At 40.3% G+C, this 144,179-nt stretch overlaps 1 protein-coding gene across 1 annotated transcript; it reads right to left on the minus strand.

Moving 5' to 3' along the window:
• Positions 1-31,111: 31,111 nt before the first annotated feature.
• On the minus strand, positions 31,112-117,219 carry LOC127416479 (polypeptide N-acetylgalactosaminyltransferase 14-like). The gene is made up of 16 exons (XM_051655867.1): positions 116,909-117,219; positions 109,775-109,944; positions 79,859-79,957; positions 63,993-64,060; positions 56,474-56,539; positions 54,722-54,843; positions 49,486-49,573; positions 49,131-49,215; positions 45,755-45,858; positions 44,448-44,574; positions 42,230-42,322; positions 42,042-42,125; positions 36,880-37,015; positions 34,870-34,989; positions 32,611-32,939; positions 31,112-31,325 (listed from the first exon to the last, which is right to left on the minus strand). Exons 1-15 carry the CDS (start codon positions 117,089-117,091, stop codon positions 32,781-32,783), a joined length of 1,704 nt encoding a protein of 567 aa, XP_051511827.1. The 5' UTR covers positions 117,092-117,219; the 3' UTR covers positions 31,112-31,325; positions 32,611-32,780.
• Positions 117,220-144,179: the final 26,960 nt, after the last annotated feature.

Here is a 144,179-nt window from a genome sequence, read left to right on the forward strand (position 1 = left end):
TATGAAATACTTTAATAAATGGGATATGGGTGTTCAATACAATGTATACAAACTATGTGTGCACTAACGCTCTGCAGGAGCTGTGCACATGAGCATGGCTGCTGCTGCACGGGCGGTCAAACTAAGATGTAAACAACTTTGAGCGCATGTGCGCTACCTGAGATGCAACCGTGCATTAGTGCTTATAAGGAATAAATATACAAATATACAAATAAATATGGAATGGCAGTAATGTCATAGCAGAGGAATATAATCTTGTAAACAACATTAAATGTAAACACGGATACAGGCGGAATAGCGTTTGTCTTTACATTTGCCGAGAATATTCAACAATTATGTGATTACCTACAGTGTAATGCACGCACACGCACAATCGATAAAACTCCTCCGATTTGGACTAATACAGTGTACTTTACAAATTATCTACAATATTCAGCCGATCTCCTTTTCCCATTATCATCCGCTGCTCTCTTCTCCGTCACTTTATGAACTCCGGTGTAAAGTTTTGGGAATAGTCCATTTCGTGCTGAATGACAGGGGTGACTGGGAGAGTCCATCTATCAAAGGGGGACACTTTCTAAAGCCTGTGTATTTGACGCTGCTAAACCAGTCGCTAGACTTCAAAATCAGATGAACTGTGGTACAAATGTGTACCAACCCGTATAATTGAGAACCAACTGATATAATCCAAGTCTAGATAAACGTTTTAATGCAAAGAGGAACATGACGATAGATTTGATTATTATGACTGAAATTTGTCATAATAATTATCATAATTATCATAATAATTGTAACCTAACTCCCCCCTCACTACTAATTTGCTCTCAGCGCCCCCTATCATCCTTTGAATGCCCCCGTTGAGAACCCCTGAGCTAACCTACAAAAAGCAAGATTGATTTTGTCAAATAGGCCTATAATAAGACTGATTACAAATACAAAAAAATTACAGATGTTGAGAGTAAATACGAGTGTGGGAGATATAGTGCCTATAGTAATAATTAGCAACCTCAAGCAAATATTCATTTTGGAAATAAAAAGACTTGTGGCCCGAAAAATGACAAACTTATCCGTTCACATATGGGAAAACAAAAAAGGTTGGTTATAGTACGTCTTTCTCCTCTTTTAGCTTAGTAACCTATCAGCCATGAAAAATTTCAAAAATTCACAGAGGCTAATATATCATGCTTGCAAATTCCCTATGGATAATGCACAGACATGACATAGATTTCTTTAATTGTATCCAATTGCATCTGCTGATTTGGATTAAAACGTGCCATAAATACTTACCAATATGAATTGTTAAAACTTTTTTTATATAAATATATATAATTGGAGTGGTGTGAATCTTAACTAAAGAAGTTTACAGATGTTTAAATTACATTTATTCAAAGTAAAATAGTAATTCAAATAAAGTTGTAAAGAAATGCATGATAAATGTAAAGAAAAAAACGTGTTAAGAAAATGAAATCATTTATTTTATTTAACATTTTTTGTAAGCTCTGTATTTATTTAATTCAGGGAATAATGCTTTTATATTGCTGAAGTGTTACACTTTTCTCCAAGTATTTTCTGCTTATTTATTTATTAATTTTTGTTTATAGAAAATGATAAGAAGAAAAAACATTGAAAGAGCTTGAGTAGAGTGATAACTGCACAAATGTTGCTATGGTGCAGACGCGGAGCAGGTTTCTTTCCAGGTGAATTGGGGTGCAAGAGAGGAGCGGACTTTCTCATCCGGCCGTCGTAATAGCAGTCACACTATACGGCTGCGATGCTAAATTTTTGGCACTGCCAGAACTTCATCAGAGGCTAAAGATCATTGCAAAGGCTATTAATCGGCCGTCGGTGAACATGTCACACTGAAAGTTGTAAGATTGCCGATTTTGCCCTACGATGACAGAAATCCTTTAGGATTCCTGAAATTTGTCTCAGACGGCAGAATCATGGCCAAAATCGTACAGTGTGCACTAGGCTTAAGTCTAATAGAATTAGTCATAGTAACAGAATCAATTTCCTCAGACTCTTCTTATCTCCTTGCTGAAACTATGTACTTCCTGAACTGTGAGAGCACATTGCAATGCCTTTTCCCCCTGTTCTCAGCTATGCAGAATGTTGTGTGAAGTTTATCTGATTAATTCTGTTGGTGAACTCTCTGTAGGAAACTTCAAAGGCTTTTTATGGACACCTCTACATACAGCAATCTACATACTCATTAAGACCTAATTCGGCTGGAGGCAAAGACTATCACCAGTGACAGCTGGCTCCACATTTAATGAGATGATCTGAATCTTATACTGACTGGTCTTCTGAGGGTCTCTGGATAAATATTAGTTACATTTTAATTCTGGCACATATCACATCTATAGTATGTTACCTTGTTTCAGGTACAATGCAGTGTTATTGACCTTAATGAAAACTAACTGAAAACATTTAACTAAAAAAAAAAAAAAATGAAAATTGTAAAACTGAACTAATTAGACCCCAGATGCAATGTCTGAGACACAAAACCAGTGTAAACAACTACCAATACAGTATATCCAGTATGCGGAAAATTAAACAACATCCATCCACACTGTGCCAGTGTGACATAACGCATGATTTGAGTAGCTACACTGGACTGACAGCATCTACTACCAATGCACTGCAGTCATCATCACAGCCTGTTTTTATCTCTACAAAACAAAATCCAACCTGCTGTTAGATCACTTCACAAGCTAGCAGCTGCTTTTGAGAACAATAACAACATTACAACCAGGCATCGTGCCAGCAACAGTCCCCTGGTTGGATATTGTAGAAGCCATGGATTGCATTGTTTCATTTCAGCTACAAGGATATGAAAATTCTTTCTCAAGAATGCAAGATTATTATTAGATTATTTTTGATGTCCTATAAACCATTAATCTTTTCAAGCTGTGACTACAGACCATGCAGATTGCCTTTTCTTCCCCCACTGTGATTTAAATAAATTAATGGAAAAATCTCAGTGGTCCCCCAGTTCAACAAAATAAATTTTTGAAATTGGCAATGAGTCACTGTTTTTAATATTAGAGATGGAGTGAGCCAACACAAAGCAATGCAGAGAATGTACATACATACAGTACATATGTAGCCGGTGGTTGTAAAGAAACAACACAGGATACAAAAATATTTTTTTGGGGTTTTATTCTGATGTGTGTTTGTAAAGAAGAAGAAGGAAAAAAAAACAGCAATCAATGGAGCCGTATATAAAGAAGAAAGGCTATGAAATATAAAAATTAAGTAGAAAAATGGAAAGTGGAAAATGTAATACAAAAATGAAATAAAGTACAATGAAATACAGTAGAGGAGATGTCAAAAGAAAATACAAACAAGGGATTAGCCTACCCATATGCTTTAACACATAATACATGCTTAAACATATTTAAAAACTCGGTATTTTATGCATTTAAGACATGCTTAAATCACTCAAAGCATTTTATGCATTTTTAACCAGGCTTTAAGGACATGCATAACAGTTAAAAAAAAATTTAATTCTCATATTTTCACATATAACACTGCGAAAGACTCCACAAACAGAAGGGAAGGAGGACACAGGGAAGCAGGTTTTTCCAGACTCAGGTGAGGCTTTCAGCCACTTCAATGCTTTACAGCTTCACAAACTCAACAGTGTCAGAGGCACGTAGGCACTCATACTCATTAGCTTCACAAACGTATACACATTAGCTTCACAAACAAACACATCAGCTTCCACGAGCACTGTAGGCTCGCTTGTGCCAGACTCTCTCTGCTGGTGGCGTGTCCATTTTTATGCCGCTCTCCCCATGCTCACTGGAATTAGAGACAGGTGTTAGACATAATCTAGCTCAGGTGTAAGCACCCTTACTGCTTTCTCTCTCTCCGGACGGATGCTCGACCATGCCCCCACTGCCACATATCCCCACTGCCCGACTCAGGCCTGGGAGCCATCCATGGTAAGGGGCAGCCTGCGGAATGTCAGGGATCTGGACCACCGTCCCCAGCTCCATCACAGGGCATTGATCCCGGAAGTGTCCCGGATCCCTACAACTCCAGCAGGCTGGCCCAGGCGCCACGCCTGCACCTGCGTCAGTGGACACTTCCACCTGAGGGGGAGAGTGGCAGGGCATTGCAGATGCTGGGTGTGGTGAAAACCCCCATGTGCAGGGAACTGGCCTCGGTGGCAGGGCTCCTTGCCTCTGCGGAGCAGGAACGGGCTCTGGAGAGAGAGCAGAGTGAGAGGGAAGAGGTGAGGGGGAAGAGAATGGGTAACACACAGGGAGAGGGGAAAGAGAGTAGGAGGGTTCTTCCGCCCTCGGGTACGCCACCATATGGTCCTCTGCCAGTTGGACAGCTTCCTTCAGCAACGCCGGGCGGTGGCACTGGACCCACTCCACCATTCCTTTTGGCAGTCGATGGATTAGCTGCTCCAGCACCATCTGGTCGATCACTCCCACGACGTCGCGATCCCCCACCATCAGCCATTTCCGACATGTGTCTCGGAGCTGTTGGGAGAAAGCAAAAGGGCGGCCGGTCCTCTCCAGTTTCATGGATCAAAAGAGCTGGTGGTACTGCTCTGGACTGCAGCCAACCCGCAGCAGGATGGACTTCAAGTCCTCATAAGCCAGGAGGTTAGCCGCCAGCGGTTGTTGAGCAGCAAGCTGGGCTTCCCCGGACAGCAACGGGAGGAGCCTGGCTGCCCACTGGTCATGCGGCCAGCCCAGATCTCCGCGGTTCACGCGAAAAGATTGAGGAAGGCTTCTGGGTCGTCTTCCACCCCATCTTCAAGAGCGTGGGTGGGGGCAGGGGGCTGTGGTTGTCCGGTGTCACAGCCGGGGCTCTCTCCTGGCTGAGGAGGCTCCGGATCGCATGCTGGTCCTCTGCTTGAGCTCGTAGGATCTCGAAGAACCAGTGATCTTGGTCTTGGCAAAGCTCAAGCAGGAATTGTTGGTGGGACTGGTGTAGGCCGGCGAGGTACTGGAGGATCTCTGCCAACTGCGAGAAATCCATGGGGCATACTTCCTCCAACTTCAAACCCGGGTTTTCGGCACCAGTGTGAAAGACTCCACAAATAGAAGAGGAGGAGGACACAGGGAAGCAGGTTTTTCCAGACTCAGGTGAGGCTTTTAATTGGGCACTTTAGTGCTTTACAGCTTCACAAACTCAACAGTCTCAGAGGCACGTAGGCACTCAAACTCATTAGCTTCACGAACATAAACACATCAGCTTCCACGAGCACTGTAGGTTCCCTTGTGCCAGACTCTCTCTGCTGGTGGCGTGACCGTTTTTATACCGCTCTCCCCATGCTCACTGGAATTAAAGACAGGTGTTAGACATAATCTAGCTCAGGTTTAAGCACCCTTACTGCTTTCTCTTTCTTCAGACGGACGCTCGACCACGCCCCCGCTGCCACAAACACGTATTACACTTATTCACTAAACTGGAAAACACTCTGGGCTATAAATCATTAAATACAGTAAGATACGATTAATACAAAATTTACACACCCAGTTCTTGCACGTGTGCGCAAACGTGGTCAAACTTCATGCATGCAATCCATATGCATCCTTCAAAAATAATCCATAACAAACACAAAATTTTAACATATGACTTTTGTGAACACATATTTAATGCAATTTCTAAGCATTTTGTGTAAATTTTATATTTACCCCAATAATTCTCAAACGATGAACAAAACCGGGAGCTCTCTTGCATAATACATGTTCTCACATTCTAACCACCTCAGTGTGAAAGAGTGCTGGACAGCTGATGTTGCAAAACTCTTAAAGGGGCCATGTCCAATTTATGACGAGTTAAATTACATGAAAATTCTCCACTTGGCTACACATATATACATGAGAGACAAGGTTCTATCTATCTATCTATCTATCTATTATATATATATCTCACTGTGTACAACTAGTACAACACAGATGTGAAGCCATTCAGCTCTTTTGTCCAGGAAGACATGGGAAATGTCCTCTCAAATGTTCTCTCATTTCACCTTTCCACCAATCTTCTTGTCCTCAACCTTGATCTGAAGCAGCACAGTGTGAAACAGACAGAAGAGGTGTATTCCGACACTTCCAGAATGCTCTCTTGCAGCTCTTAGGTGTGTAGTAATAATCACTGTCAAGACCAACACCCATCAAACAGTGCCGAGGCCTGTGCTTCAAATCCACTCTCAGTCCAATTTAAGGTGCACTGTTTTCGAACATGTCCACAGTACTGAGAGAACTCAGGTTGAGATGTGCAGTCATGGTGTGAAAACTGTGGTGTTCCATGGACCCTCCTGAAGTTCCAGTGTTTAGATTGTGGCAAAAACAACTAGACAACCTTATTAATACAGTACTTTAGTCCTCAGCAGGCAAAAAAGTTGTTGTTGTTGTGCTCTTATTCCCCAAAACAACAGCTTCACTAGCTCTAGAGTGAGGCAGATTTTAATTAAAATCCTGTTGCATGCAAGCAGCGATGAATCACCTGCCAAAATGTGCAAAACAGTGGGAAACTCACTTTATCATACAGACACATGTAGACAGGAGATTATTTGTACTTTTGACAAGGAAATGTATTCAAAATAAAGCAACAGAAAAACTAAATGTTATTGAAATATAAATGGCACAGTACAAAAATGCAGATGTTCATTGTCAAAAAAGATTTTTGAGACATCTAAGCTGTAAAATGTTGGTGGGCGTTAAACAAATCACTACACTCTATTTTGAAGCTGTTTTCTGAGTTTGAGAGAAAAAATGTTGGAGCAGCTTGAGAATTGTGAATGCCATTTAAAAAGGTTCTCAAGTCCTCAAGTAACTTGCAGTAACCTTGTAGCATTCAAGTGATGCTAAAAGGGACAGTTCACCCAAAAATTTTTATTCTCTTATTATTTACTCACCCTCATACCATCCCAGATGTGTATGACTTTTTTCTTCAGCAGAACACAAACAGAGATTTTTGGAAGAATATCTCAGCTCTGTAGGTCATTTCAGTGCAAGTGAATGGTAGCCAGAACTTTGAAGGTCCAAAAAGCAGAAAGGCAACATTAAAGTAATCCATTCGACTCCAGTAGTTTAATCAGTGTCTTCTGAAGTATTCCAGTTGGCTTTGGATGAGAACAGACCAAAATATAACTTTTTTCACTATACATCTTGCCATTGCAATCTCTAGGCACGATCATGATTTCAAGCTCGATTACACTTCCTATAGCACCATCTAGTGCAGCGGACACCAATTAGCGGACCGCGGTCCGAGTCCAGACCCTGGCTTTGTTCCAGTTTTAGTGATCAGCACGCTTCATTTCCTGTTCTGTGCATGCTGCCTCTCTCCCTCGCAATATACAAGAGGCGTCACATAAAGCCTGATTAGGCTACGTAGAGTTCCAGGCGTGGTTATTTTAACAACAGCAGTGGAGACGCAGTGAGCAGCAATGTAGCTGGAGACTGGCATCTTTTTCTAAAATCCCAGGAGATCAGCAGTTACAGAAATACTCACACCAGCCCGTCTGGCACCAACAATCATGCCACGCTCAAAATCACTGATAATTTTTTTCACCATTCTGATGGTTGATGTGAACATTAATTGAAGCTCCTGACCCGTATCTGCATGATTTTATGCACTGCACTGCTGCCACACAATTGGCTAATTAGATAATCACATGGATGATTGTTGGTGCCAGACGGGCTGGTTTGAGTATTTCTGTAACTGCTGATCTCCTGGGATTTTCACACACAACAGTCTTTAGAATTAACTCAGAATGGTGCCAAAAAAAAAAAAAAAAAAAAAAAGGTGAGCTAAGTCATATGAGAGAATCAATTTTGGGTGAACTATTCCTTTAAGGGAAATTCTGTTGCTCATCCAGGCCTCAGACTGTAGTATTGCAGCTTTTTAGAGGTGCATTGGATGAGTATTATACATGATGAACAACAATGTTTGACTTAAGCTGTTTAATATTCTTCTAGCTTGACTGGTAGAGCATGGCGATAACAATGGCAAGGTCATGCGTTTTATTCCCAGGAAACGCACATACCGATAAAATGAATGCCTTGAATGCACTGTATGTCGCTTTGCATAAAAACGTCTGCCAAAATGCATAAATGTAAATAAAGATTATTTACAATCCTATTAAATTACATTTTAGATCTCTCTTTGAACAATAGATTTAAAATACTGAGATTCATATTTAAGCAACACCTTACAACATAAAATGAAAGTAAAAGGGTACATTAGTTAACATGAACAGTATTTATCAGCATTTGTTTATTATGTTAATTTCAACTTATACTAATACATCTTTTAAATTAAGTTTCATATGTTAACATTAGTCAATACTTTATGAACCAACATGAACTTACCATGAACAATTGTATTTTTGTTTAGCATTAACATTAACCAAAATTAATAAATGCTGTAAAAATATATTCATTAATGATACCTAAGGCATTAACTAATGTAAACTTAATGTAAAGTGTTCCCATATAAAGTATAAAAAAGGTCAGAAACATTATTTGTTTGACCTTACGCATTTTGTTTGACATTACAGATTTTGTGTGAATGTTTAACAATTCCAAGTTTTCAAGTCAGATGCAATTACTGTCATAGCACACTGTTCTCATTGCCTCAATATACTGTGTGACTGAAATATTTATATTCTGAATGGCTAGTCACTTGCCATTCTTTCCACTCTTTTTTATTTTTATGTTAAATTGTCAAATAAAATTAAAAAAACAAATAATAATAATGAATTTTGAAAAAGCATCTTAAATGTGAGGTACAATGGATGTATGCATTGTGTGCTATTAATCTCAACCTGATCTCATGATAAGTCATAATATTAGTACGAGATGGCGAAACTGAACTGTTGCATCGTTACAAAACGTACTTCTTTTACTCCCATAGAGAAAAATAAATAAACCAACAAACAATGTTATTACGATTTTAAGTATAACCCCTAACCCAAACCTAATAAAGTCTACACAAACCCTAAACATAACCATGATTTTAGGATTTATTTTTTTAGAAACATTGGGTTTTGAATGAGCGTTCTTAAGATTTTTCTAAAAGTAGTAACTTTTTGAACGATATCTAATGATTTTGCCATCTCAGGTGAATTATTGATCACAAGACTGTTGAATATCTTGTCTACTGTATGCATCCATATCTGTGCAGGATAAATATTTAAAATAGAAAGAGCAACAAAAACAAGACAGGAACAGCTGTCTGATCCAACCAGAAGACTGTCTGATCGCAAACAGCAAAGTGCACCGAGATGATATCAGATCCTGGCATTTAAGAGAAGACCCTGGAGACAGTAATACAGACAACACTGTTGTGGAACCAATGGCAGTGCACAGAAAGTCACTACTGAGGAGCATGCGTCCCAGTTTCAGACCGGGTGGAGTGAAGGAACACATCCTTTCTACTACTGATCTGATAGTATGTGCTTTCCACATGCACAGCTGGGGGTATCTTGAGACTTCCAGAAAGCCCATGGAAGTGACATGAGATGAGGTGCTCTTTGCCGAGAACGGTTCACAAATCTTTTTGTGGCAGGGCTCCTTACCTCTGCGTGGCTCACATTCTTTCATGCATTACTTTAATCGTGAGCTATTAAAAGATCACAGGTGAGCACAGTCTCAGAAATTCAGGTCACAAAATCTCAGTGGAGATGCTTAAAGCTAAAAAGTCTGTATAATAGAAGCTCATTTAAATCAGTTGCAGTGAATATTACTTATTGAGGTTAAGACGCCTGCTAAACAAGAATCAACAACAAACAAACAAGCTCATATTTTTAAAGACACTTGTTAAATATACAGTTTCTTTCCTTTTTAGTGGTACTTGCCAAGGCTTTATGAACTGTAATCAATATTACTGTACAGCATTCTTACTGAAGCAAAGATTTCTGTGCTCTGACACAAGGCACGTCATTTAAAAGTCATCATATGCATCATCTGGGATAGAAGAAAAACCTACTGTGAAATAGTTTCACTGGTATGATTAATGTGTCTTTGAAAAGTTAGAAGCGCTTCTACAATTTCATTTGATTCTCAACAAAATGAATCTTGATTATGGTATGCATTTACAATATTTAAAGCTCTGTGTAGAGCTGAGGAGGGCGGGGCCGGGCTGGAATGAGACACACCCGGTCCCCAATCAGCCTGATGGGGCGCGCGAGGGATAAAGGCGGCCGGGGACGACAGTTCGAGAGAGAGAGAATTACAGACAGCTGTGCTGTGTTTTTAGTTGTGTGTTTTTGTTTGGGTTTTTGTTTAATAAATTATTATTTAAGTTGTCAAGCCGGTTCTCGCCTCCTCCTTTCCTCCCGGGTTTCGGCACCAGTGTAAGGGGGTTTCGAGGAAAGGAGGAGGCGAGAACCGGCTTGACAACTTAAATAATAATTTATTAAACAAAAACCCAAACAAAAACACACAACTAAAAACACAGCACAGCTGTCTGTAATTCTCTCTCTCTCGAACTGTCGTCCCCGGCCGCCTTTATCCCTCGCGCGCCCCATCAGGCTGATTGGGGACCGGGTGTGTCTCATTCCAGCCCGGCCCCGCCCTCCTCAGCTCTACACTCTGTTCTGATAAAAGCATGTTCTTGTTTATTAGCCATATGCTCTGTCTACTTAGCCCGAGTCCTTCTCTAAAAACAGCCAGTAATATATTAGAAGACACTTGGTTTAGCATCTGCCTGACAAGGATTATCTATGTGGCTGAGGTATGCAAAACAACGCTATATGTCTGCCATCCTGTCTAAACAAGTTAAAAGGAGACAACTGAAAGTTCATATAAACCGTAGTTGTTCCATGAGAGAAAGATATTGAGGTCTCAGTGCTGGTTCTCCTGAAACATGTACGCTGACCACAGACAGTGTAACCGAATGTGTAACTAAACCTGAAGCTTGGCATTAAAAGCTTGCAAAGTGGAACTGCCGTGATTGTCACATCAGAGCTCAATTTGACAGATATGTTTGTATTTCTCACTCTCTCGTTAGGTAATGTTTGGTGTATACAACCAGAGACAGTCACTCGTACAGATATGCATGGGAGAAATTGCAATGCTAAATATGGTGGCTGTATGAATGGAAGTCCTGCCTCACAGTTAAGAGTCAACCTCCTTTTTGACAGACACATATTAAGTTAACTTGAGAATGCGCATGCACATTAGCTGGACCAACTTTTGAGTAAAAAACCAACAATCTTAAAAATCTCACCATACTTACTGAAAATAGTTGCGCAGAGGCATTAAGAATATGGGTGTCAAGTGACATGATTTTTAAAGGGACTTTGGAACAACCTACTAAATGGCTATTTGATGTGAGCTGGGCTAATTAGTGAAGACAGGTGTTACAGGTTACTGAGAAGTTTTTAAAAACCTTCAGTTTGTGGCTCTCCAGAGAAGAAAAGCATGATTGTGAAAACTGAGTGAAATGTTGAATGACTAAGTGTGACAAGTGTGTGCATATACTGAGAATGTGATTTGTGTGCAAAGAACTAAAGGGAGATAAAGAGTTTCTTTTGGGTTTGGTTTACTTTTCATTTAAGAAGGAGAAAGTGTCTTTGTTCTTTTGGGTTTTTACATTTTTGCTTTGTTCTTTTGAGAGTCCAGTGGGCCAGACCTTGGTGAAGAGCTTTTTCTCTATTCGATTTGAGATCTGAGCGCTTTCCTTGAACATTGTCTTGAGTCTACCATTTAGGCAACTCCCGAGTTTCAAATAGTAAATTTCCTGTCAAGTGCCAGCGATATAAACAAAGACAGCACATTCATAAGAAGTTGGTAGTGTATATGGGCTGTATGCAATGAATTAGAAGAATAGAAATATGGACTTGCGTTCTTTTGTGCATTTAACTGCGTCCTTGTTGAATGTCAGGCATATTTCCATCACTATGAAACACTTCTTTTATATGCATGGAAAATGTGTTTCTAGTAATTATTAAATGTAGGCCCAATTAAATTTTAGAGAATGTAAGTGTTATTAATCATACTGATCAAGTGACACACAAATCATAGCTAGTATTAACAGTGATTGTATCAACCTTCCAGTTTAAGCTGTGGATCGAGTGATAGTATTGTTTTTTTTTTTTTTTTGCATGCCCTTCTACCAATCGATTTTACCTTAAAAATTAAATTAATTTATTGAAACATGAAAAACTCAAACCAAAAATATTTTCAAATTTAAGTACACTTCAAACAATACAAAAATATAATCAAAATAACGAAGTGGTAAAAGAAATGTTATATAACAGCCTCCCCAAATCCAAACATTTTACCCTCTCCAACTTTCATCCACCCCTTTTGCAGTGACTTAAAAATCACTCTACGACAACAAGTGGAATATTACTAATACAAATTAGATCATAAATACAATTGTAAATATAAACAAATAATAATAATAATAATTAAAATATAAACCATGACCTCCAGAAAGTTTAACACAAATATCATACATATTTGTTTCATAAAACAGCTACAACAGTGATTGTCAGTGACATAATTTGATGTTACACTAAATTTTCAGAGTTTGGACATTAACTTTATTTCCACCTTCTGGTGGAATCTCCAAACTGCAAATGCAGGAACTGAATTTAGACTTTGCACTTTACACGTGGTGCTGAAACGTCTAAATGCAATGACATATTTCTCAGGAAAATAGCAAATTATGCTTTGCGCCACTACATTAACATAATCCATAGATAGCGCAAACACTCCCACCCACGCCCTCTTGCGCTTTGCACTAGCACAGAAATTCTGCTCAGAATTTTCGCTTTCACAATAATTGGATAAGACGTTGTGCGTAGTGCTGCACTTAGTGCAGCCATGAAAATAGAGCCCTCTGTGTGAAGAACAAACCATTTGTCAGTGATTCATTTTGTTTCCCTTTTAGTGTGAATAGGACTTAAAAACTAAACAATAAGTAGCCTAAAGTCCCATGGTATTAACATGATTTTTTGGAAAATTTTAGAGTATCTTGGTGTGCCATAGTATATGAATATAGTAATCGTTCAGTACCATGGTGGTATATACCAAAGTACCATGCTATTACCATCTGATACCACCACTGTATCATGATACTGTTACAGTACTTTTTTTGTAAATGGAATCTTCTGCAAACAGCTACAATGCTTAGGGTTTGGCATTTGACAAGCAGCCAAGCTTCGACAGAATCTCTGTGTACATCATAGTGTACATCATATGATAAGTTACATTACTGGGTTCACATTTATTTCTCAGTCTTTTAAAAAAAATATTTTTTTAAGGAAAGCTATGGGTATGTATTGTTTTGCATGATGTGAGAAACAGCAGTGAACAGAGAGACACCAAATAGCCAATCAGCAGTCAGAGTCCTGGTCTAAATAATGCCGTTAGGCAGCGTCTGATGTGATTGACCTGACAGATTGAGGTAAATGAAAGTATAGACTTAAATTTCAAGCTGACAGTGGTTAAGCAGACCATATTTATTTGCCGATTGTGTCCAATGATAGGTAACAAATATTTTATTACTGTAACATTGCCTAATTTAATTTGAACCCAACTCAGGTCTTCTATGGCTAACATGATCTTAAAGGAACCTCTCTGCAGTGTATTGATTTCAAATATATGATTTTACAGTGGCGATGAAAGGGCTTTTGGATGTCATTAAATAGATCAGTTACAATTTACAGCCTAATTGAATTGCAGCAGATTTTAATCGGCAATGTAATGGAAGAAGACTGAATTAACATTAATGAAGAATAGTAAGACTTTCCTGCATTTAATGAGATTTACAGTTTTAATCACTTCATCAAATCTAGAGTACTAGAAACAGAAAAATAGCATTTTTTTTGTGTGTGTGTTTGGTGGCACAATGCAACATTGTCCATTATCTGTCCCAGTTTTCATAAACAATCCATACCAGATTTTTTACTTTTTATCTAACACTCTGTTAGCTCACAATCAAACAGTTATAAAGTTATTACATGGATGCTATGTGGAGAAATATCTTTGTCTAATTATTATGCTGTGTCCGTGACAAGCGGTTCTCCCTGAATATCTTTAAATATTTAAGCCATGCTAATACAATGATCAGAATCAGCTTTATTGCCAAGTATGCTTACACATACAAGGAATTTGTCTTGGTGACAGGAGCTTCCAGTGTATAACAATACAAAAACAGCAGCAAGACATAGATAATAATAAAAAATAAAAAATAAAACTAATTATACACATACGTACAGACACACACACACACACACACACACACACACATACATACATACATATACACACATGGGTAGTGCAAATCTAATACAACCTATGTACAGTGTAAATACAAATCTGTTATGTACAGTACAAATGTTTTTTTTTTTTGAGGAATGAAATGGCAGAAGAGGTTGGATGTGTTGGATAAATATAAGAATGTACAATACACAGTTTAGTCTTAGTTATTGCTCAATGGGGCAGTTTAACTGTTCATGAGATGGATAGCCTGAGGGAAAAAACTGTTCCTGTGCCTGACGGTTCTGGTGCTCAGAGCTCTGAAGCGTCAGCCAGAAGGCAACAGTTCAAAAAGGTAGTGGGCAAGGGTGAGTGGGGTCCAGAGTCATTTTTCCAGCCTTTTTCCTCACTCTGGAAGTGTGTAGTTCTTGAAGGGGGGGCAGGGGGCAACCAATAATCCTCTCAGCAGTCCGAACTGTCCTTTGTAGTCTTTTGATGTCTGATTTCGTAGCTGAACAAACCAGACAGTTATTGGAGTGCAGAGGACAGACTCAGTGACTGCGGAGTAAAACTGTATCAGCAGCGCCTGTGGCAGGTTGAATTTCCTCACCTGGCGAAGGAAGTACAACCTCTGCTGGGCCTTTTTCACAATAGAGTCAATGTGGGTCTCCCACTTCAGGTCCTGTGAGATGGTAGTGCCCAGGAACCTGAATGACTCCACTGCTGCCACAGTGCTGTTTAGAATGGTGAGGGGGGTCAGTGTTGGGGTGTTTCTCCTAAAGTCCACAATGATCTCCACCGTTTTGAGCGTGTTCATCTCAAGGTTGTTTTGACTGCACCAGACAGCCAGCTGTTTAACCTCCCTTCTGTATGCAGACTCATCGTCATCTCGGATGAGGCCGATGACAATGGTGTCATCTGCAAACTTCAGGAGCTTGACAGAGGGGTCCTTGGCGATGCAGTCATTGGTGTAGAGGGAGAAGAGTAGTGGGGAGAGCACATATCCCTGGGAGGCACCAGTGCTGATTGTACAGGTGCTAGAAGTGAGTTTCCCCTGTCTCACAAGCTGCTGCCTGTCCGTCAGAAAGCTTGTAATCCACTGACAGATAGACATGGGAACAGAGAGTTGGTGTAATTTATTCTGGAGTATAGCTGGGATGATGGTGTTGAAAGCTGAACTGAAGTCCACAAAAAGGATCCTTGCATATGTCCCTGGTCTGTCCAGATGTTGCAGGATATGATGCAATCCTATGTTGACTGCATCATCCACAGACCTGTTTGCTCTAAGCAAATTTATGGGGATCTAGAAAGGGTCCAGTGATGTTCTTCAGGTGGGCCAACACCAGTCTCTCAAATGATTTCATGACCACAGACGTCAGGAAGACAGGTCTATAGTAATTAAGTCCTGTGATTTTTGGTTTCTTTTGGACAGGAATAATGATTGAGCGTTTGAAGCAACATGGGACTTCACACTGCTTCAGTGATCTATTGAAGATCTGTGTGAAGATGGGGGCCAGCTAGTTAGCACAGGATCGAAGACACGCTGGTGAGACGCAATCTGGGCCTGAAGCCTTCCTCGTCTTTTGTTTCCGAAAGACACAGCTCACATCATCTTCACAGATCTTAAGTGCAGGTTGAGTAGCAGGAGAGGGGAGGAGGGGGGTTGCAGGAGGTGTTGGTGTTTGTGTGAAGTGAAGGTCAGAGTGGGTGTGGGGTGTGAGATTGGGCCTTGCAAATCTGCAGTAGAACACATTCAGGTTGTCAGCCAGTTGTTAGTTCCCTACAGGGTTGGGGGTAGGAGTCCTGTAATTTGTGAGTTGTTTCATGCCACTCCACACTGATGCAGGGTCGTTAGCTGAAAGCTTGTTTTTCAGCTTCTCAGAGTATCTTCTTTTAGCCACTCTGATTTACTTGTTCAGTGTGTTCCTGGCCTGATTGTACAAGACTTTATCCCCACCCCTGTAAGCATCCTCTTTGGCCTGACGAAGCTGCCTGAGCTCTGCTGTAAACCACGGTTTGTCATTGTTGAACTTTAAATAAGTCCTAGTAGGAATGCAAATATCTTCTCAGAAACTGATATATGATGTAACAGTATCTGTGAGCTCATCCAGGTCTGTGGCTACAGCCTCAAAAACACTCCAATCCATGCAGTCGAAGCAGGCTTGTAGTTCCCGCTCTGCTTCATTGGTCCATCTCTTTACAGTCCTTACTACTGGCTTGGTTGATTTTAATTTCTTCCTGTAGGTTGGAAGAAGATGAACCAGACATTGATCAGAGAGTCCCAAAGCTGCTCTAGGGACGGAGCGATATGCATCCTTTACTGTTGTCTAACAATGATCCAGAATGTTCCTGTTTCTGGTGGGGCATGTGATGTGCCGTTTGTATTTGGGCAGTTCACGTGTGAGATTTTCTTTGTTAAAATCCCCAAGAATAATAATAACTGAGTCAGGGTATTGTTGTTCCATGTCTGTGATTTGATCAGCCAGCTGTTGCAGCGCTGTTTTCAAACACGCATTTGGTGTGATATACACACGTGAGCTGAATAGGGCATGCACCAGGATTGTGTCAGTTCATTATGAACTTCCGGGAAGAGTGGGGCAGATCTGCAGAATGCAGTCGCGTCTGGAATGCACAAAATATTTATCAAGGCGAGATTTTTCAGGTCTCTTCGACCACCCTTGAAAGGATGCTAAGCATCTCCTTTTCAGTAGCGCGTGCATGCTCTTCGCCCTCGCTGGGGGAAGGGGCGGCAGCGTCATCCATGGACCACTCGCCTGATGCAGCGAGAGGCATAACATCATCCCCAGCGTCAGAACCGCCAAACGTCACGATGCGGTGCACTCCTACAGAGGGCCGAAGCTCATCACGCACGTACTGTATTGGCATAGGCGCAGTACATGGAGATTGAAGGACTCGCAGGGCATGTGCCAGCATGAGATCCAACTCAAATTCATCCAACCTCACATCCCCCCCGAGCCTCCTCCTGTGATCCCTTGGGTGTCACAGAAGAGGCGGGCCCTCAGAACGAGGGCGACTCGTGAGCAAATGTCTTGAGACTCATGCCCTCGCAGTGAGGGCAGTCTGTCTCTATGAGAGCTGTCTCTGCATGGGCGCAGCCCAGACAGTGAATGCAGCTCTCATATTGATCTGACGGCGGGATGTGTCCCTCGGATAAGAAATCACTTACGGAATGACATCTTTAAAAAGACGCAAACATGTAAGCAGCTCCTTTAGTTGAAGACCCCTCCCGCTGACTCGTGTATGTCGACGGTGAAGTAGTAGAGGGCTTCTAGATGAGAGATGAATTGCTGTCGTGAAAGAAGAAAATTCTGAGGAATGGTGTTTGCGCGCCTGCTTTTACAGCAGACTGATTCACGCCTAAATTGGCAGGGCTCAAACACCATAGGCAGTATTAGAATATTGCCGTTATTGTAGAGAGGTTTCAACTAGGTCGTGTAGAAGGACACTCCCCATATGCATTAGCAGAACGCAATGTCAAGTGTACTGAATCATAAGGGAACTATGTTTGTGATGTTTGTAGTCAAGTAAACATGTAGTGCCCTGTTGTTTTGTTAGAGAAACCCAAGAGAAATATATAAGTGCGATAGAGATACTATCAATCTGTGATAAAAGAGGTGACTATCTGTAGCAGGGCGGAGGGCGGGGCTGGGCCGTGATGCTGCACACCTGGCCCCTAATCAGGCTGATCAAGCCCGAGAGGGATAAAGGCGACCGGAGGCAGCAGTTCAAGAGAGCGAGAACTACAGGCAGCTGCCCTGTATGTGTTTGGTCTTTTTGTATAAGTTAATCATTAAATATTATTTATATTGTCAAGCCGGTTCTCGCCTCCTCCTTTCCCTTTTACCCTTGTTACACTAGTGCTGAAATCAGGCCAAACACAAGCACATACAGGGCAGCTGCCTGTAGTTCTCTCTCTCTCGAACTGCTGCCTCCGGTCGCCTTTATCACTCTTGATCAGCCTGATCAGCCCAGCCCCGCCCTCCGCCCTGCCACACTATCATTTGCTGGATGGGGCAGGCGATGTAATGGGACCCCCCCAAGAGCTCTGACTCAGTTCGAACACTGCAAAAAGGTACATTTTGGGGGTTTTTTCACATTAAATTAGATTAGAAGATCTTAAATCAGTGGTTCTCAACCAGGGGGTCGGGACCCACTAGGGGCCCTCAGCACATTTCCAGGGGGGCCTCAAGATCTCTTACAATTATTTAAAATATGATAGATTATTATATTTTTATATAATTATTATAATTTAACTGACTGAAAATGCTAAAAATGTAATAACTCTCTTCAACAGCTTGCTTTTTATGAAGAAAATACAGTTCTAGACATTTCTGGAATCATAAATTTTAAGGAAATATCTTATAATAGATATGTCTTATAATATAAATATCTAATAGCCTACATGGGGGGCGTTCAGATTTTTTCTCCGACAACGGGGGGTCTTGGAGTCAAAAAGGCTAAGAACCACTGCCTTAAATGACATGACGATGTCCTACCAATTTCCATCAATGTCCTTCCAATACATTTTTGTTTCATAGTGTAAAAAGGGCTCCATTGTTGAATTTCATGTTCATCATATTTGTAGACTAGACAGCTCCTGCTCATGAAGTCCATATAAGAGATGTGAGACAGAAGAGAAGGTAGATGTGTAGTTTGACATCTAGTGCTGAATAGCAAATGTAATGTTCTGTTGCCCGATGCAGAAAAAAGCTTTCATGTATGACAGGTCTCCATAGAGCCAATATTCTTCAGCCAAGCAGTGGGCCAGCTATGCTCATTAAATTGTCTGCTGGTGAGGTGCAGTGGGGAGTAACTTAAAGTGACACTACTAACTTGACAAAATGTTTGGTAATGTGACAGTAGTTCAGCTGTTTTTGAAAATAGTGACCAGTAGTTACCAACAAGTAGTGGTGTAACGTAAAAACAGTACATCAGTTTTGAACTTCAGCACTTCATTGCTTTGTTTAATGTCACATTGTTTGCGTATGCAGCTAGGGGGCAAGTTCTTGCAGGGGTAGCTAGACGTGGTGAGATGCAGTTCTTTTTAACCTGACACAGTTGCGTATCCTATGCAAAGCACTTAGAGCAAACCGTGGTGCACCGGTCAAAGATGTCTGTCTAGCACATTTACATAGAAAAACAACTGAAAAACGCAAATTGTTTCATGTAAATTAGCATCTCAGCGCAGATTTAAAAAAGAAAAACATTTGTAGCATAATAGTAGATACTGATGTTTTTACTATGCTTGACTTGGTTATAAAAGGTTGATGTATTCTACTGTAGTTTAGTTGTATTTAGTTTAAATTGATCAGTTCAAGTTTCATGCTGTCACTGATGCATTCTTTTTTTACTGAAAAATGCACTAAATTATAGGCCTGTGATCAGAAACTTGTGTTTTAAATAAACTTAAGTAGCAGCTTCAAGTTCCTCGGCGTCCACATCACTGAGGAACTCACATGGTCCATCCACACTGAGGCCGTTGTGAAGAAGGCTCACCAGCGCCTCTTCTTCCAGAGATGGCTGAGGAAGTTTGGAATGAACCACCATATCCTCACATGGTTCTACACCAGCACTGTAGAGAGCATCCTGACTGGCTGCATAACTGCCTGGTACGGCAACAGCACCGCCCTCAACCACAAAGCCCTGCAAAGGGTGGTGCGAACTGCCAGACACATCATCGGAGGTGAGCTTCCCTCCCTCCAGGACATCTATACTAGGAGGTGTGTGAAAAAAGCTTGGAGGATCATCAAAGGCTCCAGCCACCCAAGCCATGGGCTGCTCTCACTGCTACCATCAGTCAGGTGATATCGCAGCATCAGGACCCACACCAGCCAACTTCATGACAGCTTCTTCCCCCAAGTAATCAGACTTTTGAACTCTTGATCGATCATGATACATATATCAGCACCGCACTTTATTAGCCTCAGATTGGACTCACATTTTATACTTCTCTTAATAACGCACTGGCAACTGACTATCAACCGACAGCTGAATGTCAACACAACACTTCATATTTATTTCCACTGATTACATTGTGTATACTGTATATTGTATATTATTATTATATTTATTTTTTTGCATAGTCTTATTTTGTGTATACTGTATATTGTATATTATTAGGTGTATAATGTATATTATGTTGTGTAACAGATGTGTAAACTGTGTTATGTGTAAATCAGATGTTTATTGTAATTGTCATACTGCTATGTTGCTTGGAACCACACTCAAGACTTTCACCCACTGTTGCACTTGTGTATATGGTTGAGTGACATATAAAGGGATTTGATTTGAAGTAACCTTCAATGTACTGTATTTATAGTAGCTTTTTGTTAGTAGCTTATTGCTAACTACTTAGAGTACAAAAGAGTAACCGTAGTGCAACTGTGACGAGGAGGAGGGTGGGGCCGGCTGTGACTACGCACGAGGAGAGGGATAAATGCGGCGGAACGCAGCAGTTCGGGAGAGAGAGAGCCACATGCAACTGCCACGTGTGTGTTTTTGTTGTGTGTCTTAAGTTCTTATTAAATATTATTTTGACTGTTTAGCCAGTTCCTGCCTCTTCCTTTCCCAACCTTAGGGAAGGAGGAGGGATGCGCTGTCGTGGAGTCCTCGCCACTGCCATCTATCCAAAGGAGCAGCCGCGGCCATCCGCCGGGGGACGGAGGAGTTGCTGCTGACCGCCTGGACGTGGAGGAACGGCTGCCGTCTGCGAGGGGAGGAGGGGCTCGCTGCCGGCAACCTGGAGCGGTGGAGCCGCTGCCAGGGGCGGAGGAGTTCCTTACCGGCCGCCAAAACACTAAGGGGCGTTCCATCTACCAGGGGTCGGAGGACTCGCTCCGGTCCACCTGGGGAAGAGTGGCTGTCATCCGCCAGAGGGTGGAAGAGTGATCGAGGACCAGGCGACAGCGTGTCTGGGAAACCAGCGAGCAAGGTTTTTTTCTCTCTGTCCTCTCTCTCTCTCACTGTCGCTCCGCCTTGTCCTTTCCCTCTCCTCTTTTTTGTTTTGTTTTTCCCTCCCCAGCCCTAGAGAGGTGGGGAAAATCCTGCCGGCAGGCGCAGCCATTTTTGGGCTGTAACATTCACATTCAAGCAGCAGTTCCAATGTGAGAGATGTAGGTTTCAAGTTTCAGGTTGTTTTTATTGTACATTTTTGTGCCAGTCATGTTTGCCATTTTGTAGGTTTCCGAGTGGACTTTCTGACAAGTGTGCTATAATTTCTAGACTTAAATAATCACTCCCATTACTCCTCTGCCTTCATTTGACATTTCACATACATGCTCTGTTCTAAAACCTAGTGAGCTGTCTAGAGAGGCAGCATTTTAAGGCATCATGGGTGCACTCTCAACACAAGGTTGGTTGCACTCTATTTTAGACAACTTTTTCTAAACAGAGCTTACTGTAAGTGTAGGTGTTTCAACATCTAGAGCCATATGCATAAAACTTTGGATTTGATGAAAGGTAGAATCATGGATTGACCCGGATTGCCTCATAACTTCATTGGTTGTACGAAGAACCAATAAGAACTCTCAAATTTATTCCAACTGACCTCATTTTCCACCTTTCGCCACAACTGAAGTTTTTTTCTTATACACTTTAAAGAGTCACTTTTTATAAGACAATCTTTTTTTCAGAGATTGACTGCTTTTTATCCTTTGTATTTTGTGTTCTACTGGGAGGCCTCTATTGAGTAAAATTTCAATGTGTAGGTGGGTGATAAATTAGCTTATGTACAGTAATGCAATTATGAAATGATTTCTTTGTTTGACTCTGCTCCTAAGCAGTGAAATATCAGCCCGTATGAAAAACCGCATTAGTCGGAAGGGCCCAGGAGACATCAAAGCACAATCAACTCATTTAGTGCCCCTGTGCTTGCTGTGTAATTACTAAACCACAGCAGCCAAATAGAGATCGATGGCTGACCGAGAGGCAGAGCAATGAAAACCAGGAGAGAGTGAAAAAAGGTATATGCTGCACTGCACATCTGAAATACCATGTCTGCGCAATAAAATGTCACAACATGCCATGTCTGCCGCAAAACAAGATTACCTGATGTCAAAAGCGCAAGATATATTTACAGCCAGCCATGCATGGGAAAGCTTTGAGCAGAGAGGATTCACAACGACTTAGGCATCAAGCAAAGTCAAATTTGTTGGCGAGCGCTAAAAGGAGCTCTCCTACGTGGAGGGAAATGGAGAGAGAGGGAAAATGCTAGGTTCAATCAAGACAGTATTCATTTCACTCAATAAGGAGAAGTGATAGGACTGAAGAGGGTTTTGAAGAGGGTTTGGTGTATTGCACAGTTAACTGAAACCCTTTAAGGGGATAGTCTTGTATCACCCTGAAAGGGTTTATTTTGCTGGAATGACAAGACGACTGTACATTATCACTCTACTTAAATGGACATGAAATACTGATTTAAGATTAATTTTATTAGACCTCTGTGTCAGAGTCCTGATAAATATCAGTGGTGGTTGTAGGGTCAGTGGATATTTGGGGCCTGGCCAAGAATGCTGTGTAAATATAGTATGGGACAATTAATGAAATATAATGCACTTTATAATGCGCTTATCTAAGTATTACATCTGTGTGTCAATTAAATAAAGTAAATCTTTAAATATTACTAGAACAAAAGGTCTAACTAACGTTTGTCTCACTCAAATATCAAAAGCGTACTATTAAAATTATGTACTTATAAAATATGAAGAGCACCCTTTTGTCCCTTTCAGTTTCCCCTTGTTTAATGTACTTCATGTATACGATTGACAGTTTCATATGGCTGTTTCTCAATTTGCATTATGTTCTCATGGACTCGTTCAACATGATCGTCTGAAATTCCAAAACTAACGAACGCAAGTACTGTGAATGTATAAAATTACATGGCTGTTTTCGATCAGGCCAAACATTGAGGATGCATTGGATGCTGACTCGTGTGCAAGGACCCATTTGAAGTCCCAGAAATCATAGCGGCACACCGATGGCAGACAAAGGACATTTTGTCATGATTTCCCTCAAGAGTTTTCCGTTGTTAGCTCTCGAAAGTCTGACGGCTCTCGAGAGTTGTCATTCTCCATCAGCATTTGTTTTATTGTTGGGCATCATTTAAAAAAATTAAATAAATAATAAACAGATGGAGGAAACGAGTGTTAAAATAATTGTTTTCTTTCATATGTCACTGGTGTGCAGGGTTGGGAGAGTTATTTTTGAAATGTATTCCACTACAGATTACATGCTGTAAAATGTAATTTGTAACGTATTCCGTTAGATTACTCAAGGTCAGTAACGTATTATAAACACTTTGGATTACTTCTTCAGCACTGGTAGTGTAGCGAAGATGCCAGGGCAGTAGTATTAAGATCCATGTGCAGTTTAATAAGGCAAATAAATAGTAAAAACAAAGTAACAAAACAAAGAGCAAAAACAAAGGCAGGCAAGGGATCGGTACACAGATTGGCAGTCCAGAAAAGCAAACAAAGTAAGTCCGATAGGCAGAGGGGTAATCCAATAAACAGGCAGTAAATCCAAAACACTCACAAGAAGACTGGGGAATTCGGAGAACAGACAGGAGTCAAACACAGAGTAATCAACGATAGTAATAACGCTCAGAATTGTAAACTACGCAAACAAGACTACGCGTTGAATGGGTGGAAACTTAAATAGACAGGGTTAAATGTGACACAGGTGGAATAGTAATCAGTCTTACTGGAGGATTATGGGAAATGTAGTTCGTGAAATGTTAAACTCGGTGATGGCGACCTCTGGCGGCGTTCGGGGGAGATGGCAGGCGCTGCGGGTGTAACAGGTAGATTTTTTTCACTTGTTTTGACTATAAATATCTTATGCAGTGTTGTTTCTAAAACAAGATCAATCAAATTGATCTTGTTTTAAGGATTTTTAGATATTTTTACAGGAAAACAATACAAAAATTATTATCAAGAATAAGATTTTTGCCCTAATATCAAAGGTCTTATTAGGAAAAAAAAAAAAAAAATATGATGCAAAGTGAATTTTCTTGATAAACAAATATGATCGTGCCTGGTAACATGTGCATGTAAAATGGCTAGAAATAGCATTTTAGCTTAGCATAAAGCTGACAATTTACACAAGGTTTATTTCTATTTCTTCTGCTCCAAACTTACTTAAAATTTTCTTCTCTGTCTGCTCATATGAATGTAACACATCATAAGAAAGTGTTTCACCGCAGTTCAAATGCACTTTGGATCGCATCATTTATATGTATAAATGTTTCCATCTGAAAGGATTAAATATTAAATGAAACACATGACAATAAAATGCAAAGTAATCTCTTCAGTAATCAAAATACCTTTTGAATGTAACTATTCTAATTACCAATGATTTAAATTGTAACTGTAGTGGAATACAGTTACTTACATTTTGTATTTTAAATACGTAATCCCGTTACATGTATTCCGTTACTCCCCAACACTGCTGGTGTGATAATGCCAGTAGTTCTCTTAATGGTTACAAATGTACTGGGACGGTCAGCTGCACAACAGGAAGATCACATCTCAAAGCTGGCAATAGACGTGTTCTATGTCCTCCTGTCTTTCCGAGTTTGTTCTTCCAAGGTAGCTTGGCAAGACTGGTCTTCATTAGAACTCAAGTTCATTCTATGCATTCTGGTCGGGTGTTAGTAAAGCAAATATTTTGTTTCTAAAAAAGAGTTTTTACTAAAAATGCAAATGTTCTTCCTTGAGCACATCTGTACTCTTTGTTTTCTGGGTTGTATCTAAATATTTGGTTATTTTTGCATCTGGATGGACAATGTCAACATTTGTTTCTAGTATTTCACCAAGACAGGCATTTTGACTGTTGACACACAGCCGCAATCGCAAGTATAACGGGAGCCAGCTGATACGTGATAGCTGTGTGGTATGTGTAAACCTCACTCCCCTGGCCTCAAGAGGCGCACTAGTGGCTGACACTGCAGGCTGTAGCCTTTAGCGTCCTTGTTAGCATGCATACCTCCCATGCCGAATGACGCCGGTTCGAATTCCGCTCGGAGGTTACACAAGGTGCAAGCCCTCTTCTTGAATGCGAGAATACACGCACAAGTGCTGAGAAGACAGGGTTTGAGTTAATATTTTGTATTACAAACACTGTTGAAAGACAGCTAGCATTAGTTCTATATATTACTTTTAATTCATATTTATTTACAATTTAGTATAGACTTGATTTTTGAAGTACTGGTACTTTTAACATCCCTATAAAATAAACATTCGGAGCTTAAGCCCCAGTAGCCCACACCTAGCACTGCTCATTATATATAAATTTTTTTTTTGAGGATGACAGTCTGACATTACATTAGTACACTTACACGGCTACTTAAATCTACAAACACATGGACTGAAATAATTATTTAAGTTAATTATTTATTTATTTCTTTTTTGCTTACTTGCAGAGACTGCAGAGAGAGACAGAACACAAACACGACTATATAGGAAACATAGGTTTGTTATACAGTGTTATAATGCACAATGGTAATTATTCTGATTCTGATTATTTCTAATTTGTAATAAAATGAAACCGAACTAGTGCAGCTGTCTTTTTGCACACAATGAGCAGACGTCTCTGCAGAGGTCACTCATATAACAAGACTGCCTGGGATTACAGAGAGGTTAAAGAAGATAATGGTCCGCCTCTCCAGAGTGACTGACACTTTGAAGCAAAATCAATGGGTGGAATACGTACGTGCTGCACATGAGTGGAATGATCAGCAGGAATGGGTGAAGAACAAAGGCTAAGAAATGACTGCCAAATCCTCAGTTCTCCCTGACAGCAATTCATCCCCACTCATCTGAGTATATCTTGGCAGGATCTTACATTTTCATGCAGCTGTAATTTCCTTGACCTTTGTCTCTGGCAGTGCAATTTCATCGTCCTCCTTCCTATATCTGCGAGAAATATCAATAGGTTTGTGCAATTGACAAAGAGGGCAGCGTATAACAAGCACTTCCTTACTCCTAGACATGAACTCAGCAATAACAGAGAAAATCGATAATGGCCCCACTGTTCCTGATCCTTTAAATGATGTGGACTGATGGGAGATGTGGGTGCTGGTAGAGCAGAATGGAGCAGAAGCGAAAGTGGAGCCATGGATCTTCCGCCATTGACTTCTTGAGCTGCCAGCATTGTAGAGTCAGTGGGGTGACACTACACAGACCCAGTAGAGAAGCTTTTCTGGCCACCCCCTCAAGTGCATGGATCACTGCACTGACAGTGCTGACAGTGGAGGCTCAATAATAGAAAGTGTTCATTGGCTACTTTCTACTGGGATATCTGTGAGAGAAAAGATGGAGCGTTTAAGTGTAGCAGGGCATTTAATGAGTAGCATTTGAAACCACTGCAAATACCACAAATTAGGAAGAAAAGTATATAGACCATCACCCAAAAACTATGCAATTAAATGCACCTATATTGAGAACTTCTGGTTTTCGAAATGCAAAATAAAATAAGAGAGTGGAGTTGTGATGATTTTACAAATAGCTAACAATGGCTTAAGTGGGGTTTAAAATAGAAACCTGGCCAGAGGCTGTAAACTCATCAGTGGAGTGTTTAAGTGCTCTTTTGCTGTGGATACTTTCAGGGACTGACTGACAGAATGCATTTAGACTGTAGGAGTCTTGGCGTGGCTTCCATTTGTGAGCAATTTGAGCTAGGTTTTCTCCTCACCACTGCCTCATAGCAGCGGAGATTCCTCCAGAGAGCTAATGTGGGTTCAGATCTGGAAGGGGCACATCAGACATGATCTTTGTCCTCTGGCAACTCCAGGAAATGGGAGCAGAACATGGGCCTGTATGCTGCTTTTATCTACCTAACAAAGGCATTTGACACAATCGGCCGGGATGGTCTTTGATAGGTACTGGCTGAACTGGGATGTCCTCCAAAATTCCTTACTATCATTAAACAGTTACACCAAGGGCAGACAGGCCAGGTTAAGTTCTGTGGGTGCCTCCCAGATGCCCTTTCCATTGAACATGGGGTCTAACAAGGTTGTGTCCTCGCTCCTACACTTTTTGCCATATTTTTTAGTGTCATGCTAAGGAAGAAAAAATCAACATAGACGAGGGACTCTACATCCGATTTAGAACCGATGGGGACCTGTTCAATCTTCGATTTGTCTCATGGACCAAAACCTCTGAAAACTCATTGTTGAGTTGCTTTTTGCAGATGACTATGCCTTATTAGCGTACACTGAAGTATCGCTACAACATTTAGTCAGTTGCTTTTCTGAGGCAGAGGCAGCCTTATCCTTTGGCCTTACCACCAGCATGAAGAAAACAGAGGTTTTGTACCAACCACCACCACTGTTATGTACAGTCCACCTTCAATTAACATAAATAGCTATCAGTTAAAGAGTGTTGATCAATTCACCTATCTTGGCATTATAATATCAAATGATTTAACGATCACAAGAGATGTTGAAAAAGGACTTGTCAAGGCAAACAGCTCCTTTTGCTGTTTGCACAAATGGGTCTGGCAAAACCCCTCGCTATGTCTAAGTACGAAGATCAAGGTCTCCCGAGCAGTTGTATGATGTTGAGTCATGGGTGCTGAATAAAAAGCACCTTCGACCAGAGGCGGACTGGCCATTGGGAGAACCGGGACTTTTCCCGCTGGGCTGGCCGCGATATGCTAAAGGAGGCCACAAAATGGTGCCACGATATTCCGAAGGGGACAGCGAAACACACTGATTCCCTTAACCCCATCCCTGGTCAACAACTTGACATTGACAATGCCACCAGCCAGTTATTAGTTGTGCCCTTGCTTAGCATAAAGAATTCATTTTAATCATAAAATAATTGCTAAAGCTAACATTAGGTAGCATGCTAACAAACTATCTACCCAACGCTACTGTAGCTCGCTAACTTAATGTCAATTAAAGGTAAGGCTACACTTTTGTATAATTACCATTTTCATTAATATAAATTAGAAATGATGGAACTGGATATTTTTTATTTTGTTTGCAACAATTTACTGGACCTACAGTATGATGTGTTGACTGTGGGACATCATTCTTCTATGTTGACACACGAGAAAAATATTTTTTTAATTTGAATCACAAAGTGTGTAACTTATAATATAAGGCAAGCGATTCAAAAACTCTTGTCATTCAGTAAAACAAAAAAGGAAAAAAAAAGGTGATGGCATAATTTAGTAAGCTTTTTGACTTTAATACATTTTTATAATTTTTATTGGTAAAGTTCCAATTCTAACTTTCTATAAATGTTAAAAGTTTATGTTTCCTTTTCTTTTACCTTATTATTCCAGGTTTTACCATGTTCTGTTATTTTCTATATATTGTGGAATGTGAAGCACTCTGCATGATGTATGAGTTATTTGGTTACTGGTTGTGATAACCCACAGTGGCAGCTTGCTAATGTCCCCCTGACAGCCATTCTCAGAGCAGGATAATGATAACCCCCACCCTGTCTTACAAGATGAACGAGACATTCGTCTGCTTCTATTCATTGATTACATTTCATTTTCATGCAATGTCAAGACAGGAGTAACTGTTGCCCTTTGAGATGCAACAAAGCCATTTAATTTTTCTCCATCTGGACCCTTTGCTTCCTTGGGTGAAATATGCTCAAGGTTGTGGCAGGGGCTGCTCTCTCTGTTTAGTATCTGAAAGGCACTGAGTTTATCTTTATCAGGGTAATGCATAGCTGCAGTTTCCAGCCCTCAGGTGATGCAGTGTTTCCTCTGTAATGACCAGTTTTGAATTATTTAAGCTGAACATGCTGTACATGTGCCTTTATTGCTTTTGAGCCCTTTTGTTTGGAATCTGAGAAATGCATGTCTTGATTTCTAAACTGGAATAGATGTATATATAAATGCACCAGGAATGTCAAATGCAATGGCTGCAGGATAGTGAGTTTGCATGCACATCTTGCACCAGACTATGTTTAATAAGTTAACAAGTTAATACGGTCATGTTAACACTTTAAACTGCCTTTTATCATGAAAGATCATAAACTGTGTAGGGGTCAATAACCTGACACTTTTTTTTATTGCATTATTCAAAAAAACATTTAAAAATGCAATTCACTCAAAGCAGTTACTTGAATACACCTCTTCTATGATGAACATGTTTACAATTACTGAGTATAAAAGTCTTTTTGATAGTTATTCTGGGGATGAATGTAAAGATGTCATGTGGTGTAACCATCCGGAGATAGTTTAAATAAATAAATAAATCAGTCTTTAAAAGCTAAAAGTATAGAATTTATTTATTTATTTATTTTTTGGAAACGAGTAGTGCAGAATAATCTTAAAATTTCTGTAAAAAAAAAAAAAAATTTTTTTTTTATATACATTAATATCTGAAAACTTTTGCCCACCAAATCATTGTCAGATGGTGGAACCCAACATGTAGGTTGCCATTTTGTTGTCATGTGACAAAAAACACCATAAAGAGGACCTCTTTAAACCCTCAAGACCGTGTGTGAGGCTTTAAAAATGTAATATTTCAAGGTGCAAGGACAGTAATGCCTTTTTGCTTGGTTAAACCACGACTGTTTTAAAGTCATTAAATAAATATGGTTGTAGAAAATGCTATAAATGTTTTTCAAAAATGTATCAAATCAACGTGGACACAAAGATTACATTTCTAAGAACTTGACATATGAGTTTCAAACCCTTTTAAACCTGATTTGATTTGAACTCTGATTTTACTTAATACGTAAACACTTGCCAGTATTCTGTCGGCGCATTCAATGTGTGCATGTCTATTTACGTTTTGATGTCAATTTCAAAATCTCATGTAAATATGGTTGTCTTGTGTTGTCATTTTTATGAGCTGATTTTTGATAGTTATAAAAAAAAGTTTTTCCTAGTTTAACATTAAATCACACTCAATGTTGCTAAATCAATCTAAAGGTAAAAGAAAGAGATCTTTGCTGGTATTATTTAAATGATGCAGAGGCTTTACTTTTATTTGTGACATATCCCTCTGCATCAGTCAAAACTTCATACTTATACCCATTACCTAAAAATAGACTCCCTGCACAGTATTGACTAGTGCAGCTCTCCTACACATATCATTAGGTAACACGTCTGAGATTAATCTTTCAGTTGCTCTCAGCCCTCATTGTGATCTTCCCTCACAATGACTCATTCATATTGTAATAAAAACAAGGCATGTAGAGAGGGCGAGACTCATGCCGACAATTCAGAGTGCAAACTTTTAACATTACTGAACCATGTAGGAGATATTTTGTCTTTAAATTGGGTGCAATGTAACTCCACTGAACTAGTGGCGTTAAACAAAAACCTGCAACTCTGGTGAAATCATTGCAGCACCATAAGAGTCCATGTAAGAAAATACCAGAGCCAAATTAGATGTAATTGCTGGGTGCAAGGAGCCAGACTACAGCCAGTGATGAGGGCATTTGAGCTGTGCCACGTCTGGAGCTCAGTGTTCTCCCAGCTCACGCAGAGCTCAGCCTTCTAATGAGAAGAGGAGAAAAGACTGAGGAAGTGGTAATTGGATCCTCCCTGTCCTGCCACCCGGGCATGTGTGGCGATGTGGCTGGGCTTTATTTAGATCCTCTAAGCAAACAGTCTCAGTTCTCTACTTGCCAGGAGCGACCGCAAAGCTGGTGAGAACAAACCACTCTCTTCCATCTTGAGCTCACTCCCTTAGCAGAGCAGAAGTTTGCTCTCTCTGCAGCTGCACACAGAAGCTATACCATAAACATTATATTATGGAATACTGAGGCTGTGCTCCTGACAAGCTAATTAATATAGGCTACCTCTGTAATCCATTTGGGATCATTTTTAATTATCATATAACCAACAAACTTAAATACACTTGAATCAATATTTTCTTCCACAACCATGAGATGTGAGTCGGAGGACCAGGGATAAACACAAGAAGCAGGCCATTAAGAAAAAATAGGGCATTTATTGTATTATGATGTATCACACAAGTGCTTTGTATTGGGGTGAGTTCAAGCTACAAAGAAAAACAAGATTGTGCGTAGTTCTCCAGTATGAGTGAGCATCTCACTCGGTGTGTGTATGTCCCGCAATTTTTTATGGGTCCAGCTGCCAAACTCTGTTCTGGAGAGCATCGGTGTGATTGACACTCTGGGGATCCTTGGTAGAGAGACAGAAAAGAGAATAAGCAGAGATATCAACCTGCCAAAGCACATGAACATATACAGGGAGTCTGGTTACAGTATGCTGGTTATGTATGTCAGACTTTATATTGATTTCTGAAATATTAGGTCTTATCAGACAGTATCTAAAGTCATCAGGGCAAGTCTGAATTGTATTTTTGCATAACATCCTGTCTATTAAGATACCTCCATCTGGTTGATTTTTTTGAAGGCAGCGAAGAAATACTTGGCTGTTTTTGATAACCCGTAATGCTGTATGTGTAATTCAGTAGTTGATCAAAGTTGATCATAAAATTGTCATCTGATGTAGTGGTTTCATTTATACATGAAAAAAAAAAAAAAAAAAAACTGCACTATAATCAGTAGCTGGGCTTCCATCCACGCATTTTTATGCAAATTGTGGGATATCTCATAAATGCTGATGCAAATAAAATCTCAAATGCACATAAACTTTATACACTCACTTGAGGTGGATACATTTTTTTATCAAGAAGATAGGTGCATAAACTACAACGGAAAAACATTTACCAAATAAATTCCTATATGTGCATCAAAAAAGTAATGTGACTAAATTCACTCAAATAGACTAGCCAGCGTCATCGCATAGCATTTCAAATGTTACTCTGGTCATTCTGAAATGTCAGATCCAAAGCTTGTCAACAAAATTATTGCTACAAGTACCACCCAGAACTGACTGACATGAACAAAACATTACATTGAACAAAAAAACCAGTGGCTACAACTTTCATTTTGTTCCAATTTGCCAGGAAGTCACAATTTTGTTCTCTTGAGCACATGGGATGGAAATGCTGCTTTATTCGCAAATCGTTTTTGTTTGTTTGTTTTTTCTTTCAGTTTTTTCACAAATTATAATCGTAAATTAGATGACTACTGTAATGCATGCTACATAATGGAATACATTTTTGAATGTAATTCAAGTAAAGCAAAAGTAACTTTTTATTAGGAGTAATACAATAATGTAAATAATACTTTTGAAAGCAACATTCCTCATCAGATTGTAGTAATGTAATATTTTCTTGGTTATATCTAAAGCTCAATTGAATTTGTTCTAAACCTTCAGACATATAAAATGGTGCCTTAGAACTTGGTCTAAAACCAGATTATTTAATATGTACTTGCATTAAAAACTGTATGGCAGTTGCAGTATGTTTCAGACACATCCATACTGTAGAGCAACATTACTATATCAGTGGTAATACGGTCATTTCACTGAGTCAGGACATTCTGCAATACCATTATACCTGGGGTGTGCTGAAGAAACAAAGGGTGTGGACATAGCAGAACAGCAGGACACAGATGTAGCCTTTCCTGGAGGTACACACTGAGCTCTTTCTCTCTCTCTCTCTGCCTCTCTATCTATCTCTGACTCCAGCTGAGCTCTGAAAGTTGAAGAGAGGTCAGGAAGGAAGAATCATGCGAAAGGCATCTCCCATCTCTGAGTGTGGGCTGACAGTTCACATGGGCTGATCACCAGCATTTTACTGCTCTCAATGCCGTCCAGAGCCATCTCGCTGTCCACACAGAAACGAGACGCCAGATGCTCCAGGTGAGTGCCAGATTTCTGCCAACGCTGCAAGAATATAGGAGATATTTAACCCAACCACTAACGCACACATGCACCAAAGTGCACATCACCTGTGGACAGCAGTAAAGAAAAAAGGTAATGCATATGAAGTATAAATCTACACATCATATATTGTACAAAATTCACAAGTCCTTTGTTTTATTTAACAGACTTGACAGGGAGTGTGGTTTCTTATTTGGTTAAATATTTAATGTAAATCGCTTATTTTACCCTTTAATTGAATTAAATTACTGATTGACCTGAACCCATAGTATTTTGGTTTAAGCAGCTCTCATACCTATGGACCCTTTTCACATTGCTGCAGGTTTGAAAATGCGGAAGTAAACTTCAGTGGGGTAAACTTCTATAGCGGTGAATGGGAGACCACAGCATATATTTTTTTGCATTTACATTTGCTCCAACAGCAGATGAGAAAATCCACTATTACACTTCAATGTCTTTCCAAAAGAGGGAAAATGTAGTGAATGGTGGATTATGTCAGTCATAACCGCTGGAACGGTTTTTGAACAGGGGGCGCTGCGGAATGGGGAGTGGGGGTGTTGTTTGGTGGTGGTGAGTAATATAAATATAAAGCACTAAATCTCCGATACTAACAGAAAAAAACATTTTCGAAAAATGTATGATGATTTATTGAAACATTTCTACGAACATTTAGATTTATGATCATACAATATATAACATCAAAATTGTCTTTGTGAAAACCTGTGCTCCTCAAATAATAGCATATAAAGAGTATAAATTATTAGCTAGCGTTAGCACGATCTTTTTAGAAGTTATGGTGGTGTTAATCGTTTTAGGGACTGTTAACAATATTCTGTGTTTTAGACAGGTGATCGGTAATCAGGTCAATTAACGCAGCTCAAGCGGGAAATCCCCACCACTATGCCTGAATTATTTTAACAGGCTACATTCTTTCTTGATTCTTTTTGAAAGCATTGTTAGTGCACTGTTAATGTATTTCAGTATTTTTCTCACATTTTCATAAAGAGTAAGTTTCAATTAAAATAATTTACCATTACTGGTAATTACCATCATAATCTTCTTTTTCTTTTCGTCTTCATTACTGTTGAGGAAATAAAAATACCCCTAAACATTTCGTCATTACTTTAACGATATTAACAAAGAATATGACGGTTTTCAAATAACATCAATGAATTGTCATTAATTTTTCATGCATACACTATTTGACAGCTCTTCACAGGGTGGGCTGGAACGCCGATAGTGGGTGCTGCAGCACTCTCAGCACCCCTACTTCCCGCGGCTATGTCAGTCAGAAGAGAGAGATGCAAAAAAGAGATTACTGTCACTCCCTCAGCAGCTATATTTGAAACCCCATCGTAGCAGTGGTCTTTTTTTGTATTCAATTAATGCCAAGGTAATAGAAGACAAAATATAATGTTATAAATGTATGCTACTAATAAATAAATAGAAGATATTACATGTTTGCTAGATTTACGCTGCTAAATAAGGCAGAAACGCATCATAACAGGTGGTGAAGAGGTTCCATTGTGTTTGCAGGTATTCGGGCAAGAAAGGTTGCCATTTGTGTGCACAATAAAAAGACATTAAATAATTTTTTATCTCGTGTTCTAACCAACACACAATCGTGTTAGCACCCAAGCCCACATTGATCCATTTATTTGTACACATCCCAGCACAACAACCCAACACGGAACAAAGTGGATTTTTCTGGTGCCCCTATTACAGCATGCTGCATGGTCCTGACACTGACATGACAAACATGACATGGGGAAACGCTGACATCGCCCGGAGAGTAAAGCCTCTCCAGAGTGGCTGTCTAATGCTGGGACTGATACTCATAGAGCTGATGTCAGTGGGTTCCTCCAGGAACTTTCTAAGTGCGGGCTGATTTATAGTCTGTCACGGATGTCTTCTGTCACTGCAGTGGAGGTACCTGTTTGCCATCGCTGATGTTGCAGGACACGAGCAGGATCTGGGAGGCAGGGAAAGTGGTGGAGACGGAAAGACAGTGTTGCTGCTGGCGAATTTGCTGTCCGTGGGTGTAGATCCACTCCTGCATATGAAAGACCACAGGCTCACTGCTTGAGATGTGCTTGTTGTCAGGGCTTTTTCTAATGTTGAACAAACATTTAATGCACTGAATACTATAGCAATTTTCTTTCTGGAAAATTACACAGATTTAAAAAAATTTCATGTATTTGCTGTAAATACTGAAGATCTTCCAGGACAAAATGAGGGTGTTTTAAATTATTTGTAAACATTTCACAGACTGGACTTCTAAAGCGTATTACTGAAGCTTCTATTTTATTTCTATTGTATGTTAAGACCTTGAGAGGAAGGCTGGTGACACAAGTCACATGAAATGACATTTGCAAACCCATTTTACTTTCGTAATGTGATTTATTTCTGAAACAGGATATAATAATGTAGGATGGAACTTTTTCCATCCATCAGGAATTTACTGGATTGTGAAAAGTTGTCTCTGTATAACAGGTGGTTGGAGAGGAATGGATGAAAAATAACAGGGCTTGATGACGTCAGAGATGTTTCAAAAGCGGAGCTAGTTAATTTATGTGGATAAAATATTACAAGAACAAACAATGTTTTCTGTGCATGCACCGATGAATTGTCAATAATAAGACCAGGGACGTGTATGAACATAAACGGGGTCAATGGATACATTTAACAACACTTGGGTTATGACATTAGTTACTAAACCTTTTTTTTTTTTTTTTTAATGTTATTTTTGAGTTGTGTGTGTGTGTGTGTGTGTGTGTGTGTGTTTTTTTTAAGAATTTCAAAATAGCATTTGCTGCAATAATAAAGGGACAAGTCTATTCTCTAAAAATGCCATGGATTTACTTCATAATTCATCTTCAATAGTTTTGCATTTTTAAAGTAATTTCATTCATTTAAAGATGTCTGTTCTAATCTCTTAGCTCCACTTAAATGGTAAACACGACAATGTTTTTGGAGAAAATACCATCAACACTTTTTGCTTTCCTTTTAAGAAAGTGGTCTCATTTGCTGTTTGGAGGTACATAGAGAGAGAATGACACAGAAGGGCAGTGTGAAAATGTGTTTTTGTGGGTTGTGCTTCCCATCTGGTTAGTCTTACAGACGCTTACCAAGGTCAAACGCAACAAGGAAACACGCTCTTGCAGTGTTATGAACACACTTAAGAGCTCTGAAATCACTTCTGTTGTGTTCTTGTCAAATCAATCGTGTATCATCTCTGGGCTTTGAAATTTACAGAGTAAACATTCAAAAAAGTTAATGTTTTGGCATTTTATGGCACACAGAGGAACTAGATTGAGACTCAGTTAAATAAACATGGTTTCTGGGTAGAATGAAGCCCAAGGCTTTTTACAGGCTCATGTGAAGGTGAGAGAGTCATGAAGGTTGACAGTAGGACAGATTAGCTGCTCAGAGACCAGAGGGCACCTCTTTGTTTAATATAATTACACAGCAGTGCAAAAATGTGACCTGAATTAAATCCCATTACTCTGCTGTAAAAGCTACCCTTTCACCATGGCCCTGGTTACATGGCTTTTAATGCAATCTAACATATCACAATGGTCACAATGTGACCAGCCTAACTGTGTTGGATGTCACTGATTCCTGGTGTGAGAGTAGAAATACACACTACCTTTGTTCCACTTCTAGTCTTGACCAAACTATTCAGCAGAATCTTTTACCACAGCGTTTTAACGCAAGATATGCTTGAGGGGGTTGTAATTAGTCTTACTACTGTATAGGGTGTGACACTATTTTGCGAATGGCAACAGAAATAATTAAAGAATAGCAATATAAGACACAAAGCTACTTCCTCCAGCAATGACAGTATCACCACTGAATGGCACAAAACAACAACGCAGAGTTTCCATGCTGAGTTAACACTTCAATCATGCTCTTTTCTTGATATAATGCCAGAGTCCTGTACCTGGTTGACTGCTTTGGTGCCGATGCAGGATGCGAGTGTGAGCATTGGGCGATCCTGCCCTTCAACTATACGAGACTCTAGACAGTTCTGCCTCTGTCGGATCACACCAGACTTGGCATCTGAATCATCAGGGACTCTGGTTACAGGGAAAGAAACAGATAAATGGAGACTGTAGCTTAAAGTAATATTCCAGGTTCAAAACAAGATAAGCTCAACTGATAGCATTTGTGGCACAATGTTGATTACCATAAAAATTTATTTCGACGTGTAACTCCTTTTCATAAAAAAAAAAAAAAAAAAAAGAAGCAAAAATGGAGGTTACAGTGAGGCATTTACAATGGAAGTAAATGTGGCCAATTTTTGGAGGGTTTAACCCTCTGGGGTCAATGGATGCGCCGGCGCGTCCTGCTGGATTTTTTCCTCATAACAGCGGAAACAACTTAAAATACTCTGTCACTTTTGGGCATACAGATAAGTGTAAGACATCATTAGAGACTATAAAGGGTCTACTTTTATTTGTGTACACTCACAATAACAACAAAACCTTGTGCTTTTGTAAAATAAAGAAAATAAACAAGGTGAAACTGAACAAAAATGAACTGAAACTCTGCGAATACTTATCAGACAAACATAAAACATATGTCTAAAGAAAGCTTAAAATGTCTACTTTTAAATAAAACAATTCAAATTTAAAACAAATATTCTCCTGCAATGTAATCTGTATGAAACAAAGAGATGTACAGTTTCTCCTGGCTCAGCTAATTATCGCTAATGTGATCACACCCACCAGTAGAGTGTGCTATTCATACGGTAATGTGCTGAGGTGATCAATGTAAATGGTAAACGCCCCCAACAATGCCTTAAAAAACATCAAGTTTATCATCAGATTCATTCACTTTCCTGCGTGTTTGGAAGATGGCACGCTACACAGGTGAGAAAGAGTTCACATTGTCCTCAGAAGAAGAGCGGGACTCGAATGAATGTTTGCATTTTGAAGAGCGACTTGATCCAGCCGAGGATACAATTTCGGATGAGTAAGTCTTTACTTACATTAGTTGACATGCTATTTTATATAAACATGTACATATTTTACTAGTTGGACTATTTCCAGACTTGCCAGCCAGTATTCAGAGTATTGAAATTTGAAATATGTCCTAATAGGCAAGGTTTAGTTACAATTAAATGTTGTTTCGGCTAAAGCAGGTTTTTTTAATATTATGCTGTATGATCTAAATATGATATGTAATATGATATAAAAATAATGATGAAGTAACGATGCTGAAAATTCAGCTTTGGTCACAGGAATAAATTGCATTTTACAATATATTCAAATAGAAAAAAGTTATTTTAAATTGTAAAAATATTTCACAATATCACTGTTTTTACTATATTTTGGATAAAATAAATGCAGCCTTGGTGAGCAGAAGAGACTTCTTTTAAAAACATTAAAAAAGCTTACCGATCTAAAACTTTTAAATGGTAGTGTAGGTCTAAGGTTTTTAAGTAAAGTCTATGTAAAGAAAATGTATAGTCAGATTACTTCTTTTAACTTAAACTTGATTTTGTGAATAAGCTACAAACAATACATTCAATCATTAAGTCTCCTCACATTCATTCTCTCTCAGTCACATTGCTCATTCATAGGTCCAGGGGAGGGGTCTTTGTCATCTCCTCGCATATGGCCTTTCTAACACTAAAAGTGTCTTAAAAAAGTTAAATGACTATATTGTTTTGTATGAATGAGTGATCAGGATGGTTTTCACATCATTTTGTAGCAAAAACTCTAGGCTACAAGATCCAGTTCTCAAAAGTCTTGTGAACAAATGTTTAGTATGTGTTATATAGCTTTTTTTCAGTGACTTAACATTTTTGTTTTTTCAAAAACCATGCATAAACGTTAATTTTAATTTTTTTTCCCAGTTTGTGCTGAATACAGTATTATCAGACTTTAGCCATTAATATGTTTTTAAGCAAACGAAAAAAGCACAAATGTCAAGGCATGTCAAAACTTCTCCAGGGCCCAAAACACCCTCAGACCCCAGAGGGTTAAAGGTAGAAATGTAAAGCTTATAATTTTATAAAAGCACTTACATTAATTCTTCTGTTAAAACTCATGTATTATTTGAACTGCAAAGTTGTTTAAATAGACATTTTTACTGTCGATTTAGGATTTGTTGATATTGCATTGCAACGATTGCATCGCAACAACATGGCACCCAAGTTGTAAAATGTGCTATAACTTCACGCAGAAAAGGTTAGAAGCAATTTAATCACACTAAAATCATGTTTACATGCATATTGTTTACGTCTTGTGGCTATATTTTTGAAAGAGTGAGTGTTTTAACATCCAAAAATTGGCCCCCATTCACTCATTTGTAAGTGCCTCACCATAACCCTTCTTTTTTTAAAGAAGCGGCAAGTCTAAATCTATTTTTTGTGGTAATCAATATTATGCCCAAAAGTAGTCAACTGAGTTTAACTTAAGTATTTAACCTGGAATATTCCTTTTTTAGTCTCTTGATTTCTATACGTTTTAGTGAGAAAAAGACCCTAGTAAAATTTGATTTCTAAATGTTTTAGTAAGAAAAAGATCATAGTAAAATTTCACACGTGTCTTCTTTAGAGTTTCAGAGATTTGAAACTGTGCTCAGATTTGCCAAGTCTGCAATCAAAAGTCAGATTTCAAAATATACTCAAATAATTCCAAGACAAAATTATCTGGTCTGTGCTATGCACATTTATTTTATATCTCTATACTCTTACCATGTAAACAATTGTCCTGTTTGTTTCTTTATTGCTCCAAAAGAATTTTAGGAGAAAGAAACTTAACAAATCTGAAGCCAAAGTGTGCAATTTCTGCACCACTGGCATCATCAAACGGAATTGCAAAAATAATTTTCAAAAAAGGTTCCCTTGCTCTCACCCCAGTCTTCCTTTGGTCGGACAAAGAGAGTCAGTATTCATGTTTATTGGCCAAGTATATTTAGCTTAAAAGGAATCTGACTTAGTGGTTAGCTTCAAGAACACATATACACAAACAGTATATACAGTACTGTACATATACAGTTGAAGTCAGAAGTTTACATACATCTTAGCCAAATACATTTAAACTCAGTTTTGTTTTTACAATTCCTGACATTTAACTGTAGAAAAAATTCCCTGTCTTAGGTCAGTTAGGATCACTATTTTAAGAATGTGAAATGTCAGAATAATAGTAGAGAGAATTATTTATTTCATCTTTTATTTCTTTCATCACATTCCCAGTGGGTCAGAAGTTTACATACACCTTATTAGTATTTGGTAGCATTGCCTTCAAATTGTTTAACTTGGGTCAAACATTTTGGGTAGCCTTCCACAAGCTTCTCACAATAAGTTGCTGGAATTTTGGTCTATTCCTTCAGACAGAACTGGTGTAACTGAGTCAGATTTGTAAGCCTCCTTGCTCGCACACGCTTTTTCAGCTCTGCCCACATGATTCTGCCACCCCCATGCTTCACGGTTGGGATGGGGTTCTTCGGCTTGCAAGCCTCACCCTTTTTCCTCCAAACATAACAATGGTCATTATGGCCAAACAGTTCAATTTTTATTTCATCAGACCAGAGGACATTTCTCCAAAAAGTAAGATCTTTGTCTCCATGTGCACTTGCAAACTGTAGTCTGGCTTTTTTATGGTGGTTTTGGAGCAGTGGCTTCTTCCTTGCTGAGCAGCCTATCAGGTTATGTCAATATAGGACTCATTTTACTGTGGATATAGATACTTGTCTACCTGTTTCCTCCAGCATCTTCACAATGTCCTATGCTGTTTTTCTGAGATTGATTTGCACTTTTCGCACCAAACTACGTTCATCTCTAGGAGACAGAACGCGTCTCCTTCCTGAGCGGTATTATGACTGTGTGGTCCCATGTTGTTTATACTTGCGTACTACTGTTTGTACAGATGAACGTGGTATCTTTAGGCATTTGGAAATTGTTCCCAAGGATGAACCAGACTTGTGGAGGTCCACAATTTTTTCCGAGGTCTTGGCTGATTTCTTTTGATTTTCCCATGATGTCAAGCAAAGAGGCACTGAGTTTGAAGGAAGGCCTTAAAATACATCCATAGGTACACCTCCAATTGACTCCAATTAGCCAATCAGAAGCTAATTGGCTAACTGCCTAAGGGCTTGACATCCATTTGGAATGGAATTTTACAAGCTGCTTAAAGGCACATTTAACTTTGTGTATATAAACTTCTGACCCACTGGAATTGCGATATAGTCAATTAAAAGTGAAACAATCTGTCTGTAAACAATTGTCGGAAAAATTACTTGTGTCATGCACAAAGTAGATGTCCTAAACGACTTGCCAATCTATAGTTTGCTAATATGAAATCTGTGGGGTGGTTAAAAAATGAGTTTCAATGACTTCAACCTAAGTGTATGTAAACTTCTGACTTCAGCTGTATGATATACAATAGTCCTGTCCCAAACTCATGCCACTGATTGAATTTTGAGCCGGTCGGGATACTCAAACAGAGCAATCTTTTGATGGCGCCAGTGTTTACACTTTTTGGGGAAATCATCCTACAAATGGCTTACTTGTAGTCTGCAGATTAAACTGGCATATTAAGCTAGGAGAAAGTATTTAACATAAAAAAATTATTCACATATCAGCTTTCCAAATAACTTCAGAAATAATGATTATTTGAAAAGTTCTATAGTCAGGTTTAGCTTGCATGTTGTCTTAGAGCAGAGCTGAATTTCAGTGCAGAGAGAAATGCAATGGAATCAATAATGCTGTAATGGCAAAACCATTCATAAGACAGATCTAGACATAGCTCCAGTAAAGACAGATGTAACATCTGTAATTAATGGAGGAGCAACGATTCACAGCCTCTTTTACTTAAAGAGCATGAAGAATGCACACATACACATGATATGGAGCATTCCCTGTGCTTTATTGCTCATGTCCACAGTTCAAAGAATGCAGTGTTGGTATACAAAATCTGCCATAGTGGGTGGGATATCTTTCTCTTGAGACCAATGAGAGCAGACAGACAGCAGCTCAGAGTATAACAAAAAGCTTTAGACACAGAGGAGCCATTCGCAGCCATGCTAAGTAATAACACAGCAATTGAAAATTATCAATCCCTATTCAAATATCACACTCACTCCACAACTCACTTGAGCTCTGGATAGACATTGTCCAGATACCACTTGAAGGATTTGCACTTGAGACTCTTTCGGAGCTCTTGCCTGCCGTGAATGCTGATAAGAGTGGAAGAGAATGAAGAGTGGAATAAGAGATCTTCTCCCTAATGCCCCCCATTATAGATACACACATAAACACTCGCATGCTTTCAGACACTCACTCTCCGTATGATTTCCCCCTTGCAGCCGGTCGAGCTGAGTAGTAGAACAGTTTGAACTCATCCATCCAAACCTCAGCTGTCCTTCTGGTGTTCCTGAAACAAAGAGCAGTGAAAGTGAACACTTAAGTAGAGGTCTGCGCGGGACTGTTTATTTTCCATCCCGTTCCCACAAGTTTCTATCCCGCACCCGCTGAATTTTACACCATGTTCACCTGCTCTTTGCCCGCAGTGATTTTCTTCCCGACCGCTCCCGTTCCCACAACCCCGCATTTGTTTTCCACATAGGTCAAAAGCCATACAAATAGACTATAAGTGTACACAAATAAAATAATTGCATTTTTCTGCTATTATCAGATGATGCATGACATGATGTCAATCTGACTTGCCTGAGGTTCGTTTCTTAACACTTAAATTGACCATTTTCCAGTTCCAGTTTCACATCCTTTGACACAGTGTATCCACGCATATTCCATTCTATTTTTGTAAAGCGCCGTTGACTACCTGCATAGCCTGCTCTAAATATTGGATAATTTGATTCATGTGTTGTGTGCATATTTTTACGTTGGATTTTCTGTTTATTTTTATCAAAAATAAATGAATTGTAAAATAAAGTAATAATTATAATCATTATTATTTTTATTTCTTTGCATTCATAAATTATTTAATAACATATATATTAATAACATAAAAATAGATATCCACATAGGATTTTTCAGGCTCCTCTCTGACCGCCCGCTCCTGCACACAACTCATGGACGTTTTACTGCCTTCAACTCAGATATTTAATCCCGCGCCCCAAGAAATCTGATCAGGTCCTGTGGGAGTCCTGCGGGAATGCAGACCTCTACACTAGAGTGTGCTTCCCTCAAAGATACAGTATGCAAATCAATCTCTTTCAGGGGGACAAGGAAATCATTAGGAAGGAAGACCTGCCAAATTATCAATACAGCTACTTCTAAAAATATTACTTGGACATGGGACAGACATGGGACTCTAATGAAGTAGTTTTGTTTACATTATCTGGACAAAACAAAAAACAAAACAAACACCACTAAAATTGTATTTGCTTAGTGCATGATTTTTACATGTACTATATCCTGATGTCAGTTTCAAGTCACTTTATCATATATAGTGAACATATCCTGATGTTAGTTTCAAGTCACTATCATATCTAGGGAACAACAATCTAATAAAGAAAAAATGTTAACATAGGTTTGCATGCCAAAGCTTAACATCATTTTGCAGACATCAATGAGCCATTTACATGTACTTCGTAGGCTGATTACTCCCAAAAATTTTTTTAAAAATCTGATAAAGAAATTAGTTTACATGGCATTTGAAATAGTCTAGCTTTTGCCTTTAAACTGTGAAGCAGCATGTGCACAACACATGCGCACATTGAAAAGGCTTGTAAGAATGCTGGTAAAGGTGTTTACATGCAGCGCAAAATCGAGGTAATGGGCAAAAATCTACCTGTGTCGATCGGTTTATTCTTAAGCTGTTTATGACCTTCCACCAATAAAAGGAAAGCTGTTTAATGCATTTACATGACCACACACATTGTCGGCTTATAAAGCATAATTGGTGTAAGAACGTGCATGTAAACATGCTGAGTGTAAACTTGCTGCCAGCCAGGGTTATGCACTAAAATTTCAAAAGTGAATTCAGATCAGCCCATCTCTAGCTTTGCCGACAAAACACTGTTTTAAAGAGTAACCAGTAAAGCCAATAATAACGCCATCAGCAATTATTCATTAGCGTCTCTGAATTATATGAGGAAACAGATTTTGTTGACTGAGCACACTGAATAGTAATTCAGATACAGAAAGATTGTTGTGCTATGCTCTTAATATTTCATATGGTTTCATGCTGAGTTTTTTCCCCAGAGGGGAAACATGATAAAAGCAAACAAATTTTACACAGCAGATTTTCTTCTATGCAGAATTCGGAGTATTATCTCTATCTGTGGCCAAAGATTCAGTAAACATGTAAACAAGACTCAACAGACATTCAACAGAGATAAAAATAAAAAGATTAGCATATTCAAATGTACAGGTTAATAACCCCCAAGTACAAAACAAGCTCTTCTGATGTTGTTCAAGGAAGTTACATCCCTTATTAGAAGGAATCTCTTATTAAAAACTGTTTTACATCAGATTGGAAAGTTGGATATGAATATATATTGTAAATACATGTTTGCACTGCTTGAGGTTCTTACTTTATGTAAGTGTTGGCATTGCCCTCTGGGAAGATGTAGGGATGTTTCTTGCGGAAAACGTGGCCAACCCTGCTACAGGGAACTATTTCCAGACTTCCTCCACACATCCATACTCTGAAAGAGATCTCTGCAAGCACAAAAAAATTAACACACACCTATCATGGTCTGTTATATTAATGATGCATTCACATCATGTCAGAATTACCATAATTGTGAGTTTCTGACTTGTAATTGCAATTTTGATGAAGATGTGAATGGTTTTTACAACTTGGAAACTTGTAATTTTATTAAAGCTCCGACTTAGCCGTTGTGACATAATGGAAAATGAACCAAAATGGCAGTGGCCTCATATACTTAATGGGTAGTTTACACATCTGTTTGAAATACAAATTTATTACACAGTAGCCAGCATTAACTCATGCACTTTCTTCATTAAACACTTTGCAAGAATGTAGAGAGGTGAATTAAGGTAATTATTAAATAACTGCCATTTTATTTATTCCCATAAAAACAAATAATTTGAGTATGAGAATGTGAACAGCTAAAGACTAGAATATCCAAATTGTCATCTCATAATTACAGTAATTCCAACATGACGTGAACAGCATAAAACAAGTTAAGGCATTAGTGACCATACATAGATAGACTGCTCTGATAGACTGCATTGTAGCAATGTATAAATTATACTAACAAAGTGTATCTTATAATTGCTCCACTAGCTGGGTGTATATGACCATTGTGACATGTAGTGTAAAAGAACCTAACAATGTGTGTGTGTGTGTGTGTGTGTGATTTACAGCAGGCCTCCAGGATACAGCCCCACTCTCTCAGCAAATATTAGATCACATGGGTGAAATGTCCTGTCTAAATATGCTACTGCCCAATGCTCATTTGCAATTATGAGCACAGCAGTCTACTTCAATTTGAATAAACTACCCCCTTACTGCTTCAGTCTAATTCTGTTTCATATGTGCATGGTTAATAATGGTTACCTTTTCAACCTAGCACAGAGAGAACCATTCAATCCCCCACAGTGCACAGCTCTAAAGTTTTACAGAGCCATCGAAAAAGAACCGGAAAAAAAAAACAAACAAAAAAAACACTTAACGGTCAAATAAAAACGCACGGTTAGAGAAAATTGATTTCAGAAATCAAGTGAAGCTATTTCTAAGTTCAAATATCTTTGTGTGCCATTTCCTCTCTGCAATGAACGTCCCCAAGTTCCCTCTGTCAGTTCTCGATCGGAGGACAGTGATTCAGGATTGTATGCCATCAGACAGGTGCTCTCATGCATAGTAATAACTCACCAAAGTTCTCTCCTCCCCAGATGTCCATGGCAGTGTCATATTTCCCCAAATGATTGAACCACGATCTGTCAATCACAAAAAGTCCTCCTGCAATTATGGGCGTTCTGGGGGTTAAAAAAAAGGTAGAGAAACATTACCTCTTGACGCTAAACTCTACAATCTATGAGTCTGTATAAAAATCTGCTGTCACTCAAGGTTGATGTATGAAAACATTTCTTTGGTGGGTTCAGGGTGTTGGAACATCAGAAAGATGATAAAAGGTCACTGATATAGACGTAGAAGTGAATTAACTTTTGCGTGTGGTATTTCAACCCCAAAACCTGCATCTTGTACCACCTACAATCCACTTTACCCAGGCACGAGGACTTGTATTTACATTAAGTCATTATACATTGCACTATTACCACCCATGGAAAGCAGGTGGTAAATGGAATCTCATTTAAAAGAGATAGTTGTGTACCTCTTTTATTGATCCTAGCAGCAGTAACTCATCAAATGATGGAGAAGAGCATTACAACCGGGCATATAGCCAAATGTGCAGAGTAGTCAAGCTCACTTTTGGCATTTCAAACCACCAATTCAGGTGTTTAGACCACAGTGGTGGAGTGATGCTGTACAGTGCCAACGGAGCATGCCAGATCACGGTCGTCAATCGCCTCCACAATCTAGCACCCAGAACTGACCCGTAAGACTGTGGATTTTGCCATTCAAATTGCATTCATCATACATTTTGTGGCAGCATTTGCACCGTTACTGTCAAAAGATGAGACCAGAGATCCAAGTGTGGAAGCAAAGAAACAGAATTTATTAACAATTAAACACAGAGCTGGTGAAGCGTGAGGGGCACCTGGCACCGACTGCAGCTTGGAGATGGAGAGTGTGTTCGTAGGCTTGTGTACATAGTGGTAGTGTGGAGCACAGATACGCAAGGAATCCTCTGGAGAATAGTGTGTTCGTAGGTCTGTATGCTTCGTGGTATTGTGAAGAGCAGATCCGCGAGGAATCCTCTGGAGGATAGTGTGTTCGAAGGTTTGTGTGCATTGTGGTAGTGTGACGAGCAGATCCAGTGTAGAGAGATAACCGATAAGGAATACTCAGGTGAAGCATCAAGGCGAGCGATGCAACCAACAGGATGGTAACCACAATCCGGGCACTACGGCGAAGACTGGCAACCAATATTGAAAACACACAACACAAACACTAGGGCAGAAAGAGAGTGGTGAGTAACTAAACACACAACAACAATCTAGCAATGAACACGAAACAGAGTGGGGTAAATATAGGCAGAGAATAAATCACAATCAGAGCCGCTTGTCTGCTTAAAGATGGCATGATCAGCGTTCCCATGGAAACAATCAGGGTTCCCACAGAAACGCTGATTCTGTGAGCCAGCCGCACCTGAAAAACATGAAGAAAACATAAACACTGAAGGAACAAACCGGCGGACTCACCGAGACCGTGACAAAAACAGCACAGAAAGCACATGCAAACAAAGGGCACTTTCAGTGGCTGTAATTCATTTATAGTGAATTCCCCTCTAAGTGATAGTGGAGTTGCTGGTTTGTGGAAGGAGTGTAGCTCCATTCTAATTCTCCTGATGAAACTTAGCTTGCCCTTCAAAAACAATGTACCCAGAGAGTTGCTTTAAATGCAAAGGAAGCTGGCGGAAGTGGCACCCGTATTATCGGAGGCATTTTGCCATAACCTCTCATTATGAAGTGGTAGGACACATTGTATTCTTTGCCGCTCCTCAGGGCCACTCATACTTTCTACTCAGATTCATTTACTTTTCATACATCTAGTCTCATCTCATTTTTTTTTTAGGCAGAAATAAAGCACAAAACTTCAACAATTGTGCACTGTCAAGGATTACAGAAATGAGAGACTGCAGATAAATTTTAAGTAGATGCATTAAAATTATTTTATTGGATAACTATGCAAATACAAAAAATACAACTGTTATTGTGGGCTTAAAAGTATCCAGTAATCAGGCAACAGAAATCCTTCCACTGCACACAATTTTTATTTTATTTATTTTTTTATACATGTTTTGAAGTATGTGGTGCTTGCCCGTGGAAAACTTGATACTACAGTTTGTGGATGGTTGCAAGGGAGTTCCAATGCAGTTGCTAAGTTTTTCTGAGTGGTTGCAAAGACCGTGTCACAACAGTTCCAATTAACATTTCAAAAATACGCTGCATACTTCTTAAGCAAACTCTTGCCAGACAACTGGCTGTCAGTCGGGGTCATGGTGCTGCTGTCCCTCTTGTATATCATCCTGATATATACACCACTACTTGCCATCTGTGCCCACACACACACACACACACAGCTCTCATTGGCTCAGTTATCACTGATCTATCCTGCATCTGTTGGAAGTGGGGCTGCCAGAGCCCCAGACCAGCTACAGTGCTGCACCAGTGCACAGACGGGATCTGAGCCTCTCTCGGCCTGAATGCCTACTTATCTGAGCTATTAACAGCCTTCATTACAACAGCCTCTGAGAGCGTTAGGAACAGTGTGAATTACACCACAACAAGAGGAGAGAGAGTGAGTGACGATGGTAGTACAGGAGGAGAAATGGCAAGTAATTGATGTTTCTTTCATTAAACAAAGCAACAATCAAAGATGCCTAAGAATTTAAAACAATCCTTTTTCTACACTAAATATTTTAATTAATATAATAATTAAAAGTTTAATGATCAACCAGGCTGAAATTTCTAAGTGGAGATCAATGCTTTAATGTACCATTTCTCTTTTTAATGACAACATGAAATCAAAATGGACCCATGTCAATTTTAAAAATGATTTATTTTCTTGATGCAGGTCCCTGGTTTATTTTGGCACTAAAACTAAAGAAAAAAATTTCATAACTCTTGTTCTTTCTTGCATAATGAAGGCTGCACAGGCAGGGAAAAATAAACTCGATTTTGACATTTTCTGAAGGACTTACTGCCAAAACAATTCTAGGGTGTTGTGGGTGGTTGCAAAGGTATTCTTTATATTCCTTTAAAATTCAAATCAGCAACAGTAATAGTCATGTTTGCCTTAGCAAATACCACAAATATAATCATCCATTATCATTCACAATCCAATCCATTATTGATTGTTGAATATTTTGTTTCATAAAAAAAAAAAAAACACACATTATAGTTAAATAGTTAAATTAAATTTCATGTTGACTATAAACTGTCTTCTTATTGCTCTTTCAAAAGTGATTTGATCCCACAGCAGAAAAATTTAAAACAAGTTTCAAAATTTTGCATATTTTAAGCATTGTGCTCCAATTCCTGTGGATGCTGGACTGAACCATGACCCTCTCTCTCCTCTGAGCAAAGTGGTTTCTATAAAAGTCCCTATGCTTCTTTTCACCTACTTAATGGGCTCAGTGGGGTCAGCTCTCCTGGCTCGCTTTTCAGCTGATAGTTGCTCCCATTTAAAATGTAGACTCCAGTCGAAGCCTGCAGCAGAGATGGAGAGAGATTGGAAAGACAGACAGAACAAGAGATCAATGAAGTTCTTTTTGCTGTAACTTTACATTTTACAAGTCAGAATTATATGCCACGATGGCTGTGATAATTAAAGTGTACTGCCAATGATAGTCTGGGGTTTTCATCACACCTAATTGTTAGATTTGTTTCTGTGTGACACTGCTGATTGGTAACTGTGACCGATGCCCGTTGATGGCAGTATTGGGACAGCGAATGGAGGATTATAATTGCAGCTTTTACCTCCTCGCAAGTCTGAGGAAGCTGCAACATAGGCAAACGTGTCCATATTTATGATGTCAATCACAGGGCTGGCGACACAGGTCGGGTCCTGAAAAATGAAAATATTACAAAATGAAACAAATGAACACGAGATGTTTGATGAGACTCTTGACTAGTGCCCGACCGATATTAGCCTTTCACCGATATATCGGTATCGGCGTATATGTTTACCGATATGCGCCGATATGAACATTATTTTTCAGAACATATAATGCAGAAAACAATGCTTTAGAATTGGTGTCATTACGTAGTTTGTCCAGCAGAGCGCGCTCCGACTCCATTGTTTACAGAGCTGACTCTGAGCTGACGGTGGCTCTGCAGACAGGGCAGAGTTGAGCTGTGTGTTTTCACAGTAAGTTGCTAACTAGTTTGTGAAATACACACTGGAAAGTTAATAAACAATGACCTCATCATTTTCCCTTTTCAATATTACTAATATAACGTTAACCCTGTCCCTGACAACCATGTCACTCATGTTTATCTTTGCTATTGTTTGTTATGTTAGCCAGCTATAGTTTGTCAGTGCAGTCAGTAATGTAGCAGATTGAAAGGTAAACAACAGAGCATCTTTTTGCAGCTCAGCAGACAACTGTGCGGTGGTGGATTGTGTCTGTTGAGTGTTGATTTCACGCTATGTTATTACCTAGTTGGTGAGATGCAATGCTGGAAAGTAAATAAACAACGTTCGTCTTTTACTCTCCGTGACAACAAGCTTATAGCTAACTAGCTAATCACGTAGCTACTTTCATTGTTGTCAGCTGAGTGGAAGCTAATGAGTAAACGTATTCAATCAAACTGTTTTGTTCAGGATTCACAGTTTGGTACCCCCCTTCAACCGAACAATTCCAGTCGTTGCATTTATAAAATATAATATTTAAAAGTCTGGTTTTCCACTGTTGAAAGTTTCCCCTGAACTTGTATAGCAGAATACGGTGTAACACTGCTGCCACTCTTTATCTCTTGTCTCGGCAGGTGTAAATGCTTCTTGTTTTAGAACCTGCCAATAATTGACTGGCAGTATTAAAATAGTCAGCATTTGACTGATACTAAACAGTAATACTGATGTTTATTTAGCTATTTATTTTATTTTTATTTATTCATTATTTTAATGGTCAGCAATTGACGGTGAATTTTCCCTCTCTAAAATCGATATCGGTCTCAAAATTCCCATATTGGTCGGGCTCTACTCTAGACAGCTCCACACTCTTCATCTTAATTTCACAACAAAGGACGAGGAAAATCAGTGAGCGATGAGATTATCTGTGTTAAGTGTGAGTGAAATGTACACACACCACAATGTTCTATCCTCCATAAACCTAACCCTCACTGAAAGCTTTTTTGCATTTTTAGGCTTACATTCAAATCAAAATCAAATCACTTTTATTGTCACACAACCATATACACAAGTGCAATAGTGTGTGAAATTCTTGGGTGCAGTTCCGAGCAATATAGTAGTCTTGACAGTGATGAGACATAAACATCAATTTACAATAAACATCAGATTTACAACACAATTTAAAATCTAATATACACATAATTACACACAACACAGTATACAAATAATAACAAGCAATGTACAGTATACAATACATACAATATAGAATACACATTATACAATAAAAAAAGTATATATATATAAAAAAAAGTATATATAGTATATATAGAATGTACAGTAGGTTGTATTCATACATTGATAATTTTTACAAAACTGTTTTCCTCGTGGAGACTCACAACAGAGCGGACTTTTAATTGACTTCTGTTGTTCTTATACTAAGTTAATGATAATTTTCATCCCCTACCCATAAACCTAACCCTCATAGAACCCTTTTTGCCTTTTTTTATTTTTAAGACATTATTTACTTATTTACTTAAGCCATTTTTCTAGTGGGTGGCTGTTGGCTTTAACATATATGTGATTTCAGGTTTTACTACACTTGTGGGACATTTGGCCCCATGATGTAGGCAAAAACACACACACACACACACACACACACACACACACACACACACACACACACACACACACACAAACTTATTTTTATATGATTGTGGTGACTCTCCATAGATTTCCATGCATTTTATGGATTTTATACAGATCGAACAATAATTTCTATCCCCTAACCCTACCCCTAAACCTAACCCTCACAGAAAACTTTTTGCATTTTTAAATTTTCAAAACAACATAGTTTAGTACGTTTGATAAGCCATTTCCCTCATGGGGACCGCTGGCTGGCCCCACAAGGTAGGTGATCTCAGGTTTTACTATCCTTGTAGGGACATTTGGTCCCCACAATGTAGTGCAACCCCGATGTCTTGGCTAAATTTCCTCCATTGGCCCTTCTCAATCATGGCTTCCTAATAATCCCCATCCACTAATTGGCTCTATAACTCTCCTCTCTACCAATAGCTGGTGTGTGGCGAGTGTACTGGCGCACTATGGCTGCCGTCGCATCATCCAGGTGGATGCTGCACACTGGTGGTGGTTGAGGAGAGTCCCCTGTTCAATGTAAAGCACTTTGAGTGTAGTGTCAGAAAAGCGCTATATAAATGTAACGTTCATTCAGAGTATAAACATGTACACACACACACACACACACACACACACTGTAATGTGTATTTTGTTGATTCATGTTTTTCATGTCTTATTTTGAAATGTTTAGTTCCTGTTTCATGTCATGTGTTCCTGGTCATGTGATGTACTGTTTTCCCTCCATGTTCATGTGTCTTGTTTTCATTGATTCATTGTTTGATTATCTTGTTTAGAGTTCTGTTTGTTCACTGGTTTATGTTCTCCCATGTCCAAGTATTTAAGCCCTCATGTTTTCCATTGTTGGTTGTCAGGTATTATATGTTTGGTAACATTGTTCATGTCAAGTCAAGTTTATATTAAGTCAAGTTTATATTCAAGTTCATGTTTATGTTTCACGTTTATAGTAAGGGTTTTTTGGATTTCACATTTGTTAATAAATTGCACTTGGGTTCTTCACTCCATCGTCTTCGTCATTGCCATTGCCAGCAGCCACACATTACACACACACAGACTCGTCACACATCAACACAATGGACACTCTGACCTCATTGCTCAATCCTTTTAAACCTCATAATACCACCCTGCTGAAAGAAAATAGTACTTGGGAAATGTCAGCATTATTGGGTTTTCAAACAATGTTTTAAAGTTGCTAATGAAATAAGCTTAGAAAAACAAATAGATTTTATGAATTGTTTGCTGGTGAAAAAAATCGTAGAATCTTGGCACTGAGTTAATATTTACATTTACAGGTTAAGAGGAAATAATTCCTCAATTTCTCTGAATGCCTCATGTGCTCAGATAGGAGACAAAGGCAGGCCTACACACCATCATAAAGCCTGAATGGGGCCTGTAGGAACACTCAAAGCCTGATAACACAGAATCAGCTGCCAAAATCAAACAAAGAGTGTCCAAACAGACTACAGATCCCATCAAGCCTTGCTCACTTTACACCTAGATGTGAAATTCTGAAGGATCAAACTCTCAACTCCTATTGGATAAAACGCATGACAGAACACGCCCCTCAACCATGATGTCATCGAGAGTATAAAACTCCAGAGATTCAATAGTATGCGCCGCGTCTAGTTGCAGCCCTGCTGCTACCAGGTGTAGCCTCGTTGCCCAAGGAAGTAACGTACATACCTGAACTTTGGCCATACAATCGCTGGACGAGCCAAGATTCTCCATGTTCCACCGAACATGCAAACGGATCCGAAGGAGACCGCCGAGCAATCCGTGTCTCACCCTTTTGCCTGCAGAAGTGAAGAAAGAATATTTCTCTTCCTTCAACCGAGTCGACTTCACTGATGCCAACCCGCCGAGAATCAGCCGGCGTACCGCCCACCAACAGAGCAAGGAAACGGCCTCCCGTCATCACCCAAGCTTCAAGGAACCGAGTCGGAGTCAAACAATGGATGAACACACATTCTACCCACGTCCTCACGCGACTCAAGTAAGAGGTTTACGTCTGGGCAGAGATAGATTATTATAGTGTGTTATTCTTGTGTATCAAGGTTATTGCTTATACAGTTTACGGACCGCTGAGTCCGCTCATTGCTGCTAATAATACTCAAGGTATTACTTTACTTTACTGTTACCATGAATGAGATTTGCTGTGTTGTCATCCAACCATGTTGGACTGTTTGTGCATTTCTGCCATCGCGGGTGAGAATTTTATACTGTGGCGGACGGATTACGAGCCATCTCTCCCACGATCACTAAACCTGTTCACACGACACCTCACAAACATACCCGCACACATTTGGTGAACAGATAACTTGGCCATAGAGCCCAACTTTGTCCCAAAGTTATCATACCAGCAGAGAGACACGTTAAACGGGCAGACGTCATTAACCAGTCTCTCCGCCCACATTCGCGGCCACATTCTCTGGCCGGAAACCTCACGTGACGTACTCTCCACGAGAGCCACACTCGCCATTTTGTGCACTCCTTCTCTCCTTACCCACACACACACACACACACGCCCATTCACACAGACACACACGCCCATTCACACAGACACACATACCCTCCTCTCATGTATTATAGGCTTATCTGTTACCATATCTAATCATGTTACTGTTAAGTTTGTAGTTGGAAGTGGGAAGTTTATCGACTGCATTGTACTGATTATTAATTGATATTACTATATCGATAAATTTTGTTATACTTTAAAGAGAAGTGTTTTGGTATTGTTCTGCATGCACCTGTGCCAAGGGCTGGCAGGGGATGTCAGTGCTCGGATTCAAGCCTTCATTGTTTTCGTTTTGAATGTCGATGCTCTCCGGACGTCGACTTTCCTAAGAGAACAACCCTATATTGAGACTGCTATAGTGTCTGGTTATTAGTCCTGATTCCAGGGTGGTGCCCCGGCAATATTAATCCTTATGAATATTCTATTGATTTTGATAACCGATAGTTATCTTTGATGATTATTGATTTGAAGGATTAATAAGCTAATGTTGATTCTAATCAATGTTCTATTGATTTTAATAATTATCTTTGATAATTGTGGATTTGAAGGATTAATAAGCTAATGTTGATTCTAATCAATGTTCTATTGATTTTAATAATTAATAATTATCTTTGATAATTATTAATTATTGCTAATAACCAAACCAGCTCCTGAACAAAGCCCCAGCAATGGACACAATGAATGTGAAACCAAACCTCTTTCACCCTCTGCAGCAATGGAGGCAGCCAGTCTTTGTTGACCTCACAGTGACTGTCCAAAAAGGTCAGGACCCTGGCTCCAGCAGCGTCCGCCCCTCGAACTCTGGACCGGATCAGTCCTGAAACATACACAGACACCATCAATCAAAGCTGCAGATTTCCCAACACATCTGTTGAAAATCCTGTTCAGTTCACAAATACTTATCTCAACAAACTCAATCACAGTGAAAGATATGACAAGAGCCATTGAAATCTGATTAGGTGAAGAGACAATTAAGGCCTTGTGGTTATTATCGAATCAGAGCAAGTAACTTTTCCATGAAGGCAAGGCAGTTAAATCAGTAGAGCTTGACTGAGGACGCTTAATAATTGTAAACATGCAAGACTCGTGCAAAGTTTCATGCTGCATGGCAACTTCAGCCAATTAAAAATTCCATTTCATCCTCAATAAGGCTGTATTTTCCAGATGGATGAACGCACTCTCTATAGAGTTGTTGAGAGCAATTTGTGTGTGTGTGCATTTCATATTAAGCTAGTGTGGCCCTCTGTGTATGCGCTGGGCAGATGGAGAAGGAAAGAGAGGGGAAAAGGGACAACGGAAGAGAGAGACTGGGGAGGGAGAGAGAGAGAATGGCAGAGATTACATTCACCTACAGCTAATAGAGTTAACATAGCAGAACTGCACACCCTGTTTGTAGCTCCAGGACGACAATGAGGTTTAAATGCCTTAAACCTTTTAACAATTTTCTCTTGTGCAGAGCTGGCTGCACAGGGGTTTTATGCATTAATCAATACTGTCTAAGCGACAATATGTGACAGTGTGTAATGGAACTGTGGAGCGCTGAAATAAACTGGAAGGAAGCAGCGAGTGGATGGATCATTACTATTAAGGACTTTTCAAAGTTGCTTTTATTCCTCAAGTGGCAATGGTTATTGAATGTTAAATTATTATTGCTATTAATTATCAATACTATTAATGCCTGCTTTTGCTTTAAGAAAGCACCACTAATAGCACCACTAACTGTTTTAAGTAGCCTTCAGAGCATTTTGCCTATACAAAGTGTTTTATGCAACCTTTAAAAAAAAAAAAAAAAAAAAAAATATATATATATATATATATATATAAAACATTATTTTTATTTTTTTTACTTGGCCCAGTAAGTAACTACCAAGAAAACAACATAAGAACTAGGGATGCACTGTTCCAATCAAGATTTACTTTGATTTACTTATCAGTTTGAAGACAAATGTTTTCTGTTAGATGCACACAGAAATGTTCTTCTTACAAACGGATTTCTAAACTTGTTTTTTTTATATCATATATTTTTTAATAACATATTTTATCAGAGTTTAAATCTCTGTCTGTGCAAGCTGTTTGCAAACTAATCATGTGCCGTCACCCTTTAGATTCAATATCTGTTCACCTGAATGGAAAGATACGGATGACAGTACAAGTGCATGATGGGGAACGGTATCTGCTGAGTTTTCAACCTGTGCAACTGGTACATGTAAGAAAGTGTGAAACACTGGCTAGAGCTTCAGTCAATGTGCAGTAATCATCTTCACAGTCTGTTGTTACCCTTCCAATAACGCACCACCTGCTGTTAAAACACTCACCAGTACACCAGTGAAAAGTAAACAGCTGCTTTTAATGCCTGTATGTTATTACAAAGGCATGTTGCCAGCCCAATATTAAATATTTAATTCATAGGGAGCAAGCGAGAGTGACAGATGTCCTCACAGACCTACCTTCTCTATGACGATTGCGAAGACACTTTACTTTGGGCAACTTGGTGAGAAGAAGGCAGTCATTTGCTGGAAGAAAAAGGAAAATAAATGTATTTATCTGTTTAAACTGCAATTTGAAATATTTCTCAAATATATTACTGTAACTAAAGAGTGCAGTAATTACATTCCAGTGTTTCCCCTATATGCATTTTGCAACGGCTCTGCATCACTGCTGAATTATGAGCACCACTACTGGGATTTCACATGGTTAATTTAAAGGTGTCATGAAATGCTCCTTTTTTATAGTTTCATTATCTTTCCTGAGGTCCACTGATAATGTTAGTAAAGTTTTATTTCACCAAAACAGTCATAATTTTGTAATATATGATAACTTTCGACTCCGTCTCTGACCATCTTTCTGAAAAGCTCGATTTCTGCCTCAGCTCCTCCTTTAAACTTCAATGTTTAATTCAATTAATTCAATTTTTAATAACAAAAAACTCTGTTATGATAGGCTAACAACATGCAGCCCATCAAATTCGCCCATTTTTTAAACTCAATCGGAAGAGAATAAACAAAAACAAAACACTAGAAATTTACATTTCACGATTTTCACACAACGCATATCCAACACATTGCATCAGAATATACTGTATATAACTGTTTACTTAAGTTTTTTAACGGGTCCACTAGAGTTATTAAATGCCCCATATCCTTCAGTGACAATTCCTTGACAAAGACTCATTTTATGACTGCTTTACAAGACGCACACATCCAGTTTATCACCTTGCACTGAGATGCACATTGCCGGAAAACAAATCAAAATGGTCAAAGACGTCCATCTAGTGCATGTTTACATCAACAATTAAAAATAGCGCTGATAGGCGAAAGAACAGTTTGATGAGCAGTTAAAGCAACAAAACAACAGAAGCCACAGCAGCTCATGAAACGCATCTTCTCTTCAGAGTTGAAACTTGACACCACATCTTTTAAAAACATGCCAGAGAGATGACAACAGTCAAAGCTGTCTGTGTAGTACATGTTTATATACAAAAATACTGTAATTCAAAATAGTCCAGATGAGTCCCCTTTTGTGTTCAGGAGTAGTGAGGCCACAGACAGTAGGGCTTTTGCTCTTCTCTCTGTTTATGAGCCAAGTGAGCAAAAGTGGACGGGACCATGGGTGCAATGATTTTAAAATAGGCGTTGATGATGTTGCTGTAGAGGCCGTCTTGAATTAATGAGTATCCCAATTGACGTAGAGTTGTTACGGAAGTAGAGAACAGGGCGTTTTGGCAGCTTGGTTACAAAAAATGCTTTTATTGCATTGTGGATTAAGTTTTGAGTTCTGTAATTTACAGTTTGTTTTTATATTAGAACAACCTCTTATATGTCAAAATATCAAGGAAAATTTGATTCCTCATGACATGACCCCTTTAATATTCTTGACGCAACATAACGCTTGCCAGCCCCAGACAGCTGTGCGCTTTCCACACTGCAAAAGGGACCCCACCACACACACACACACAATTACATGCACTTACTCACAGTGACATTACCACATAACAACACGTTTCAAACTCGCTTAATTTAAAGTGGCCCGCGAGGTCATTTCAGAAACGTGGGATGGCAGGGGATCGCAGCGTTTCACTGAACAATCAGTTAGCGCTTTCCTCGTGAATATAAATGAGCCTTCCCCTGTCATCTGTATGTTTTGGAGCGTATTTTATTCGCTTCAAAAGCAGAATGAAACAGTGCTACACGGGTCAATTATCGACACGGTTTAATCATAGCAGCATGAGGGCAGAGCAAGTGTGGTAATTCGTGGACTGGTCACAACCGAACAGACTATTTTAAATGTAGTGAGGAGCCATGCATGGTTTTACCTATGGCTACCATGAACTATTACAAATATCATTGTTAAAACTAAGAATACTGTGACAAGGAGGAGGGCAGGGCCGGCCGTGACTACACACGACCGGCCCCCAATCAGGCTAATCAGCCGAGGAGAGGGATAAGTGCAACGAGATGTGGCAGTTCGGGAGAGAGCTACAGGCAGCTGCCCTGTATGCATTTACATTTGTGTGCCTTTGTGTTTAAGTTTATTAAAAACATTACTTTGATGCTGCATTCGGTTTCTGCCTCCTCCTTTACCATCCTTAACTCTGTTACAAATACTATGGAAGAACTATGGTGCATTTTCATAATTATGGACCAAGCTATCAGTTTTCCATCTGTGTAAAATCTGTACTCTTGTAATGCTCTCTGATTGTAGGAAAATGTAAGTTCTTTTGTTTGCCTTCAGAAATTTCAAGACATGACTGTAGTTTAATTAGTAGGAGCCTGATGAAAGGAATCTGTAAAGAAGACCCAACTTATTCACACTGTCAGAATATTTCAATTTAGCCATATAAAAATTAGGTGTTCATTTTTTCCACAGATGTAATTGTTGTTAATATTTTCATCTGCATCCCAAACTCAAAATCAGTGCTGTACTGTCAAATGTGCATTTCAAAGCACATAACATGTAATATTATTTGCATGGGTGCTATCAAAGCAGGTGCTGGTGCCACATTTTCAAAGGGCCCTTTGAGGGAACAAATAAACCCTGATGTAGCCCAGGCTGAAATTGAGTTTGACATCCTTGTTTTAATCTATTGTTCGACCAACACACGTTAATACGGGTCCAGCGCTGCGGGCTTGTGGACGTGCACACATCACCACTGCAGAAAAAAATCCTAGGGGAAACACTGCATTCAAATATGAATTTGTGTTTTGTGTTTTCCAGATACAAATAAAGCCAAGTGTAATCTCTGTAACTCACTCTATAAGTCATTACCGTTCTTTGTATCACCTACTGTATATAAATTCAAATATGCTATAATAGGGGTGGGCAATATATCGGTAAACATGATAAACCGGTAGAAATTTGACAAACAGTATACATTTTAAATTATCGTCTGTATCGCGCTTACGCAAAACCACCGCCCCGTGCAAGAAATGTGCACTTCATTCTATTCACGTAACACGTACACGGTACACATTCTGTTGGAGAAATGGAGGAGGAAGGCGGAGCGGCTTTATGTGAGACTGAGATAATTGAAGAAACACGGTTTTTCAGGTACTGACAATTTTTCGGCAGCCACCCAACTAAATTTCGGGCTAATTCAATGAAAATAATCTTGCGTTCTGAATATGCTTCTCATCAGACACATGCAGCTGTGTTTCACATGATTTTAGTGCATGCAGTCTCTCAAACATGAAAGTGCATGCGAGTGCAGACACTTCTGCTACTCAGCCGGTTTCTCTCTATCGCGGCACAAACTTAAAAACTTGTGAAAATTTTTAAATCTACTGAATTTTGAGTTTTAATTACCTTAAAGCACTATGGAGGAAGTCAAACATCTCAAACGGCGAGAGAGCCCGACATTCTAACCAACACTGACGAGGAAAACAGCTAAAACAATGTGTCATATGCCAACAATTATGTCATCTGTCATGCAGAGTTTTTAAACTACACTACATCACCCTTAATAAAATTCAGTTCAAATGATGTTAGATATTAGAAAACAAATTAGCTTTGTTTTCAGATATTCAAATATTGCCTACAGAGATGACTTAAACCATTAAGATCCTAATGAAGTGTTTTATAATAATAATACCAGTCAACAACATCAGACTGAAATGTGAAATTTAGCATTGTGGTAAGGTTGATTACCACTTTTTGAATACCACCAATGTTTTTTTGTTTGTTTGTTTATTTTTTTAACTCTGACTATGTTTGTCAAGTTCCAAATAAAGAAAAAATTATATAAGAAGAAGTAGTTTTCATCCATAAAGTATTTTAATTTAATGACTGAATTAAATTAGGACACCCCATGAAATATTTCATAAAGATCTTCTTTCAAACAATATCTGTAGACAATGAAATTTTAACCATGATATAATTTATTTAACAAAAAATGTACAAAATTGCTAATTCCTACTGAGCAATATGTTAGGACACCCTATGCCCTAATAGCTGGTATTGCCCCCATTGGCTGAAATAACCTCAATAAGACATTTCCTATAACTGTCTACCAGTCTCTGACATCGACTGGGAGAAAGTTTTTCCCACTCCTCCATGCAGAATTTTTTCAGCTGTGTGATGTTTGAGGGGTTTCTTGCATGCACAGACCATTTCAAATCACCCCACAGCATCTCAATAGGATTAAGATCCGGGCTTTGAATTGGCCATTCCAGAACTCTCCATTTCTTTCTTTTGAGCCATTCCTTGGTGGATTTACTGGAATGTTTTGGGTCATTGTCATGTTGCATAGTCCACATCCGCTTCAGCTTCAATTTTCGGACAGATGGTCTTACATTTTCCTCAAGTACCCTCTGATACAATGAAGAATTCATAGTGGATTCTATGATAGTGAGCTGGCCAGGCCCAGCTGCAGCAAAGCAGCCCCAAGCCATGACATTTCCACCCCCATGCTTAACAGTTGGTATGAGGTTCTTGTGCTCAAATGCTGTCTTTGGTTTGCGCCACACATGTCTTCTGTTCCCTATCTGTCCCTCACTCGATGTTGTGTCGATGTAGTGACAATAGGGGTCACTCTTGGGAGCCTGAAACACCTCTGATCTTTTGAAAAAAGGCCAATGAGAATTGGCAAGTGGAATTTGCATGCCACTCCCCGGACATACGGGTATAAAAGGAGCTGGTATGCAACCACTCATTCAGATTTTCTCTTCGGAGCCGAGCGGTTGCATTCAGTGTACTGAATACAATTCCTCTTAAAACAACTCACCTCGCTAAAGACTGCGCATTTCAGCGGCTTCTCCCCCTCTGTGCCTTTGCAGTGCAGAGAATGCCCCTGGGCGCTTCGGCAGAGCAAAAAAAAAGAGTATATTCTGAAGAGTATATTTTCCATTCATAAAAGAGTGGCACACACGGAACGTCTTTTTAAAGATGCCTTTCCGTTTGTGTGTTATTCCTGGTTGCGGTTGCTATCCCTCCGCTTCTGATGGCCACGATCGCTGTCTTACGTGTCTGGGAGCTGCTCACGTGGAGACGTCGTTCGTGGATGGATCATGTCCTCATTGCGAGCATGACCACGGCAACGCTGCAGTCGCTGCTTGCATTTGTAAGAAAGCAAGCCACCCCAGCGGCTCCCCGCCTCAGTCATTCTACCTACGGGTATGAGGCCGTGCCGGTTAGCGCTGGGGTCGATTTGGGGACCTCAATGGGACCACCTCCGCCGGGTATCCCCCCATGGACCTCCCATTCCACAGCACGCTCGCTTGCCCCGATTGGGCTCTCGGGCAAGATCGCCGGCTCGTATCAGGGCAGGTTTGACATCTCGTCCGGCACCCCGGAAGATGATGAATTATCGAGCGCAGCATCGGAGAGCGGGCTTGTCTGGTCTGACGCCGAGGCTTCGACTGGGCTTCCTCCTTCAGGATCGGTCGCTCAGTCTCAGGCCGACGCGGAAATGACGGACATGCTTTCCCTGACGGCCGCGAGCGTCGGGCTAGAGTGGAACCCTCCACTCTCCCCTGAACCCTCGCGGCTCGACGATTGATTCCTGGGCTCGGGGTGCCGCCCACAGCCATGCCCCGCCCTGGTTCCTTTCAACCCGGAAGTGCATGAGGAGCTGACAAGATCTTGGGAGGCACCTTTTACTGCCCGGTCCCGATCTTTCAGCTCCCCCGCTCTCGCTACCCTCGATGGCGGAGCGGCTACCAGGAGTGTGGCTACCTCCTGGGCCCTGGCCAGTGGCGGCTCTATGGCAGACATCTGCAGAGCAGCTGGGCAACACCCAACACCTTTGCAAGGTTCTACAATCTCCGGGTTGAGCCGGTCTCGTCCTGAGTAGTGGCAGGCACGAGCAGGTAAGTTCCGGAACAACTGGCCGGGTGTACCGCTTGCGCATAGCACCTTTCCCCTTCCTTGAAGGGAAGATGTGCGCTCTTGACTCCCAGTACTGTTCACAGACTGTGATCCCTGGATGACTTTTCTCCTTAGCCCTGTGGCAGTTGAGTTTGCGGAGAAACTCGCTGCCAGCCAGTAAGTGCGCTAATGAGGCCCTGTACTGAGGTAGGTGCTCCGCATGTGCTGGTTACCTCGAAGGCAACCCCATGTGATATTTTCCGCAAAATTGTTTCCTTGTCAGTAAACTGTGTCTTCCTTGGGCAGAGGACCCTATTTCCACTCAAAATACCCGGGGTGTGGTCTCCGCGGTGTCTTCCCCTTGGGAGTGACACCCCCCCCCCCCCCCCCGACGTGGACACTTGCGGATCCCAGTCCATTAACAAAATTCCACTCTTTCTGGGGAGAAAAAAAGAGGGAAAAGAGGCCTCGGCTGGGCTAGCCTGTCCCTATTTGTTGGGCAGTCGACTTGTTCCTGAAGGACCATTCGACGCTCATAGCAGCGTTGGGGGAGGTTACGTGACAGCCTGATGCTCTGGCTACGAGGCACACAAATGTCTGCCCGTCTCGCACCGCTAGTCCACGTAACACAGTTCAGCTAGTTGTGGCATTTTGTATAGGGACCCCTAGTGTCACGACATCGACACAACGTCTCGTTCCCTCCATCAGGGAACGGAGGTTACGAAAGTAACCATGACGTTACTGTGCCCAAACAGTTCAACTTTGGATTCATCTGTCCAAAGCACATTGTTCCAGAAGTCCTGGTCTTTGTCTAGGTGTTCTCTGGCAAACTTTGGTCTTGCCATGATGTTTTTTTTTTTTTTTTGACAGCAAGGGTTTCCTCCTTGCACACCTCCCATGCAAATCGAAATTGTGCAGTCTCTTTCTTATGGTAGATGCATGTACTTCGACATCAACTGCAAGAGCTACCTGTAGCTCCCGAGATGACATTTTAGGATTGTTGGAGACTTCTTTAAGCATCTTGCAGTCTGCTCTTGGGCTGAACTTGCTAGGACGGCCTGACCTGGGCATGCTGGCAGTTGTTTTAAATGTTCTCCACTTGTAAATTATTTTCCGGACAGTGGAATGGTTGATTTCAAATTGTTTGAAGATTTTTTTAAATCCCTTCCCAGACTCATATGCATCTACAACCTTCTTTCTGAAGGCCTCAGAGAGCTCTTTTGATCTCACCATGGTGATTTCACTCACTTCAACAATCAAGAGCAAACCAAACTAAATGTCTGAGGTTTAAAGGCTCCTCCACAATCCTCTCTAACGATGTTCTAATTTTTTGCACCTGATGTGGTGCACCTGATTCTAATTTTATGCATTTTAAGTAGTAAATAAATGTGGGGGTGTCCTATCTTTTTCCTCACCAAAAATTGCTAATTTCTATTTAGTACATTTTACAAATAATTTTAAAAATACATTTCTTCAGTTTTATTAGTTTATTTATATTACCTCCATCTCTCAATATTGTTAAAATGAAGATCTAATGTCCATATGTTGAAAAAGACAAAGGTTTTCATGGGGTGTCCTATCTTTTTCACATGACTGTTTATTGTTATATAAGATTTTGGTCATATCGCCCACCCCTATGCTATAATACACAGTGCTGGTACTCACGATCTTCGCTGAAGTCGTCCACCAGTATGATCTCATGAATTAGATGCACAGGGGTCCGATTCAACACACTGGACAGAAACAGAATTAAAACTTTTTAAACTGCTGTTAACTTAATAGCAGGATGTACTTTAATTGCAGGCTATGGCATTTATCTTTCAAGTGGTCTATTTGCAGTATATTTACACATTTTTATTTAAAATACAGACATGAATGCAAATAAAAAATAAATAAAAATAAGTAATCAGCTATAAAGTTAACACTTAATTTTAAATTAAAATGAAACATGGCCTTTTTATTAACTAAGAAATTTTTCACATACAAGATCTGCCCAAGTTAAATAAATATTTATGAAATGAAATAAATTATTTGCAAGGAAATTTAATTTTTCCTTCAAGGACCTTAAAGGAAGGACCAATTTTAATTTCAAAATATACTCTAAAACTTAACCAGCGGAGTTCGTTTCCAGGTCATTATTCACATCCAATCCAACATTTCATCTTACAAGATCTATTTCTGGGTAGAAAGTCTTATTAGCTACCAAAATTGAATTATTAATAATTGATTTGTTAAACTATTCAGTGGAACATCTTGACTTCTGAAAATACTTTTAATATAATGCAAGAGATTGGAAAAGGACACCACAAAATACTGCAGTTGTTCTGGATCAATTTTAATTTCTTACAAACAATAAAGATTTAAGTAATCAGGCATGTGGAGGCTACAGTGATGTGTATGCAGTTCTGTAGTGATGCTTCAGGGTAAAAGACCTCCTCTAAACCTCTTTTCTTTGTCCTCATGCTAGGTGACAGATTGCATTGTACTCACGCTCACAGGTGTGTTTCCACATGTCTGAGTCAGTGAGACACATTCATCACAACTCGCCCCTGTACTACACATGCACACAGAAAGACACATAGCCATTCATACGTACATACACCTCAAATCCATCTGGAATCACTAAAGAGCTGTTGGTGAGCATCCCACAAACAATCTTTTTCCTCTCAAACACTGAGGTGACACTATGAGTTAATTTGCATTTTTGCTAATAACTTCAGAACAGCAAGGGCCATAAATAAAACAATTTTGTTTCTTCTGAGTCCATCAGTGCCCCCAGATCATTTGGTCATGTGGATTTCAATTTTCGCAAGAATTTTTCTTCCACTTTGATCTTTTTTAAACTGTACTTCTACAAACTCGTCCTAGACCTTTTTCCCAATTCGTACAAAATGTTGTATACATCATATACAGACCCTCCTGACAAAAAGTTGTTCAAACAATTTTGATTTGTCCAATCATTTAGAAGATATAAACCAAGTAATTCTTTGGGTTTGAAGCATATCTACTATTTTGCCTTTTATTTGTGTGCACAAGGTCCAAACATGATAAAACTTAAAACATATACACACCAGGATTGTCTGAGGACATGTGCTAAATTTGATTAATTTCCATGTGTCAACAGCAAATAAAAATATAGCTGCAATCAGCGATGACGGGCCCAAGCACCATGGGTCCATTTCCACCCAGTGGCTTTTGGAAAACAATGCAAGGTGGACACATGCATTTGGCATTTGACATTATTCTAAACAAATCTGAAGCAATTTGGGTAAATATAAAAGGACTATTTTAAAGTCAGTTGTAAAAGCCACACTTCCTGCTGCCAGGTGGTGGCGCTATGACCATGACCCAAAATAGTCACGTCCATGTGATTAGTCCCCAAGACTAATGTTCTAGTCATGTTCTGGCCATATGTGCTTGGACTAGGGTTGCTCTGATACCAAAATTTTGGCTTTGGCACGATGATACCTCGGTATCGATAATTAATCAAAACTATAATCAACGAATAAAAAGCCTCAGATTTGTGATGAAATTACACAGAAAATGACTTGATTAAAAGAACTGCATAAAGTCTCACAGATACAAATTATGCGATTTCCATTTACATTTTTCTGGATTCCATGTTAAATATTTTAATTAAATGTAATGATAAAATGGTGTTTAATCAAATTGATACATACAGCTTTAAGCAAATAAAAATATAATAATTATTTATTTATTTGTACAAAAAAATGCAATTTTATGTTTTGTAAAATAAAATGCTGTACAACAGAGATAGCTTTACAGTATTAATGAAAACATTAATGAAAAAAAGTCTTCAATTTCACACATCCAGTTGAATAGAGCTTTTATTTAAGCAGGACTTTTATTTTTACAGACCTCTGAGTTCTTCCTGTTTTTGACGGGTTATTTATATCAAGCTTCTAATTAATGCTGGGATAATCCTGTCATGACTCTGGAGCTGAAATCTCCTAGCTGCACGAGTTCATTTAAGTGTTAACAGCCGTTTATACTTCAAACACACTGCATGAAAATTAAGCACCAGTAGTGTGTGTTGCATTTGTGTGAGTAAGTGCGCATGCATGCGCACGTGTGTGTGTCTTAAGCAGATGGCAGAGCAGAGCAGCACCTCTTCTGTAGCGTGCAGCGCATGTGACTGTATAATATTTAATTAAATTACATTCTTCTGCTGTTTAATGATCACACTTGGCCATTTCCAGAGGTTTTTTATTTTATTTTCAAATTGTCATTGATTTCATCTCAAAACTGTCACATCTCATAGCATTTAGTTAATTACAGAATACTGTAATGTGGTACCGAAATTAGCAACAAGATGATATCATACCGTTTACATTTGGTATCGTGATACTTCGTTAGTACCGGTAAACTGCACAACCCTAGCTTGGACCCCGATGATTGCCGCTTGCATCTATATTTAAAAGATTGATTCCATTTCATGGTTATTATGGATGAAAGATATTACGAACAAAATCTTTTTTAAAGATAAAATAAGGCTTTGACTTTATGGTTTTACTCTTGTGCTCATCTTCAAATAATTTAAAAGTAAAGCCCGACCAATATGGGATTTTTGAGACCGATACCGATTTTAGAGTGGGAAAATTCACCGATTACCGATATGGTGGCCGATATAGTTAATTTTTGAGCCGGAATGAAAACAGACCTTTTCTGTGTGGATTGTTCACCAATTCTGCACCGATATGACTATGCAAAAGTACTCGGAATGCTGCTTTCTTAAATATTTTTATCAAAGAATATTTGACATTATTGTTATACATTGTCAACAAATTCTAGAAATAAACACTGAGAAAATAAAGAATAAATAAAAATACAATAAATAGCTTAATAAACATCAGTACTGTTTAGTATAAGTCAATTGCTGACCATTAAAATAAAGAATAAATATAAATACAATAAATAGCTAAATAAACATCAGTACTGTTTAGTATGTCAATTACTGACCATTAAAATAAAGAATAAATAAAAATACAATAAATAGCGAAATAAACATCAGTACTGTTTTGTATGTCAATTACTGACCAAAAAAAAAAAAGAAAAATACAATAAATAGCTTAAAAAACATCAGTACTGTTTAGTATCAGTCAAATGCTGACCATTAAAATAAAGAATAAATAAAAATAAAATAAATAGCTAAATAAACATCAGTGTTATTGTTTAGTATCTGTCAAATGCTGATCATTAAAATAAAGAATAAATAAAAATACAATAAATAGCCGGACGTTGTTTATTTACTTTCCAGCATTGCGTCTCACCAACTAGGTAACAACGTAGCATGAAATCAACACTTAACAAACACAATCTACCACCACACCATTGTCTGCTGAGCTGCAAAAAGATGCTCTGCTTACCTTTCAATCTACTAAATTACTGACTGCACTGACAAGCTAACTCCACACCGCTTCACTCCACCCTGTCTGCAGAACCACCGTCAGTTCAGAGTCAGCTCTGTAAACAATGGAGTCGGAGCGTGCTCTGCTGGACAAACTACGTTATAACACCAATTCTAAAGCATTGTTTTCTGCATTATATGTTCTGAAAAAAGTTTTAATATCTGCGCATATCGGTAAACATATAGACCGATACCGATATATCGGCGAAAGGCTAATATCGGCCGATAATATTAAAAGCCTTCAGAAGTCATGACGATGTTTCTGGTAAGGGGACATAGTGAGCAAGGATCCTTTTTATGGTGCATTCTAAGAGTTTTTAGAGAGCAAAAGTTTCAGTGACCTGGAACGATTTTGCAATTTGAGACAGCCCTTGAAATCACAGACTCCCTGATCAGCCCTGACTAGTGAACTATAGAGCTGATTGAGACACACCCTCTAAATTTCAGAAGTCTAAATCAGGGACTAAAATGGTTCAAGGAACGAAAACCAAAAAGAATTAAATAAAAAAAAAAGAATTCTGAATGTAACCAAAAACATGAACAAAATGATTTTCAATTGGTCCAGAGTGGAAACGTTATTTTTAATGCTTGTAACCGGTTATAACCAGTTAATTCCGTTCCAATCATTTTTTCATGAAACCAAAGGCCAAAGGGTTTATCACAGTAAATTTTTGGAACTACACCATTTCATGTTGCCCAAAAAAATTAAACATGTGCACTGATCCTGAAGGAAAGTTATACGGAAGTTATAAGGTAAAGTAGGCATTGATGTGTTGATGTTGAGGTGGTCAGATGCAAATGTCAACGACAGTGTGACATCACATTGTGGAGGAAGTAGAGAACGAGTTGTTTTGGCGGCTTGGTTTCAACAAATGCTCTTTTTGCAGTGAGAAAGTTTTGAGTTCTGAAACTTACCATATGTTTTTACAGTACAATGACCTCTTATATGAAAATTTGATTCCTCACGCCATGACCCCTTTAAGTAAATATTGCTTCATGTTTTTCAAGACATAATTGACAGCAACAGGTATATCAGGCTGCCTTTACACTGCAAGGCCTAATGCACAGATCTGTTATTTTGACATAAATATGCATGTTTTATTGTCCCGCCTGTTTACATTCATTATATTCTGTGTTTAAATTAATACCTTACCAAGACTGGGAATTTGACCAGGAAGTGTATTTGACCATTCATACGCACAGCCATATTAAAAGGCATGAGCGCTCTCCACAGAGCACATGCAAATACACATGAAAATTTAAAAGCAGCCACATATAAGACAGACAGTCCTAGGGGACTCATACTTGGTACTTGGCACTACTGATAATTTAGAAAGACAGTTAGCATTACATTTACAGTATTTTACTATAAACTTGGTACTAAAGTACTTTTCACATGCCTACTCTGAACTGATCCATTGATGAGCTTGTCTAACTTAGCAACTTTTGCCGTCTGCCGATTTTATCTGACAAGCGTTTGCTTTTTTCTATGGGACTCTATAGGTGTTATGTATGTTTTGAGTAGTTTCACTTGAAAGTATATAGAAATGATTGAAAGATATGGAAAAATTGTGTTGCTGGGTCACTTGTTATAGCGACAAGGTACCCAGAGGGGATCCACTCTGTAATTGTTTAATCTTTAGATAAATATTGAAGAGCATGCCGGAGATTAAACTATGTGTCAGACCTCATTCCAAAATGAGCATGTATAACATCAGCAAGGACACCTACATGTGCTCTGAGGTAAATTAAAGCTAATAACTTATACTGTGTATATACAGTATATATTATTTTGTAATTTTTTTAATATTATATACACTATATTGCCAAAAGTATTTGCTCATCTGCCTTTAGACGCATATGAACTTAAGTGACATCCCATTTTTTAATCCATAGGGTTTAATATGACGTCGGCCCACCCTTTGCAGCTATAACAGCTTCATCTCTTCTGGGAAGGCTTTCCACAAGGTTTAGGAGTGTGTTTATGGGAATTTTTGACCATTCTTCCAGAAGCGCATTTGTGAGGTCAGACACTGATGTTGGACGAGAAGGCATGGCTCGCAGTCTTCGCCTTAATTCATCCCAAAGGTGCTCTATCGGGTTGAGGTCAGGACTCTGTGCAGGCAAGTCAAGTTCTTCCACACCAAACTCGATCATCCATGTCTTTATGGACCTTGCTTTGTGCACTGGTGCGCAGTCATGTTGGAAAAGGAAGGGGCCATCCCCAAACTGTTCCCACAAAGTTGGGAGCATGGAATTGTCCAAAATCTCTTGGTATGCTGAAGCATTCAGAGTTCCTTTCACTGGAACTAAGGGGTCAAGCCCAGCTCCTGAAAAACAACCCCACACCATAATCCCCCCTCCACCAAACTTCACAGTTGGCACAATGCAGTCAGACAAGTACCGTTCTCCTGGCAACCGCCAAACCCAGACTCGTCCATCAGATTGCCAGATGGAGAAGCGTGATTCATCACTCCAGAGAACGCGTCTCCACTGCTCTAGAGTCCAGTGGCGGCGTGCTTTACACCACTGCATCCGACGCTTTGCATTGCACTTGGTGATGTATGGCTTGGATGCAGCTGCTCGGCCATGGAAACCCATTCCATGAAGCTCTCTATGCACTGTTCATGAGCTAATCTGAAGGCCACATGAACTTTGGAGGTCTGTAGCGACTGACTCTGCAGAAAGTTGGCGACCTCTGTGCACTATGCGCCTCAGCATCCGCTGACCCCGCTCTGTCATTTTACATGGCCTACCACATCGTGGCTGAGTTGCTGTCATTCCCAATCGCTTCCACTTTGTTATACCACTGACAGTTGACTGTGGAATATTTAGTAGCGAGGAAATTTCACGACTGGACTTGTTGCACAGGTGGCATCCTATCACAGTACCACGCTGGAATTCACTGAGCTCCTGAGAGTGGCCCATTCTTTCACAAATGTTTGTAGAAGCAGTCTGCATGCCTAGGTGCTTCATTTTATACACCTGTGGCCATGGAAGTGATTGGAACACCTGAATTCCTGCATGCCTATGTGCTTCATTTTATACATCTGTGGCCATGGAAGTGATTGGAACACCTGAATTAAATTATTTGGATGGGTGAGCGAATACTTTTGGCAATATAGTGTATATATATATATATATATATATATATATATATATATATATATATATATATATATATATATATATATATATACAGGTGCATCTCAATAAATTAGAATGTTGTGGAAAAGTTCATTTATTTCAGTAATTCAACTCAAATTGTGAAACTCGTGTATTAAATAAATTCAATGCACACAGACTAAGTAGTTTAAGTCTTTGGTTCTTTTAATTGTGATGATTTTGGCTCACATTTAACAAAAACCCACCAATTCACTATCTCAAAAAATTAGAATATGGGACATACCAATCAGCTAATCAACTCAAAACACCTGCAAAGGTTTCCTGAGCCTTCAAAATGGTCTCTCAGTTTGGTTCACTAGGCTACACAATCATGGGGAAGACTGCTGATCTGACAGTTGTCCAGAAGACAATCACTGACACCCTTCACAAGGAGGGTAAGCCACAGACATTCATTGCCAAAGAAGCTGGCTGTTCACAGAGTGCTGTATCCAAGCATGTTAACAGAAAGTTGAGTGGAAGGAAAAAGTGTGGAAGAAAAAGATGCACAACCAACCGAGAGAACCGCAGCCTTATGATTGTCAAGCAAAATCGATCAAGAATTTGGGTGAACTTCACAAGGAATGGACTGAGGCTGGGGTCAAGGCATCAGGAGTCACCACACACAGACATGTCAAGGAATTTGGCAACAGTTGTCGTATTCCTCTTGTTAAGCCACTCCTGAACCACAGACAACGTCAGAGGCGTCTTACCTGGGCTAAGGAGAAGAACTGGACTGTTGCCCAGTGGTCCAAGAGCAAGTTTTGTATTTCATTTGGAAACCAAGGTCCTAGAGTCTGGAGGAAGGGTGGAGAAGCTCATAGCCCAAGTTGCTTGAAGTCCAGTATTAAGTTTCCACAGTCTGTGATGATTTGGGGTGCAATGTCATCTGCTGGTGTTGGTCCATTCTGTTTTTTGAAAACCAAAGTCACTGCACCCGTTTACCAAGAAATTTTGGAGCACTTCATGCTTCCTTCTGCTGACCAGCTTTTTAAAGATGCTGATTTCATTTTCCAGCAGGATTTGGCACCTGCCAACACTGCCAAAAGCACCAAAAGTTGGTTAAATGACCATGGTGTTGGTGTGCTTGACTGGCCAGCATACTCACCAGACCTGAACCCCATAGAGAATCTATGGGGTATTGTCAAGAGGAAAATGAGAAACAAGAGACAAAAAATGCAGATGAGCTGAAGGCCACTGTCAAAGAAACCTGGGCTTCCATACCACCTCAGCAGTGCCACAAACTGATCACACCTCCATGTCACGCCGAATTGAGGCAGTAATTAAAGCAAAAGGAGCCCCTACCAAGTATTGAGTACATGTACAGTAAATGAACATACTTTCCAGAAGGCCAACAATTCACTAAAAATGTTTTTTTTTTTATTGGTCTTATGATGTATTCTAATTTGTTGAGATAGTGAATTGGTGGGTTTTTGTTAAATGTGAGCCAAAATCATCACAATTAAAAGAACCAAAGACTTAAACTACTTCAGTCTGTGTGCACTGAATTTATTTAATACACGAGTTTCACAATTTGAGTTGAATTACTGAAATAAATGAACTTTTCCACGACATTCTAATTTATTGAGATGCACCTGTATATATATATATATATGTACTCAATACTTGGTAGGGGCTCCTTTTGCTTTAATTACTGCCTCAATTCGGCATGGCATGGAGGTGATCAGTTTGTGGCACTGCTGAGGTGATATGGAAGCCCAGGTTTCTTTGACAGTGGCCTTCAGCTCATCTGCATTTTTTGGTCTCTTGTTTCTCATTTTCCTCTTGACAATACCCCATAGATTCTCTATGGGGTTCAGGTCTGGTGAGTTTGCTGGCCAGTCAAGCACACCAACACCATGGTCATTTAACCAACTTTTGGTGCTTTTGGCAGTGTGGGCAGGTGCCAAATCCTGCTGGAAAATGAAATCAGCATCTTTAAAAAGCTGGTCAGCAGAAGGAAGCATGAAGTGCTCCAAAATTTATTGGTAAACGGGTGCAGTGACCAACACCAGCAGATGACATTGCACCCCAAATCATCACAGACTGTGGAAACTTAACACTGGACTTCAAGCAACTTGGGCTATGAGCTTCTCCACCCTTCCTCCAGACTCTAGGACCTTGGTTTCCAAATGAAATACAAAACTTGCTCTCATCTGAAAAGAGGACTTTGGACCACTGGGCAACAGTCCAGTTCTTCTTCTCCTTAGCCCAGGTAAGACGCCTCTGACGTTGTCTGTGGTTCAGGAGTGGCTTAACAAGAGGAATACGACAACTGTAGCCAAATTCCTTGACACGTCTGTGTGTGGTGGCTCTTGATGCCTTGACCCCAGCCTCAGTCCATTCCTTGTGAAGTTCACCCAAATTCTTGAATCGATTTTGCTTGACAATCCTCATAAGGCTGCGGTTCTCTCGGTTGGTTGTGCGTCTTTTTCTTCCACACTTTTTCCTTCCACTCAACTTTCTGTTAACATGCTTGGATACAGCACTCTGTGAAGAGCCAGCTTCTTTGGCAATGAATGTTTGTGGCTTACCCTCCTTGTGAAGGGTGTCAATGATTGTCTTCTGGACAACTGTCAGATCAGCAGTCTTCCCCATGATTGTGTAGCCTAGTGAACCAAACTGAGAGACCATTTTGAAGGCTCAGGAAACCTTTGCAGGTGTTTTGAGTTGATTAGCTGATTGGCATGTCACCATATTCTAATTTGTTGAGATAGTGAATTGGTGGGTTTTTGTTAAATGTGAGCCAAAATCATCACAATTAAAAGAACCAAAGACTTAAACTACTTCAGTCTGTGTGCATTGAATTTATTTAATACACGAGTTTCACAATTTGAGTTGAATTACTGAAATAAATGAACTTTTCCACAACATTCTAATTTATTGAGATGCACCTGTATATAGTACTGGGTAATAACAGATTGCATGTAATCTGGATTGTGTAATCAGATTACAAAAATTAAGTACTTGTAATTGGACTATATTACATTTTAAAATACTCATAATTTTTATAGATTACATGATTACATATTATCAAGGCAACCGCAGTAAATTGTTAATAATTTACTGATCATCCTAATCATTCTTTTTTCAGTCTTTTAAATTTTTCATTCTAAATCATCACAGCGCTGATATGCATTCGGTAAGACTTCGAGTGTTTCCGGAAGAGAGGGGGAGGGTTGTGTGTATTGCGCTCAGAAGTGATACTCGCTCTTAGCCAGCCAGGTGAAGATTGAGGGATCTACCTCAGCATTTAACCACTGGATCTATAGAGATAATTTCATTTTAAGAATGAAATTACACCAATAGTGTGCAGCTCACACATTTAACTTAATTGCTTCAAAGGATCTATTCAGTGCCATCTCTAAGTGTCCTGCCTGCAACGTACACAATAGTTCAACTGCAAAATGTGCAGAAATATGAAACAAAGCCCATCACTCTACTGTTACTGCTAATTCAGTGGAGTCCACTGCATGAAATTTAACAAAAAACTTGACACAATTGTTCCATGTGTGACTCGGTGGAATTCAGCTGTTTTAAAATATTCTGCTCTTTTAGAATATTCTTGCTGTTAAAAAAGAATATCTTGCACCTCAGTTTTAGAATAGGTGATGGACTATCTGCAAGCAGTAAGGGATAAAAGTTTTGAATTATAAACTTTGGCCATGCACTGTCATTGCTGTTAGATTTAATGTTAATTTCATTCATGTAATGTTTAATGCAATTTTTTAAAATGTCATAAGAAGCTCTTTTTGTGAGGCTCTTTTTGATAGTAATAAAGAATGGAATACATTTTCTTCCTCTCAGTACTTTCATTTTAAAATGATTATCCTACTCAAAAGCATGTGACATAAAATAAAATAGAATTAGGTTGAAAGTAATCCAAAAGGAATTAGATTAGATTACCCCAAAAATGTCATCTACGAGATTATGTAATGCATTTTTTGTCATGTAATTTATATATTGTGTTTATTTATATATAAATATTAGGGCTGCCCCATAATAGTCGACCAAACGTTAGTCAATGAGAAGAGTCTTGGTCGACAGAGTTTTGATTGGTCGGTTGGTCGCAGAAAAAAAAAAACTCCACAGGAAACCGACGAACACCAGTATTACTGATGCTAGGTGGTACTACGGGATAATTTCGTTAAACAGGGTTAGGGTTAAGCCTACACAATAAAGCAAGACACCTTGATTTCAAACTTTGAACTTTATTTTTTATTTATTTTAACAAAAAATTCAAATGAAACTAGAAAAAAATTAAGTGCAATTAAATTAAAATGTGTGTTGTTCAACTTTTTGAAAGATGGCTTTACAACATCTCTTTGGAAACTAGCCTACTTCATCTGTGCATTCTCTACCGGTTGGGTATTTCGTTGTCCAGGAAAATACATCTTGTGTGAATAAATTCGTTTTGTTCCCTCCTTCACTTCATATATATATATATATCGCAATATCCAATTGCATCGGCAACCACTGGGCTGAAGGATCGGTGAATATTCTTGCGTTAGTGATTTTGCATTGAAAACTACATTTATTTAAAAAAAAAACTTAAAATCAAATACATTTCTAAATTCAAATTGCACTCTAAAGGAAACAAAAAAGCAATTGAAATAATGAAGTGATAAAAAAAAAAAAATAAAAATATATATATATATATATATATATATAAGTAACCACCTTTCCATTTACCGTCAGGCAAGTATCCGTCTAAACATGCAGGCGGAAAATTACTTGCGCAAATGAAGACATAAAAACAATTATAAATGTAAAAATAACAATTATAATGATAATAATAAATCGCTGAAATATAAATCATGGTTCGAGTTGAATGTGTTTTGTATCATTTTATGTTTTAATCACAGATGTATAGGCTGCAGAGTTGTGGTCACATTGAACTGCTCTGTGGAAATAAAGTGAAATGAACTCAAAGCACCTCCTGAGCTGAGAGTCATTTGCACCATTCTCATAGACGATACTATTCTTGCAAAAAAAGAAACAAAGAAAGAGTAAGAACATTTACATGCGCGTATTCCACGAGATTGCACGCCTCCGTATCAGCGCGTCATATATGCGCATAGACGGCTGTCATCTGTTCTTAATGATACAATAAAGTGTGTTTCTTCTAGCACGTGTCTGTGTGTCTACGGGCAAATAATTTGTAATATTAATTTGATAATAATAATAATAGCCTAATAATAATAATAATAATAATTTAATACATGGGAAAACAAGCCAAATATCGCCTTGACATGGTCAAAGGCATCAGCTATTGGCAAGCACTCTGACCATCGTCGATACCCGAGATCATCGTCTGTCGGCACAACCCTAATGTGCATTTCTCTCTATAAATTAACAAAATGTTCAGACAGTCTCCTTGCTGGTTTTTCCGACACATTCAGAATCATTACCGCTTTTGCCGGTGTCGCTGCGGCTCGCTTCGTGCGTTCGCTTGTAAAATGTATATTTTAAAGGCTCATTATTACGGTTTAGTATTTCTCTGTAATGTAGAACAGTGTTAACAATGTTACTTATAACATTCTTTCTCAGCCCTGGAACTCAAACCATTTTCTGATGCCCCCCAAAATATATATATTTAAGTAATTAAATTAATATCATAAACATGCGACGACTAGTCGACTAATGGTTTAAACAAACACCTACTAGTCGACTAGGAAAATCTTTGGTCAGGGGCAGCCCTAATATATATATATATATATATATATATATATATATATATATATATATATATATATATATATATATATATAAAGGATTTGCATGAGTAATCGCATACTCGAGTTTTCGTTCTGCAATAATTATCCGAATAGTAAAAATACTATTCGAATTTCACAAAGTTTTGCTTTGCTGGCCATATACAGTGAGATGCATGTTAAATCCTGAATACACAAACTAAAACTGGCAGTTATAACAATGCACTGGGTGACGCTGTTGAGTGTGGACACAAGTTGATCATATTTGATGAGCAAACAGTTCTGTCAGTACGTTTAGATGGACACCAAAAAAGCGGGTTATTGTGAGAATGTGGCTTACTGTGAGAAAGCTGGGTTCCTGTTTAAATGTACTGGATAAGCGGTATACACTTTACTCTCGTATATGTGCAGCTCGACAGAAAGCAGCGTCCCCATAGCAACGTAATCCCCACGACGCTTCTGTAAACAAACATGGCATCCGAGAAAGACTTTGCTAGCTGAGGTAAGGGACATTCCATCATTTAAACTGGTGTGTATAAATGAGTATAGTTTACTGAGCATGTGGATATGCTTGTTTTTCTCAACAGAAACATGAGATACAATATAAACATAACTATTATATGTCGTGTTTATATTCGTCCTGTACGTTAACTGCGTCAGTCTACTTCATTAGCAGTTTCTTTTTCTTCACTTTACGTGAACTTACATGCTTTCATTCTGTACTTTTTGTTTTCACGCATTGCTTGTTTAAATGTTTTAAAAAAAAAAAAATTAAAAAAAAAACACAGGACATAATATAAGCTTGTTTTGGATGTAATTAGAAGCTTGTTTTTTTTTAATGGTGATGCAAGCTTTATGACTAAAAAAATATTTTACATCTCTTTCTCATTAATTACCTTCATTTAAATAATAGAATATTCGAATATTCGTTTTTATTAGCTTAAATATTAGAATACCAAATTATTGATGAATGCCCATCCCTAATATATATATATATATATATACACACATACAGTATACAGTTGAAGTCAGAAGTTTACATACACTTAGGTTGAAGTTACTATTAGAGCACAAAATTGTTTACAAGAGCACAAAATTCTTCACAGATCTAGCCTCTTAATTTTGCTCTCAAAGTGCACCAGATTGATGCATTTAAATTTAGAATTTACAACATTTTTCTTCCAGGGAAGCATACCTCCGGACCCCTCTAGAGGGTCTGAGGTCCACCCACCACAGAAAATCCTAGGGGACACACTGTATGCCGCTTGTATCCATAGAAAATTGCTGCCATGGAGCATTCCAAAGATGGTGGTCAAGTGGACTGACTTTGGTGAGCAGCTGTAACCAAGACGGGTGGAGCTTAGCGAAAAATCAATTGTGCTCTATTTGGGAAAACAAAAAGAGTTACTGGAACTAAAGATTTCTATGATAGCCATCTTAAAAGAGCCTACGGTTTATCTTGCATGTCACCCATTAAATTCATACAAGACTGTTAAAGGTTTTTTAAGAACCATTCTCTCAAATCACATGTCCCTTGTCATCCATTTCCTGAACTGCTCTGGTTTGAGTCTTTAGTGTAAATTGCTCATCTTTAGACAGGAGGAAATGGGAGTCTCTGTTCTGTGCATGTCACCATGGTCCGTTCATACGATACCCAAGGGGCAAAGAAAAAACAAACAGCCTCTCCACATACCACCTCTCTCTTTCTTTCTCTCTTTCTCCCTCACCCTCTCTGCTCAACCTGATAAGTAGCCGCAAGGAGAGACTGAGGAAGCCAGGGAATGTATTTAGAGTCCAGAAACTTCTCTTTCACCTCTTTGGGCTGCTCTGTAGTAATAAACTTTGTCAGCAGCAGCACCCATCAAAAAGTGCCTGGGGTTACACTTCAAACCCACTCTTTGTAAATGTTTAGTTTATGAGAGCGTTCATGTGAATGGTGTGTGTGTGTATACATTATATTAGTGTGTGTGTGTGTGTGTGTGTGTGTGTGTGTGTGTGTGTGTATACGAGAGAGAGAGAGAGGCCCAGCGTAAGGAAAAAAGTCATAGAAAGATATGCTTTTAAACAACATTGACATCGAGATGTCTGAGCAAATCTAGTCACTCTGTATTCTACTCCTCAACAGGATATTTCCAAATTATTATCAGCTATTGTTAATGGCAGGTAACATTGACAAAGGTTAGGGGTTAAAGAGGGGACAAATAATTTGTACTCTGTATGGGAGCTGCCGTGACTAATGTGTGATGAGAGTAGTTTAGATCCCACACACTCAAGGGCACAACACCTCACACCACATCGCTTTACTGCATCCTGAAGAACTAAACTGCACCTGAATAGTTAACGCTCCAAAAAATAGTTTTTGGGTAAATGTCAAGAAAGCATGTCTGCATCAGATATTACCACAAAAGAAAAAATTAAATAAAAAAAATACAAGAATTTGACATTATTCATTATTTTCATGTAAACTCACTAGATTCTCATTAATGTAGTACAGCTATTTTTATTTAACATGACTGCTACCATGAAAAAGTAATTAACATAAAATGTCAGTATTAAATCATTTTGTTGCATAGCAGTAATGAGAACTGGGGAGAGGCATTATTTGAAATGACAAAAATGACTTAAACTCCTCTAAAAATATGCTTAATTTTCTCAAAGTAAAATAAAACATCTAAATGTTTTGATTCTGGCCTTAGAATCACCCTTTCCCCCATCCTCATGTAACGAATAAAAAAATAAGATACAAAGATAGATTATGTTTGCCAGTGTTTAAAAAAGATTAATCAAATTAGTACAACTTTTTATAATTTAATTGTCTGCTTAGTCCATTATTGCTGTGAACAAGTACAAAATTACAACATATCACTCTGTTTTCTGTCCTATTCAGTCGAGAAATGGTATAAATGAGGAAGGCAGTATTTCAATAAATGCACAAAGCTTTACTGCAATGAAATGGTTGAAATGGCAGAAATCACTGATGATTAAAATGCACCCCTGGTCTCTTGTGGGTTTCCCTAAGCTATATTGACATGAGCTCTATCAACCTAGGTCAAAAGTCAGGATTGGAAGTGGATTTTAAAATGAAGGTGCAAAGAAGAATTCACACCAATAAGTCACTCAGTTTTGTACAAGACATTTCTTTATGACTAATAAGCAAAATGGTACAAATATTTGCTAAAACACCAATGTAATGTAATGGAACAGATGGATTTAGGTCCAAGCCTTACCTCCTAACAGTGCGCAGTAGGGTTGATCTGGCTTCGTTGTGGAACGTGATCACAATGGTGGTGGGCAGCAGGTCAGGGTCATAGTGCAGTGTTGTACACCTGGGAGAGACAGGAGGGAGTCAAAATAATGAGACTCTGTGGTACAAGTTAAGCATCAAGTTTAATGGCCGGAAAAACCTAGTGCTGAATTTGTACATACTTAATAATTGAAATTGTAAGGGGTCAAAACAGTTATATGACAGAAAACAGCAACTGTTTAAATGCCTTAAGTTGAGACATAAGGTCTACTGTTTTTAAGCAGGGACTGTTCTAGGGTCAGTGAATATTTCTGGGTTAGCCCAGACCTTTGTGGATATGTATGGGGCCATCCTTTGATTAAATATTGGAAATGATATACTCTAAAATAAAAGTATGAATGTTACATATGTGAGGTGTTATTTATATAGTCAATCTTTAAATATTACTTATAACTAAAATTCCTCAGGTGCTTTAACCCTTTCATGAGTAGGTTCTAAATTCCCCTGAATGCCCCACAGAGTGAGTCGTTTTCATGCATACAACATTGTTCATAAGAATGCAAAGAATATAAAAACAGTTTAGGACTTATTTGGTTGAAAAGGATGTTTGAGCAGCTGTTTCTGTGAACTGCAAAGCCAGTCTGTCACTCTCCATGTCAGCAGCATGGCGCGAAAGCCGTTTTAAATCTGGGGGCTTGTGACATGACTGGCTGTTGCAGAAACGGATATGTGTGAAGCTACTGTGCTGGGCCCAGTTATTAACCGTAAATAGGTGATTGAGAGAAATAAATTAGTTGCTAGTTTTGCCAAAGTTTGCTAGGTTAATGGAATTGTGTATTAATAAAGAAGTTTAGCAAAAATGCAAACGTCCTGGCTTGTGACTTAAAGTTTGCAAATTTCTCGAGCACATCTGTATATTACTCTTTGTTTTCAGGGTTATATTATATTTATTTATCACACATTATACATTTACACATATACAGTGAAATTCTTTTTTTTCCACATATCCCAGCTAAGCTGGGGTCAGAGTGCAGGGTCAGCTATGATACGGCACCCCTGGAGCAGATAGGGTCAAGGGCCTTGCTCAAGGGCCCAACAGTGGCATCTTGGCGGTGCTGGGGCTTTAACCCCCGACCTTCCGATCAGTAACCCAGAGCCTTAACCTCTGAGCCACCACTGCCCCAATATCTAAATATTTGGTACTTACTGCAAGGATGGAAGAGCTTAACTCACCCAGACAAGGCATTTTGACCGTTCACAAACATAGCTGCAATCGTGAGTCACACGCACTCTTCTTGCATGCGTGCACATACACAGCAGAAGCCAACAAGACAGTGCGCTGGTAAAATATATTTATATTTTAGTATCAACTTGTTAAGCACTGATGTAGTGACATCATTTGAGGCTTTAGTGAGAACATTGGTGGCTAAAGTCCCGGTAGACCACCTCTAGCGCCACCCATGTTTTTAAGGTGTTAGGCACTTTAGTAATTAGTGAGCACTTTGGGATGGACAACATAAATGGCCCTGGCTGAGTGTGAGGTTGACTGGATTAACAGGCCAACAGGGCCCCATTGCATGGAGAAAGGAGGAATGTGTGAATAGAATGGTAAAGACAGCAGGTAGAACCCAGAGAAGCAGGAGCATCAATAATGGATGATCTGATTAAAAATAAATAGCATTTTCGTTTTTCCCCAACTGTAGGAATCGTGGCCAGGAGAAAAGCACTTTGTTTTGAGGATGAACATTCTGACTTGCGGTAAACAATTATAACCCTGCGGTGCTCCACCTCAAAAACTGCAGGCTCAAGGTCTGGATTTAAAAAGTTATAAATTGAGTTCTTTGTTATGTAGTGTACTTCTTCGTAACCTAAACACAAAAGTACTGTATAACAACTTGTAGAAAGTAGTTATAGGAATAACAGGTTCCCCATGGAGCCATTTGGCCATGGCAAATGACAACTGCCTTTAGAGAGAGTAAAAACAGACAGAGCACAGGCTTTTGTAGGGAGCTTGTGTCCTAGTTTCAGACAGAATGGCATGCTCTCAGTCCATACACATTTTCTTTGACATATGCTTTCTTTCCACACATACGGTACAGCTGGTTTGAGTAACACCCCTACTGACCTTTAAGATGAGTTCCTGGATGCTCTCTAGAAATGGGTCGATTTTAGAAATTAAGTTTATGCTAATCCCTTTGAATGTCAGAGCAAGACAAACAGACCCAAGAGCAGAGGAAGAGTTCAAAGGATTTATTAACAATAAATATCAACTTCCACTGTGCTGGCGAAGACTGAGGATCCCGGCACCGGCTGCAGTTGCAGGGTGGAGTTTGAGGATGCATGCGCACCGTGGCCGTGCAATGGGCAAATCCGTGAACAGTGTGTTCGCAGGCGAGTGTCTGCGTTATGGAAGTCAGGAGCAGATTCGTAGAATCCGCCGTTGAATCGTAGTGAGGTGCAGAAAACAACTCCCAGCAGACTGGAAGGCAACCACTCTCCCAACACGCGGGCAGAGACGAGAAGTCCTCCGTTGAAGACTTGTGAGCACAGAGAACAAGCGTACAATAAACTGGAAGGCAAACACACTCCCGACACACAGGCAGAGACAGGCAACCAAACAGATACACGAGACAGGACCAACTAGACAGAGAGAGTGAGGTAACTTACTTCACATCTAGCAAAGATACTGAGAACACGAAGGGCTTAAGTAGGGAGAGAATCAGTGGAAAACCAGGTGCTGCTAGCACACTAATTAGTGGCATGATCAGCGTTCCCCTGGGAACAATCAATGTTCCCATGGAAACACTGATCATGCATGCCGGTAGCGCCTGCGAGACATGAGGGAGAGAAAATAACAAAACACACAGAACAAACCAACAAACTCACCGGAGCCGTGACATTGAAAATATTTCAAATTTAGTTTGGTAAATCAAGATATAATTACTTGTGTAATATCTATGTGAAAAATATTTCAAATTTAGTCTGGTAAATCAAGATATAATTACTTGTGTAATATCTATGTTGGGGCACTGGAGTGTAGGTAAACACTACAGAGTGTATAAGTTCTCATGTTAATTTGCATATTTTGTGAAATACTGTGAAACGGTATTCTATTAGCTGACAACAGACTTAATTACCATCTGTACTCGTTGTCCAGTGCTGTATGTTATCCACTATTCTATTATCCTCTATTGCCAGCAGTTCTGGCTTTTATAAACATTAAACACACACAATCTAGCATTATCTGTGAACAAACGTATACTGCTGTGGATGCCATTAAACCAGGCAAGATAAAAAAATGTAACGTGGTTTGATGCATTTTCAAACTGACTATTCATATCATACCTTAATCTTAGATTAGTAGCACTGACTACTTGTATTATAATAATTCCTTGAGTGCATTTATATTTAATTTTGAGGTCAACATGGCTCTGTGTCTAATAAGCATAGACTATTTTACAAAACTATACATAATCAACATTTCTCTTGCTCCGTCCACAATCTTTGGAATTTTTTTCCTGATCTTGACAATGCCTTCTCTGCAAAAGACACATTTGATGCTGCCTTGGCCTCAGTGATCCATCTTAGAAAATGATGCTGCCTACCTTTTGGAACAGCCTTTTTGTTGGGAGCATTACTAATCTTACTGTGAATTCAGCTACAGAAGGTCGAAAGTTCTTTGTACTGTACTGTATACACTCGGTCTGTGGTTACCGAAATTCAGACCACTGCCCCATGTGGCAGCAGCGTGAAGTATTTTTGAATGTATGAGCATGTGTGAGCTCCAGTTTCCAGGTGAAATGTCCACAGATGGGTGACAAAAGCAAGTTGTAAGGAGAGTTTTTTTAGTTGTAAATGATGTTGAAGTGAAGAGGAATGCATACTGTATTTTATGAACTCAACCCCAAATCCCAAACCTAAACTTTATTGTCAGTGGAGTAAAAATGTAATCTTATAGGGAAAATGGAACCTCTGAGTTGTGCTTGTCATGATTATGCAAACATAATTACTTCCTGGTTTCAAGGCGGCACAAGAATCCAGGTCTCTGGCAACTGTAGGAGAGCACCAGGTCTCTGGTGCTATCAGTTGCACCACAGGAAAAGTTGCATAAATGTACTTTAATTGATACAAAGACGTCTGATGGGAGCTGGTGCTTGTCAGTAACTCGGCAGAATGGGGTCAATGTAAGGGTACTGGAACCTTTCCCCAGACTGTTTCCACAACATCCGCTTTAAAGCATGGACCAGTAACCTGTTGGACGTCTGTTAGTAGGTAAAAGTGTTGGAAAACTGGAGAGCTTGTAGGTGTGAATTTGAGAATGTGTACAATAAATATTTGTATAAGCAAGTCATACACATTATACAAGTAAAAGTTTTCTTTTTGCTTTGTTACATGTATTTTGTATCCAAAGATGAGACCCAGGTACCCAATTTTAATTTCATGTCTATATTAATATTCTTTCTGTTATTTACAATCAGGTAGTAATCAAAAACATAAAAAAAAAAAAAAAAAACATTATTTCTAACCATACATTGCACAGATGAGGGAAAAACAACCATGGTGCAACTTCTCTCTCGTTAATGTGCACTGCGCTCATTCAACTGTACACATTTGCTCATGGAGCTTATCTCTTAAAGAGACAGTACCAATTTAGCGCTTACTTTACATATCAATGTAAACTCAATTAAAGATTAAAAGGATCAAAAGCGAAATATGAAAATAAAATGTACAATCTCACATACTATATTACGTGAAATCACACACACACACACAAACACACATACAGTGCATCCGGACAGTATTCACAGCGCTTCACTTTTTCCACATTTTGTTATGTTACAGTCTTATTCCAAAATGGATTAAATTCATTATTTTCCTCAAAATTCTACAAACAAAACCTCATAATGACAATGTGGAAGAAGTTTGTTTGAAATCTTTGCAAATTTATTAAAAATAAAAACGAAAAAAATCACATGAACATAAGTATTCACAGCCTTTGCCATGACACTCAAAATTGAGCTCAGGTGCATCCTGTTTCCACTGATCATCCTTGAGATGTTTCTACAACTTGATTGGAGTCCACCTGTGGTAAATTCAGTTGATTGGACATGATTTGGAAAGGCACACACCTGTCTATATAAGGTCCCACAGTTAACAGTGCATGTCAGAGCACAAACCAAGCCATGAAGTCCAAGGAATTGTCTGTAGACCTCCGAGACAGGATTGTATTGAGGCACAGATCTGGGGAAGGGTACAGAAAGATTTCTGCAGCATTGATGGTCCCAATGAGCACAGTGGCCTCCATCATCCATAAATGGAAGAAGTTTGGAACCACTAGGACTCTTCCTAGAGCTGGCCGCCTGGACAAACTGAGCAATCGGGAGAGAAGGGCCTTAGTCAGGGAGGTGACCAAGAACCCCAATGGTCACTCTGACAGAGCTCCAGCATTCCTCTGTGGAGAGAGGAGAACCTTCCAGAAGAACAACCATCTCTGCAGCACTCCACCAATCAGGCATGTATGGTAGAGTGGCCAGACGGAAGCCACTCCTCAGTAAAAGGTACATGACAGCCCGCCTGGAGTTTGCCAAAAGGCACCTGAAGGACTCTCAGACCATGAGAAACAAAGATTGAACTCTTTGGCCTGAATGGCAAGCGTTATGTCTGGAGGAAACCAGGCACCGCTCATCACCTGGCCAATACCATCCCTATAGTGAAGCATGGTGGTGGCAGCATCATGCTGTGGGGATGTTTTTCAGTGGAAGGAACTGGGAGACTAGTCAGGATCGAGGGAAAGATGAATGCAGCAATGTACAGAGACATCCTTGATGAAAACCTGCTCCAGAGCGCTCTGGACCTCAGACTGGGGCGATCTTCCAACAGGACAACGACCCTAAGCACACAGCCAAGATAACAAAAAAGTGGCTCCGGGACAACTCTGTGAATGTCCTTGAGTGGCCCAGCCAGAGCCCAGACTTGAACCCGATTGAACATCTCTGGAGAGGTCTGAAAATGGCTGTGCACCGACGCTCCCCATCCAACCTGATGGAGCTTGAGAGGTCCTGCAAAGAAGAATGGGAGAAACTGCCCAAAAATAGGTGTGCCAAGCTTGTAGCATCATACTCAAAAAGACCTGAGGCTGTAATTGGTGCCAAAGGTGCTTCAACAAAGTATTGAGCAAAGGCTGTGAATACTTATGTACATGTGATTTGTTTTTTCTTTTTTTTTGTCTTTTTTTTCTTTTTAATAAATTTGCAAAGATTTCAAACAAACTTCTTTCACGTTGTCATTATGGGGTATTGTTTGTAGAATTTTGAGGAAAATAATGAATTTATTCCATTTTGGAATAAGGCTGTTACATAACAAAATGTGGAAAAAGTGAAGCGCTGTGAATACTTTCCGGATGCACTGTATGTGTGGCATGGGGGGTGTGGTCATGTGTCAGTCTGCGGGAGAGGGAGAGTGTTAAGGCTCGTCACCTGGCTCATAATTATTTCTAACACCTGTCTCTCATTATAGTGATAGCGGAGGAAGGTTTAAAAGGACGCCGAAGCATCAGAGAGGGGGTTCGTCAAGCACGACAGTTCGTACCCAGAGAGAGAGAGGGAGAGAGAGAGAGATTGTGTTTATGTTTAGAGTGTTTTCATTTATTTACATTTTCTCTATTATCGACGGTTACCGTCGATTGTGTGGTTCCAAATAAAAGGACTGACCTTGAACCTGCTTCGTTGTCTCCTGACTCCTCCATTGCCCCAAATTAAGAACTTGTTACAATATGTTATATATATTTGGAGCTTCAAAATTTTGGCAACCATTAACTTGCATTGTATGGACCAAAATAGCTGAGATATTCTTCTAAAAATCTTCGAGTTCAGCAGATGAAAGAAAGTCATACATGAGGGTGATGGCATGAGGGGATGGCATGAGGGTGAGTAAATAATGGGTGAACTATTCCTTTAATATCTTTTTTTAGTTTTCAGTTGCATTACGCTTATGTTGTCAAAAGTTTGGTGAGTAAAAACAAAAATATACTAGACAATGGCAATTGTTTCTCCAACATGTCCATAGAGGGTAGATAGCTCACTATATCTGGATCAGAGCCAGTTTGTCTGCAAAGCCTGCTATTAAAATCCATATAATGTTCCAACATGACTGCGCACCAGTGCACAAAGCAAGGTCCATAAAGACATGGATGAGCGAGTTTGGTGTGGAAGAACTTGACTGGCCTGCACAGAGTCCTGACCTCAACCCGATAGAGCACCTTTGGGATGAATTAGAGCGAAGACTGCGAGCCAGGCCTTCTCGTCCAACATCAGTGTCTGACCTCACAAATGCGCTTCTGGAAGAATGGTCAAAAATTCCCATAAACACACTCCTAAACCTTGTGGAAAGCCTTCCCAGAAGAGTTGAAGCTGTTATAGCTGCAAAGGCTGGGCCGACATCATATTAAACCCTATGGATTAAGAATGGGATGTCACTTAAGTTCATATGCGTCTAAAGGCAGATGAGCGAATACTTTTGGCAATATAGTGTATATGGTTTATCCTGTTGTTACTTCATTTGCTTAGTGATTCATGAATACAGATCAGCCTTAAACACAATTTATGATCTAAAAACTGTGTTCACAGCTTTATATGCTGTTTGAAGCCTCTACTGCAGGCAGCCTGGGAGTTGGATTCATTGCTCAATGCAGCTATAGCCCAAGGTCTTTTGAGATAGGGGATGCTTTAAACAGTGAACATAGAACATCATTAGGGTTTCTGTCAGAAACAACATCTGGGAGATGGGAAGCATTCTGCTGTGTACTTGATATTTCACCAAAATGACGGATGTGTCCATGAAAAATGAAAAAAAGTGAGAATTTGGTTTGAGCATTTCTCATTATGATGAATCCAACTTGCTTTTTCTAATTTGAAGAAATTCTGTTTTCAGATTTCTGCTCATGAGATTCCTTCTGCTGGATAAAATCACAACATATGGCCACTCTAACGGAAATACAGCATATGACAAACAGGAATAGGCAATAAAAGCTAATTAAATTGAATAATTTCATGCTTTGCATATTTTTGGTTATGTTTATTATATGCAGAACAATGATAGGACTAGATTGTACAAATATGTATTCATTTCTCAGATCCTCTGCAGAAATGTTAACATCCCTCAGGTACTCTTTGTTATACACACACAAAGAGTTCACTTTGCCCAGCAGTTCTCGACGGTGAAGAAGCAGACGGAGGCTATAAAGCACATCCTGCCCCGGTGCAGCTAAAAATCCCACACCCCGCCTGCTCATCACCAAGGGCATCTCCCTGCAGCAACATCTCCGTGCACGCCGTGGCCCGGCCCCGGCGTGCAGTCCATCGCAGAAAACAGACGCCCCCCGTCTCACGGCCGGCCGCCAAGAACCCGAGGAAGGATTCGGAGCGCCCCTGAAACAGGAGACCCAGGGGCAAGGAGACCCATCTCTCTGGAGCTGATGCACAGACCACTCCATCCCCCGGTGGAGGGCTGGGAGGAGAATCTTTTGTTTCTTTTTTCACCGCATGCCCCAGAGGCTGCGGTACCCAAAGGTTCAGCAAAAGAGCAGTTTCCTTGTTTCCTGGGTCACATGTCCGGTGTGCACGGACGTCGTCACAACTACCGTCCACTGTTCCTTTTTGGCAGGGTTGGCGGCGCTCCAGCGGCGGACCCCCACACCTGGGCGTCCAGCTGTGGCACGAATACCCACACACGGGATTAGTGCCGATGGACCTCGGGGACAAGACTCCTCCTCCCCCCTCCTTGGCCATTCTCATGGTGGGCGGCAGGAGCCAAGTATGTGCTTCGATGTCCCTCGACTCAGCACGGCCACGGGGCTCGAGTCCCCTCGACGTGGCACCTCGAGCTCCACCCTGCTGTGAGGCCCCACCCGCTGGTACGTCCGACACAATTATCCCATTGGTCCCCCTCGCCCGGAGTTTGAACGCGTGGCTCGCGCTTTCCAAACCATCGCGATGGCTGACCTGGACTGTCCAACTCGGCTACGCAATTCAGTTCACCAGGTGCCCGCTTCACCACGGTGAAGGGCGAGAACGCCGCTACCTTGCGTGCGGAGATCGTGACCCTCCTGAGCAAGGGCGTGATAGAGCCTGTTCCTCCAGCCGAGATGAGGAAAGGGTTCTACAGCCCTTACTTCACCATACCAAAGAAAGGCGGTGGGTTGCAACCAATCTTGGACCTGCGAGTACTGAACCGGGCCTTGCACTGACTCCCGTTCAAGATGCTGATGCAAAAACGCATTCTAGCGAGCGTCCGACATCTAGATTGGTTCGCGGTGTTAGACCTGAAGAATGCATACTTCCACGTCTCGGTCCTACCTCGACACAGACCCTTCCTGCAGTTTTCCTTCGAGGGCCAGGCGTACCAGTACAAGGTCCTCCCCTTCGGCCTGTCCTTGTCCCCTCGCGTCTTCACAAAGGTCGCGGAGGCAGCCCTTGCCCCGCTAAGGGAAGGGGGCATCTGCATTCTCAACTATCTCGACGACTGGCTGATCTTAGCTCACTCTCGAGAATTGCTATGCACACACAGGGACCTTGTGCTTCGACACCTCAACCGACTGGGGCTTTGGGTCAACTGGGAAAAGAGCAAGCTCTCCCCGGTTCAGAGCATCTCTTTTCTCGGTCTGGAGTTGGACTCGGTCTCGATGACAGCGTGTCTCACGAACGAACGCGCTCAGTCTGTGCTGAACTGTCTGAAGGCGTTCAGGCAGAGGACAGTGGTTCCACTGAAACTTTTTCAGAGGCTCCTGGGTCACATGGCATCCTCAGCGACAGCCACACTGCTCGGGTTGATGCATATGAGACCGCTTCAGCACTGGCTTCAGACTCGAGTCCCAAGATGGGCATGGCACCGCGGGACACATCACGTGGCCATCACGCCGATTTGACGCCGCTTCTTCAGCCCTTGGACCGACCTGGCATTTCTATGGGCAGGGGTTCCCCTAGAGCAGGTCTCCAGATGCGTCGTGGTTACAACAGATGCCGCCAAGACGGGCTGGGGCACCGTATGCAATGGGCATACAGCCGCTGGCTCTTGGACTGGCCCGTGGCTGCGTTGGCACACCAACTGCCTAGAGTTGTTGGCAGTACTGCTCGCCTTGCGGAGGTTTCAGCCGTTGATCCAGAGCAAGCACGTGTTGGTATTGATGGACAACACAGCTACGGTAGCTTACATCAACTGCCAAGGCGGTCTACGCTCCCATCGCATGTCACAACTTGCCCGCCGTACCCTCCTCTGGAGTCAGCAGTGCCTCAAGATGCTATGAGCCACTCACATCCCAGGTGACCTCAACATCACAGCGGTAGCGCTGTCATGGCAGGTTACCCTCAGAGGAGAGTGGAGACTCCACCCTCAGGTGGTCCAGCTGATTTGAAGTCGATTCGGTCAAGCACAGGTAGACCTGTTTGCTTCCTGGGAATCCTCCCACTGCCCGCTTTGGTATGCCCTCTCGGTATAGACGCGCTGGTACAGAACTGGCCCCCTGGACTACGCAAGTATGCATTTCCCCCAGTGAGCCTACTCGCACAGACCCTGTGCAAGGTCAGGGAGGACGGGGAGCAGGTCATCCTAGTAGCACCCTACTGGTCCACCCAGACATGGTTCTCGGATTTCACGCTCTTCGCGAAAGCCCCCCCCCGCAAGTTCCCCTGAGGAAGGACCTTCTTTCACAGGGACGGGGCACCATCTGGCACCCACGACCAGACCTCCGGAATCTCCACGTCTGGCCCTTGGAGGGGACGTGGAGGACTTAAGTGGCCTACCACCCGCGGTGGTAGACACGATCACTCAGGCTAGGGCTCCCTCTACGAGGCGCCTGTATGCCTTGAAGTGGCGTCTGTTCGCTAAGTGGTGTTCTTCCTGACGGGAAGACCCCCAGAGATGCGCAGTCGGATCGGTGCTTTCCTTCCTGCAGGAGAGGTTGGAGGGGCAGCTGTCCCCCTCCACCTTGAAGGTGTATGTAGCCGCTATTTCGGCTCATCATGGTTCATTAGACCATCCACTTCTCCTGCTTCTGCTGCCTTCTTCTTCATAGGAAAGAAGGATGGGGGTCTTCGTCCATGCATTGACTATCAAGGCCTGAACTCAGTCACCATCAAATATCGCTATCTTATCCCTCTGGTACCAGCAGCGTTAGAGCAGTTACGAGACGCTATGATCTACACCAAACTGGATCTTCGTAATGCCTACAATTTAATCCACATCCGGGAGGGGGATGAATGGAAGACTGCCTTTTCTACACACACTGGCCACTACGAATACCAGGTAATGTCTTTCGGACTTTCCAACAGTCCATCTGTCTTCCAAGCCTTTGTAAATTACATATTTCGTGATCTCCTTGGCAAATGGGTTATAGTATATATAGATGACATTCTTATACACTTCTTCCCTCGATGAGCACGTTCAACACTTCAGAGAGGTGTTCAACCGCCTCATCCAACATCAACTGTATGCCAAGAAGTGTGAGTTTCATCAGCCTACCATCTCTTTTCTGGGATACGCCATCTCTCCCGAGGGGGTCACCATGGATTCTTCCAAGGTACAAGCCGTGCTGCAGTGGCCACTACCTGTGTCAATCAAAGAACTACAGCGCTTCCTTGGTTTTGCCAACTTCTACAGACGATTCATCCGAGGTTTCAGCTCGGTGGCTGCCCCACTCACCTCATTGCTCCGTGTTAAAGCACAGAAACTTAACTGGACACCTCCTGCTCGTCAAGACTTCGATAACCTCATACGTCGCTTCACTACTGCCCCCATTCTCCATCATCCAGACCCCACTCGACCCTTCGTGCTGGAAGTGGATGCCTCTGACTCAGGAGTTGGTGCAGTACTCTCCCAACGACAAGGATCTCCCGCCAGACTTCATCCCTGTGCCTTCTACTCACGCAAGTTATCTGTTGCGGAGAGAAACTACGATGAAAGAAACCGAGAACTCTTAGCCATGAAGGTGGCTTTCGAGGAGTGAAGACATTGGCTAGAGGGAGCTCGTCATCCTTTTCTGGTAATCACGGATCATTGCAACCTGGAATACATTCAGTCTGCTAAGCGCTTAATTCCTCGTCAGGCTCAATGGTCCCTCTTCTTCTCCAGGTTTGATTTCACCATCACCTTTTGACCTGGCTCCAAGAACACCAAAGCGGAGGCCCTGTCTCGCATTTATGGGTCCACTACTGGCAACAACCCAGTGACTTCCATTATCCCATCTACTCTCATTGTCGCTCCCGTACAATGGGACATAATGGCAGACATCACCCAAGCTCAGAACCAAGAACCCACTCCCGCTGACTGCCCTCCAGATAAGGTCTTTGTTTTCAGCTCCTTACGCAACAGAGAACTACAGTGGGTTCATGACTCGGCCTGCTCGGGACATCCAGGCACTCAAGCTACTTGCAGGTTAGTGCAAAACCGGTTTTGGTGGGAGAACCTAGCGACTGAGGTCGCTGACTATGTAAAAAAAACTGCAATGTGTGTGCCACCTCTAAATCTATTCAACAGCTCCTGTCTAGTATCCTTAAGCCTCTACCTGCCCCTCGACGTCCTTGGTCCCATATCACTGTAGATTTCGTCATGGATCTACCCAACTCTCAAGATTTTACTACCATCTTAACCGTGGTGGACCGCTTCTCTAAGGCCTGTAGATTCATTCCTCTGCCCAAGCTTCCCTCATCTATGGAATGTGCTGAGAACTTGTTTCAGTACGTCTTCCGCTTGTATGGCCTACCCAAAGACATTGTCTCCGACCGTGGTCCCCAATTCACCTCCCAAGTCTGGTCTGCATTCTTCAAATTGCTCAACGTCAATGTGAGTCTAACCTCTGGTTACCATCCTCAATCCAGTGATCAAGCCTAACATCTAAATCAGGACCTTGGTAAATTCCTCCGGGCCTACTGTCAAGTCAACCAGCATGACTGGAGCTGTTTCCTGCCCTGGGCAGAATATGCTCGGAACTCACTGTTCAAACCAGCTACTGGAACCACGCCTTTCAAGTGCATCCTAGGTTTTCAACCCCCACTCTTTCCCTGGTCCGGGGAGCCATCCGATGTACCTGCAGTCGACGACTGGATGCAGCGCAGCGAGACTATCTGGGATCAAGCTCACGTCCACTTACAGCATGCCATTCGCCGACAGAGTGAACGGGCCAATCTCCATCGGCGCCCTGGCCCTAACTGTGCTCCTGGACAATGGGTTTGGCTATCTACCCGAGATCTTTGTCTGCGACTCCCGTGCAAGAAACTAAGTCCCAGGTATGTTGGTCCTTTCAAGATTCTTCGTCAAATAAATCCTGTATCATTCAAACACCAGCTCCCTGCTAATTACCATGTTTCCCCCACCTTTCATGTTTCCCTGCTCAAACCCACGACGTCTCCGAGGGAGGAGGGCCCTCAAGGCCCCCAGAGACCCCTTCCATTCCTCATTGATGGAGAGGAAGCTTTTCGGGTACACAAGCTCCTAGACTCTCGACGCCGGGGTTGGACGCTTCAATACCTGGTTGACTGGGAGGGCTACGGCCCTGAGGAGTGTTCCTAGACGAATTCTGAGGACATTCTAGACCCTGCTCTCATCGCTGAATTTTCCCTGTGTTTTGACTCCTGCCTGTTTCTCATATTTCCCAGCCTGCTTATAAGTTTTGTGGATTTATTGCCTGTTTACCAGATTACCCCTCTGCCTATCGGATTTACTAGGTTTGCCTTTCCGGACAGTTTACCTGTGTATCGAACTATTGCCTGTTTACTGGATTATCCTTCTGCCTATCGGATTTACTTGGTTAGCCTTCCTGGACTGCCTGCCAGTGTACCGAACCACTGCCTGCCTTTTGTTTTCTCTGTTGTTGTTTATTTGTTTTATTTATACTGTTATTAAAACTGCATATGGATCTTAACACTTCTGCCTCGGCGTACTCGCTACAATAACTATGCATACAGTTTTAACAGGCTTTTGCAGTTTTGCTGTGTGTGGTTAAGATGTTGTGGAATTTCCATGCATTTTTAAGATCCAAGGAAAAGAAACTTGCAAGCACTTCATCACGTGACAGTCAGCCCACCTAGAAGCAGAATACTGCATGTTTGGTGCATGCCATCCTCACACAGTTGTGCATAAAGGCTCCAGTTGGTAGAGAGACATTTCATGAAGTTTTGCTACAGTTACCAGGGTGTCAAGGACAGTTTTTACCATTTTTATTATGAGATCTTTTTGTATATCACTTTGAGTTAGACGAAGTTGCCGATATGCTGTGGTATCAATTTTATGGATCTTTGGCTAACTTTTTTAGTGCAAGGTTTTTAAGACATCCGTCAATCCGACATCCGTCAATCCAACGTTACTCAAAATGCTGTCCATCATTTTGGCAGATAAAAAACAAGCAAGAAACTCCGCTTAAATTATCTTTACGTGGTATATCTTCTCTCTCTCTCTTTCTGTCTAAGCATGCGTGTGAAAGAGAGAGAGGTCGTGGAGAGTGGATGGTTAGAATTTCCTCCTACTTAACTGTCTAGAAATGTCCTTCTACTAAATTCTGATAAAACAGAAGTACTAATTATTGGAACAGAAACCTCAAAAAATAAGACTCTAAAATATAACCTGACTCTTGATGGATGTACTGTAACTTCAACTTCTACAGCAAGTCGAGTCAAATTTATTTGTATAACACTTTTCACAACAGCCATTGTTTCAAAGCAGCTGTACATGAAATTATGCTATAACAGAAAATGAATGAATATAATGCCAGTGTTAATTATTTATGTTTAGAACTAAGTAAGGGTTGTGGGTCAGTTATTAAACAAAATGATTTTATATTTAATATAAGTTTTAGTATTAAAGTCCTTGAAGTCATCCGAATTAACTGAGGAAATACACACTGATGCATTGTGAAGGCAGATGAAGGGTTTTGTTTTTTGTTAATTCATTTTCTATTCAAGGATCTCAAAGCTCATTTCACCACTGCTCCCATTCTTCACCATCCAAACCCTGATCGCCCATTCATTGTCGAAGTAGATGTATCTAACACTGGTATCCTCTCTCAATGGTACGGTACGCCTCCTAACCTCTTCCCATGTGCCTTTTACTCACACAAACTCTGCTCTGCTAAACAGAATCATGATGACGGGAATCGAGAGTTACTGACCATGAAAGCAGCGCTCTATGAATGGCGTCATTGGTTGGAGGGAGCCAAGCACCCTTTCCTCTTCCTAACAGATCATTGGAACCTTGAGTACTTATGTACAGCCAAGAGACTCAACCCAAGACAGGCAAGATGAGCGCTGTTCTTTACATGCTTCAACTTCAGTCACGTATCGTCCAGGCTCTAAGAACGTCAAGGCCGACACCCTCTCTTGGCAATTTGAATACTCACTTCAAACTCCTACCGAAGAACCCATCTTACCACCCACACTGATCATCACTCCGGTACAATGGGACATTATGACAGAGGTAACTAACGCTCATTCCAACGATCCACCACCTCCCGACTGTCCACCTGACAGAACCTATGTCCCACTCCCACTTCGTAAGCAGGTTATCCTGAGGGTCCACTCCGCTCAGCTCTGGTCATCCGGGTATCACTGCCACTCTTCAGTTGGTATGCAACCGGTTCTGGTGGTCCTCCTTGCAGGCAGATACCATTTGTGAGGTCCAGAAATGTTCCACCTGTAACATCAACAAGTCTTCTAAACAACTCCCAGCTGGGTTACTGCAGCCTCTACCAATACCTCAACGTCCTTGGTCCCATATCGCCATAGATTTCGTCACGGATCTTCCTCTCTCTCAAGGCCACACCACCATTCTCACGGTAGTAGATCGCTTCTCTAAGGCTTGCCACTTAATCCCGTTACCCAAGTTACCTACTGCCTTTGTAACTGCAGAGCATCTATGCAATTATGTATTCAGATTTTATGATCTACCTGAGAACATAGTTTCTGACCGAGGGCCTCAGTTCACCTCCCGCTTATGGATAGCTTTCTTCCGTCAACTCAACATTAATGTCAGCCTAACCTCTGGGTAGCAACCACAATCCAACGGCCAGATGGAATGCATGAATCAAGATTTGACCTGCTTCCTCAGAACCTACTGCATTCCAGTGTGTTCTTGGCTTTCAGCCTCCCTTATTTCCCTGGTCAGGGGAGCCCACGGACCTTCCTGCTGTCAATGACTGGCTCCTCAGATGCGAAGCCACCTGGGATCAAGCTCATGTCCATCTTCAACGGGCCATCAGGAGGCAAGTGGAGCAAGCCAATCATCATCGTCACCCCAATCCTGAATACAACCCCCGGTCAATGGGTCTGGCTCTCTACCTGTGATCTAAGACTTCATCTACCCTGCAAAAAGCTCAGTCCCAGGTACGTTGGTCCTTTCAAAATACTCAGACAAATAACTCCTGTATCATACCACCTTGCCTCCCACTTATCGCATCTCTACCACTTTCCATATAACCTGTGATTGTCTGCTGCCTGCCCTGACCTCTTGCCTGTTTATTGACTACCTCTCTGGATTGCCTTGGTACTATTGCTGGTGATTGACCCCTGCCTGTCCGTATTACTACGTTTATTGTTATTAAAGCTGCACATGGATCTCAACTCCGTTGACTCATTACATCATCGGCCTTCACAATGCATCTACATGTATTTCCTCAGTTAATTCGGGATTATTTCAAGAACTTTAACACTAAAACTTACAGTTCAGACAAAATAATTTTGTTTAATCATTGACCCACAACTTACTTAGTTTACTAATTTTAACCACTAATATATTGGCATTATATTAATTCATTTTCTGTTATAGCATAATTTCATGTACAGCTGCTTTGAAACAATGGCTGTTGTGAAAAGCGCTATACAAATAAATTTGACTTGACTTGAGAGTGAGAAAACAACTCTTTTAATGCAAAAATAACTAAAGTGCCTCTTTTAAAAGCACTTTGTTATTGAGGCAAGATGCATAAGACAATTTTTTATCCTGTTGGTAGACTTCAATATGTTCATAACTTTGGGTGTTCAGGGCTCTACAGTGCGAGTATTTCACTCGCATTTGCCCCTAAAAATAGATATGTGCGAACCGGAAAAATTATTTACGAGCACAGTGTGCGATTAATCATAACAACCTATCGTAATCTAATTCCCCCCCCACTGCTAATTGTTTAAAAATTACAAGACCCACATTCCACAAGCAGCATGCGCCAACCACAGTAGAGTTTTCTGTGATGACGCAGTCCAGTCAGAGAGAGAAAGGTGAACAACACTGGAAAAAGTATCGGTATAGGCTATAAGTTAACGTGCAGACATCGCTGAAAATGAAGCCCAATCAATTTTATTTTAAGCGAAAAAGAGACGAGGAGAAAGAGGAATCCGGCGAGGGGGATTCGCAAGGTTCAACTAATGAAGCCTCTTCACAAGGTTTACCTGAGGCGGCTAACGCCGACATGGTGGCTAACGTTAGGGATGCTGAGAACAATGTTAGCGAAGCTACCGTGACCCCCGCTGTCACTTCAACGTCCACTGTAGCTGGTGGAGGGAGAACATATAGATTTAATGCGAATTGGCTCAAAATGTTCCCATGGCTAGAGTTCGAAAACAACGTCATGTTCTGCAAATATTGTAGAGGGCAGAAACAGGCGGGCAACTCGTCCTTCGTGTCAGGTAACCCGCATCTGAAAAGAGATAGCGTAGCGAAACATAACATCTTGCGGCGGCATATCCAGTGCAGAGATCTGTACCTGTTGAGACAGGAGAATCCATCAGGCACGGTGTCAGCAGCCTTTAGGAGGCAAGTGCTGCAGTCTGAAGAGGAGAAGAGGAGGCAGCTGAAAATAAAGATAAACATCGCATACTTCATTGCGAAAAAGAAGAACCTTTCGTCAAACTTGGGCCGCTTATCAGACTCCACCACAAAAACGGAGTTGACATTAATCCCACATATGACAATGATGTAAGATGTGCGGAGATGATCGGTCAAATTGCTGACATTATGAGAGAGAGCCTGTCAGCGAAGCTGAAAGCCGCGAAATATCTTGCCATTCTAATAGACGGAGACACTGATATATCCAACACCGAATGCAAGATTGTCTACATACGCTTGTTGGAGGATGGGTAGCCAGTCAGTCTCCTGGTCGGACAACAGACCCTTGAGCACTCCCATGCCATTGGTAAGTTGTTCCTCTTTATAGGCTTTATTCTTGTGTAAAGTTTAATCATTATTCATAATGGAGATAATTTAGTTTGTCAGAAATACTTTTGTATAATTGTTTTTTTTGTGTTGTCATTCGAGGTATTTTGGATGCCACCAAGGCCACATTTCGTGCTGTTTGCCCAGAGGATGGAGGGTCATGGATGAAGAAGTGCATCTCCTTCGGGGCAGATGGTGCCTCCGTGAACATGGGCCACTGTGGTGGAGTGATTGCCCACCTGCAGAGAGAGGCAGGGGGGCATATAATCCCAATCCACTGTATGCCACATAGGTTTTTAACTAATAATTTCTCTATGATTTAGTTTTATTTGCTAGCAGAGAATGTTAAACAATACTGTGTGTGTGTGTGTGTGTGTGTGTGTGTGTGTGTGTGCGTGCGCTAAGTGCTGGAATGGAAAATACCACAGAATTATTGTTTTCTGTTGGCACAAGAGACGGGTGGATGGAGACAGTGAATTGTTTTGAACATTCTATTCTGACTTTCACAGACTAGAGCTGGCAATACTGACCATTCAGAAGAAAGAGCCAAAGGTGTCTGTCATATACAATCTTCTGAATCTGATATGGAAGACGTATCACTTCAGCGGAAAATCCAAACGAGAGCTCTATGTTCTCGGGCAAGAGCTCGGTGTGGATATTTGCACACCGTCTAGTGTCAAGGGAACTCGCTGGATCCCCCATGTCCACAGAGCCCTCAAAGTGTTCCTACGGCATGCACAAGACAAGGACCTTGCCACTGATGAAGGCCAGTACTCCTTTGTTCTGCAGCACATGAGGCACCTGGCCATAGCATCAACAACAGCGGAAGTTCAAGGGCGGGCAAAGAAGGTCAGTTTTATACAGGAAATGTAATACCAAACTAGTTTTAAAAAATAGGTTCAAGACTCAAATGAACTTTCAGAATCAAGTAAATGACAAACTCTTTTGTGTATTCTGCCATTTTCTCTCAGATATGTTTGAGGAGCTATCCTCACTTAGCCTCACCCTGCAAAGGAATGACCTGATCCTCCCCCAAGCCACATCAGAGTTGAGGAAGACAGTGACCACACTGGAAGCACTAAATCTTAGGGCAAAGGCAGGAGGCATGCTGGAGAAGATCCAGACCATGCTTGCTCAGCAGCTGGGTGATGAGAGGAGATTCCAGGTGTGTTAGGATGAGAGTTTGTTAGGATGTAAGAGAAATCAATGATTAAAATCGATGATTAAGACAGATTCTCAGTGTGAGAATCAATGTATTCGTTGCCCAATAGAACGATTTGAGGATAAGGAGGGAAATGCAGTGGAGAAGTCTTTAAAACATTTTTTATGGGAGACAGAAAAATGGCCAGACATTTCATTGTGTGTTGGTGTGTGTGTCTCTGTGTGTGTGTGTTATTTCTGTTAAAGGGAATAACACTGAACGGGAATCTGAAAGGCTTCACGGACCTCACCAATCCCCAGCTGAAGCAGCACATGGAGGCGGCCATCAACATCGGCGTGGATGATCTCAAAGCCAGGTTTGGTGATTTGCTGAAGGATGAGGGTGTCCAGACCCCAGTGGAGTCTTTCAAAGTGCTAAACCCTGACACATGTCCAGAAGACCAGGCCAGCCTTCTCACCTTTGGCGATGATGGTGTGGCATACCTGATTAGGCATTTCAAGGAGCCTCTAAAGAGGTAAGAATTTATTTGACACTGCATTGCCATATGAGACAATGTTATGTTTGCATATTTGCAAACTTACTTGCTCTGTTCAATCCTGCAGATCGGGGTGCAACGCGGCTGCAATCCAGGATGAGTGGCAGGGGCTGAAAATCCTGGTCAGCCACAATTTCAAGGACAAGTCCTACAGTGGCTGTGGGAGACCATGTTGACAAAGGACCCCTACAGGCACGATTACAAGGTAGACTAACAGTCCTGACTGGTTATGTATGGTATCCTTCTATGGTTGGTTTTGTTAAGTTAATGGTAAGAGTTTAAATGAAATTGAAAGATATATTTTCCCTAGAACATACTGGAGTTGGTGCAGCTTATGCTGGTGCTGCCCATTTCAGCCGCCCAGTGTGAGCGAGGCTTCTCTGCGCAGAACCGGATTAAGAATTCGACAAGAAGCTGCCTTGGGGTCTCCACCACCGAAGACCTGATGAGGATCAGCCTGGAGGGGCCTTCTGTCGAGGAGTTCGATCCCACTCCTGCCGTGGACCGCTGGCTGACCTATAAGCGTACCAGACAGCCAACATACAAAAGCAGCTGGACAACTAATATCCTTTGCGTCTAGTAGGCATGCGTCAATGTGTGATTTTGGTCGTATGTGCTGTTCCACAGATGTGTGTCCCTTAGTACACGCACACACACTCACACACACACAGTATAAATATGTATGTAATAAATTGTTTGTTAATAAACTCTGTGTTACATTTTTCACTGTGCTCCTAAATTTCTTTGTGTGCTCCTACATTTTTTCATTTAGGAGCATATGTACTCCTTGGGAAAAAAATTAGCGCAGAGCCCTGGTGTAAGATCAGCTGTCACTCACACCGGTGTGCCCAAATAATTTTACACATTCGCATGTAGTAAATTTCACTCGCATGGCTCGCATAGTAGAGCCCCGACAATGACACGATACTCAAACAAATTAGAGACAAAAAGGGATTTAAAGACTACTGCTAGGAAAACCTTATGAAGTTACACACACACAAAAAAAAAATGTATTATTTAATTTAAAGACTATGATTAAAGAACTTAGGTCCAAATCTACAAAGAAGCATGTAGCCCAGTGCTCTACACTTACATTTTTTTAGGAGCACAATTAAAAAAATTTAGAAGCACAATTAAAAAAATTTAGAAGCACAGTCAAAAATTTAGGAGCACAATTGTAGTCCAGTTTTTTTTATTTATTTTTTTAGAGATGGTAACGTTAATGTGCCACAATATAACATGCACAAAAAGGCATGAGAAAACTGAGCTCCTCAATTATGACAAAATTCAGGAACATAGTGTGAGTCATGACAAAGGAGTTCAAATTCCTAAAACCAAAAACTAATTTTAATATTTTCAGTTAATTTGACAGGCTGTCTGCATAAAAACAACAGCAGCTTTTGTTAACCTGTTTCACCTTGTGAACATAATTATACAAAAACACAATGTTCAGTCTTTGAAGTGTGGTCCTCTTAAATGTATTTAAGAACTCTAAATTGACATCTGCATTGCTAAACACAATTAATGCTACTGTCACACAATGTACAACAATCAGATGCTGCATACTTTAGTTGGCCAGGTTTTGTAAACTTTTAACTTTTAAAGTAAAATTTGATGCTTTTCATTTCTTTCAAGCTGACTAAAACATCTCACACAACTTTTTCACACTTGCTCAGTTGACTGAAGGGATGAAAAGCAGCCAATCGCAGTGTGAAACATAACTATTGAGCAGTGTAGATGCATTTGGGACTTGTAATTTTTATTCTGATTGTACTATACAACACTTCATGAGCTTCAATCTAGAGTCGGGAATCTTTAGGCACCTCACGATTCGATCTGACTCTGAGAGTATTTAGCCGATTTCAAAACGATTCCTGATACATCTACATTTTTCTTATTGATTGTTCTGCTGTGCAAAGGCAAAACACAGAAACTTCACATTTGGACCAAAATTTAGGTTCTTAGACTGTAAGTTGCCCTGTGACAGATAGGTCTCACTCAACTATAATCAGGTTGAGAAAATTGCAGTAACTACCAAATCCACACTCAAATCAAGTAACTGTTTTGTTGGTGTACTGTGCAGCCTTTGTATGGCAGTACTGTCATCATAAAAAGTGATAAACACTGACCTCTTTACACAAGAAAATAAAGTAAAGAAAATAAATAGGCCTATTGGTTTTCAAAACACAATACTATTAAATTAAATTATTCAACTGATTGTTAAATAACTTTTATATGTTTAAAGCATTGTTAATCATTTTTATTTAATAGTATAAAATGTTTAATTAGAATAAATCTATCCGAGGCCTTTTGTTTTTTTTTATTTTAACTATAACTACAGGTTGGTGCTCCATGTTGATTAGAGATATCTGCTTCTGTGAGAGTACAGATGTCAGCTTCTCCTTTCCTCACCACAGGTGATAAAGCGGCACAAATAGCAGGATTATTATTTTAAAAATCTATCAAGCATTTCATATGCGCTATTCCATCTGTTTGCACTGTGAGTAAAAGTCTCACCTGCTTAACATTTATCTAATGAGCCGTCAGGTGTGTGCACTCTTCCCGACGAGCAAGAGACTGGCAATGTACAACAGCAAATGAAAGAGTTCAAGAGGAGTAAAAGACATTGGGAAGCAGCAGACAAAAAATCATTAGAAAATAAAAACATCACCCACGTCTCCCAAACCGCTGTCTCATTATTTGCAGGTGTTGTTTTTTCCTTGTTGTGCAAATTAGTGCAATAACGGAAGCAAGCTCGTAATTAATGTTCTTTGTTGACATATAATCACGAAATCCACTCTCCCATTGCCATGTGAGCGAGTTTGTGAATTAATTTCGGGATCATAGTTTCATTAGGAGACGAATCAGTTTTGTAGGATGTGCTTGGCTTTAGGATATGCACGTTTCTAACATCTGATTTTGGCACGTGTATAAGCACCACTGTGCTACCGCATTCTCAGAATCGATTAAGCGGAGTCTAGATTTTGTCTCCCACCACTACTTCAATCGTGTCACTCGCACTGGTGCGCCTAAATATTTTTTCACAGTCGCACACAGTAATTTTCAGTTGCACTGTAGAGCCCTGATGTAGCCACATAAAGATATGTATATAGTAAAAAAAAAATAGTCCTATTAAAAAGAGGGCAGTAATAAAAGACCTTTATTTCTAAGTGTGTGCTCTAACATGAAACCTTTAAGCCACAAGGCAGAAAAAGAACAAGTAATCTTGTTTCTAGAAGGTAGAAGATAAAAATAGCAGCTTTATCATCACACAAATATTACGGCTAAGGAAAAAAAATATTTAGGATGGTAAATGCATCCTGCACTGTGTGAATAACATCTATTTGCTTTTTCATGTCAGTTTTCTTGCTATATTAAAAATGTCTGGAGTGCTCAGCATAATGGTTTCCTGTTATTGCAGAGATCTATCGATTGTAGATTTTAACACTGTATTGATTTACAAATTCATAGTTTCACCATTGCCATGTAGGCTATTTGAGTATCATTATACAGAGCAGCCATAACTTATGATGTAACTGAATTACAGTAGCATTTCACTCACAAATAGCTGCAAAAAGAGTCCAGTCCCTGACTGCATCAATCAAGAAATGAGGACTGATTAACAATGAATGTCTGCCTGACTAATGTGGACAAGAAATACATTCTAAGACAGCAGAGATAAGAAAGATCTAAGAAAAATCCCTGACCAAAGATGAAGTTTAAAGGGATCATATCATACATTAGGGCTGAATGATTAATCAAAATAAAATTGAAATCGTTGTTGATTTGAAATCAATTGAAATGATGTTGTGTGATTATTAAACCAAAAATGCTGTGATTTAATTTAATAAATATAGTCTGCGCATGCTGCTTGCTTGCTGTGCTTATTGTATGTCCGCAGCTCTGTTCTCTGTGCATATACATAACATTAAATATATGATTATCTATCTTTAATACACATATTATCTGTTTTCAATATACTTTACATTATAACTGATTTAGCAACAAGGTTCTCTCTCAGTATTTCATCTGTTCACAAAAAGTGCTGAGTATAGACTTGAAATCTTAAAGAGGGTCAGTACTTTAGGCTCTTTTGGCTGGGCAAGTGGTTGTCTCTTCATCAGAATGGGAGGGGGTGTCAGAAGTTTCTCTTAGACCCCCATTAGACCTGGCTTAAAAATGAGAATTCTTGTTGCAAACCTGTATGACTTTCTTTCTTCATTGTAACTCTATACAAGTTGTTAGGGAGAATGTTAGTTTCAGTAACTATTCACTTGTCTAGAAAAAAAAGATGCATTGGTGACTGAAACTAACATTCCGCCTAACATCTTTTGTGTTCCACGGAAGAGAGAAATTCATACAGGCCTAAGTGTGAGTAAAGATGACAGCAGAAGGTTTAAGAGGCTTTCTCACATTGTATTCTTATCATTACTTCTAGTGTTGAATAAAGTCCCATTATGTTGTTATATTAGTGCAAAGAACTTGTTTTTATCTCAAAATATCAAAGCAACTTTGATGTCTCATGATATGACCCCTTTAGCTACATTTTGGTTGATTACTGAACTACTATTATAATCTAACAATCTAAAATGGAAATTCTAATAAATAACATTTACAGAGTCTTTCATCTGAACTTATAATTTAAGTCTGTCAGACTGCAGACTGTTTTAGTAATCCTAACAACAAACAATCTTTGCCAAGGCCATATACCACCCAAGTTTCATCAGTGTGACTGGGAAAGCTCTTTTTGAATTGAATAAATGGCAGCTTTAATGAACTGCATTTGCAAAGCTCCTGGCGCCTAAGCTTATCAGCTATTAGCCCTAGAGAAATGGAAGTCCCTCTGAATTGAGGCTCAAGCTAATTTTCTGTGGTGGTGGCTCTTTTCTCTGGAGCAAAATGGGTTTCAGGCACCAGGCTAAGTGAAAGGTCCAAGGTCTTGCCATAGATGGCTGTCAAAGTCTCATTTTGCATTTGCTTGAATGCTTTGTCAGTTAAACCTAAGACGTATCATGTATTGCATTCCCCACATTTGATAGGACTAAGCTTGCCTGAAGACACCTGCAGGAATGTGTTATCTGAGAGTAAATATTTTAGTGCGGATGAATGACCCTTGCTAGCTTTAGCTTAATGTACTCTAATCTGTTCATGCAGCATGAGTTAACAAGAAAATCAGCAGAAGCTTGCGAAAAGTTGTTTATAGATTAAATATTCTGGTAGTCAATTGTCATACAAAAAAAATACACATAGCATCTACGTATATTGAAGTCCAAAGCCGCAATCAAGCACTTGCTCTTGCTGGAATAGTAGAGTCAACCTTTGTTTGTCCAATATCAGCTTAAGTTAATTAAGAGGTAACACTGGCACTTTGATTGCCTTTCCCAGGAAATTTCAATATTGTGCTACTGGTCAACAACACCATGAACAATGAGTGTGGTGTTCTTACTGTAATTACAAAGGCATTTGAGTCATGTACGAGGAAGGAAGAAACAAGGGATAGAGAGAGAATAGATGACACTAGGAGACAGAGAGTATGACATTAGAGCACTGGGTCTGCATAATGAGCCGCCTCCTCACCTTTTATCAGAGATTCTCTTTACTGTCTCCCAGCCCCTGCATGAATTATTTTATAGGGAATAATACTGCACCACTACAGAGGCCCCCAACAGCTCTCTTCATGACTTTTCATAAACTTGACATATACCTAACTATTGTTGGAGACTGTGCAGTGCAGAATAAACAATGGTTATGTCTTAGTTGACATGCTGCATTAATCAATAATTTTCCCTATTGTCAAAAGAGTGGGTCTGTAGGTAAATATTATTAAATATTCATCCACATATTCCAAAATTCTCAGAAAACTCTCTAGAAAATGTTTTCTAACCCCAATAAGGTATTCTTTGTTACTGTCAAAAGTGTGATCTATAATAAGATTCTATAAGATTTTTTTCCTATTATACAAAACCAAAACAAGTGGTACTTACCTGAACAATGTTGACAGTAACTATTATCGGCTTACTGAAAGTAAAACTAAAACTGATTCTAGTCATGGGAAAGGCTGGTATTCATACATTTACAGTGCATTCAGTATTCAGTAACCTTCATTTTTTTTTTTTTTCACATTTTATTATGTTGCAGCCTTATGCTAAAATACTTTACATTATTTTTTTTCACCTCAGTCTACACTCCATACCCTATAATGGCAAAGCAAAAACCAGATTTTTGACCTGATAGCAAATTTATTAAAAAGAAACAACTGAAATATAACATTGACATAAGTATTCAGACCCTTAACTCAGTACTTAGATGAAGCACCTTTGGAAACGATTACAGCCTCAAGTCTTTTGGGGTATGATGCGATGTGCTTTGTACACCTAGATTTGGGGATTTTCTGCCATTCTTCTCTTCAGATCCTCTCAAGCTCTGTCAGGTTGGATGGGGACCATCAGTGGACAGCCATTGTCAGGTCTCTCCAGAGATGTTCGATTGGGTTCAAGCCCGGGCTCTGGCTGGGCCACTCAAGGACATTCACAGAGTTGTCCCAAAGCCACTCTTGCATTGTCTTGGCTGTGTGCTTTGGGTCATTGTCCTGTTGGAAGGTGAACTTTCGGCCCAGTCTGAGGTCCTGTGCGCTCTGGACCAGGTTTTCATTAAGGATATCTCTGTATTTTGCTGTGTTCAACTTTCCTGACCAGTCCCCCAGTCCCTGCCACTGAAATACACCCCCACAGCATGATGCTACCACCACCATGCTTCACCGTTACGTCCCAGGGTGTAATTATTATTTTTATTTGTATAATACATGGGCAGTGATATTTGTACTAATTACTGTGTATGTGTTGTCTGTATTGTGGCAGTGTTTTGTGGTGTTTTGCTCTCTCTCTCTTTCTCTTTCCTTCTCTCTCGCTCTCCTCATTGCAAAGGTTAATGGACACCAGCTAACAATGGTTACCTTTGATTGCTGCCTTGCTCTGATTGGTTGCTGGATGGAGAGCTTGAGGATAAAGCTGGAGAGTTAACTTACTTTGGAGAGGCCTTTTGTCTCCAGGCTGCTGAGACGGGTTTCTCCTGCCCCAGACAACTAGCAATTGTGCTATTATTATTATTATTATCATCATCATTATTATTATTGTTGTTGTATTATACTAAGTGTTTCCTCAACTTATTTTAGTTGTTACCTGTTGTTATGGTACAACCAGTTGCTTATTGAAGTAACAATGGTAAGTGTTGATTTTTTTTTTTTTTTTTTCCTTTCATATTTTTGATATTGATACTCACAGAGAATACTTAGTTCTTTGTTTATCTTTTTGTTCCTTTTGAAAGCCGTAGGGAGGAGGATGCCATTTTTGTTATTGACCATGTTTTCTCCTGTTTTCTGGTTTAGAGGGGGAGTAAGGAAAGCGTTTTTGTTAATTTTAATTTTGTTTGTAAATGTTAGAAATTACTCCTTAAAATTAGACAGAAGAAATGTATGTTTGTTGTTTTTGGCCTGGTTCCCTCCTGAAGCCTTTTGAAGCTTCCCTTTTTTTTTTTTTTTTTTGATTTTTGATTGACTTGAGATTTGGGTGATCTTTGTGACAGTGCTGGGACAGGAGAGGATACCTCTTTAGCTGCCTGTTAAGTTATTTTTATAAATTTTTCCATTCTTATTATTTCCTTGTCACCCCCTTCCCAACCCTAGACGGGAAGGGACGTAACAATGGTATTGCACAGGTGATGAGCGGAACCTAGTTTCCTCCAGACATGTCGCTTGGAATTGAGGACAAACAGTTCAATCTTTGTTTCATCAGACCAGAGAATCTTGTTTCTCACTGTCACTGCAAATTCCAAGCGGGCTTTCATGTGTCTTGCACTGAGGAGAGTCTTCCGTCTGGCCACTCTGCCATAAAGCCCAGCTCGGTGGAGTGTTACAGTGATGGTTGTCCTTCTGCAGGGTTTCTCTTATCTCCACACATGATCTCTGGAGCTCAACCAGAGTGAACATCGGGTTCTTGGTCACCTCTCTTACCAAGGTCCTTATCCCCTGATTTCTCAGTTTGGCCGGACGGCTGGCTCTAGGAAGAGTCCTGGTTGTTCCAAACTTCTTCCATTTAAGAATTATGGAGCCCACTGTGCTCTTGGGAACTTTCAATGCAGCCACAAAAAAAAAAAAATGTTAGCCTTCCCCAGATCTGTGCCTCAACACAATCCTGTCTCTGAGCTCTGCAGGCAGTTCCTTTGACCTCATGGCTTGGTTTTTGCTCTGATATGCATTTTCAGCTGTGAGAGCTTATATAGACAGGTGTGTGCTTTTCCAAATCATGTCCAATCAATTGAATTTGCCACAAGTGGACTCCAATAAAAGCGTAGATACATCTCAAAGATGATCCAGAGAAATGGGATGTACCTGAGCTTAATTTCTAGTGTCATTGCAATGGGTCTGAATACGTATGTCAATGTGATATTTCTGTTTTTTCTTTTTAATACATTTACAAAGTTATCAAAAATATTTTTTTTGCTTTGTCATTATGGGGTATGGAGTGTAGAGTGATGTGGGAAAAAAAATAATATAAAGCATTTTAGCATAAAGCTGCAACTTTGAGTTACTTTATGAATGCACTGTATATTAAATGTGCCAGACACTTATATGAAGCAACTTGAAGATTTATGGTACACATTTTATCAGTGTGTGTCTTCCCTGGCAATCGAACACATGACCATCACGTTGCTAGCATTATGTACTACCAGTTGAGCTACAGGAACAAAATCCTATCATATTCAAATAATCACATCATGGTTGATTTTTTTTTATGGTATATTTTCTGTACTCAAACCATGTTGTTGTTAATTTTGTTAGGCCGATAGTGTCATGTTCAAAGTTTCTGTTTGTTCAGGGAATGCAAATTAAAGTTTATTCAGTTGTGTAAACTATGCTCTTAGTTGTGACAGTGAGAGCAGCAATAACTGCTGGCATCCCCAGAACTAACATAACTCTTTTATAAAACATATTCAACACAATCCAGATAAAGCAATTAAATAATGTGGCACTCTGATTCTCACCTTCGAAACTGATATTCTAATGAGTGATCTCTTAGTGAGCAACCTCCCACAGTGTTGCAGAGGGTGGAAATATAATGTGGCCAGCCAGGAACTGCCTAATCTCTTGAGCTATGAATACCATGAAGTCATGTAGCTATTGAAAGCTTCCAAATATCACAAACAGCTGTCTTAAAAAGCTCACATACAATTACCTTTGCAAGTGAAAACATGTTACAAACAACTAAACTAATTATGTCTCCTGTAATTCTGCAAAAACACTGATATATATATATATATTTTTTTTTTTTTTTTTTTTTGGTGGTGGTGTTTTTTATATACAGTATCATAAAATTTATGGGCATTGTATATGCCAGTGTGGGAGAGTAAAGGTTTGTGGCAAAGGTGCAATACAATAAAATGTAGCAACTATTTTTGTCTAAACACTGAATTAAAACAAATGGGTGAATGTACAGCAGCGCAATTTCAGAACAGTTTCATAGTTTTATCAAATTAACATTGTGCTTTTATTATTACAATAAATGCACCTTGATGTAATATAGGGGTAACCAACAATTTTGTCAGTTAAACGTCTATATTTGTTACTATAACAACCTCCTTAGGATTTGACAGTACATATACACTTTTCAAAAAATAGAATATAACATATGTTCACTTGAAAATGTCCTATTGTTGTTGTCTTATAAAAGCTATTTTAAAATGTAATAAGTTTCTTTAAAAAAATTATAATAATTTTGCATTGGTATATCTAACACAATCTCACAAACCCCTGCAGTTCCATCATGAACCCCTAGAAGTTTATGAACTCCCGGCAGTTAGCTTTGAAACACTCATAGAAAGGGTGCTCATAAAATTTAATCGATACTCTTTTTATCTCAAGTATACTCACCTTGATTCTTAAAAAATCTTCAAGAACTCACAGATGTGCCTTCATTAATTTAATATGAACCATACAGATAGAATAAATAGATAGGGCTTACCTGTAATGTCGTGTGTCTCTAAGTGCTCTGTTGCTGGGTATCCTCTCACTCTCTCTTTGATTGAAGGCATACAGGCTGTAGGGGTCTTGGCCTGGCTTCCATTTGTGAGCACTGAGGTAGCTTTTCTCTTCAAATTCTTCCAACAGGTCATCCCACTCAGCATCTGAGATCTAGAGCATAATGCAAACATAGCTGTCTAAGATCTCAGATTTTTTGTTATCATTTAGCCTATCAATTTTTCACGCAGTCTGCATTCCTAATCCACAGAAACACTGGAGTTCAAAGAGCCAACAGGTACTCTAATCATCATAAGAACAGAAACAGCCAGAAATTAGGATACACAGACACCGTGCAATAAGCCTAGCATCACTGGGATTCAAACTTACAATCTCTGCAATTAGAAACATTTTTAAACCCAAGCCTTTGTTGTGAGCATGTCAATAGGTGGAAGGATCACATTCACTAAACTATTAAAACGAGTGGGAAAAAGTAAATAATGTTTCAGTAGGCAATTTTCCCAATTATCATAATGAAGTCATTAATATTTCAGTGTTCAGATGCACCATCACACCAAAACCCTCTAAATATGAGTCACACTGTGAGCTGTAGTCACAAATACTGAGTGTTGAATACAGTACGTCTCAGAACCCCTAAGGCCATATCAATCATAATTTAATAAAGCTCCACATTCTGCACCGACAGCAGCTTGAGAGTTTCCATGTTTTCCCACTTATTATTTTCTTGTGCTTTTTTGCTGATGTTAGACCATTAAAGGGGCTGGAGGCTGTTGGTAATGGTTGGGGCTGGTGATTACCCATGCCAGCAGGTTGCTAGTTTCTCCCCAGATGCCTGTATGAATGTTGACTGATGATGATGCCCACTTCTCCCCTGCATTTCCCAATGCAGCTACTGCCCTCCATGGAAATAACTGCTACTAGCTTTCAGATTTGTGCTGAGATTCTGCTTAAAACAATAAGAGAGAGTTGCTACTATGAAAACCAATAAATCAATAGCCTATGCTCATGAGAGTTGCAGCTTCCCAGGTATTGCTAATTAAGTGGAGTATGGACTTAGGGGGTATAAAGAATAATGACCTGTTTATTTAAAGAAGTTTATTTTCTCAAAATATTAGCTTTATTGCAGGTCATATACAGACACATAAAACAAGTAGTCTATAATTTGAAAAAGAATAATGTGGACTGCAGGTTGTCATATACAGACATATAAAGAGTAAAACAAGTAGTTTATAATTTGATAAAAAGAATAATGTGGACTGAAAAAGTATAATGTGGACCAATACTTAACACCAAAAAATTTCATAAACCTGTTATTTTTTGGAAAGTTTTCATTTGGACCCACTTCAAGACATTTTCTAATACAACAACAACAACACTAATATTGAGCTATTAAATTGTAATTCTTGATTGCATAGACTTCAGCGCATTGTAAACACGCTGACTAAAGAATTCACCAGTGAGCTCACACACTCTTGAACAGTATTGCTTGTGTGATTGGGATGTCATGGCCCGCTGCTTTACAACAGCCACATCAGCATCTTTACACCCAGAAATAGAGTTAGGTAATTTCACATGTCTGTTTCTTTAGACTGCTCAGCATGATAATTGCTGGGCTTTTAATCCAGCTTGACAATGTATAAATATAATAGGATATCCCAGTCATATCGGTATCAGATAATATTAGTGATTTATTTTTATTGGTATCTGTCTGATAATGCAGCCATAATTCAGGCCGATATCAAAAGCAGATTATCACATTGGCTGTGTCTCGTTTGGAAGGCTCCATCCTCCAGAGGTCGCATTTGTCGGCCGCATACGTCATCGAGGCTGTCTCATTTCAGAAAAGCGAGTAGGACACTTCGAATGCAGCCTTCGAATGCGACCTTTCACAGGAATTCGGAGGATGCATGAAGTGTATCCTTCGTGGGCACTCACAACCCACAATTCTTTGCTTCAACGGAAATGTCTAAAAAAAAATGACGTAACTATGATGTTCAAACGCAAGGTATGTTAATTCCCAAGTTGAAGTACCTCAGTAGATGGGTGCAGAGTATATAATATGTATAATTATATTAATATATAATTAAAATAAAGTATTAGACTAAAAGTACACCTGTAAAATCTATTTTGTTTTCTCTTTACATCATTATAACTCTCCTAAATTTTACCTCATACATTCCCTTCTAAAGGGACTTTGTTCCCTTCTCACTCAAAGTGCTCATGCTTGTTAAAGAGTGGCGTGCAGTCATAGCAACCATGTTACATTCCGTTTCCGTTTGTCCTACAAAGAATTGCAAGTCAGGCGGCTCATAAGTGCACTGTAAGTGCTATATATAGGCCTACCAAGAAAGTCATTCCTTGTGTCTAACTTGTACTAGTTTAACAAAACCAGAGTAAATTATTTTCGTGCTTGTTGTTACTACGTTAAACATTCGGGTTTTGGGACAATGCCCACGTTCCCGTATGAAGTAGGCCCCTATGTCTGGGAATGTACTCGTACTGCTCACCTGCATAGTACATACTTTGAGAGTACACACATTTGGATGCAACTTAAAGGTATATTCCAGGTTCAATACAAGTTAAGCTCAACCGACAGCATTTGTGGCATAATGTTGATTGCCAAAGAATAATTTCAACTTGTCACCCTTAAAAAACAATAATAAATAAATAATTCTGGGTTACAATGGGGCCAATCCATAAACATAAAAAAAGAAACAGTTCTCTAGTTGGATGTGTACAGAAAAAAGATAGCATGCAATTGAACCACCCAAAATAGGTGTTTTAATGTAAATTGTATTAATTGCAATTACAATATCTGGGGAAATAATCAACAATTATGATTTTTGTCCCTCCAAAAGTTGGCCCCATTCACTTACATATTAAGTGACTCATTGTAACGTTGATTTTTGCTTCTTTTAAAGAAAAGGGGGACGAGTCCAAATTATTTTTGTGGTAATCAACACAAATGCTGTCGATTTGAGCTTAACTTTTATTGTACCCTGAATATTCCTTTAAATGTTCTTATTAACCACAACACTGCAGGCACTTCATTATGCATTTCACATTTGTCAGAAATTAGCCTACCAACTTTAAAGTGACATGCCAGGCCTACAGGCTGAGCTACTGTTGAAAAGACAAAAGATGAGAGCATGAACAAAATTGTTAATCTAGACATTTTGGATTGGGCCACAAATGATTCACTGCTAGATAAACTCTTCTAATGATTAAGCAGACTCAGTAACACAAACAGAATTTAATTAGCACATAAAAAAAAAAAAAAAAGATGACAGGTTCTGAATCATTGTGTCTAGTTTTCATATCTGCTTAACACAATTTTATGCGATTCCCCTTCAAAAGGCAGCTTTTGCACACCCACCCCCTTACTCCCTGTTGAAATCATTAGCTCCTTGATGCTCCGAATTCATTGATCAGGTCATTTGAGCTGTGCCACGTTTGGGGCTCAGTGTTCCCCCAGCTCCCACAGAGCTCAGCCCTCTTACGAGAGGAGGTGGACAGACTGAGGAAGTGGTAATTGGATCCTCCCTGTCCTGTCATCTGTACTCTGAGCATGTAGGCTATTTGTGGTTGTGTGTTCTTTTAATAGAGTTCTACTCCACCAAAGCCTCTGCCCTCTTGCAATGCACAAAACCACACATATGCAGGACCAGCCAAACTTTCTAAAATCCTGCTACAGGGAACTGAACAGACTTTCAGCAGGTACAGAATACGCGTAGGCTATAACTGCAAAATTGGTTCCTGGTATTGCATTAAAATTATTCATTCTGAACTACTGTCAAAAATTATGTGCCAGCAAATGATGAGAAAATCAAACACCATCTGCTCAGTCTAACACCTCAACACCAGTGACACGAAGTCACCGTGAACATAACCCACAACAACACTGTCTGTTTTATAATCTGTATTGTGGGACATATCTGCCATGAATCATGGTAATAGCAGATGTCATGGGTGATATCTCAGTTCTCCCTCGCCATTATAAAGATAATGCATCACTCTGCTGATGGGGTTGTATCTTCCCATCGAATCTGAGTGAGATTCCACCATTTGATGAATGGTTTAAACACACTGGCCACCATGACACTCACTGCATTTACAGCCACTGTGCCAACCCTGTATTTCACATTCCTCCTCGCCAATAACAGCTATTGCAGGCTCGGCCTTCCCTGTCAGGGTTATTACAGAAAATATATTTTGAAGCAAACAGCAAATGGAAAACATGATGTTCAACGCAGAATGATAAAGGAGACTTTTTCCAAGCACTTAGATGTATACAAAGGGAAGTGTCTGCAAATCTATCACCCTTTAGTTTTCAAGGCTACATTAACTATTATTTAGCCTACTTTTTCCTTTTCTTTTTTACTGTTTAACATGCATCACGGCACAGAGCAGTAAAGAAGAAAAAAGTAAGATCTAAATTAGGTTACTCAATCATTACTATTCATGATATTCACTGAATAACAATTCTTTCTGCATTTTTTAAGAGATAAATCCAGTCATTATGAAATACCAAGATACATCATTGTCTTTGTACAGATGTACAAGACATGTGTGAATTGTTTTCACATTTCCATTCCTATAGTGTTGCTCAGTGTTGTGATACATAGAGCCATATATTATGTTTCATACCCCATTACCCCCAGTGATACTTTATTGTCATATACTAGCAGTTGTTTGAATGAAAAATTGACTTAGCAACACTCTACCAGACTTACAAGACTTCAGTGCACTAGATTTACACAAAACACATTCTACAGTTGCAATACAGCAACTAGAAAAATAACTATCTTAAATAGATAGTTCACCCCCAAAAAATTATCTTATCATTTACTCTCCCTCAGATGTCCCAGGTGTGTATGACTTTCTTCTGCTGAACACAAACAAAGATTTTTAGAAAATATCTCTGCTCTGTTGGTCCATTTAATGCAAGTGAATGGTGGACAGAACTTTGAAGCTCCAAAAAGGACAAAGGCAGCAAAAAAGTAATCCATACAACTCCAGTGGTTAAATCCCTGTTTTCAGAAGTGATATGATAAGTGTGGTTGAGAAACAGATCAATATTTAAGCCCTTTTTTACCTTAAATTCACCTCCCTGCCCAATAGTTGGTGATATGCATGAAGAATGTGAGTCACAAAAAAACAAAAGAATGTGAAAGTGGATATTTATAGTAAAAAAGGACTATTGACCTTTTTCTCACCCACACCTATCATAATTCTTCTAAAGACATGGATTTAAAGGGATAGTTCACCCAAAAATGAAAATTATCTCATACTTACCCTCATGCCATCCCACCTGTGTGACTTTCTTTCTTCTGCAGAACACAAACAAAGATTTTTAGAAGAATATCTCAGATCTGTAGGTCCATACAATGCAAGTGAATGGTGATCAGACATTTGTTGCTCCAAAAATCACATAAAGGAAACATAGAAGAAATCCATAAGGCTCCAGTGGTTAAATCCATGTCTTCAGAAGTGATATAATCGGTGTGGGTGAGAAACAGATCAAAATGTAAGTCCTTTTTTATTCTAAATAATCTGAAAGTGAAAGTTAATGTGGAGATTTAGAGTAAAAAAGGGACTTAAATATTGTTCTGTTTCTCACCCACACCTATTATATCGCTTTTGAAGATATGGATTTAAACACTGGAGTCATGTGGATTACTTTTATGCTGCCTTTAAATGCTCTTTGAACCTTCATAGTTCTGGCCACCATTCACTTGTATTGGATGGACCAACAGAGCTGATATATTCTTCTAAAAAAATTGTTAGTGTTAAGCGTTAGAAAGAAAGTCATAGACCTTATTCACGCTACCGCCATCTTTGATTTTTAATGGGAATGGCAACGAGGCTGTGAGGGATAGACTTACAGTCTCTTCAATGGGCTGTACTGCAGATTAAAGTGTATTTGGATTGTTCCGTGGACAAAACATTGATAAAATATCTGTCCATGAACATTAAATATACGAAAAACTCTAGACAACATGAGTTGTGGAAAATCAGATGTGATCTAGGAGCTTTATACCATTCGTGCCACTGAAGATTCTGTAAGTCTATCCCTCACAGCCTCACTGTCATTCCCATTAAAAATCAAAGATGCTGCTAGCCTGAATACACATCTGGGATGGCATGAAGTTGAGTAAATGATGAGAGAATTTTCATTTTTGATTATCCCTTTAATGCAACAGATATGGTCACCATCTCATTTTATACTGTTTTTGTACTTGTTGGATGTATATTGAACAATAGTGACTTTTCCAACATGGAATGATTTATTTATTGTCTCCTGGTAAAAGACACTGGGTCTTCAGAACCGTGTGAAGTATATTTCATAGCTTACACCTAAATAGTAAAAAATAATATTGAATTTGTCTTATAAGAAGAAATATACAGATCAGTGTTATCATGACCATTTCAAACCATCAGGGTCAGAAAGTTTGTGGCTGAATATAGCAGCAATATAAGCTAGTTTCTAGAGACAAATGTCAGGGGTAAAGGGTTTTGTGTGCTTATTGCCTTAATTTTAAACACTTTATTTTTTCCCCTCATGATAACAGAGTAGCTGTTAAACAGTCTAGAATAACTGCACTTGCATAAGAAAGCTGTTTCCATGGGTTCATTATATTTACAAAAGTGATCTACTGATGGAAAAAGAAAGCAGTGGGGAAAAGGGGTTATTTGAGGTTTAAAATTGTGAATAAACAAAATGTAAAAAGGTTATCGCAAAGCATATTATTTCATCTTTGACGCCTGTGGGAAAGGCAGACTAGCCTACTTTTACTTGAGATTAAGTTGTGAGGGAGAATTCAACTGACTAAATTCTGTCATATTTCACACCCCACCAGATGAGAAAATTACTCAAAATGAGTCTGTTTCGCCCTTTATTGTGGGCTCAGGTACAGAAAAAATAAAATAAAATAAAAAACGTCTCAAATGACGCACTTACACAAATAATTTCACCCAGAAAGAGGCAAAACGAGAAATTATCACTTAAGAGTTATTAACAGTTCTCAGCCTCTAAAACAGGTAACGTCGTTATGAAACATTCTTCGCGTCAGTTGCTTTATTAACACATCCAGGACAATGCTGTATTATCACTCACCTCCTTTATTTGCGGTTGTTCGCTTCTTTGGTCAGGTAGTATTTTTCGACTATTCAGCAAAATGAAATAGAGCAAAGCGGCAAACCAAAACAGCGCCGCAAGAGCTAAAGTCAGCTTTCGAGAAAGCCTCCTCATTTCAACGGCCGTTAACGGTTCATTTCCCCCCGACAGTTTGAAAACCATTCGCGCGCTCTGCTCCCCAGCCTCACGCGCTTCTGCTCTCAGTGAACGAAAGGCGAATTCTTCCTGCGCGCTGCGCTCGCTCACTGTCCCTCGCACCAAATATCCAGGAATGATGAGGTTGTTGCTCTCGTGCGCAGCGCGCTGACTTGCTGAAACTAGTGAGCGAGATAATCATCCTACAAAATGTGTGAGGTACCGAATGAGTTTAGCACCACCTACCGCGGAAAGGTGCTTAGGTGGACTTGCCTTTTCCTGATGCGTTTATAATACAGACTCACTCTCCATTTGTGCAGGGTGGGTTCACAAAAAGGGATTAGTCCAAAGATAAAAGGTGGCGTAATTCCTTCTGCTAAACACTTCTACATGGATTGTTGAATTTGCATTTTCAAAGGCAAAACAAAAGGCCTAATTATAATAGTTTTATGTAATGATTATTACAGTTTTCTCAAGAGTGAAGTTTCTTAGATAATGGACAAATCTTTAAGCAAGGCACTGTCCTGTAATAAGTAATAAGTCCTGACACTTTGGACAAAAGTGTCAGCTAAATAATCAATTAGTTATTAGCTTTAAAGTGACATTAGTATCACTAGGACTAGTTTGACAGATGCAGGTATTTCAATGGTCAATGCTGATATCTAGAGTGCAGGCCAGGGTGGTCAATGGTCAACATTATATGCAAAAAAATCTCTGAAAACTCTCTGGATTATATATTTATAATACAACTGAGTGATCACAAATGAGAAGTACAATTCTTTTAAATTGTATACAATATTTAGGGTACAACGGGACTAAAGGCACTCTTGCATAAAATGTGCTTTTTTCTGGTTGCAAAGTGTGTGTGTATGTGTGTGTGTGTGTGTGTGTATATATATATATATATATATATATATATATATATATATATATATATATATATATATATATATATACAGTGATATAGTGGAGCATCTAAGTGCATTGGTTATTAAAATTTGCATATAGTCATTTAGCAGACAAATGATTTAAAAATAGAGAGAGAGAGAGAGAGAGAGAGAGAGAGAGAGAGAGAGAGAGAGAGAGACATGACATCTTTCAACTGTGATTGATATAATGGCAAGTGTTTTCTAGTACCAAATTAGCAATTTAGTATGATTACTTAAGGATAAAGTGTTAGAGTGATGGCTGTTGGAAATGGGGCCTGTCTAGATTTGATCAAAAATGATTTTTTTCAAACAGTGATGGTGCTGACATCAGTAATGTCCTGACTATACTTTGTGATCAGTTGAATGCCACTTTGGTGAATTAAAGTACCAATTTCCTTCCGAAACGGCAAAATACATTATTCCAAAGTTTTGTCCATCAGTGTATATTTGAAGATATAGTATCTTGAGAAACTGGTATTTTTATTTCTTTTTTTCAGCCTGATCTCATGAATATTACATGACCATGGCAATATTATTGCAAAATTAAATAGTGTGCCTTATTACTCGTTTGGCTGCAGTTTCCCAGTGAAATGTCCAGCGGGGGGCACCAAAAGCAAGGTTTTTAAGGTAACTATTATATGGAGGTTTTAATGAGTAAATGCACAGTTGTTGTAGCACCACTAGTGTTAATTTAGGAAAATGCAACGAAACGTAGGACAAGGCATGTAAAAGTTAGTTTTAAAAAATTTAGTTATTGTAACATTCATTTTATGAGACTTTTTATTTCTTTACCATTTATCTAAATATTTAAAGCACTTAGTTTATGACCAATTTAGGCTTACAAATCCATATGTGTTGGGGCCAATTATTGTTCCACTTCTATACTGAAATATCAAAATAATTCACTGAAAATCAAACATAAAACTGATGAAACCACCTGTAAAGAATGAGTTTAAACAATACAGAACTGTATTAAGCAGGGCCTGCTGTAGTGTCTTAAAGTCATCCTTGTTAGTGTCTGCTGAAGCATGACAGATATATCAAAGCACATAGTTGGTTTCCTCTTCAGTCGCTCGGCCTGAGGGAGCACATTAGCGTAGTTCTAATTAGCTCTCATGCCATATGCCAAAGGTTGAATATGCAGCTCAGGGAATATTTTCACAGAAACTTGAAAAGCTCCCTTATTTATGCTACCCACTCTCAAATTTGAGCATATTCATGACTATAATGAAGTGTTCATGACAAATGTACAAATATGCTCAGTGTTGCAGATGATAGCTGATGGCTTAAAATGCAACAGAGAACCATGTACTCTTTGTTTCTCTATTTTGCAATTCATTTACTGTATCATCATAACCACCTTAAAACAAGTGTCTGATACTGATGGCATGAAAACTAATACAAGGCGGTACATGTGTTACTTGTGAAATATGATGATTCTGATGAAGGGGGATGGGGGTCATCATATGTGCTCTAACAGCATCTTTGTGAAAGTAGATTTATGATCTGTTAGTTATATGGATTTATGATTCTGTCTATGCAGCTCTCAGCATCTCTGGATAGGCTGGAAAGATTGGAAAGAAACAAGCTTGTACTTGTCTCCTGTGCCATGTTACAAAACAGAGACAAGGCCTTGGAGAGGGTGTAGTAGTGTTTGTTTGGGCTTATTTGGTGTTTCAGCATTAAAGGTGCACTCAGTACTTTTTGCGTTTATTTTGTCTTGGAATTACACTGACACCTAGGGGCATGGATGCAACATAATTCAAATGCAATAGTTTTCAGTAACAGATGCCATTGTAGAAAGTCACTCACTATTCACAGTCAGTAGTAAATAATTTACAGGTGCACTCTGTATTTTTTTCCCCATTAAAAAAGTTTTACTCCTAAAGAAATGAATTGTAATTTTGAAACGAATGTACAAAATCATGACCACTCACATGAGATGAGGACTCTTGTCATAACAGTAACCTTATTAAAGCGGTTGGAGGAGGGGCACCCTCATGGGGGCTGCCATTTTATGTGACAGCTAAATACTACTCACTTAATCTCAGTAACCATCTTGTTATTGGACGCTTTCACTCTTGGATTAAATTCATCATGGCTGATTGTGAATAATGAATTTCTACAATGGCATCTGTAACTGAAAACTATTGATTTGGCATTATGTTTTTTCCACACCACTAGGTGTGACTGTAAGTCCAAGATGACAAACAAGAAGTTACTGAATGCACCTTTAATTCATTTGATTGAAAGTGTCCAATAACAGGATGGTTACTGACATTAAGCAAGCTGTATTCAGCTGGTCATGTGATCCTAACATGGCTGTCCCCATGAGGGGATCCTCTTAATGTAGAATAAAACAGCTTTAATAAGCTTATCCATATTACTGGAGTCTTCATCTCATGTGAGTGGTCATGATTTTATACATGTGTATTCTAAATTACAGTTAATTTCTTTATAATAAAAACTTTTATAATTAGTAAAAAAGTATTACTGAGTGCACCTTTAAATTGCAGTTAGTAAACTTGGTTTGGAGCAGATCAAAAGTCAGAAAGCAAACACAGATATAATCTTTCCGTTAAAGTGATTTTGCAGTCTTGCTTTTATTTTATTGTTTTCTTTTTTTTTTTTTTTTTTTTTTTGCACTTCCAGTCAAGTTTGGAGACACCTAAACATTCCGTATTATTACTATTTTCCAAATTTTAGAATGGTAAAGTGACCAAAACTTTGAAATAATACAACTAAAAGAATGGGACCAATAAATGTATCAAAACTATCATATACTTTAGCTTCTTCAAAGTTCTCTGGCTGTTCTCTTACCCATTTTCATGAAGTAAGTCAAGTCAAGTAAAATTGATTTGTATAGCGCTTTTCACAACAGCCGTCGTTTCAAAGCAGCTACATGAAATTATGCTATAACAGAAAATGAATGAATATAATGAATATTAGTTAGTTATGTTTAGAACTATTAGTGGTTACAATTAGTAACTATGTTTTGTTTTAAACAAAATTATTTTGTATGAACTGTAAATTTTAGAGTTAAAGTCCTTGAAGTCATCCCGAATTAACTGAGGAAATACACGTAGATGCATTGTCCTTTGATTTTGGCCGGTGAAGGCTTTTGTTAGTGGTTAATTAATTTGCTATGTAGTTTTTTTTTTTAAGAGATTGTTGTCCCTCCTTTGGCCAAGTTGATATAGGTATCATTCAGAGAGGAGCATCACAGTCCAGCTGGAAGCTTATGGCAGGAAATTTTGGTGAACTCCATCCTGAGCCCATGTTTCAGACAGTGTCTCGTGAAGAATCCCATGTCTTTGAGTTTGCATCAATTTATCCTCTCTAAAGTCTGTCTTAGTAGACTGAAGTGAAGTCTGGCTGGTACATGCTGCAGTTGTTCAGCATCTCTCAGCGCCACAGTGGGGATCGGACATCAGGCAGGACCGGAGATGGATCTGGAAGGCTCTGGAATCCTCGGGGTTTAGACAGGGAAAGAAATAGAATAAAAAATTAGCATAGATGCCATTCACTTTAAAGCAGGGATAAAGAATAAGAGAAGTGTTTTCAGTTTTGGCAGGTTCTAAAGCAGCATAACTATGAATTGGGGGATAAATTAGGTGTGCCTGGCTGAATAGATGAGTCTTTAGCCTAGACCAGGGCTTGGCAACCTATGGCACGCATGCCAGCATTGGCACGTGGGCTAGTGATTACCCAGCTCTGCGTGATTTAGTAAAATTTAGTATGACATAATATAAGAAATATTTAAGATTCAACACAATTTTGTGATCAGTAATCAAATAAGCACATTTGTGACATTAACTGTGTTAACTCATTTTGTACAAAAGGACAGGTTTTCTTTCATTAAAGCACTTTCACAAGATGCTCTGTGAAAATTCACATGCAGGATCATGATTATATCATAATCATTGGGTTTTACACTCATTTTTCACTCAAATTGTTATGCTGATAATATCATTTGTAATAAGAAATAAATGATTAAATTAGAAATGCAAAATAGAAACATGCGCATGTTTTGTGTGTGTGTGTGTGTGTGTGTGTGTGTGTGTGTGTGTGTGTGTGTGTGTGTGTGTGTGTGTGTTTGTTTTTGAGGAGGGGGTGGCACTCCATGTCAAAAAGGTTGCCGACCCCTGGTCTAGACTTAAACTGAGAAAGTGTGTCTGAGTTCCGAACACTGCTAGGAAGACTATTCCATAGTTTAGGAGCCAAATATGAAAATTATCTCCCTCCTTTTGTGGATTTTGATGTTCTCTGTATTGTTAACAGGCCGGAGTTTTGTGATCTTAGTGAGCATGATGGATTATAGCATGATATAAGGTCACTTAAGTACTGTGGAGCTAGACCATTCAAAGCTTTGTAAGTAATTAACAGAATTTTAAAATTAATACGAAACTTAACAGGTAGCCAATGTAATGCCGATAAAATGGGGCTGATATTGTTCTTGGTTCTAGTTAGCACTCTCACTGCTGCATTTTGAACCAACTGAAGTTTATTTATTAAACCTGCTGGACATCCACCTAATAATGCATTACATTAATATAGTCTTGAGGTCATGAACGCATGAATTAGTTATTCGGCATCAGAAACAGATAGCATGTGTCGGTAACTTAGCAATATTTCTGAGGTGGAAGAATGCAGTTCTACAAATATTGGAAATTAGTTTTTCAAAGGTTAGATTGCTATAAAATATCAAAGTATTCATCTGGGATGTCTTTTAAACATTATTGAAGTTTCATACCCATATATGCTGAGGAATTGTTGGTGGATTTTCCTTCACTATATGACACAACTCATTCATTAAAAAAAAAAAAAAACATTCTATATATATATATATATATATATATATATATATATATATATATATATATATATATATATATATATATAATGATATAATTAACATTTTAGTTTGTTATAGAAATCAATATGTATTGTCATTTGCCTACAAAACTAATTTAAACAACTTCAGCATATACCCTAACGTAAAAAGCTTTTTTTAAATAATGAGAAACATAACTTCAGTCAGTTTGTGCCCAAACTTTTGACTGGTAATTTATAATTAGAGATGTTACCATTCACTTCAATTATATTTTCTTACACTCTTTTAATGTACAGGTTTAAAACAATTATTTACTTTTTAAAGTTCCATTAAATAACAAAACAAAAACAGCCAAAGATAAAATTTTGAGAGGAATATGTATGTCAGAAGCCCTGGTTATCCTGGCATTCACTAGAAAGATCAATTAGATGTAAAGAGCATAGACCAAGGATAATGTTACATGGACAGGTCTGTTCTACAAGGCAATCAGCCAGTAAAAAAAGGGGGGTGAAACACAGCCCTTGAAAACAAATTACCTTAGCGTGACTGAAAGGGAAGCAATAGACTAAGAGGGTGTAGATAGCTAGAAATTCCATTTTGCTTTGTCTAATGGGTGGATAACAGCAGACAGCCAAAAAGCAGCCAACAGAAGCGTGAAGAGAGGAACATCTGAGAGTATAATTTAGGACGGCTAATGCTTTCAAGTATCTTCAGCTGATGTAGTGCACAGCAGAATAAAAATAAATGAAATAATGGGTAAAATGCTGCTGTTCTTGGTGCTGAATCTGAAAAAGTACCACCACAGTTAGAAAGTAAAAGCAGATAGGCAGGTGATGAGGCAGTGCTGGGTTTTAGCTGTTGGCAAGGGAAAGCGGAGGCTGGGCTGTGGGAGCAGGGACTTACAAGTGCAAGATGAATCTTGTCCAGCGAACTGTGAAAATAAGAAAAAAGCTGACTTGAACTGAATAAATGGCTGGGGGTGAGGAGTCTAAGCATGTTTGTTCAGACTTATGGGGCTTTTCCACCGCACGGTATGGCTCGACTCGTCTCGACTCTACTCGCTTTTTGGGATTTTCCACTGTGGACAGTACCTGGTACCTGGTACTTTTTTTAGTTCCACCCCAGTCGAGGTTCCAGAGTGAGCCGAGCTGATACTAAATGTGATGTCAAAACCCTGCAGATCACTGATTGGTCAGAGAGAATCGTCACTACCAGCATCACTGGATTTGCGACATGGGACATCAACCCGCTAGTTTTAAAGTTAGCAACAGTGATAGCAGTATCATTTGTTCACGCAACTTTCGAATTGTAAAAAGAAATGGCTGTGCGCAAAACCACACCGTGGTCAATAAACGAGGTGCAGGCGTTCATCTCGTTAGTAGCCGAGGAGAGGATCCAACGAGAGCTGGATGGGTCGACGTGAATCGAAAAAGTCTTTCAGGAAGTGTCTCAGCTGTTGGCCACACACGGCTACCACCGGACCTACAATAGGCAATAGACCGGCAAGCAATGGGAGGGAGAGTGCCCTGGACTCGGCCACGCCGTTGTTGGAGTCCACGATGGAGGATGGTACGTTTTGTTACATTAACTCTTTATTTAGTTGAGTCGAGTCGAGTCGAACCGTAACGTGCAGTGGAAAAGAGCCATTAGTGAGTGAGAAGAGCTTAATAACTACTTTCACACCATCACAATCTGTCATTTAAGCTATACACAGAGTTTCAACAATTAGTGCTGAGCCAGTGAAGGGTGCAAAAGCACTGACAAGCATTCTCTGTTTTTTATTTTCTTTCTTTAAAGTGAACATTTCTGTTTATTTTCTAACTTGTGGAACTGAAATTCTGTATTTCTACACCAATGAAGTATTGCAGCATTACACCCTAGGTATAGATCACCCGAAAATGAAAATTCTGTCATTGCTTGCATTGATGGAATACAAATAGGAGATTTAAGGCAGAATGTAAGCCTCAGAAACCATTCACTTTTACTGAATGGAGAAAATGCAATGAAAGCGAATAACGATTGGAGCTAATATTCTGCCTTATCTCCTTTGTTCAATAAAAGAAAGAAAATCATACAGGTTTGGAACCTCAAGAGGGTGAGTAAAATATGACTACATTTTCTTTTATTTTCTTTTTCCTGTATGAACTATCACTATCCCTTTAACTTCCAATGTGCTGAAGGATATCATACGTTACATTTTACTGACAGTTTGATTGTTTCTGAAAAATTACACCTTATTAATATACAATAATCTTATGACTATTAATTTTGTTTAGATGTGCAAATGAGCAGCAGAAGGTTGCTCCTTATTTCCATCTCAGCTATTTTTTTTAAGTGAACCTAATGGATTTGTCTCAAATCGCAGACAAATAAGTTCTAATAATTTTTATTATTATAGTGTCAAGTTCCATGGCACAATGTTAATACCTCCATACAGGGTGAATGCGAGGGATTCTGTTGCATGGTGAAATGTATGGTAATAAATTGAGCTGGAATGGCACAGTCATTAATCAGAAGCAGCACAGTACACCCAGTCTCAGCAGAGAGAGATGAAACGCTTTGTAAGTAATGGAGGAGCTGCCAGTGGGGAAGATGGGAGGCTTTCAAGCCAGCCTTCCCCACAGACTTGGCAAAGAGCAACAGGAAAGCAGGCAAAGTGTAAGAGAAACAATTTCACACAAGTGAAATGCTCTATATTCATCTATGGCTAATCGATGCTCAATTACATCCAACAAGATGATGATGATGATGATGAAGATGATTTGAGCAAAAACCTGAAGTACATTTTAGATTTCAGCAGGTAAATTTGAAAACCTATGCCACAAACCTTCAGTTCTGAAATAATGGTGTGTGGAACCATGGTATTAAAGTCCCCATTGACAGAATTTTCTTTCCTGTGTTCACATATTTCCTATTGAAACAGGAAGTTCGGTCTGGACGTATTGAAGGGCTTGTCCTTCTTTTAAATAGCCAAGAGATTTTTGTTTGTAACAACAATGAACCATGATTGCTACTTGCTATTGCTAGTTGGTCGCAGGTGGTATTAGGTGGAGGGACATTCTCATTAAAGAGAGCATTTTATTGGACAAAAGATTGTATACACCCCTTTGTGTATGATAAGTTGTCAATATGTTTTGTTTATTTTCCCAGAAGAGTACTGTGGAGGCGGGGGCGTGGTCGAGCGGCGGTCTCTAGAGAGCGAGGCCAGGAGAGGTGAGTGGTAAAGGATTCACACCTGCGCGGGAATGGTCTAACAGCTGATTTGTGTTGCAGTGAGAAGCGGCGGGGATAAAAGAGCAGCAACTGTGGCAGAAGGGGACAGAGACCTGAACTGAACAGACATAGTGTGTGTGTGCTACTGTTTTGCTGAAAACTGTCAAGAATAAAGCTTTATTTGCAAGTGACATTGACATCCTTTCCTGCTGTCATGGAGTCCTCGTTGTTGGCCATGAAGACCCTCGCCGGCATCCACCAGATGCAACATCAGGCCCCCCTGGAGCTATGCTCGAAGCAGGAACAACGCTTCCAGGTGCTCTATCAAGCCCAGGCAGAAGACCGACATGGAGCCGCAACCCCGGCCACGACTCTAGTCACACCCCACATCTCGCTGCCAAAAATGGGGCCCCAGGATCATCCTGAAGAATTCATTGAACTTTTTGAGCACACAGCTGAAGGGTGGGGGTGGTCCAACATGTAGTGGGTGGTCCGTTTGCTGCTGCTATTGTCGAGGGAAGTCCAGCTTGCAGCGCAACAGCTTCCGATCGCGAACCTGCTGGAGTACTCAGACCTGAAACAAGCTGTCCTACAACAGATCGCCGCAACCCCGAATAGCACCATCAGCACTTATGGGCTCTGACATTCGGGGAGTACAGGTGGCCGTTTGCCTTCGCCCAACAGCTCCATAATGCCTGTCAGAGGTGGCTGCTGGCTGAGAAGTGTGACGCCGAGGAAATAGTCAACCTTGTGGTGCTGGAGCAGTTCATTAGCTGGCTGCCGAAGGGGACAGTGGAAGGGGTCCAGTGCCACCATCCAGCGTCACTAGATGAGGCAGTCCAGCTGGCAGAGGTGACAGGCTGGACTGCTCCCCTGCATGTGTCGGGTGGTGGGGGTATGTGGAGGTGGATGCGTGGTCGAGCACCAGTCTCTGGAGAGCGAGGCCGGGAGAGGTGAGTGGTAAAGGATTCACACCTGTGCGGGAATGGTCTAACAGCTGATCTGTGTTGTAGTGAGCAGCGACGGGGATAAAAGAGCGACGACAGTGGCAGAAGGGGAGAGAGAGCCAAACTGAACAGACATAATTTGTGTGTGCTACTGTTTTGCTGAAAACTGTTAAGAATAAAGTTTAATTTGCAAGTGACATCACCGTCCCCCACTTCCTCCTTTTCTGTTAAATGGGGAATTGCTACAAGTAAATTTAAAACGTGTTTATCTGCTATAGGTGTTTTGTTGACTTTTAGGAGTACATAACATTATAACATAGAACTTCCTTAATGTAACCCATATAAAAATAGGAGTATTTCATCAGTTTGTGTCGTTAAAATATTTGACCAGCTGGGGGCGCCCATACTATAAAAATGCAGTGTGTTGGCAGAAAAGTCCTTTTTTACTGCCGATCTTGAAGGCGAGAACATTGTGATGGAGTAAGTGTTGTGAAAAAAGTCAGTTCAGAGTTAAGTAAAAGTGCCATCCATGTTAATTTCGTGTTAATGTATCTTTTGCAGTCTTCATGTACCGCTTCCAATGGAGAAGCATATTTAAAAGAGTTATGTAGTGAGCTCCGGTGAATCTCATGATTCTATGCTCGACATGTGCATTTGATTAATGTGATGTGATTGAGATGTGTTTATATTTGTGCTGATGTGAAAAAGATGCAAATTGTTACTCCACAGTCATCTGTTGCTGTTTCAAAGAAAATTAAAAAAACAGCTGGCAGATCTTCAGGCCCAGGTGGCTAATTTGAAGGCTTCAAAGAAGGAAGCATCTCCGAAAGTTGTTCCAAAGGGCAGATCGAGCAAACCTACTGAAGCTGAAAAAAAACCTGTACAGGATTTTGTAGGTAAAGCTAATAAAAAACCTCGTCCATGGTACTGCTTCAACTGTGGCAAGGTTGGACACATTGCCTCCACTTGCTGTAATCAGTCTGACCCAGAACTTGTGGAGGCCAAGCGAAAAGAGCTAAAAGAGAAGCAAAGACACTGGGAGAAGCAAAACAGTTTTGTCACTGCCCCTCATTTAAACTAGGGTCTGTTTCTGTTAAGGGACAGACAGAAACAGTGAGTGATCTGAAAAGTCATAACCCAGACTCAAAATGTAAAGCTGTTTGTAAAACCCATGATGCAGTAACAAATGCAAAAGTGTCGAAGAGATTGGTTGGAGAAAAATTTACTGTTGAAGTCATAGTTTCTGGCATAAAATGCAGTGGGTTGCTTGACTCTGGGTCCCAGGTTACGACTTTATCCATGTCATTTTACAAAGACCACTTGGCAGAACAACCTGTCCACCCCATCTCCCAACTGCTTGATGTCAAAGGTGCAAATGGCCAAGCAGTGCCTTACCTGCAGTATGTTGAAGTCAGTATATCCTTACATAAGGATTTCATTGAAACGGAGTCAGAAGTATCAACTTTAGCTCTTGTTGTCCCAGATGTGTATGCACAAATAGCGAAATACATAGGAACTAACTTGCTTGATGTAGTCTACAGTGAGCTGTGTAGCTCTAACAGAGGGAGGGTCAAGCCTGCTGGTTTTGGGTATAATAAAATCCTCAAAACACTGAAGCTGAGAACTAAACAACGTTCAGCAGGGCACCTTGGCTTGATGATGCTTAGAGGTAAGGCTAGTGAGTTTGTACCTGCAGGCCAGCGTTTTGGTCTTGAGTGTTTCAAGAGAGCAAATGCTGGAAATACAGAGCATGAAGTTTTGCTTGAACAGCCAACATCATCAATCTTACCTGGTGGTATTTTTGTGGAAAGTTGTCTGTTCACTCTTCCAAAGCAGCAGCCATACAAGTTTCCTGTTTGGGTAAGAAATTAAACTGATCACAATATTGCACTGCTGTTAAACTGTGTCGTTGCAGAGCTGAACATACCTCAAAGTGTGTTCAAGGACCTTCATACTAATGTGGGCTGCTATAGTGTGTCTCTCCAGCACACCCAGCTACATGTTCTTGTCTTGGGTTTGATTTTAATGATTCTCCCTTGTTGGAGGAATGGAAGAATTGGATTGTGACAAAGTTAAATGCTTACTCTGATTTTTTTTTGCTCTTCATGGCCTTGATTTTGGTCATGCGACCAAGGTGAAGAACAGCATTAAGCTTAAGGACGAAACCCCCTTTAAGCAGAAGTCAAGACCCACTCATCCTCATGGTTTTGAAAAAGGAAGCATCTGCAAATGCTTCTCAATGCAGGTGTAATCTGTGAGTCTGAATCTCCCTTTTCTTCACTTATAGTGGTAGCAAAGAAAAAGAATGGGGATGTCAGATTATGTGTCGACTATCATGAGCTGAATTCACAAACTATCAAGAATGCTTACGCATTGCCTAATCTTGAAGAGGCCTTTTCCACCCTTACTGGTTCCAAATGGTTCTCGGTAATGGACCTGAAATCAGGTTACTACCAGATTGAAATGGAGGAATGTGATAAAGCCAAGACAGTGTTTGTGTGTCCCCTAGGTTTTTTTGTTTTGTTTAACAGGTTGCCTCAGGGGATCACAAATGCACCAAGCACATTCCAGCGTTTTGTGGAAAAGTGCATGGGTGACTTAAATTTGAAGGAGGTGCTTGTGTTTCTTGACAATTTGATTGTGTTCTCCAAGACTTTGCAGGAACATGAAGCTCGGTTACTGCATGTGCTTGACCGTCTTAGGGAAAATGGCCTTAAATTGGCACCAAACAAGTATAGGTTCTTCCATTTGCAGGTGTGGTATCTGGGGCATATAGTCTCTCAGGATGGTATAGAGATGAACCCAGAGATGGTTACTGCTTTTAAGACTTGGCCGAAACGGAGTAACTTGAAAGAGCTTTGTTTGTTCTTGGGGTTTTCCGGCTATTACAGACAATTCTACAAGGATTATTCCATAATCGTGAAGCCATTGAATAACCTCACTGCAGGTTATCTGCCTTACAGAAAAGGTCACCAGGTAGCCAGCAATGGAAGGTACTGTAAGGTTAGGTGCCAAGAGAACTGTAACCCAGCACATACCCACATGGAACAACGAAAGACTTCCGGGAAAAACAACGCTCAAACTCTCTCACACGTAGGATCTGCACCTGAGAAAACAAAGGCATCACTGTGTGAATGTGTCCGTGAGATCTATGCAATTAATCGGATGGCATATGACTCTAAGCGACAGTCGGGACCCGAATGAAAGGATAACGAAAATTAATATGATTCAGAGTAATCAATAACTTAAAAAGATCAAATTAAAAGAATGATCAGAAGTTAATTAGAGCTGTAATCTAAATTAGAGGTCAATTTAAATTGGAGTCAGATTAATATAAAATTGGAGTCAGATAAAATTTATAACAGAATCAATTTGTGAAGTGCAAATTAATAATAAGTGGTTTTGGTTCAGCGCTCAGAAAAGACAAAACAACGAAGAGACCTTCAAAAGGGGCCATTCTATTGGAATCCGACAAGGGAACAAATAGTTTGGTTTTACCCCCTTTTACAGTACTTAAACCCTAACGCCCCATTTACAGACTGCTGGACTCCTGCCTGTCAGGAGGCATTTGACACTATCATAGACCACGTCTCCTGTATTGGCTTTTGCTGATCTTAGCTTACCCTATCAGCTCCATACAGATGCCAGTACTACTGGTCTAGGCACTGTACTCTACCAGTAGCGAGGTGGTAAGAATAGGGTAATAGCTTTTGCCAGTAGAGGATTGTCTCAAAGTGAGGCTCGGTATTCAGCTCACAAGCTGGAGTTTCTTGCTTTGAAGTGGGCTGTTGTTGACAAATTTCAGGACTATTTATATAAAAATACTTTCACAGTTGTAACAGATAACAACCCATTGACATACAAACATACTTCAGCAAAACCTGATGCAGCAGGTTACTGTTGGTTGGCAGCCTTGTCAACTTTTAGTTTTAACATCAAGTTCAGGGCTGGAACTCATAACCAGGATGCTGATGGGTTGTCTAGGGTTCCCCACGGTGTACTGACTAATGATCAACCTTCTCTGGAAGAGAGTGAGAGAATAGAGCAGTTCACATCTCATCATCTCTGTTCAGTGCAAGGTGGTGGTAACTTGCCTGCTGGTGCTGTTGCCGCAGCTTGTTGCACACACTTTATATAAGAGGAACAAGATAACTTGCCTCCCATAACCTTGGATGAGTCCCTTGCTCTTACCTCTGAGGCAGTTCCAGATTTGTTCAGTGAAGAGCCACTGAACAGTAGTGTGACGTTACCTACTTTTAGTGAAGAGGAGTTGGTAAAACAACAGAAAGCTGATCCTGTGATTTCTCACATTCTTCAATACATGAAAACTGGGAGTAAGGTACCAAGTGATGTGAGTGTTGATTCTCTATACCTGAAGCTTATGCTTAAGGAATGGAAACGTCTTGTGATGAAAGGTGATCTCCTTTATAGGAAATACCGGTGTGATGATCAAACCATTTATCAGCTGGTACACACTCTCTGAGGCCCATGGTTCTTAAGAATCTTCATGAAGATATGGGACACATGGGTATTGAACAAACAGTTGACTTGGTGCGCTCAAGGTTTTATTGGCCAAAAATGGTTGTTGCTGTGGAGAATAAAATAAAAACGTGTGGGCGATGTGTTAGGAGAAAAACACAACCTGGAAAATCAGCCCCGCTTGTGAATATCCATCCATCCAGGCCAATGGAATTGGTTTGTATGGATTTTCTTTCATTAGAGCCAGATAGCCACAATACCAAAAATATATTGGTCATAACCGATCATTTTACGAGGTATGCTGTATCTATCCCAACTAAAGATCAAAAGGCTAGTACAGTTGCAAATTGTCTTTGGGACAATTTTCTTGTCCATTATGGATTTCCTGAGTGCCTGCACAGTGATCAGGGGCTGGAATTTGAGTCCCACACCATAAAAGGGCTTTGTGCATTGGCTAGTTTCAGAAAAGTCAGAAACAAGTCCATATCACCCAAGAGGCAATCCAGTTAAGCAGTTAACCATACACTTCTTAACATGCTGGGTACTTTGGGCGAAAAAGACAAAACACAATGGCAAGATTTTGTTAAACCTCTCACTCACATATATAACTGTACTAGGAATGAGTCGACAGAGTTTAGTCCCTGTGAACTGATGTTCGGTAGGAAACCTCGGTTACCGGTAGATATTGCCTTTAATTTGCCCGTTCAGGAGAATGAACCTCAAACTCACTCGCAGTACGTGAGAAATCTGAAATCTCGGCTGGAAGAGAGTTACAAAACTGCCATTGAGAATGCTCAGAAGGTAGCTCAAAGGAACAAAATACGCTATGATAAACTTGTTAGAGAGTCCACTCTTGAAGTAGGGGATCATGTTTTAGTCTGAAATCTTTGGTTGGGTAGTAAACATAAATTGGCAAATAGATGGGAGACTACATTGTATACAGTAGTGAAGAGAATGGGAGACCTACCTGTTTATGTAGTCCAAACTGTTGGTGAGCAGGGTCCAACCTAAACCCTACATAGGGATTTGTTGCTTTCCTGTGGTTAACTCTCTGAAGAGGAAGTGGACGTTCCTAAGCCAAGGTCTGTGCATAGGCCTAGGTCAAGACAAACCCTCTTCCAACAGAAGAAAAGGAGAATATTTCCTCAGATGATGAGTGCTCTCTTCTTCCTGTATGTCTTTCAGTTTTCACTGAGAAGAGGTTTACAAAGATCTATGACATTTCAAAAGACAAATGCACACCGTTACTCTTTCAGAGGGAAATCAGTCCAATCCTCAGGAAAAGTTTTCTGTTCTTGATTCCTCAAAGTTGTTGAGTGTAGAAGAAGACAAATCTAAGGACGGTGTTGAAACTGGGAATAGGATGTCTACTGTCCCATTTGAACAGTCTAGTAGTGAATTGATTGAGTTGTCACCTTGTGCAGATAATGTTAATCATTCTTTGGATGATGATGATGTGCCCGTGCTGGATTTGGGATACCTTGGTAATGATGATGAGAATGTAAATGAGTCGCAAGAGAAGGAAATTATAGAAGACAATGCCAATGATGATGTTGTCAGAAGGTCTACAAGGTCACGAAGACCACCTGCTCATTTTCATTATCCTGAGTTGGGAAAATGTCCTGGTTACTTGTGTAACCTCCATTCCCTGATGGAGGGAACAAGACGTTGTGTCGATGTAGTGACACGAGGGGTCACTCTTGGGAGCCCGAGACACCTCTGGTCTTTGATAAAAGGCCAATGAAAATTGGTGAGTGGTATTTGCATACCACTCCCCTGGACATACAGGTATAAAAGGAGCTGATATGCAACCACTCATTCAGGTTTTGTGCTGAGGAGCTGAGACAAGGTCCTGGCCATTTCAGCGGGTAGTTCAGCGTTGTGGCAGGAGGGACACAACGTCTCGTTCCCTCCATCAGGGAATGGAGGTTACGCAAGTAACCATGACATTCCCTATCTGTCACTCACTCAACGTTGTGTCGATGTAGTGACACTAGGGGTCCCTATACAAAACACCGCAACTGGCTGAACTGTTTTACCTGAACTGGTGGTGTGTGATGGGCAGACCACTGTGTGCCTCGTAGCCAGCACACCAGGCCAACACATAACCTCCCCCAACACTGTTATGAGTGTCGAATGCCCCTTTGGGGACAAGTCGACTGCCCAAAAGACAGGCTAGCCCAGTTGTGGCCTCTTATCCTCTTTTTTTCCTCTCAACCAAAAAAAGGAATTAACCGACTGGGGTCACCAGGTCTAGTCGGGGGGGTGTCACTCCCAAGGGAAAGACACCACGGAGACCACACCCCGCCCAAAGGGGAGGGGGGGTATTTTGAGTGGAAATACATCACATGGTTTTACCGAGCTTTGTTGGAAGTATGTCATATGGAGAAGTCCCATGGTAGGTCCTACCCTGCGGGGGAGGAGTTTCTACAAGCATGGTGACTGGGGCAGTTATGGCATCAATGAGCCAGTGGGTGATCCTCTGCTGTCCACCAAAGCAGACAAAGAGCTGCTCAGAGACTCCAAAGCTCTGCATGTGATCCAAATAGATGCGTAAAGCACGCACCGGACACAGCAACGTCAGGGCTGGGTCTGCATCCTCCTGGAGCAGCGCTTGCAGGTTCACCACCTGGTCCCTAAAAGGGGTCATGGGAACCTTGGTGGGGTCTCAGGATCACGTGACAGTAGCCCGGACCGAACTCCAGGCATGTTTCGCTGACAGAGAACGCTTGCAGTTCTCCTACCCTCTTGATGGAAAGTGAGCGCAGTCAGGAGGGCAGTCTTCAAAGAGAGTGCCTTAAGCCCAGCTGACTGCAAGGGCTCAAAGGGGGCTCCCCGTAGACCCTGAAGAACTACAGAGAGGTCCCATGAGGAAACGAAGCACGGTCTGAAGGGATTCAACCTCCTGTTGCCTCTCAGGAACCTGATGATCAGGTCATGCTTCCCTAAAGACTTACCGTCCACTGTGTCGTGGTGTGCCTCTATAGCGGCTACATACACCTTCAAGGTGGAGGGGGACAGCCGCCCTCTCCTGCAGGAAGGAAGGACATTTCTGGGGGACTTCACATCAGGAAGAACACCACTTAGCGAACAGACGCCACTTAAAGGCATAAAGGCGCCTCGTCAGGCCCTAGCCTGAGTGATCGTGTCTACTACCGCGGGTGGTAGGCCGCTTTAGTCTTCCGCGTCCCGTCCAGGGGCCAGATATGAAGATTCCAGAGGTCTGGTCGTGGGTGCCAGATGGTTCCCCGTCCCTGAGAAAGAAGGTCCTTCCTCAGGGGAATTCGCCAGATGTGGCTGTCACGAGGAGCGTGAGGTCCAAGAACAATGTCTGGGTGGGCCAGTAGGGTGTTACCAGGACGACCTGCTCCTCGTCCTCCCTGACCTTGCACAGGGTATGTGCAAGTAGGCTCACTGGGGGAAACGCATATTTGTGAAGTCCAAGGGGCCAGCTGTGTGCCAGCGCGTCTATACCGAGAGGTGTCTCGGTCAGGGCGTAACAGAGCGGGCAGTGGGATGATTCTTGGGAGGCAAACAGGTCTACCTGTGCCCGCCCGAATCGACTCCAAATCAGCTGGACCACCTGAGGGTGGAGTCTCCATTCTCCCCTGAGGGTAACCTGCCATGACAGCACGTCCGCTGTAGTGTTGAGGTCGCCTGGGATGTGAGTGACTCGCAGCACCTTGAGCTGACTCCAGAGGAGGAGACGGGCAAGTTGTGACATACAATGGGAGCGCAGACCGTTTTGACGGTTGACATATGCTACCGTTGCCGTGTTGTCTGTCCGAACTAACACATGCTTGCCTTAGATCAATGGCCGAAACCTCCGCAGGACAAGCAGAGTTGCCTGTCCATGAGCCGGCGGCTGCGTGCCCGTTGCATACAGCGCCCCAGCCCGTCTTGGAGGCGTCTGTCGTAACCACGATGTGCCTGGAGAACTGCTCCAGGGGAACGCCTGCCCGTAGAAATGTGAGGTCGGTCCAAGGGCTGAAGAGGCGATGACAGATCGGTTTGATGGCCACGCGATGTGTCCCACAGTGCCATGCCCATCTCGGGACTCGAGTCTGAAGCCAGTGCTGAAGCGGTCTAACATGCATCAACCCGAGTGGAGTGGCCACCGCTGAGGATGCCATATGCCCCAGGAGCCTCTGAAACAGTTTCATTGGAACCGCTGTCTTCTGTCTGAACGCCTTCAAACAGGTCAGCATCGACTGTGCGCGCTCGTTCGTGAGGCACACCGTCAAAGAGACTGAGTCCAACTCCAAGCCGAGAAAAGAGATGCTCTGAACTGGGAGGAGCTTGCTCTTTTCCCAGTTGACCCGAAGCCCTAGTCAGCTGAGGTGTGAGAGCACCAGGTCCCTGTGTGCACACAACACATCCCGAGAGTGAGCTAGGATTAGCCAATCGTCGAGATAGTTGAGGATGCATATGCCCACTTCCCTTAGCGGGGCAAGGGCTGCCTCTGCGACCTTCGTGAAGAAGCAAGGGGACAAGGACAGGCCGAAAGGGAGGACCTTGTACTGATACGCCCGACCCTCGAATGCAAACCGGTTCAATACTCGCAGGTCCAAGATTGGCCACAATCCACTGCCTTTTTTCGGTACAATAACGTAGGGGCTGTAAAACCCCTTCTTCATCTCGGCCGGAGGGACAGGCTGAAAGATCGGGACCGGGCAGTAAAAGGTGCCTCCCACGACCTTGTCAGCTCCTCGTGCACTTCTGGGAAGAAAGGATCTGGAGCATGGTGTGGCTGTGAGCGGCGCCGCGAGCCCAGGAACCAATCATCGAGCCGCAAGGGTTCAGGGGCTAGCGGAGGATTCCACAGCTGCCTGGGAAAGCATGTCCGTCATTTCTGCATCAGCCTGTGACTGGGCGACCGCACCCGAGGGGGGTAGCCCAGCTGAGGCTTCCACGTCCGACTGGACAAGCCCGCTCTCCGATGCTGCGCTCGAGAGCTCATCAGCTTCGCAGGATCTGAACAAGAGGTCGAACTCACCGTGAGACGAGCCAGCGGACTCATCCGGAAGCCCAATCGGGGCAGACGAGTGTGCAGGGGAATGGGAGGTCCATGGGGGGATACCCGGTGGAGGTGGTCCCATTGGGCTCACCAAATCGCCCCCAGTGCTAGCTGCGCTGGCCTCATTCCCGTAGGTAGAAGGACCGAGGCGGGGAGCCGCTGGGGTGGCTTGCTTTCTTATGAAAGCAAGCCACGACCGCAACGTTGCCATGGTCATGTTCTCGCAATGAGTACATGATCCATCCACGAACGCTGTCTCGGCGTGGGTCGCGCCTAGACACGAAAGACAGCGATTGTGTCCATCAGAATTTGAGAGATAATGACCGCAACCAGGAATAACACACAAATGGAGAGGCATCTTTAAAAAGACGCGTCTTTAAAAAGACGTTCCGTGTGCCGCTCGTTTAGAGAAATACTGTAACTCTCTCTCCCCAGACGGGCGCTTGACCACGCCCCCTGCTGCCACACCCTCCATTTCTTATCAATAATGCGCACACAGTCATACACAAACACATCTACATTTACAAATGTCCACCGAAGACAAAAATTTGCTGATGACAAGGACACAGAGAGCAACAACACAATACAGCTTGATAAATAACAAGTAAGAAGTACTCAGGTATCATGCCTTGCCATTGCAGAGCCAATCCCTGTTGAGATTTAATGGCAGGGTGATGGTCAATCCAGTGAAGCAGTTGTCCATAATAGGAACTCCATCCATTTGCAGATGATCAGAAAAAAGCTCCTTGGATTACTATATACTGAATCTGAAATATTTGTAATGGCTATTTATTTATTTTATTTTTTTTTACTCATGACTGGCTTTCGTTTTAGAATTTAGAGGTAAAATGGGTTGTAAGGGCCATTAATTATTTCCTTATAGCATAGCACTTGGACTAACTAAGACTAAAGGTGCAGACACACTAGACTGTGCTCCATTCAACATAAGCATATGTGAAGAAATGTGGTCTTTCATTGCGTACCAAAGTTTCTGTTTGTTGAACTCTGATCAGCAAATTGCAGAACGAAAAGATGTGTGACCAACAGAGGTTCTAAACGTCACAGACTGGCCTCTTAGCTCAATACAAAGAATACAAACAACAAATCTGCTTTGTTTTCAATGTTGCAGAAAAGTGGACCAGACAGGTTTTTAATATTTTCTGTAGTTTAAAGTGTATATTTATTCAATATAAATATTTAGAATTTTAAAGTATTTAAAATACTTTTCCTATCCCAGCTTTTAAAAGCTCGTAAAAGTCCCGCGTTATTTGACTCTTTAATGGATGAACTCAGTTGCTGTCTCACCCGCGATGGCGAAATTTCACAACAATCCAATTTGGTTGGACCACAATACAGCAAAACAAATTCGTGATAATTAATACCCTGAGTATTAATAATGAGTGGACATGGCAGTCCGTAAACTGTACAAGCAAAAACCTTGAAACACAAGAATAACACACTATAATATTCTATATCTGCCCAGACGTAAACCTCTTACTTGAATCGCATGAGGACACAGGTAGAATGTGTTTTACTCCATCCTTTAACCCTGACCTGGTTCCTTGAGGCTCGGATGATGACGGGAGGCCGTTTCCTCGCTCTGTCGGCAGGCGGTACGGCTGTTGATTCTCGGCGGGCTGGTGGAGAACTCAGAAATATCGACTTGATTGAAGATGGAAGAGAAATCTTTAATCTCTTCACTTCTGTAGGCAAACGGATGAAGATGCGAATTGCTCGGCGGTCTCCTTCGGATCCGTTAGTGTGTTCGGATGAACACAGAGTAATCTCAACTCGTCCAGCGAGATGGAGATTGTATGGCCACAGTTTCAAGTTGGACATTACTTCCTTGTGCCACGAGGTTGCACCGGAGAGCAGCGAAGAGCTGCGTCCACACGCTGCAAACAAAGTCGCTGGAAGCAAATTCCGGAAGCATTTCAGAGGTATTTCAACTCCTGATGATGTCATGTTTGAGGGACATTCTGTTGTGTGCCTCATCCAATAGGAGTTGAGAGTTCAATCCTTTAGTGAGCAAGGTTTCATGGATTTGTAGTCTGTTTTGGACTCCCTTTGTTTGATTTTGGCGCGATTTTTATCAGTAAGATTTACGACTTGGAAGGTGGGGGCTTGAGTTAGGTTTTTATGACTGTGTTAGGCCTGCCTTTGTCTTCTATCTGAATACATGAGGCCCAACAACCTTAATCAAATTTTTTCTAAATGATTTAGTGAAGGGTTTGTGTTTGGTAGATCGGGGAAAAGACACAGTCTCTATACAGTATCTAAGTGATACAGTCTCTATGTGTTGTAGTTTATGTGATCTGTGTGACATCTCAAGGCAGTTTGCAGATGTTCAGATTAACCAGTTTGTCTGCTCCTGACCTGGGCCCCAGTTAGTCAAATACTATCACTATTAAGACTATGACCCAAATTACTAGAGAGGAGAACGGCACCTTCTCTGGAGGGATGAAGTCCGTCTCTCTTTAGCAGGTCAGGTCTACCCCAGAAACTCTTCCAATTGGCTATTAATCCTATGCTATTCTCTGGACACCACTTAGACATCCATCTGATCAGTGACACTAATCTACAATAAACCTCGTCACCACGATGAGCAGGGAGGGGGCCAGAGCATATTAAAGTGTCTGACATTGTTTTTGCAAGTTCACATACCTCTTTAACATTATCTCTAGTGATCTCCGACTGGCGAAGCCGGACATCATTAGTGTCGACATGAATAACAATTTTAGAAAATCTATGTTTAGCATTAGCCAGCACTTGTAAATTTGATCTGATATCAGATGCCCGAGCCCCAGAAATGCATTTAACAATAGTGGCTGGAGTTTCTATTTCCATGTTCCTTACAATAGAATCACCTCTAACTAAGGCTCATTCAACATGGGAGAATCGATTGGAAACCCTAACAGGAACGTGAGTGTGGTGTCGCTTTGCTGAGTGAGTACGCCGCCGAGACATTACCCAAACGTCCTGCTGCGGGGTCTCTACAGCCGGAAACAAAGTGTATGTGTTGCTCGCTGTACTATCTGCATCCAAAACAGTATCTACCGGCTTCTCTTTCTCCCTGACCTCCACTAGCGTCCAGATTCGTCTCTAACTCATTAAACTTCTCCGTCAGCCTGACTAATTCCTTACATTTATCACATGAAAATCCCTCACTGCTGACGGAAGAAGCTATCATAAACATGTGACATGCAATGCAGAAAGAAATAACATGAGCTGATGCCATGACTTACCACACTTGTTTGTTGTTGTTGTTCACTGCTTGAAACACTGATTGATTAAACACTGCTTGATTAGTGTGTGTGTATGCCAACCAGCATAGAAACATTGGTTGAACCAATTACATCTGTTTGATCAATCAATGGCAGACAAGGGGAGTGTTCAGCAAACCTGTCTGAAAACCGTTGGTGCTTCTCATTTCTGAAATTGTATGTCCTCGTTTCCTCTCCATACTTCCTTTCTATGTTTCCTTGCTCCACCTTCTTAGGAAACGAGGAAAGGATGGAAGGAACGAGGAAGGAGGAATCGAAGCAAGACTGATTTGTAAAATGAAATGTCCTGCTCACGCGCGTCACTTCAGAGCACCTTTCTGCGCAACTGCAGCACATTAGTGCGTTTGCCGTGATGTTATTGAAACTTTTTTTATTAATATATTCATAATAAATCCAAATAATTCAAGATGCACAATTGAAGTATGTGACAATTATGGTTTATTTAAACTGCAAAGGTGAAACAGTAATTAAAACTGTTGTGTCAGATGTGTAGGGGGAGGTGAATTTATGCATGCATCAGGTACTTCAACCAAAAAGTCTTCCGCATAGGAAGATCCTGTGCTTCCTAACTCAAACATCCTCAGTAAGTTTCCTCCAACCTCGGTCCTCGCCTCCTCGCAGTGCATTAGAGAATTGATACGTCCTTAATGATGGCAGACTTTGATCGGTTTCTGGGAGGAGCGAGGAAACGAGGGCGCACAATTTAGGAAATGTGAAGCACCCTGTAATTATTTTTGCTATTCTATTTGGTGAAACACCTGGCGCAGAAATTACACACTGCAGCTTTAATCCAATCAGTTTAAAAGGAAAATCCAAAATGAATCACCCATAAAAATTTGTTATAGGGTACAACAGGTCTAAAGGCATACCTTAAGGAAAATTAGCATTTGTTTCTAGTCACAAAGTGTCTCATGATTCAAGAAATACATTTATTTTTATTGAATATTGATGGAGCAACATAATTTATATGAAAAAAAACAAACAAACAAAAAACAAACAATAGAAGGTTGTTTTAAATATAATTTTTTTTTTTCAAAGGTGGCAAGGAGGCCTTTAAAGGCTCCCTTACTCCAGGGTGGTTATACTGAGATAGTGTAGCTATCGGAGCAATAGGGCACAATTTGTCAATTTATGCAAATACTTTTAAGACAGCAAGATGCTTTTTTGAGTTACAAATTAAGATAATGCTTATTTAAAATAACAACTTCAGAAAAGGGTGCATCATTTCTTTTTCATTTCAACCACATTTGGCGATTTATTACATCTTAAGTATACAATACACAAATTAATCTCAATTGTGATTGGATCAGTCAATGTGAGCACACTTTCATTCTTCATAACAAATTTATTCAGCCCACTTAAGAAAAACAACGTGTTTAATAGGGACCAGTATCCCCTGCAACAGGAGAGCTTTTTTTTTTTTTACCCCAAATGCTGTCTTTCACTTATTGGACAGTTATTAAAAATATTTAGATATAATCACCTTGAACAAAATTGAAAATGACAAATAAGCATTTTGTCTCAAAATAATTATGACAGTTTCCAGGATATTCATTAGCTACATAAATTTACAACATTTTAAAAATGATTAAATATTAGATCAAATTGCCTCAAAGTCAACTTTTAGACATTACACGCAATGATCTCATGGAACAGGGAAATTTTGCTGTGTATAGTGACAAACGGGTGTTTATGAAAGTTCTGTGGTAGTTTTGATGCTATTCAGTGATTTGGGAGAAAATAAAATCAAAGGAGCCTTTTACCCCGGGGGGCTTTTAGCTCCATTGTTCCCTATTTCTAGCCTAAGTTATAATAACATTGAAATATGACTCATTTTGGTACTCAATTTTTTGATACTCAGTTTTTTTATTTGTATTCATTCATTGAACTTACATTAAAAAATAATTGCAGTCAAAGAAAATTTTGCCCAGTGGTTGTCATTGTGTGGCAAAATTGTGTGTTTTTTTTTTTCATCATTCCTGATGCTGTGAATCCATTGCCTCTTTTTTATCACGCTGTTCCGGCATTACTTTCTGTCAGTCTGAGTAAGTGAGCTCGTAAGAATCTGCCTTGGGGGACAATATCATCCATGGACAAAGCTGTAAAACCAGAGACTAAATGCGTCACCAAATCTCCCTGATCACTGTTAGTCATTAAACACTAATCAGTAACAGGTCTACCAGAGCTTTTACAATGCCGAGGGAAATGTCGATGATTAGACAATGGAGATGTGTAATATGATGGTCAGTGTCAAGTGATGTGAACCAGTGAAGATGAGTTACAGGCCTGAGTTGCTTTGGTAAACTTTCAACAAATTATATTGGCTGAAAATAGAGATGAGGGGTGGAGGATTAGATGTGGCTTTTCACAAATAAGACAGGGTGAGAGGTGAGGAGAGGAGAGAAGACTGACAGATAAAGGGGGGCGCGATGCAGAAAGATCAATGGTGGTCCACAAAGCACTTTGGGAGAGGGATAATATGGTTGAGATAGACACTGTCTCATTTTTCGTGCTTGGAGAAAGAAGAGGAATACAGCAGCAATGGTTCTGTCTCTCTCTTTATCTGTTCATGTCTCTCTAGTTGGTTAGTTGGACTAAGCTGGTCTATTGGCTGATTTTAGAGATGTTTGTGGGACTTTTCAGTTGCTCAGGCTGGGAGATCAGCTAGACAAGCTTGGCCAGGCTGGCAGAATAGCTAAAACCAATTTAGACCAGCAAACCAACACAGGCTAGTTTTATGCTATGTTTCATTATTTTCAGCAGAGCTTGCCAAGCTGGTCTTTGGCTGGTGTCCCAGCCTTGCCAGACTGGTGCTCTGCTGGTTAAGCTGGTTGGCCAGCTGCATGATCTCCCAGTCTGGCCAACTGACAATTGCTCAAAACCCTAAAACAAAAAATAGACTAGCCTGACCAGGCAAGCTAAAACCAGCAAACTAGGTTAAGTTGAATCAGCATGACAATGCCACCAGCCATACTGCTCGTTCTGTGCATGATTTCCTACAAGACAGGAATGTCAGTGTTCTGCCATGGCCAGCGAAGAGTCCGGACGTTTCTTTTTTTGCTGAGTTTATATTAATAGGTTTACACAAATTTCTAAAATAATGTTATTTATGTAAAATACATTAAATACATTGACACTGAACATGAATTATGTTTATATAAGCCTATTTGCATGTCTTTGACATTTGAATGGCATGCACCCTCTTAACAAGTCATTGTAAGGCCGAAACGTGTGGTGCTGAGTATATGATTTATGTACAACAATGAACAAGGAGAAAATATAGACATTATTTTGAATTTGTTTAGTGGAAAAGTTTTTCAGAATATAACTTAAAAGTAATGTAATTATTTTGATGATGTAATTAGTAATCTAATTACAATTTTATAGAAGTAATTAGAAATTTGAAATGGTTTACTTTGATGAGTAACCTACCCAACACTTGTCATAAGCAACAGAAGTAATTTGTATTCATTTTATGGCTAATTTGAATAAATACGTTGATATTATACATCTAGAATGTCTATAATGTGTGCTACCATGCTTATGAATACCAATAATGTATGAATACCATTAAAATACTAATGAGATCACGTTGGACTAATCAGAACATTTCTGCAGGATGCATAAAGCAGGCCAAAAACTGTCAAGGTTAAGTTGAACCTGAATGCACTTAATTGGCTTTGATGTTATACAAAACTATTTTCTCATTACTTTTCCTGGACTTTCTGCAGTTATCATCACTTCCTCCAGCTGCATTCTCAACATTGAGCTTCAGCCTTAAAATGGGTTTAGATCACAGCGCAGATAAAGGCCACAAGGGCTCAGGGTTTTATTGCTTGATGAAATGAAAAAGTGAGGCCTTTTCCCACTTGACTGACCAACACCTCCCCAATGTCACCAACCACATCAATCCCATACATGCATGCTATCTCCTCATTCCAAGCAGATTCCACTTTCATTGCTTCTTTTCACCTACTTTAAGGGTTATGGGGGTCACCTCTTCCAGTCCATTTCTCTGCAATCATGTGCTTTCAATTGAATCTGGTCAAACTTGTGAAGAAGAGAGAGATTTGGAGTTTTGAAGAAGAGAATTTGGACAGAGATGCAAAGAACCCCACATGATCACAAGATGCAGCATTGATCAAAGAGTTCTATAATACATGGATATAATAAGAAATGCATCAGGAGAGTGTTTAGTGTGTTGCGGACCAGATGACAGGAATCCCTCTCTCCCTGGCTTAATTAATTTTTAGTTTAAAGGCTATCAATAATTAAAGCAATAATTTCTGCTGGCAAGGGCTCTTTAATCAGTATAATGGTTCATTAATGGCTAGATCCCATCTGCCCACTGCTTCTGTTGGCAATAACCTTCACATGAGCCTTAAGCAGACCAGTTCTTTATATTAGACATA

Source organism: Myxocyprinus asiaticus, chromosome 25, assembly GCF_019703515.2.
Source record: "Myxocyprinus asiaticus isolate MX2 ecotype Aquarium Trade chromosome 25, UBuf_Myxa_2, whole genome shotgun sequence".
Lineage (NCBI taxonomy): Eukaryota > Metazoa > Chordata > Actinopteri > Cypriniformes > Catostomidae > Myxocyprinus > Myxocyprinus asiaticus.

Coding starts and splice junctions, on each gene's coding strand:
- LOC127416479 (XM_051655867.1), bottom strand. CDS start 117,091: ATGGTTTTCAAACTGTCGGGGGGAAATGAACCGTTAACGGCCGTTGAA. Junction 79,958..109,774: donor AGAGACACACGACATTACAG/GTAAGCCCTATC, acceptor TGTCTCTCCCAG/GTGTACAACACTGCACTATG. Junction 42,126..42,229: donor AGGGGGAAATCATACGGAGA/GTGAGTGTCTGA, acceptor CACTCTTATCAG/CATTCACGGCAGGCAAGAGC.